Consider the following 121896-nt stretch of genomic DNA (forward strand, 5'->3'; position numbering starts at 1 on the left):
TCTAGGTTAATTGGCTATGTAAAAATGTTCCCTAGTGTGTAGCATAGAACTAGTCTTAAGGGCCTGTCCCACGAGCATGCGACTCCATGCGGCAAGCGCGACCTAAAGGGCTTGTCCCACGAGCGTGCGACTCCATGCGGTAAGCGTGACCTAACGTGGTCGCTTGAGCCGTACGGCCTCGCGGGGCCGGTCCCACTTCGATCGCCAGAGCTTGTGCGGAGTTGTGCGGAGCTGGTCCCGACATTGCGCGGGGCTCCGAAAAACTGACCATGTTCATAAATTCCGCACGGCAACGGCCTGCCGGCCCGCAGCAGCCTCGACGCCGTACGCACCGCCTCGATGGGCATACGCAGCGTCTTGACGCCGTACGCACCGTCTCAACGCCGTACGTCACGCGCGAACTTCCCGCGGACTTCACTCGAACTTCATGTCACTCACTCGACCTCCGCGCGGCCCCCGCCTCTGGTTTGGTCACGCTTGCCGCATGCAGTCGCATGCTCGTGGGACAGGCCCTTTAGGTCGCGCTTGCCGCATGCAGTCGCATGCTCGTGGGACAGGCCCTTTAGGTTGCGCTTGCCGCATGCAGTCGCATGCTCGTGGGACAGGCCCTTAAGGATAATCATTGGTCGGCGCGGACTCGGTGGGCTGAAGAGCCAGTTTCCACATTGTATCTTTAAACTAAACTAAACTAAATTAGGTGACTTATGTTTCAGAGGTAATTGTGCTCAATCATTATTCAGTGAATATTAGCTGAATCTAAACAACAGTGGAAACAAGGACCTCCAGCTGCTGGTTTACAAAAAAAGACACAGTGCTGAAGTAACTCAGCGGGATAGGCAGCATCTCTGGAGAACATGGATAGATGACGTTTCGGGTTGGTACCCTTCTTCTGATTGTTTCAACAGTGGGTCTGTTACACAGCAAGAAATTTAGAGATCAAAGAAGAGCTGCTTCACTTTTCTTTTTAAACCAGTTGCTACATTTTGCATTTTAAACATTATAACTTATTCAAAGCCCTGTCCCACTGTGCGAGTTCACCCAAGAGCTCTCCCAAGTTAAAAAAAACAAAAAAAAATTGTGGTAAGCACGTAGAATGAACGTAGTGGGTACATCGGAGCTCGGGATGTCTCTTAGCGCTAACAGCAGGTACTCGGGAAACGTGGTAACTCGTGAAGGTTTTTCAACATGTTGAAAAATGTCCACGAGTAAAATATACTCGGGATGTAAAAATGTGTTACTTTTTAACACGTAGTCATACCGTAGTAGCTCGTGAGTTTACCGTAGTAGCTCGTGAGTTTACCGTAGGAGCTCGTGAGTTTACCGTAGTAGCTCGTGAGTTTACCGTAGTAGCTCGTGAGTTTACCGTAGTAGGTCCTGGTGTCCTATATCACTATTGTATGTTCATGATGGAAATAAGAATAGTCAGTATATTCATTACCTTTGAATTGTAGTTTGATGTAATCGTCCCATAATTTCTTAGTTCCATTTCACGATATCTATCAGACATACAGAATGTTGCAAGGTAATATTTTGCCCAAACTCAGTTGTATCTTTCTCTCAATAAATATCACAAAATATGCCATTGTTTCAGCCACATTATGACAAAATATAGAATGCAGGTTATTTGTAATCAGTCACCCCATCCCAGAAACAACAGTACTTAAAGAAGAACATTTGTTTTACTAATTTACAAGCATGTACCATACATAGTCCGTTGATCCATATCCAGCATAATGTTGTGATAATTGCATAAAATGTATTATTGTCTAAGAAATTTGGTGTGGAATGATAATCCATCTCAGTACTCATTTAGGCAAGTCCCAAGCTATAGATACTTTCCCCCCACCCCCAATCCCCCTCGCCCGATCTTCATTGAACCTAGCATTTGACCAATCTTTTACTCAGCTGCTGTAACGTTTTCTTCCTATCAAAATCTCTGTGTCTATCTTCAAATTCCCACTTTGAAATAAAATACAACTTTTGACTTTAAAATTTCACAGTTGGAACTCAGAAATTATGGGAGGATTACATAAAACTACAATTCAAAGGTAATGAATATACTGAGTATTCTTATTTCCATCATGAACATACAATAGTGATATAGGACACCAGGTCCTACTACGGTAAACTCACGAGCTACTACGGTATGACTACGTGTTAAAAAGTATCACATTTTTACATCCTACGTATATTTTACTTGTGGATATTTTTCAACATTGAAAAATCTTGACGAGTTACCACGTTTCCCGAGTACCTGCCGTTAGCGCTAAGAGACGTCGCGAGCACCGACGTACCCGCTACGTTCATTCTACGTGCTTACCACGAGTTTTGATTTTTTTTAAACTTGGGATAGCTCTTGGGTGAACTCGCACAGTGGGACAGGGCTTTCACAAAATCCTGAACTCTATTTTGAATAAATGGTGCCAAAGTTCACATTGTTACATTTGAAGGCTGACCAAACACAACAACAAACTCAGTTTGCTAGTCGGTTTGCAAAGCAGAATGATGTTTAAGTGACGCCAAGTAGCTTGAGAAGGATCTATGTAGTGGGTGAAGATGGGGAGAGAAGGGTGTAGGAAGAAACTGCAGTTGCTGGTTTATGGTTGTTCACACATGGCTAGTCAAATAACTGGGATACAATGCACCCATCTCTTGTCCACAGCTGGTAAATGTCTGCAAGATGGCTGATCCTAATCATAGAAACATAGAAAATAGGTGCAGGAGGTGGCCATTCGGCCCTTCGAGCCAGCACCGCCATTCATTGTGATCATAGCTGATCATCCCTAATCAATAACCCGTGCCTGCCTTCTCCCCATATCCACCACATGCTTCTATCTTCTACCACATGCGTTAGGTTGTTGGACAGGCTGAAGGGAGTTTTATTCTTTTTCTAGCTGTGTTCAGCATAAGCCAGGAGACCTTAATATTGACCATGAAAGCCTAAATGGGAGAGGCTCCATTTTCCTAGAAAAACATCCTTTGTGATGAGCACACCCTTTTGTAGCCTTACTTTAGTTTAGTTTAGAGATACAGTGCAAAAACAGGCCCTTCGTCCACCAATTTTTACGAAAGCCAATTAACCTACAAACTTGCACGTCTTTGGAGAGAGGAAGGAAACTGGAGCACCCATAGAAAACCTATGCAGTCATGAGGAGAACGTACAAACTCCGTACAGACAGCACCCGTAGTCAGGATCGAACTCGGGCCTCTGCCGCTGTAAGGCAGAAATTCTACTGCTGCGCCACCACAAGTACAATGTCAGTGAAACCTGATTCTGGAATAAGTGTCTGTGGGATAGCAATGAGGTCCAGAGGAGGATGTGTTTAAATCCCAAAAATTGAAGCAAAGAACTTTGATCTCCTAAAGCAGAAGAAAGTGAGGGGAGCAAAATTAAGGTGAGAGGGGCAAAGTTTAAAGCAGATGCGCAGGCCAAGTTTTTTACACAGAGGGTAGAGGAGATACGATAGTGGCATCTAAGTGACTTTTGGATATGAGTATGGGTATGCAGGAATGGAGGGATGTGGATTATGTGCAGGCAGATATGGGTTTGTTTGGTATCATGTTTGGTCGGCACACATACTCCGGGCCGAATGGCTTATTCTTGAGCAATATTGTTCCTTGTACTAACATACAAGGCAGGAGTGAGCAGGGCAGAGGAATTATTTTTGACGAGTTGGTCATAGGCTTGGCTGTGGACATAATAGGCAATATGAAACCCTTGCATGCTGAAAACATCCAATACTGTCATTGCTTTAGTGCAGTCCAAGAAGCCTCCATGACGCATGTCAAGTATGTTATAAACAAAGATGTATTTCAGCACAGAAGTTAGGAGCAGATGACAATGTAATAATAATTTAAGAAAAACATAAGAGCAGTATGTTAGAAATTGCTTTGGTCACAGATGATGATATCGCCCTTTCTATATTATAATTCCTTTCTGAATTATTATTTTTTTAATAATCTGCCGTATTCAGTTTACAGATTAATCTGTAGTAGAATTTGGTACATTTTTTGAAATAATTCCTTCCTTTGCTTAACCTTCAACCTATTAAAGAGATTTTTTGTGTTTCAAAGTAATAAAACATATATTAGCTACCCATTTAACTTGTTTCTGAGTCTTTACTCAACTGTTTTTAAAATGCATTTTTATATTACAACTCGTGCCTTCAGCAAGTGGGCAAGAAGATGCCATGAAAATGTCTGTTGCATTTGACAATATGTGTTTGACTGAATCCAAATCTACTTTTGATTCTGGCTTCTGTCAAAGAGACACTGTTAGTGTGCATGCTATTCACTGTGTATATTTAATGTAATTTAACCTTGAATCAAAGGGGTATTGAAAATTATTGTTATGAAAGTTCAAGGGCCTTGTTATAAACATTGTACAACAGCTGACCCTAAAGAATTTCATATCTTGCATGTATAAGGAGGAACTAATCATTGAACAAATATCATAGCAGTGGACAAAGTATACAATTTCAAATCTTGCTTGGGAACAGGGAATGTAAAGCTAAATTTTGACAAATGTCATTATTTTTAACTTTATGTTATTGTACTTTAAATTGCAAGAGAGCTTTTAGGCTCTGACATCTGTACTGATGGTTCATAAATTGAGAAAGACACAAAGTGCTGGAGTAACTCAGTGGGTCAGGCAGTATCTCTGGAGAACATGGATAGGGGACGTTTTGGGTCAGGGCCCTTTTCAGACATTCTTTGGGACAGAAGGTTCCTGACCCAAAACGTCACCTATCCATGTCCTCGGAGATGTTGCCTGATCTGCCGAGTTACTCCAGCTCCTTGTGTCTCAGCAACATCTGCAGTTCCTTGTATCCATAATCAGAAAATAACCCACCAAGTTCCTCCAGCACTTTGTGTTTTGCTTAAGATTCCAGCATCAGCATGTCCATGTGTCATCTATTGCTTCTGATTCTCATACTCACCCCTCTCTTCCTTCAACCTCTATTTTTCTATTTAAGGTAATGTTGAAATTGGGATCAGCGCTGTAGAACGTGGTTAAATCATTAGTGGGGGAGAGAAAGGAAGCAGCCGGTATTCTTACAGAGTTTAAGGATCCCTGCTTTAGTTGTCTCTGATGGCTATTTACAGTTCAGACAAGTGGCACTTTATAGAAGCTGTCAGCCTGCTTAATGTTACTAGGATTACAAAAATCATATTTAACACTGACAATTGTGCACACCCTGTCTGCCTTGGGACTAGTCAAAGTGCTTATAGCTATTGGGTCTAAAACGATACAAAGCTCCCTTGGGCAGCAGACTTTCACAATCATAGCTTTGGTCAGATATCGCCTTTCAAAAGGTTTTACAGGGAAATTGTCACCAGAATAAATTTCAAATTATACTTAACATATTTCCAAATAACAGGTGGAGATTCTCTGCTCTGTCAGATAGCTAGTGTAATGGTATTTGTAGCCACCACATCTCACTGGCTGTACCCCTTGAAATCAGTTTGTTTTATTTAACCATGCTGAAAGAAGGAGAGGTGTAAGAAGGATTTGGGCAAGAATGGAAATTGTTTTATTATTGGTAAACCCCTCGGGATCAAAGATAACTTGCTTCCATGCCATTACTGAGGGTTTGGAAGTAGGTAATGAGGCCATGCTGGATTTCAGGCACATTCACAGATGGTGCTTGATGGGGTGGCTAGTTTGTGAGATTGGAGCGTTCCTTCTGTCTTTTTCACTGGGCTGCTGTGTGCTTGTGACTCATGGACTGTCCATGGCTGTCAGTGTAATCCAAACCCCTCCACAGGGAATGAGAATGGGGAAAGTAGTGACAATTACTTTTTCAGGCCTCTTTAACTTTCATCAACAATAGGAGAAAGGCCAGCATGCTGTGCATCCCACCCACCCCCCCCCCCCCCCCCGAATAAACTTTATTCAGAATGAGAAATACATGCAAAACAGGAACTGTGCAAAAATTCTTCCAGCTTTCTCAGTGGTTATACATACAATCATTTGGTAGTGTTCACAGTAATATCATTATACTTGGCATCCTTGTGGACCCAAGACTGTGGTCCTCCCCCACAAAGCTTTGACATTGTCTGCACCGAGCTTCAGTGCATCCCTCAGCACTTACTCCTGCAGTCTGGAGCGGGTCAGTCGGCAACATTCCCTGACGGACATCTGGCTCTGCTGGGAGATCAACAAGTTTCAGGCAGACCAAAGAGCATCTTTCACTGAGTTGATGACCTTCCAGCAGCACTTGATGTTCGTCTCTGAATATGTCCCGTAAATCAGAGAGTCCTCTGTTACAAAGTTGTTCGAGATAACCCGTGACAAGGACTCTTGCATCATTCACCAGATTGTATTCACAAATCCACACTCCGTGAAGAGGTGGGCAACCATCTTCTCTCCTCATGCTGGACATGTTAGCATTTATTTAGAGAAGACCAAGATATAAAAGCAAGGATGTAATGCTGGGGCTTTATAAGATGCTAGTCAGACCAAGTTTGGAATATTGTGAGCAGTTTTGTGTCCATATCTGAGGAAGGATGTGCGACATTGGAGAGGGCACAAAGGAGGTTTACAGGAATGATCCTGGGGATGATTGGGTAAATATAGGATGAGAGTTTAGTTTAGAGATACAATGCGGAAACAGGCCCTTCGGCCCACCAAGTCCGTGCCAACCAGCGATACTCGCACATTAACACTATCCTGCAGAAACTACGGACAATTTACACATACTCCAAGTCAATTAACCTACAAACCTGTACGTCTTTGGAGTGTGGGAGGAAACCGAAGATCTCGGAGAAAACCCACGCGGTCACGGGGAGAACATACAACCTCTGTACGGACAGCACCCGTAGTCAGGATCGAACCCTGGTCTCCAGCTGTAAGGCAGCAACTCTACCGCTGCGCCACCGTGCCGCCCGCCGCAATGGCTCTGGGCCTGTACTCGCTGGAGTTTAGAAGGATGAAGGGGTATCTTATTAAATACACCAAAATAATGAAATGTCTGAAAAGAGTGGATGCGCAGAGGATGTTTCAAGTAATGGGAGAGTTTAGGACAAGAGGATGCAGCCTGACAATAATGGGATGCACCTTGAGAATAGAGATGATGAGGAATTTCTTTAGCCAGAGGGGGTGAATCCGTGGAAGTCATTGGATATTTTTAAAGCGGAGTTCTTTATTAGTAAGGGTGTCAAAGGTTTTGGTGAGAAGGCAGGAGAATGATGTTTTGAGGGAAAATTAGATAAGCCATGATCGAAGATGGAGCAGACTCGTTGGGGTGAATGGTCTAAATCTGCTCCTATGTTTTATGATCTTATGAAGCAGGTGTCAAGGGAGTCAAGAGTGTTTTATTGTCATATATCCCCGATAGAACAATGCAATTATTACTTGCTGCAGCACAACAGAATATATAAACATAGTACACTGTAAACAATGTAATAAACGAGAAAAAAAAAAGTTCAGTTCAGAGAAAAAAAAAGGTGGTGGGGGGTTAGGCTGAGTTTAGGGACTGGTTAAGGGACTTGCATTGGTGAAGGACCTTTTTCCCAGGATAGAATTGTCAAAGACTAGAGAGCATAACTTTAAGGTGAGAGGGACAATGTTTAAACAGAGCAGCATAATCCTGAGCATTTGAGGATGAGTAGACTTCAGTGTTGGAATCCAATTACAGTCTAACTATGGACTGATAGATGCTCAACATCTGATACTCACATCCTGGACTTTACATAAATCTGTACTTTACATAGATGATAGACACAAAATGCTTCAGTAACTCAACAGGACAGGCAGCATCTCTAGAGAGAAGGAAAGGGTGACATTTCGGGTCGAGACCCTTCTTCAGACTTTAGTCTGTACTTTACATACTTAGGAACCAGCCAAGTGGCAAAGATAACTTTCAAAATTGTTATCCACAGTCAGTGTGATTCAAGCCACATAGATTTCCCTTACAAATGTCAAAAGGAAATGTTTAAAAAACTTTTAAAAATTGTTTCTTTGAACATTTAAAGTGAGAGGCATTCTTTTTTACACAGAGTGTGGTGAGTGCTTGGAACATGCTGCCAGGTGTGGTGGTGCAGGCAGATATAGCAGGGATAAACTTTTAATGGCTATGCAGGGAATGGAGGGATAGGGGCTATGTGCAGGCTGAGGATAGTTTAACTTGGCACCATGTTCACTACAGATATTATGGATCGAATATCTTATTCCTGTGCTGCTTGTTCTATGTTTCTTGTAGACAAATTGATTACATTTTTTGCCATAATTAGGCAACTCCTATCATCATTGCATCATCAGGCAACCCTCAGAGTTGGAAAGGGCCAAACAGATGCATTACATTTTCTATTATTTCGCAGTTCCTATACCACACAATTAACAATGAATTTTATTTTGATATGTTTGTATGCATAATAAGAAGTCGCATCAATAAGGGCAGTTTTTATTTCTTCATTATTGGCAAGGCTAGTCTTTATTGCCCATCCCTTGTTCCATGAACTAAATAGTTTGCTAGGTCATTTCGAAGAGCAGTTGGTGTTGGAGAGGAGTCAGAAGATTTGTTTTCTCTAAATCACATCAGGTGACAACTTCTTCACCGGGTCATTGTTTGCCACTGAGCTGGGCTGTTTTTGCGATATTAAGGGGTAGCACAGTGGCGTAATGATAGAGTTGCTGCCTTACAGTGCCTGAGACCAGGATTAGATCCTTACCAGGGGTGTTCTCTGTGCGGAGTTTGTACATTCTCCCTGTGACTGCGTGGGTTTTCTCCTGGTGCTCCGGTTTTCTCCCGCACTCCAAAAACGTAAGTTAATTGCTGTTGGTAACTTGTAAAATTATTCCCAGTGTGTGTGGGTGGTGTAGAGGTGATCACTGGTCGGTATGGACTCAGTGGGCCACAGGGTCTGTTTCAGTGTAGTATCTCTAAAGTCTAAAGTAAAGTCTAAAGTTTTGATTGCTCATGGCTCTGCCTTTCTTCTTCAGTTTTCAGAACATCTAGTGAAACTGGCTTATCCACGAGTCTGCATCTTGGACGGAGGAATCAACAAGATGAAACTCACGGGACTGCTAATTGTGCCATCACCTCAAATCTGACCATGTTCACCTGCAGCACCGGGGAAAGATGTATGAAGTCGGAGCTGGCTGAGGGCATTTACAGCACCTGCATCGAAGGGCATTACTGGAACCAGTGACTGTAATCCTTGTCCATGAATCGGACATGATCATGAACCTGTAGCGTGGTGCTGATTTCAACATTAGTGAAACATCCACAGAGCAGTGTTATCCAACATGATATTGAATCGGTGGAGATTTGTACCTGAGTGTTATTCAGCAAGGAGACCTCTGATGAATCATGTTTTTCATTACTATCAGAAATGTAAGACTCGTTTATTGTGACCTGTGATTTTAACAGCATGTTGTAGTACAATCGTTATTTAAAGACCATGCACAAAATCAAACCTCGTTTGCAGTTTTTTGAACCATTTCTGGAAGAGGTCTAAATTACAGGAATGGAACTCTACAACAGCCCATCTACCATGTCAAATAAACCCAAAAGTGGGGCTTCAAAGAACCAGAAAATAATTACCAAAGCACTGAACCCACTGATGATAAAATTGGGCTACAATTCCTTCGTATAAGCCAAGCATTGAAGGGCCTGTTGATGCATAAAATTTACTTTGGAGGACTCCGGTCCCCCTGGCTTCCTCCAATATCTCCAAAACTGTATGTCTGTGATGTGGGAGGAAACCATAGAACCCAGAGGAAACCCACGCAGTCACTTAGCGAGCATGCAAACTTCACACAGACAACACAGTCAGGATCGAACGTGGGTCTCTGGTGCTGTGAGGCTTCAGCTCTACCAGATAATGTGTGATAGTGTGAAGTCTGGATTGTTTCCTAGTTTGGCCTACTTGGAATATGCTGAGTAGGCCAGAATATACAAACGAAAGAGAGAAAAAAGTGTGAATGGAATGGTAAGTGAAAATGGCCAACCCTGATGCAAACTGAAAGAAAGAGCATGTTACCGGGAGTTAGAGACTTCAACATTGAGTCCTGCAGGTTGCAAACTGCCCAGATGAAAAACATAGCACTGTTGCTCAAGCTTATAATGGCTTATCAATGGCATTGACTGTATCAATGCAGGAGGACAGAGAGGTCTGAGTGGGATTGGGATAGTGAGTTAAAGTGGCAGGCAATGAGAAGCTCAGGTTCATCCCTGTGGACTGAGTGCAGGTGTTCCTCAAAGCAGCCACCCCAACTATATTTCATTTCTCAATGTAGAGGAGACCACAGTGTGTAACACTGAACATGATAGACAATAGATTGGAAGATGTGCAAGTGTTTCGCTGCTTCGTTTGGATTGATCACTTGAATCTGCTGCCAATTTGACGTAAAAGCTGTAAGCTGTAAGCTGCAGGCAGAAAGGTGATCAATATGTGGAAGGTATTACATTGACTTTGCAATCTGAAATTCCATTGCAATCATTAGCACTGAGCAGGCTTCTTAGCTCCCGGAAGGTGACCGTCGAATAAGGAGGAACACGATAAAGACAATGCAGAGAAAATAGCAGGACAATGACATCCATGAAGTCACCAGATGAGCTAACCTGTCAGAGCACTCTTAGAAGGAAGCAAATAAATGTAAACTCATGATAATCAAAGTTAGGAAGTACAGTGGAACAAGTTGGTGAGGCTGCATTGTGCGTATTGGGTTCAGCTTTGGTCACCCTGCGATAGGGAGGATGTCATTAAGCTGGAAAGATGCAGAGAAGATTCAAGAGGATGTTGCCAGGACTTGAGGGAGAGGTTCAGCGGGCTAGGACTTTATTGCCTGCTGTGCAACGGGATGAGGGGTGATCTTATTGATCTTACATAAATGCACAAAGTCTTCTACCCAGAGTAAGGGAATCGAGAACCAGGAGACATAGGTTCAAGGTGAGAGGGGAAAGATTTAATAGGAACCTAAGGGGCAACTTTTTTACACAGAGGTTGGTGGATATATGGAACGAGCTACCAGAGGAGGTGCTTGAGCCAGGTACATGGACAGGAAAGATTTAGAGAGATAAGGGCTAAACACGGCAGATGGGACTAGTATAAAAGGTGCATCTTGGTCGGCATAGGCAGGTTGTGCCAAAGGGCCTGCTTCCCTGCTGTATGACTCTGACTAAGTTGACGTTTGTTAAGTTTTATTGTCTAGCCTTGGTGAATATTTTGAGTCCCATTGAGGAAACTGCAAATGCATCTAAACCGATGACAAGAGATGATGCCTACTTCTATTTCTGAACCTTTGCAAAGGGTCTGAAATCAGCATTATTTTATAATGTCCTAAAATAATTATGGACTATACATTGAACGGCAAAGGGCGAGAGTGTGGATGGTTGACATTTCACCCTGCATTAGCTCGGGTTTCAATCCTTGGGACCTAGTCCTGAGCTGTTAGTTCGACAGGTAAGACCGAACTGTTTCGGGTCACGTTTTGTAGTGTTTCTCAGAGCAGCAGTCGGGGATTTTATCTTGTTGCCTGGTAGTTACCGCACGCTCTCATTGCCTGTGAACAATAGAAGCATTGTGAGAACTTTCTCTTTCCATAATTGTGGCCACTGTTAAGAAAACGGAACTTGTTGATTGAGCACAGCAAGGATTACCGTGTTAGCTCGAGCAGTGAAAGAAGTCAGAGTTTCAGACTGCATTCTAATCAGGCAGCTGCAGTTTTGAAGAGTGAGGGCTTTACTGGTGGAATTTTCCACTCTGCAATCTTGTGAGGGTTTATGTGTGTGCTTTAATTGATTAAAGTCCAAATTCCATAGACATTTGACATCATTGGTTTAGTAACCATGAATCTTGAATAGTGAATGTGAATATTTAATACATGTGTGTCAGTATTGCTTTATATGGTATGATACACTTTTAGACAAAGTAGAGATTTTAGTGGAGATTCATTTTTGTTTATTTTTTCAATGCCATCGTTCAAGTCATACAGTGTGGAAACAGGCCCGTCAGCCCAACTTGCCCACACTGACCAACATGCCCCATGTACACTCGTACAACTTGCCTGCATTTGGCCTCAAATCCTTCTAAATGTTTCTTAAAAGTTTTGAGAGTGACTGCCTCAACTAACTCCTCTGCCAACTCGTTCCATACACCCACTACCCTTTGGGGGGAAAAATTGTCCCTCAAATTCCTATTACATCTTTCCCCCTCACCTTAAACCAATGTCCTCTGGTTCTTGATTCCCCTTCTCTGGGTAAAAGACACTGCATTTACCCTCTCTATTTCTCTATGATCATATACACCGTTCATCCTCCTGCTCTCCAAGGAATATAGTCCTAGCCTGCTCAACCACTACTTATAGCTCAGACCCTCGAGTCCTTGCAACATCCTCATAATCAGGTTATTACACAAAAAGCATAATTTAGAAAAGCCCTTGGGGGTCAGCTGTGGTTCTGTCTGTGATACATTGGTGATATTTCCTGCCTTTGTATACAGTACATGGGTCTTTAACTGGGTATGGTGGAGCCTTCCTGCCCTCAGAAGATCAGATGGTAACGACTTATGACTCGCTTCTGATTCAGATTCAGATTGCTTTATTGTCATATACACCAGGGTGCAATCAAATTCCTTGTTCATGCAAAGTTCTTAGAGTGAACAGTATACATGGTAATAATAAATACAACAATAAACGCAAAGATGATGCAAAATAGCAGAATGGTGCAAAGGTTGAAGTTCAATCTGAAGTACTGCACTTTAGTTTAGTTTAGTTTAGAGATACAGGGTGGAAACAGGCCCTTCAGGTCACCAAGACCGCGCCGACCAGCGATCACCCCGTACACCAGCGCTATCCTACATACGCTAGGGACAATTTACAATCGTTATCGAAGCCATTTAACCTACAAACGTGTCGTCTTTTGAATGTGGGAGGAAACCGGAGCACACAGAAAAAACGCGCATGGTCACAGGTTGAACATACAATCTCCCGTAGTGGAGGTTCTTTCCTGTCCATGTGCCTGTCCAAAATGTCTTTTAAATGTTGTTGTAGTACCTGGCTGCACCACTACCTCTGGCAGCTCGTTCCATATATCCACCAACCTCTGTGTAAAACCGTTGCCCTCTTAGGTTCCTATTAAATCTTTCCCCTCTCACCTCGAATCTATGTCTCCTGGTTCTCGAATCCCCCACTCTGGGTCGAAGATTTTGTGCATTTATGTAAGATCTATAAGATCACCCCTCATCCCATTGCACTGCAGGCAATAAAGTAATGCACTGCACCCGGTCAGGATCGAACCCGGGTCCATGGCGCTGTAAGGCAGCAACTCTACTGCTGCGCCACTTTGCTGTTTTACGTAGTGCAAAAAGAACACTAAAGTACAAGAGTACTTTACAAGAGTAGGAGTATGTGGCAGCACCTCCAGGAAGTGATTGGTTCAGGGGTCTGATAGCAGTGAGGAAGAATCTTACTCCTGGATGTCCGAGCTTTTAGGCTCCTGTATCTTCTCATAGATAGTAGATGGGGGAAAAGGGAATGGCCAGGGTGCAGACATTTAGTTTAGTTGAGTTTAGAGACATTGTGTAATAACAGACCCTTTGGCCCAACTGAGTCCACGGCGACCATCACACTAGTTCTATGTTATACTTTTGTATGCTACACATTAGGGACAATTTACAGATGGAGGCCAATTAACTTACAAACCTGCACGTCTTTGGAATGAGGGAGGACACCTGAAGAAAACCGACCTGGTCACAGGGAGAACGTACAAACTCCACACAGACAGCACCCATAGTCAGGATCAAATCCGGGTCTCTGGTGCTGTGAGGCAGCAGCTCTACTGCTTGACCATACTTCCAGCCTTCCCGATGCAAACACTGTGAAGATGGACCGGATGGAAGGAAATGACATGCCTGCGTTGGACTGTTCACCACCCTGCAGGCGGTGGTGGTCAAGAGCAGAGTAGATGCCATAATAGGCAGAGGAGCATCCCCTCTTAAACATTTCTATAGGGTCATCGGTCAAATTGTAGAGAATCCTCATCGATATGCTGAACCTTCTCGGAAGTCTAAGAAAGTAAATACATAGATAAATGTTCTTGATGGTGATATGAATGCCTACGCAATGTGGCTTTTCACCATCTCTACGGCCGCTCCATTGATGAAGAATTTATGTTCACCCCCCACTTCCTTCAGTTAACAACCAACTCTTTCATATTGCTGACATTAACGGCTAGGTTTAGTTAGTTTAGTTTATTGTCACATGTGCCGAGGTACAGTGAAAAGATTTTGTTGCATGAAAGACAATACATGATTACAACCAAGTTATTTACTGTGTACAAATACATGATAAAGGGAATAATGGGAATATCTTTTAGTGCAAGATAAAGTTCAGTAAAGTCCGAATAAAGAGAGTACGAAGGGCCTCCAATGAGGTGGATAGTAGTTCAGCTCCATTCTCTAGTTGTTGGTAGGATTGTCCAGTTACCTGATAACAGCGGAATAAACTGTCCCTGAATCTGGAGGTGTACGTCTTCACACTTCTATAGCTTTTGCCCGATGGGAGAGGGGAGAAGAGGGTGTGGCCGGGGCATGACGGGTCCTTGACTATGCTGGTGGCCTTGTCGAGGCAGAGTGAAGTGTAAATGGAGTCTATGGATGGTTGGTTTGTATGATGGTCTGAGCTGCGTCCAAAATGTTCTATAATTCTCACAATTCACCAGCAGACTTCAAGATCGAGTTGGTGATGTACTTGGCCGCACAATCATGGGTGTACAGGTGAAAGATCAAGGAACCGAGCACACAACCCAGAGCAGCACCAGTGTTGAGGGTCAGGAGAAAATGATATGACCAATTCCAACAACTGAGGTCTGCTGTTCGTGGAGTTCAGAAGCCAATTGTAGCTGATGGTCACACAGCCAAGGTCCAGGAGTTTTTGATATGGGCTTAGTCACTATTATGGTGTTGAAGGCTGAGCTGCAGAACAGGAATAGCATCCTGACATACGTAGGTGTTCTTACTGTCGAAGTGACTTCAAACTGGTGTGCAAGTGTTTCTGCATCCACATTGCAAGGTGGTTAAGATTGTCTGGAAGACTGGCATGGATATGTGTCATTACTAATCTTTTAAGGCACTTCATTATAGTGGATGTTAGAGCTATTGGGCTGTAGTCATTGAATTGAATTGAATTGATTTTGAATTGATTTTATTAGGGACAGTGCATATTAATAAAACATTTGCATGTAATATGCAAGATTGTAGCCAGTGGCTAATTTCCATCTTTAGTCCCACACAAGATAAACACATCCCAAACAAGGTAAAAACAAAAGACAAAAACAAAAACAAAACAAACAATATGGTTTAGACTGGTACTTTACTTTTCTTGGGGAGTGGAATGATGGAGGTTACCTTGAAGTCGATGGAGACTGTAGACCATTGAAGCAAGAGGTTGTAGATGTTGATGGCCAGTTGATTGGTGTACAATTACAGAACCTGTCAATCTTTTAGATGCCTTATCTGAGGCTGAATATTCAACCATGCGTTTTTTCCTCGTAAGGTGATTATTTCCAAATCATCACTGGCTGACCTGACCAGTGAAAAGCCTGGAAATAGAGGATGTGGAGAGGATGTTTCCAGAGTCTAGGAGAGAGTCTAGGACCAGTGGCCGTCAGCTGAGAATGAAAAGATGTACCTTTGGAAAGGAGATGAGTAGGCATTTCTTTATTCAGAGGGTGGTGAATCTGTGGAATTAATTACCAGACGACTGTGGAGGCCAAGACAATGGAATTTTTTTAAGGCGGAGATGGGCCGATTCTTGATTAATACAGGGGTTATGGGGAGAAGGCAGGAGAATGGGGTTGAGAGGGAACGATCGATCGGCCATGATTGAATGTCGGAGTAGACTTGATGGGCCAAATGGCCAAATTCTACTCCTAGAACTTATGAACTTATTAACCTCCAACTATCCATAAAATCTTCATCTGAAGCACTGCTGCCCATGTCCTAACTTGCAACAATCGTCTTCCTTTGTCACCATCGCTATGCTTGCTGGCCTGGATTGGTTGCAACTCAAGAACTACTTTGAATTCTTACCTTAATAATATTGCTTACTCAAGCCCTCCGACACTTCACATAGTAATCTTCCCAAGACCTTTAACCCTACCAAATATCTGCCCTCTAATTTGATGATAGCCATATCTTTAGCTACCTGGGCTATAAGCTCTGGAATTCCTTACATGAACTTTCTTTCCATTTTTTCCTCCTTCAATACATTCCTCAAAGCCTATCTTGTTAATTTATGCTCATCCATCCTAATATCTGCTTACATGATGGAATTCATTTTTTACCTGATAATGTTCAAATAAGGTACAGAAGTGTGAAAACGCATACATCCAGATTCAGGGACGGTTTCTTCCCAGCTGTTATCAGGCAACTGAACCATTTTATCAACAACTAGAGAGTGGTCCTGAGCAACTATCTACCTCATTGAAGCCCCTCGAACATCTTTAATCGGACTTTACTGAACTTTATCTTGCACTAAGTGTTATTCCCTTTATCCTGTATCTGTACACTATGGATAGCTCAATTGTAAACATGTAGTCTTTCCGCTAACTGGGTAGCAGTTTTTCACGTGACAATAAACTAAAGTGGTTATTCCAATTTAACATTTGATACACTGAAGTCATTACATAGATGGATAATATTGTTTTCATTCATTGTTTTTCTTCTCAAATTATCAATGCCGTGACATTACGGTTCATATTGGTAGCTGGTCCTTGCACTGCGAAGCCTTTCTTTTTGTGAACGGGGAAGAGGACAATTTATATATTTCTTAGCAAGAAACATTAACAGCCGGCGAAAGCTTTGTTGATCTCGCATCTGTTTCCCTGCATTTTATCATTTAATGCCTTGCAACATCTGACCCATTCTGATGACTGGAGTCGGTTTAATGTCTGTGCGCCTCATGTATCCATAATTGATGTCCCATTACACATTGTTGAACCTGTGCCTAATGCAGGAATATGGGATGACATCTTACCATTGTGCACAAGATTGATGCTCAGCCCTGAGAAGCTTATGAAAGTCATAGATAACTTACATCTGCGGCTCCTATCTGGTTCTGGAGCCTAGTAATGATCTGGTTCTGGAGCCTAGTAATGACAGGCGCAGCCTATAGCTTACAGCGCAAGAGACCCGGGATTGATCTTGATAACGGGTGCTGCCTGTATGGAGTTTGTACGTTCTCCCTGGGACCACGTGGGTTTTCTCCGGGTACTCCAATTTCCTCCCACACTGCAAAGACGTACAGGTTTGTAGGTGAGAACTGCAGATGCTGGTTTAAATTGAAGGTAGACTCAAAATGCTGGATAAACATTTGTTCTCTTATCATGATCCTAACTTACTGCAGTCTGGTGAAATAGCAAAACGATGTGATCTGTCAACAAGTAGATAACATGTTTTGACTGTCTATGCTGTCTATGTGCAGTCTCCATCACAGGAGACAGTCTATTGACCGACATCTACTACAAACCTATTGACTCCCATAGTTATCTAGACGACACTCTTCCCACCCTGCTTCCTGTAAAGACGTGATCCCCTACTCCCAATTCCTCCATCTAAGCCGTATCTGCGCCTAGGATGAGGTTTTCCTTACTAGATCATCGGAGATGTCCTCATTCTTTAGGAAACGGGCTCCCCTCTTCCATTATAGATGAGGCTCTCACTAGGGTCTTCTCAATATCCCGCAGCTCCGCTCTTGCTCCCCCTACCCCCATTTGCAACAAGGACAGAGTCCCCCTTGTCTTCACCTTCCAACCCATCAGCCGTCGCATACAACATATAATCCTCCAACACTTTTGCCACCTCCAACGGGATCCCACTATTGGCCACATCTTCCCATCTCCACCCCTTTCTGCTTTCCGCAGAGACCGTTCCCTCCGCAACTCCCTGGTCAACTCATCCTTTCCCACCCAAACCAACCCCTCCCCAGGTATTTTCCCCTGCAACCGCAGGAGATGCAACACCTACTCCATCGACAGTCTTTTCAGGTGAGACAGAAGTTCACTTGCACCTCCTCCAACTTCATCTACTGTATCCGCTGTTGCAGGTGTCAACTTCTGTACATCGGCGAGACCAAGCGCAGGCTCAGCGATCGTTTCGCTGAACACCTCTGCTCAGTCCGCCTCAACTTACCTGATCTCCCAGTGCCCAGCACTTTAACTCCACCTCCCATTCCCAATCTGACCTTTCTGTCCTGGGCCTCCTCCATTGTCAGAGTGAGGCCCCGTGCAAATTGGAGGAACAGCACCTCATATTTCGATTGGGCAGTTTACACCCCAGCGGCATGAACATTGACTTCTCTAACTTCAAATATGCCCTTGCTTTCCCTCTCTCTCCATGCCCTCCCCCTTCCCAGTTCTCCCACCAGTCTTACTGTCTCTGACTACATTCTATCTCTGTCCCGCCCACTCCCCTGACATCAGTCTGAAGAAGGGTCTTAACCCATTCCCTCACTCCAGAGATGCTACCCGTCTCGCTGAGTTCCTCCAGCATTTTGTGTCTACCAGGTTTGTAGGTTAATTGGCTTTAGTAAAATTGTAAATTGTCCCTAGTGTGTAGAATAGAACTGGTGCACGGAGTGATCGCTGGTCGGCACGGGCTCGGTGGGCCAATGAGCATGTTTCCACACAGTAACTCTACGTAAGTTAAAAAAGAAAAAAACTGGAGTATTACAAAGGAAACCCAAAGTGTATTTTTCACTCAGTATGAAGCCCACTGTCAACTCACTATTTTCTCCTGAAATCAGGTAAGTGATGCAATAAACCCTGACAATTGTTTTCGCCTTGAGTCTGGCAACTGGTGGAAATGCTCGATTTTTATGACCTGTCACTAGGTAAGCCTGAGCCTTGAACCAGTGCCGTCATTGTTAATGATAGTACTTCTACAAGTCACTTATATGAGCACTTCCAAGATATTGATTAATTGACGGGAAGTTGATATATGTTGTCAAGGCATGGCGACTTAGGTCTTGCAACCTTGGTTCTCTGGTCTTTCGATGAGGTCCAAGGTCATTTGGAGAGGAATGTTTAGAAAAATTAAATTTGTTTCATAGGTTCATAGAATTACGCCAATCACGAAAAGGCCAATCAGATAGTCCTGCCTGTGTTATTAGCCAATTAGTCCCAGAGCAATGCAGCACAGAGAGAGGCCCTTTGGCCCACCTTGTTCACACCACACCAACCAAGTTGGCATACTGGGCGAGTCCCATTAGAAAATGATTCTAAAGGTCAACAGTAAAGAACTACAGATGCAGGAAATCTCAACACAGCAAATGTTAGAACTTGTCAGGTCAGGCAGCATCTGCAGAAAGAGAAACAGTTAATATATCTTGGTATACGTAGCATTATAAATCAAAACCAATAGCAACATTCCTCCAAATTCCACCACTCCTTTACACTTTAGTGCAATTTATAGTATCCAATTAACTTACCAATGCGTACATTTTTGGGATGTGAGAGGAAACCAGAGCACCCTGGAGGAAAACCAAGAGAGAATGTGCAAACACTGTGCAGACAGGACAGGAGGTCAGAATCCAGATCTCTGGAGCCACGAGGCAGCAGCTCCATTAGCTGTGTCTCTGTGCCACCAATACTCACACTTCTCAGACTCCTGGCTAAATTGAAACAGTGGGGACAAAGAACTGCAGATGCTGGTTTATACCAAAGATAGACACAAAGTGCTGAAGTAACTCAGTGGGTCTGCCATAATCTCTGGAGGAAAAGGATGTGTGATGTTTCAGGTCAGGACTGAAGAAGAGTCTCTTCCTCTGACAAAGAAACTTCACGCACCCTTTTCCTCCAGAGATGCTTCCTGACCCACTGAGTTACTCCAGCACATTGTATCTAAATTGAAAAGATGTTGTTAGGTAATCCTATTCATCCAGAATCGTCTCAAATGTTTGATTGTCTCTCTTGTTCCTGGACAATGTGCTGGATGAGTCTTCCCCACAAGTCCTATACAATAAATGTGGTGTCCTTGGCAATGTGGACAACAATCTGCTATTAAGCACTATCTTTTGCATCTCTTTGCAACATTATGGCACAGTTGTTAGAGCTGCTGTGCCAAAGCACCAGAAATCCAGGTTCGATCCTGATCTCTCCTGCTGCCTCCGTGGAGTTTGCCTATTCTCCCTGTGGTGCATGGGTCTCATCAGGATGCTCAGATTTCCTGAAACATTGCAAAGAGATGCAGGTTTGTAGGTTTATTGGCCTCTGTAAATTGCCCCTAGTGTGTAGGGAATGGATGCAAAAGTGGGATAACATAGAACTTGAGTGAGCGTGTGATCAATGATCCGTGTGGCCTCCATGAGCCAAAGGGTTTGTTTCCATGGTCTATCTCTAAACTCTCTAAACTTGAAACACACCTGCGAAAGTAACACATCAATCAGTTGAAGTGGCAGATTTTTCATTCTGACATTTACAAAGTAAATGCAAATATTCTTTATTAGCAAAATAATTCATGATCGCTGCATCTTACAATAAAATAATGATACAATAAACTCTTGTTATAAAGGACTGCAGGGATAGGGCGGTGTCTGTTATTGCCAATTGGCCACTATAACCAATTAAGGGATTCTCATTGTGTAAGCAGTAGAAACAAGGAACTACAGATGCTGGTTAATACACTGAAGGACACAGAGTGCTGGAGTAACTCAGCAGGTCAGGCAGCATCTCTGGAGAACATGGATAGGTGACGTTTCAAGTCGAGACTTCTTCACTCGGTCTGAAACTGAACCAGGTAAACAGGTGAGTTGATGGGCCCGGCCTACTGGCGGTCGGGGGAAAGGCGAGGATCGGCGGAGTCATTGCACGCGGCCTACGGGCGGTAAAGGTCGTTGGCGGCGGCAGGCAGGGCCTGGTAAGGGGCGGGGAGGTGGTGTTGGCCGGGGTTGGTGCGGCAGCCTGGCCCAGAGGAAAATGTCGTTAGGTGCGTCCACTACAACCAAGATCCATTATAAAGTCCATAATAATGGCGGTTTACAATGCTTTTGTCTATAATGCTGCTCAGACTCGACCATAACCATATTTGTGCAGTTACTCTTCACCAGGAACTGTATGATTCCAAGACTAGCTGCTCCCATCCATTAACAAGGGAATCAAACCACAACACCAGGATTGTCTAATCAATTTACTGGAGAGCCTGATCCCCTCCTGATTTTGTGAAGTCTTTTTGATCTCGTTGTGGCTACTTCAGTGTAAAACGAAGCTGACTGAATAATTGCCTTAAACTTTTATTGGTGTGTATTACTGTAACTCGCACCAACTTTTAGTGCAAGTATCATTGGAAGATTAAACTATATTGCTGACAGATGAGTTCAGAAATAGAGTACAATATAGATGTTTCTGAGCTGATTCCATCACTAAATCCCTTAAAAAAATAACTTTCAAACACACTCCCTGGCTTCAGGCGATCTACTGTTGTTCCAAACTAATGTCCCTGTCCCACTTAGGAAATGTGAACGGAAACCTCTGGAGACTTTGCGCCCCACCCAAGGTTTCCGTGCGGCTCCCGGAGGTTTTTGTCAGTCTCCCTACCTGCTTCCACTACCTGCAACCTCCGGCAACCACCTGCAACCTCCGGGAACCGCACGGAAACCTTGGGTGGGGCGCAAAGTCTCCAGAGGTTTCCGTTCAGGTTTCCTAAGTGGGACAGGGGCATTATAAGCCAATCTCAGAGGAAACCGTGTGGGACTTGGGGCAAAAGAAGATGGTGGATTAGGGATGAATTGGGTAGCTCTTGCACACAGGTGTATCGTAGGGACAATGAGCCACACAGCCTCGTTCTGCACGCCGGTTTCTGTAAAGACAAGCGAGAGAGCTGAGAGAGAGAGAGTTTGGAGACCTGCGATTAGATTGCAGCTCTGATTTCTGATATTCCCAAACAGTCATGTGTCCAATGTAACATCACATCTTGGCAGCTTGAGAATATAAATGCATCAATAATCTGTCAGAAGGCCAACTGGTCAAACAGTGTTCTTCAACGGAAATCTACCATCCTGACCTCACCTCTCCACTATCTGACTGTTATCCCACACCAATGTGAATGATTCTTCATAGCTCTCTGCATTGGCCGAGGTCAAGTCCATTGTATCAAATCAAATTGGAGGAACAGCATCCAATATTACGCTTGGGCAGCTTACAAACCAGCGGCATGAACGTTGATTTCCCCAATTTTAAGTAACCCCTGTATCCCCTCTCCCAGTGCTCCCCTCCCCTCTACCCTCGTCATCCCATTAGTTCCACTGTTCGCATCCTTGCATCCATCTTTATCACCTCTTCCCCAGCCAACAATGGACAATTATGGGCTCCACCTTTCCTTGGTCATCTGTTGCTGGGCCTGATATGTTCTGGCATTTTCCAACCTTCAGTTCCCTCCCTTTTACTTTCAGTCTGAAGAAGGGTTCCGACCTGAAACGTCAGCCATCCTTTTTCCCTAGAGATGATGCCTGACCCTGAGTTACTCTAGCACTTTGTGTTTATCTTCTCTATTCAATCCACCACCACACCACAGATATATTCTTGATTAGTACAGGTGTCAGGGGTTAAGGGGAGAAGACAGGAGAATGGGGTGAAGAGGAGAAGATAGATCAGCAATGATTGAATGGTGGAGTAGACTTGATGAGCCAAATGGACTAATTCTGCTCCTATTACTTATGAATACCACCTCCTCCTTGTAACTGAAAATTAATGCTGGCCTTACCAGCCACCAGATATTTCTGTTTCAAAAAGTGTAACAAGAAAGGTTTAGATGGCAGAGATGTGACTTTTCAAATACTGAGTGGTCAGCAAAACTAAGCATTTCACTGTACATGTGGCAATAAAATATCATTGAATCTTTGAACTTATCCATGCCGACCAAGATGCCCATGTAAGCTAGTCCCACCTGCTGACTTTTGGCCCGTATCCCTCTGAGTCTTTCCTATCCATGTACCTATTCAAGTGTCTTTTAAATGCTGTTATGGTACCAGCCTCAACTAAGGCAGCGCATTCTATACCCACCATATACCCTGCATATACCATCCACCCTTGGTGAAAAGGCTGTCCCTCAGGTTCCCATTAAATCTACCCCCTTTCCCATTAAATTTATTGCTTCTGGTTTTTGATTCCCCTACCCTTGGTAAAAGCTCACCTTAGAAACATCACCAGGTCAATTTGGAACAACCTAACCCATGGTAACTGCATCTGGTTCCATCTCCCAAAGATTCTGCTACTAAGGTACCACCATGGACATAATGAAGTGAGAGTTGATATTGTCTATCACTAATGAGAACAAGCACTTTTACACAAGTCCATTTTTATTACAAAAATCAGCACATTTTTAACCCTTTGATTCCCTTCCAGTGAATGGGGTGGCTTCCATCGAATGGTGGCCAGTTTTAAACAAAGGTTGACTCGTTGTCATTAACTTCATAAAGAAATGCCATTCCTGCCTGTGTTAAATATTCTGTAATAAATATTCCATCATCACCCATGAAGGCCTATATTTTGGATCCACTGACTGCCTTTCATTGGGGACAGGCATGGGTCTGATAACGCAGAATGCTGGGCAAGAAATATATTCAGTGGGGGCAAAAAATATATTCAGACCAAAAATGTTTACTAATAGAATATGTGACCATGTGAGAATTCAAGAAAAAATAACTACCATTGTAAACATAGTGCCACAGGAATCACAAAATGAGCTCTGAGTCTTAGTGCCACCCAATAGTGTTCATGGGTGTTGTTTAACGAGGATTACTGAACAAACTGATAAATGTTAACACACAATACAGGATGTATTCAAGGACTGACCATACTGATCAGAAATAGTCCCACTCTCAAGCTACAATCATAATTGGTAGCTATAGTTATAAGGAGTGGAACAGCTGAAGTCTTGCTATAAAACCTTGTAGTGATGAAGGGTACTTAACTGAAGGGTATTTACTGGGTGTGAACATAACCAAGACAAGATATCCCACCCAATCACACTGGACTAGTTTCCTGCACCCTGACTGCCAAACAAGGGCCACTGTGATCTGGATGTATTGCTTTGTTCCTCTTGAAAAGAAAACTTTATTTTTATTTATTGCAATATATAAGGAATAATGTGCATACTCACCATTTAATTTTCTGGGTTTGCAACCATTTGTGTGTTCTGGTAAAATCAGGAAGTGAGTTTTGTATTCTGATAATCCCATCAATTTGCATTCCTAAATAAACACTGCTACAAACCTCCTCAATAGCTGCCTGAAAAGCATGTAAAAGTACAACTGTGTAATTCCCTGCAGTGTTATATGCAGTACTATGGAGTGCCTACACAAATACAAATAGCTGCAGTAAGTGCATGCTCAAGTAAATGTGAAACAAACGCATGTTAAATAGAGTGAGACAATCATCCCAAACAATAAAGAATTCATTTACACGTAGGTACATTTTTAAATGGCTATAGTTGTTGTTTGGCATCAATTACTAAACAAACAATTAAAAGCAAAAGCACATTGTAGAAACATATTCATGGCACGACCACTGTCAAGCTCTTAAGAGACAAAAATGTGAAGGAGAAACAGTCACCTGGGTTACTAAGCGGCAGTCCATGTGACGCGATCCAGGACAGTACAGGAGTCCCTCCCGCATGGAGCCGAATGATTTCCCAGTGTACAACAACATGCTCAATGTGGGAATGGGGTGTGAGGAGAGTTGCCAGGCAGCTTTAAGCTGAGACGGCAGTGACTGCAATTTAACAAGTCCTCAGTTACGCACCTGTAATGAGGTGGAGGATGACAAAGGGGTGGAGCACCACAATGAGACCCTGCATGACGGGCAAGAGCAGAAGGAGGAGAGGAAGAAAAAGGGCCAGGAATTAATGGAGTGACTACTGACTGAAGTCCCTTGCAGCTCAAATATACGTGCGTGGTGTCAGATTAACTTCACATGGAAACTTCTAAAAAGGTGATGCTGGACCCAGGTTTCAGGTTATGTGAGATATTTACCATCCGAGGGCCAAGACTCATCAGGACAACGTTTAGGATGTTTCCAGTCCAGTGCCCTGATAAGAATGACAGAGATATGATTCGTGCAAGGCGTTGACATCTAGTTGGGTGGGTCCACACTCCAGCCTAATGTCGATTAATGAGTCGTGTCATTTAGAGCGGCTGTTCGAACCAACACCCCTCTCATTCTGGAGATTTCATAGCCATACTCATCAGCATTACTGGACCACAGACTAATCGCATAAGCACACAGATAAGGTTTATTAAAAATGCGGAGTTTGTTTGAATCTCTTGTGCCCTCAGAGGGCTGTGTCCAGGAAAGATTGTACCCAGGAGCCAAATAGAATGGCAGTCAGCTACTTCTCCCCCCTGCATTCAGTCCTCACACAGAGGGGGATGAGGTGGGGTGTCCTTTCAGATGTGGAACCCTCTGCTTCACTACTGCCCCCAAGGCCTTCCCGAGCATTGGCCTTTTTGCAAGCTGATATCATCCAGACCGATGACTCCTCTGTTCTTCTCTTGAACCCCTTTGAAGATGACCTGGAGAGAGAGAGAGAGAGAGAGAGAGAGAGAGAGAGAGAAACCAGGTGAGAAACGTATAAACAAGGAACTGCAGATGCTGGTTTACAAAAGAAGACACAGAGTGCTGGAGTAACTCCGCGGGACAGGCAGCATCTCACGAGAACATGGATGGGCGATGTTGTGGGTTGGGGCCCTTCTTCAGAAATTTGGAAAAAAAACAGCAATCTCTTCTTTGCATTATGTAACCTGAACTTTCAATCTTCAGAGTTTCTGAGATATTTTTCAGCTAATCCGTGAAGTTTTGTGTTAGTTCACCAAGTAAACCATCTATCGCCTTGCACTGATCTCCAAAAGATTGTGTCCAAACTCACCAAGTATATCCTGTCCACATTAGTGCAATCAGATTATATTTTAAAGGCTAAATAGACCTTTTTATTATTGAATTGTGCATATTTTCCAGGACCATATGAAGTAGAGTGTATATGAAGCTCATTTTTCAGGGGCTACATTATGCTGGAGGAGATAGGATCAATCTTTTGCCATTAAATGTATTTGGCAGCTCGACCAAAGCAATGAAGTGGTCCCATTCTCTTTGGCAGTGGGGAGTTTATGACTATTTTGGATTCCTGGATTAGGGGGTAATAGTTACAGGGATAGGTTTACAGACTTGGATTGTTTTCTCTGGAACACTGGAAGTTGAGGGGAGACCAGATGGAAGTATATCAAATGATAGGCATAGATAGGAGACCTTTCTCCCAGGATGGAAATACCAAATACTAAAGAGCATAGGTTGGTGAGATGGGCAAAGTTTAAAGGAGATGTGCAAGGCAAGTATTTTTACACGGAGGGTGGTGAGTGCCTGGAACACAATGCCGAGGTGGTGTTGGAGGCTGATACCGTAGTAGCATTTAAGAGACATTTGCGTAGGCACATGGATATGCAGGGAATGAACAAATATGGATTATATGCAGGCAGATAAGAGTTGGTCTTGGCATCATGTTTGGCATAAACACTACAGGCCGAGTTCGATTTTCTATTCTGCCCAAAATGCTCCAGACCCAATCTTCATAGTTTGCTTCTTGTAAACGAGACCCAATGACAACACCATTCTCAAGAATGAGTATAAAGGTAGGTAGCAAGATAACAGTATGACAAGTAATAAGGAGGTACTAGAAATCCTGGTTATCCTTAAAAAAAAACCCATAGATCCCCAGATAGCTTCTTGAAGGCTGCAGAAGGCATGGGATTTGCAAAGGACTTGCTATAATCTCCTGACAGCCCCTAGTTATTGGAGTGGTTCCAGAGAACTGGACAATGGCATTTCTGATACTTTTGGTCAAAAAGGGTGTGAGGACATTGCCGGCAACTGCAGGGTGATAGGACCAACCTCAGAGGTGGGGAAACCTTCAGAAGCCATATTTATGGAACAAAAATATGGACAGAAGTTTCAGTTAAAAAAGCAGAGCCATGGATTTCTCGTAGGCAATTCATTGACTAACCTGATTGAATGGTTTGGTGGGATAATAAAAAGGTTAATGAAACAAATGCAATAGATATGGTCCAGGTAGCTTGTCAGATGCCGGTTTTCCAGGTAGATTGTCAGATGCAGGTTGATTAACAAAAATGAGGACCAGGGAGACATTTTATCTATTTTTGTCCTTATTTTTGTGAGATGTGCTCTGACAACAAATAGATAATATTGAAAATGGGCTTCTGAACTGATTGTACTGGCAATATGTTCTGACTGCCAATGCTGTCTATGTGCCATCTTATTAAGTTAACCCATCAACCATGCATCAATTTGGTTATCCATTCTGCTCTAACCGATTGAAGGGTTAACAGCAAGGCGGCACATAGACAGTCAAAACATATTATCTATTTGTTGATAGATCACATCGCTTTGCTATTTCACCAGACTGCAGTAAGTTAGGATCATGATAAGAGAACAAATGTTTATCAAAGTTTCACAAGATTGTCTTCTCAAAAGCATGCACCTTAATAGTGTGATAATTCATGTGGAACTTTTGATAAATAAACAGAATCTATCATCAGATACAGTATTGACTAGAACCCTGCCCTTTACACAATCGGTGGCCTGCCTTGTTTTGTCGTTCCATATCATCTGATTCTCTTCAAAAGACAAACATCCTGCAACAATTCCCAAGCCCTTGGAGCATTCCAAAAGCTTCACCCCGGCAATGAAACCTAGAGTCATAGTCATATGGCATGTCCTTGGCCCATGTCTACCGCACTGACCAAAATGTTACATCCAAGCTGGCCCCCTATGCCCATGTTTCATCCACATCCCTCTAAACCATGCCTATCCCTGTACCTATCCAAATGTCTTTTAAATGTTATCTGCCTTAACTACCTTCTCTGGCAGCTCATTCCATATATCTACCACCCAGATGAGTGAAAAAGTTGGCCCTCACGTTCCTCATAGAGTGATACAGTGTGGAAACAGATCCTTCGGCCCAACTTGCCCACACCGGCCAATATGACCCAGCTAAACTAGTCCCACCTGCCCGCGTTTGGTCCATATCCAAACCAGTCCTATCCATGTACCTGTCTAACTGTTTCTTAAACGATGGGATAGTCCCAGCCTCCTCTGGCAACCTCCTCTGGCAGCTTGTTTCATACACCCACTACCCTTTGTGTGAACAAGTCACCCCTCGGATTCCTATTAAATCTTTTCCCCTTCACCTTGAACCTATGTCTTCTGGTCCTCAATTCCCCTATTCTGGGCAAGAGACTCTGTGCATCTACACGATACATTCCTCTCATGATTTTATACACCTCTGTAAGATCACCCCTCATCCTCCTGCATGCCAAGGAATAGAGACCCAGCCTACTCAACCTCTCACTATAGCTCACACCCTCTAGTCCTGGCACCATCCTCGTAAATCTTATCTGAACCCTTTCAAGCTTGACAATATCTTTCCTATAACATGGTGCCCAGAACTGAACACAATATTCCAAATGCAGTCTCACCAAAGTCTTATGCAATTGCAACATGACCTCCCAACTTCTATACTCAATACTCTGATTGATGAAAGCCAATGTGCCAAAATCCTTTTTGACCACCTTCTCTACCTGTGACTTGACCTTCAAGGAAACATGCACCTGCACTCCTAGATCCCTCTGCTCTACAACACTCCCCAGAGGCCGACCATTTACTGTGTAGGTCCTGCCCTTGTTAGACGTCCCAAAATGCATCAACTCACACTTCTCTGTATTAATTGCCATCAACCATTCGTCCGCCCATGTGACCAATCGATCCAGATCCTGCTGCAATCGTTCACAACCATCTTCACTTTCAGCAAAACCACTAACTTTTGTATCATCAGCAAATTTGCTAATCTTGCCCTGTATGTTCTCATCCTAATCATTGATGTAGATGACAAACAGTAATGGGCCCAGCACCAAACCCTGAGGCACACCACTAGTCACAGGCCTCTAATCCGAGAAGCAACCTTCCACCGTCACCCTCTGCTTCCTTCTATGGAGCCAATTTGCTATCTCTCCTTGGATCCCATGTGATCTAACCTTCCAGAGCAGCCAACCATGTTCCTATTAAATATGTCCCCTCTCATTTTAAACCTAGCTCTTGATTTCCATATCCTGAGGAAAAGACTCTGCACGTTCACTTTTTTATTCCCCTCATGATTTTATTCACATTTGCAAGTTCTCCTACTCTCCAAAATATAAAGTCCGAGCCTGTCAAATCTCGTTGGTATTCTGTGATGTATGTAACAGGATTGTTTTCAATTCAACGCCTTTAGCAGATGCAACCCCGTGCATGGTCACTAAGTTAGTGCACGAATACTGCAGCCATCAAAGGCACATTTAATTCATTTCTCAAACTGTGTGTTGGCAGTGACACGTCCAGACAGCTGCTTCTGTGCAAATAGTGCATGTGGCATTCAAGTCTGATTACACACTGTTTAACTCAATGCTCTTCCCTGCATACGAAAAATAAACTCATTGGAACAACCTCATGTTTTCCATCATTCCCTTGTTATTGTATAAAAGGGACGATTGCAAGAAAAGTGGAGTTGAATAGCAATATTTAAGGATAATTAATGGCAGCAGTGTGCTCACTAATCAAGTCTGACTTTTCCACAACTTGGCCAAGATTACACAGACATTCCAGGCACTACAAGGATCTGGAGACAAGGGTATGGGATACAAGGAGTTTCATCCTATTTCCAATAGTTTGTTTAAAGTGTAGGTGCCCGATCCATCGCCCTCTCCCCCCTTGTGTAAGTGGGGTACATCTAAGAATGACCCTGGCAAACCATCGCTTAAAGTCGCCCATGAACTAGACTGTTGAGATTGTTATCGCTATAGAGTGTTTTAAGAGTTTCGGGGGGATTTGAGATACACTACATTGCTGCAGGGGTTCATCATCTTGCTGAGGAATTTTGATTACCCCACTGGGAGCAAAAGAATGGCAGAATGGTTTTGACCCACCGTCAATGTATCAGTATCCACTCTGTCTCTGTTGCTGGTGGTTTGGATACCCATTCCAGATTCACATACAACTATTAACTTGAAATTGAGGCAAATAAAGCTGATAGACACAAGGAACTGCAGATGCTGAAATCTTCAGCAAAAAAATACAAAGAGCTGGAGTAACTCAGCTGGTCGGGCAGCATCGCATGGAAACATGGATAGGTGACGTTTCAGGTCGGGACCCGTCTTCAGGCTTTGAAGTTGGAAGAATGAACTGGAGATGCTGGTTTACACTTAAGATAGACACAAAATGCTGGAGTAACTTAGAGAGTCAGGGAGCATCTCTGGAGAAAAGGAATAGGTGATGTTTCGGGTCGAGATCCTTGATCAGGCTGCTTTGTCAAACTGATGAAGGGTCTCAACCCGAAACATCACCTATTCCTTTTATCCAGAAATGCTGCCAGACCCGCTGAATATCTCCAGCATTTTGTGTCTATCTTTGATGCACTTGAGTTGGCCGAGACCACTCTGGGATGCCTGAATGTGTGCCATTTGTTGTGTACCCACCAACTACGGTGATTTAAAGGTTGCACTGTTTTAAAGTTGACGGCACTCACGCTCTCAAGACCTGGTCCCCTCAGTGTGAACCAACTCGTCCTCCAGCCACGCCCCCTGTTCCTCTCCCACAGTGTGTGTCCATAAATGCCATTCCTCTTCACGAACACCTGGATCTTTCCTGGAGAGTCTCCGGACAGCTTGTGCCTGAAGGAAAGGCAGAGGTTGCCCGCACCTGTCGTTGGCCCCAGCACCAGGAAAATGTGGGCGACCTCCCTCCGCTTGTGGTGGGTCACGTGAAGAGTCAGATACCAACCACGACCTGAAAACACACATCAGGAGAGAATTGGACTTCGCACAAACTAGGGTCGCCATTAAAATGGGAGTGGAACACGCAGACAGGAGGAACAGCATATTCTGCTTGGTTTAGTATAGTATAGTTTATTATGTCATTTGTACCAAGTTGCAGTGAAAAGGATTTTTTGTTGCGTGCTATCCAGTTTACATCATGATTACAATCAAGCCATCCACAGTGCGCAGATATAGGATATAAGGTATATTATTTACCACAAGATAAAGTCCAATATAGTCTGATTAAAGGCAGATTAAAGGCCTGCAATGAGGTAGATGGTATGTCAGGACCACTCTCTAGTTTGGTGAGAGGACGATTCAGTTGCCTGATAACAGCTGGGAATCTGAAGGTGTGCGTTTTCTAACTTCTGGACGCAGCCCATCCCATCACACAAACCAACCTCCCTTCTATTGACTCCATCTACACCTCACGCTGTATGGGCAAGGCCACCAGCATAATCAAGTACTAGTTTCACCCCGGTCACTCCCTCTTCTCCCCGCTCCCATCAGGCAAGAGGTACAGAAGTGAGAAACGCACACCTCCAGATTCAGGGACAGTTTCTTCCCAGCTGTTTTCGGGCAACTGAACCATCCTATCATCAACTAGAGAGCGGCCCTGAGCTACCATCTACCTCATTAGAGACCCTCGGTCTATCTTTAATTTACTGGACATTTTCTTGCACTAAATGTTATTCCCTTTATCCTGTATCTGCACACTCTGGGCGACTCGATTATAATCATGTATAGACTTTCCACTGACTGGATAGCACGCAACAAAAAAGCTTCTCACCGCACCTCGGTACAGCTGACAATAAATTAAACTAAACTAAACTAAACGTGATGGTCCAGTCTTGCCCTGGATTCTACATTCTAGATCAGGTACTTGCGTCTCTGTAATTCGACATGAGTGCAGAGTCCGTGTGAAAGTTCTCAAATGCTTGCACCTAATGGAAACCTTGGGCTTGAATACTTAGCAAAAGAGAAACTATCCACATGCCCTGAAAGAGAGGTGGAAGCAGGATCAATAGTAGCTTTCAGAAAAGGAGGGGCGAATGGAATAACTTGAGAGCATTTTCAAAGAGTTGGCAGAAGTAGAGTGGAGCGAGAGGCCTGTGCATTATGATCCTTTTAAACGTCAGACTTGAGAGATACAGAGCGGAAACAGGCTATTTGGCCCACGGAGTCTACGCTGACCAGTGATCGTCCCGTACACTGGCATTATCCTACACACTGGAGATAATTTACAATTTTACCGATGCCAATTGACCTACAAACTAGAACGTCTTTGGAGTGTGGGAGGAATCCAGAGCACACGCAGTCATGGGGAAACGTACAAACTCCGTACAGACAGCACCCATAGTCAGGATCAAACCCGGGTTTCTGGTGCATTGAGGCAGCAGTTCTACCACTACATTACTGTGCCGCCCCAATGATTCTTAGTTTAGTTTAGTTTATTATTGCCATGTGTACTGAGGAACAGTGAAAACTTTTTGTTTTATGCTACCCAAATCTAAAAGTACCAATGCCACAAACGCATTCACAACAAGTAGTCAGCAGCAGAATGTGTCTCCAAGTGTTTCTTGATTGCTGAAAGTTCCTTTTTGCAATTTTGGCACAACTGTCCACAGTTAACAAGATAATTGTTGCCATGGCTCACTACGTCTTTGTTCCTCATTCACTACGGGCGGCAGACAGCACAGCACAGCATTCCAGAATGGAGCATAGGCTTTGAATTTGTAATGTAAGGACATAAAACATCCAGCATCATAGGGACAAATGGCTGGTTTCATTTAAGCATATCTGCCCGCAACATACACGTGCGTGCACACACACACGCACACACGTGCATGCATGCACACACGCGCACACACACACACACGTGCACGCGCACACACGTGCATACACACACACACACACACGCACACACACACACACACACAGTTTAGACTAATTGTTCCATTATGGCGTTTCATAGAAACATAGAAAATCGGTGCAGGAGTAGGCTATTTGGCCTATTCAATATGGCTAAAGAGCAGTTATATAAGGCATTGGTGAGGCCACATTTAGAGTATTGTGTTCATTTCTGGGCACCAATCCCCTGACCTCAATGAGCACAAGGAAAACAAGCCTGTGCCATGTAGAGTTAATTTGTTAACTATAAAGGCAATCAGTTGACAGGGTGCCTCTGTTGGACATACTATCCAATAGTCAATTTGTTTAAATGGCACAGCGGTAGAGTTGCTGCCTCACAGCGCTGGAGATCCGGGTTCGATCCTGACTACGGGTGCTGTCTTTACGGATTTTTGTACATTCTCCCTGTGGCCATGTGGGTTTTCTCCAGGTGCTCCGCTTTCCTCCCACATTTCAAAGATGTGCTTCTACAAATTGTCCCTTGTGTGTAGGATAGAACTAGTATATACGAGTGATCATAGGTCGGCATGGACACGATAGGCTGATGGGCCTGTTTCCAAGTTGTATCTCTAAACTAAACTAAAGTAGCTCTTTTAAACCAGTACTTGGCCTGAATTGATCTCGCCTGCCATGCTTGTGCGAGAATGATGAATTATTTGGGAGTCATTGAAGCTTTAATCCAAGTAACACGTTCCAATCAGGCAGTGCTCTCCTCCCCCTGGTCCCCGTAGATCACGGTCTCTGTCATCTAGAGCAGTGATTCCCAACCTGGGGCCATATGGCCCCCCGTGGCAAATTTCAGGGGGGCCACAGAATAATGTTGGGATTTAGGGGGGCACAGGTTCAATGAAGGGGGCCATATGGAGCTACCACCCTGTTGCCTCCTAAATTTCAGTTCTAATAAATTTAAATCTATGCAGTTGAAATATTTTGATGTTTGTGGAATAGAATAAAAGAGAATATATGTGCAATTAATAGACACTGATATTTTTATGGAAGGTATTATAATATTGAAGTACTTCTTTTCCGCTAATAATGACAGGGGGGGCCACAGAAAAATTAAAAGATCTCAAGGGGGCCATGAGCTAAAAAAGGTTGGGAACCACTGATCTAGAGGAGTGCGCATATAGCCGGATGCTCAGAAGCTGGACAGGAGCGTCCATCATCCTAATTTGTCCCTGACCTCAGTGTCTGCCCTCGTTGGCCTTCTGCCCTCCCATTTAATTTGTTCTGCATACCTGTTTAAGTGATGGCTTCCCTCCAGTGCCGTTCTGTCAGGGCCCATCTGGCAATCACTGTTGTCAGGCAGAGCACACATGTCAACAAATATTACAGCTCTGCAGCTGCAAGAAAATTCAGATAAACTCTTCTTCAAACTGCAATTTTTACTCCAGATTTAGAGTCCCCTTGACGATACAAGATGGGAGATACTAGGGGCACCAACTATGGGCACACAGTGATGCAACAGTAGAGTTGCTGCCTTACATCGCTAGTGAACCAGGTTCGATCCTGACTACAGGTGCTGGCTGTACGAGGTTTGTACCTTCTCCCTGTGAACGTGTGGGTTTTTTCCACAGTGCTCCAGTTTCCTCCCACATTCCAAAGACGTATAGGTTTGTAGTTTCATTGGGTAAAATTGTAAATTGTCCCTAGTGTGTAGAATAGTGCTAGTGTATGGGGTGATCACAGGTCAGCGTGGACTCAGTGGGCTGAAGGGCCTATTTGCGTGCTGGATCGCTAAAGCCTATATTAAATTCTAGACTTCAAATTATGAACTGCTTTGGTTGCCCTAGGGTTTTTTTGGGGGGGTTGCACTAATATTGTTTTTTTTTATTTATTGAAATGTTTTTTGTTTCTTTATAATGTTATTTATTGGGCACTGTGTTTACAGACCTGTTATGCTGCTGCAAGTAAGAATGTCAATGTTCTGTTTTAAACATTCTAGACTAAGTGGGACTCGTTGGGTCCCATGTTCACACGGGAGGGCTGGTCCCCCAATGCAATATTCCACCTCTCCACCAATTCCAATATTGGTGGCCAGTGGGGGGGGGGGGGGGGGGGGGGGGGGGAGAGGGGCTTTCTGGAGAGCTGGTATGGGTGTTGTTGGCTGCAGGGACTACTGGTCTCCAGAGGGCTAGTATGGACATTGTGGACCAAATGGATTCTTGGGGTGGCAGCTCAGTCCCTCAAGCCTGATGTGCTGGCAGCTCACTCATGGCTGGTGGGCTGGCAGTTGACTCACGGCTATTTCTTGAAATTCCATTTCAAGCAGAGTGCAAGGCCACCAAATTCAGGTTCAGTTTCCTACCACTTCAGGCAGGGTGCAAGGCCACCGAATTCAAGTGCAGTTTCATACCATTTCATGCAGGATGCAACGACACCACATTCAAATGCAGTTTCATAACATTTCATGCAGGGTGCAAGGCCACCACATTCAAATGCAGTTTCATACCATTTCAAGCAGGGTGAAACCACCATAAAACCACACAAAACACCACTCTCACAGATCAGTAGACATTCAGTGTGTTCAGTTGATTCACAGCTCAGAGTCGTGACCTCTCCCTCCCCCATCATGCAGAGACTGAGCCACACCCACACTTCCGGGTTTTATAATCCCTCCCCCTCCCACCGGAAAAGGTGTGGCCTTCATGGCGTGATTGACAGGAGAGAGATTTTTAAACACTAATAACACTTTTATTTTTCATAGATGGGAAGAATCCTCTGCATCTGATGAGCGGAGGGGGACTGAGTAAGATGGCCAAAAATCACAGCCATAAGTGGTAGCATTTTATCTAAAATCAATATAGTGCAAACAGGAAGTTGTCAAGTTTAGACAAACAACCCTTTGCAGTGCCTTTTTACTTCAACCCAAACCCCTCAAACAACCATTTGCCGTGCCTTTTTACTTCAACCAAAACTCCCAAAACAACCATTTGCAGTGCCTTTTTACTTCAACCCAAAACGCCCAAACTACCATTTGCAGTGCCTTTTTACTTCAACCCAAAACCCCCAAACAACCATTTGCAGTGCCTTTAACCATTTTCAGACCACATTAAGGGCACTCACAGTTGAGTAGACATGTGTTCAGTGTTGTTCAGAGCTCAGAGAGACGTGACCCTCTCGCTTCCTCCATCTTGCAGAGACTGAGTGAGGCACACCACTTCCGGGTTTTATAGTCCCTCCCACCAGCAGGGGCAGCAGAGAGAATGGCGAATTTAAAAAAAAATTACTATCTCTCTGATTTTTCATCGATGGGAAAAATTCTCCAGTCCAGTCCGGCGGAGGGGGGCTCTGAGCGAGGTGGTCAAAGTGACGGCGTTCTCTCGGAAATCACATTGCAGTGAGTCAAAAGCGGTCAAGATCTTACTTTTAATAATATAGATAGATGACAATTAAACAATCTTGACTCCTGACTCTTGGACAGAGCAATTTTTGATGATGGGGAATTTTCTCAAGTACTTTAAAACAAATTAAATACTTTTGAAGTACTGTCATTGTCGTAATGTGGGGACACATGGCAGCCACATTTATCCACAGCAGAATCTGTTTAACGATAATTTTCTTAAGGTTTAAATATTGGCGTGGGTAAGAGGAGGACTTGATTTATGAACAGTGTCATGTCCACTAGAGAGACAGATCCAAGTGGGAATCTCCAACAGTGCAGCAATTCCCAGTACTGCACAGAAATGGCAACCAGGATTCCATCTCCACATCCCAGAGAGGATCTCCTATTTATTCCCATCTCTATTGACATGCGATCTGAGCGACTGACATTTACGAATCAACTGTGCTGCTGTGTGTGACTGGGGTCACATACTTGTCAGACTGGTTAAGGGCAGTGGGTAGTTTAGTTTCGTTCAGCGCGGAAACAGGCCCTTCGGCTCACCGGGTCCACGCTGACCAACCATCACACCGTACATTAGCACTATCCTACACACTAGGGACAATTTACAAAAGCCAATTAACCTACAAACCTGCACGTCTTTGGAGTGTGGGAGGAAAACAGAGCTGCTGGAGAAAGCCCATGCGGTCAAGGGGAGAAAGTACAAATTCCATAAAGACAGCACCCGTAGTCAGGATCAAATCCGGATCTGTGGCGCTGTCAAACAGCAACTCTACCGCTGCGACACTGTGCACCCTTCATGCCTCCCTTCTCTATCGTCAAGGGGACTCCAAATCTGGAATAAAAATTGCAGTTTCGAAAAATTGCAGGATCGATCCCGGGCTCTGGTGATGCTCACTTTAACTTTAAAAAAAATAAATGGGGTCCTTTCTATGAACATTTATTTTAAAAAGTGCCTTTAAAACATTAATTTTAATCTTGCATTCTGATTTACTCAAGTCACAGCTACAGATACAATGTGAAAGAGGGTGCAAAGGAGTAGGAAATCATTTAGCCCCTCATGTCTCCTCCACATTTGGTAAGGGCCTGTCCCACCAGCATGCGATAGCATGGGTCTAGCGCAATCAGACGTGGTCGCTTGAGGCGTACGGCCTCGCGGAGCCGGTCCCACTTCGATCGGCGGAGGCGTATGGAGTTGTGCGGGGCTGGTCCCGACATCGCGCGGGGCTCCAAAATCTTGCACTGTCCGAAAATCCCGCGCGACAATGGCCTGTCGTCCCGCAGCCGCATTGAGGCCGTTTGCAGCGTCTTGACGCCGTACGCACCGTCTTGATGGCGGATGACATCACCGCCCGACGCCATGCGACGTTCAAATTCAGTCGGCCCGCCTCCTGCCCAGCTGATTGGTGAGAATGATGTCGGGACCAGCCCCGCACAACTCCATACGCCTCCGCAGTTCGAATTGGGACCGGCCCCGCGAGGCCGTACGCTTCAAGCGACCACGTTTGGTCGTGCTAGACGCATGCAATCGCATGCTGGTGGGACAGGCCCTGTAATCTACCTCAACACTAACCCTCTATCACTGATATACCTCAGTGTATCTTGAGCGCTTATTCCCTGGGGCCCAATGTGGGTAAATTTGCAAGAAAGTCTTTCCAGAAAGCTGCTTTTGTTAAAACTACAAAATATTCCACTCGCTATATCATTGCTACTTAACTAAAGTGCAACTGGGCACAGACCGACATATAAAAAACAAAAAAAAATGTTTTATTCCACGTCTACCTTCATTTTAAAGTCCTCATGTTGGAATCACTCCATGGCTTGATATTGCACACTCTGTAACCTCTTCCAATCCGGAAATCCTGTAAACTTTGAATGGCACAAATATTGCCCTCTCTGCCATACCATTGCCTGGCATACTATCTAGAATTCTAGAATTCCTCCACTGTAGCATCCCCTCTCCACAGTTTCACCCTTTCCTTTTTTTTCCAGTTCTTCTAAATTTAGGTTTCCAGTCAACCTTCATTACATTTCATCCTATGTTTGTTCTTAAGTCTATAAGTGGTAGGAGCAGAATTAGGCCATTCGGCCCATCAAGTCTACTCCGCCGTTCAATCATGGCTGATCTATCTTTCCCCCTCAACCCCATTCTCCTTTTCCCCATAACATAGAAACATAGAAAATAGGTGCAGGAGGTGGTCATTTCGGCCCTTCGAGCCTGCACCGCCATTCATTGTGATCATGGCTGATCATCCACAATCAGTAACCCGTGCCTGCCTTTTCCCAATACCCCTTGATTCCGCTAGCCCCGAGAGCTCCATCTAACTCTCTTTTAAATTCATCCAATGAATTGGCCTCCACTGCCTTCTGTGGCAGGGAATTCCACAAATTCACAACTCTCTGGGTGAAAAAGTTTTTTCTCATCTCTGACACCCATACTAATAACCCCTGACACCCGCACTAATCCAGAATCTATTAATTTCCGCCTTAAAAATATCCATTGACTTGGTCTCCACAGCCGTCTGTGGCAATTAATTCCACAGATACGCCACCCTCTGACACAATGTTTGAGGTTAATATTTGGCCAGACTATTGAATAATTTTCTACATTTTTTTGTTCGATTGCCATTTATATGAAGGCATGAACAACATGTTCTTTAAGAGGTTTTGATTACCTGACACTTCAGGGACTCGCTCCCAGAGAAGTGCTGCATTTTTCTCCTGTGTCCAGCCACACATTCCGTGGTCAAAATTGCAGCTGTTCACCAAAATATCTGTAAACAAACCAAAAACACAGCTGTTTACTCCAGACAGCTTAAGGAGACCCATTGGTTCATTGATGCTTGTAGGTGTAGGTGTTCTGTGGGATTGAACAAATAAATATTCAAATTAAGGTGGCGCAGTGGCGTAGAACTAGAGCTACTCCCTTACTGCGCCAGAGACCCAGGTTCAACCCTGACTATGGGTGCTGTCTGTAGGAGTTTGTATGATCTCCCCGTGACCTGGTTTTCTCTGAGATTTTTGGTTTTCTCCTACACTCCAAAGGCGAATAGGTTTGTAGGGGCATTGGCTTGGTAAACAAATTGGCCTTAATGTGTGCAGGATAGTGTTAGTGTGCAGGGATCGCTGGTCAGTGTGGACTCAGTGGGATGAAGGGCCTGTTTCCACGCTGTATCTCTAAACTAAACTAAACTCGGGTGCTAGCTTGTTAGCAAAGAGGGATGGGTGAGGCAGGCCAATTGCCATTTCCAGGAATGTCAACCTTGTCATTCTTGACTGGGCAAGGTTTCTTGGCCACTGTCCGAGATGCTAACGACTTGGTGTCTTGGTTTTTGAATATTTTAGGTAAAAGATCCCTTTGGTATTTTGCACTTATTTGGTTCTGTGAGGTAACACTGCTAGCAACTTAATGCTCGAAACCAGGCAGTGAAGCCAATCAACATCACATAATATCTACTCAAGTGTAAGCTCATCTTTTTTTATTTTTTTATTTATTTTATTTTATTAGAAGTACAGTAAATTACAGTAATACACATCACATATATCTTATTACATTTGTTGTAATATCATCTTTACCCTTTGTTATCCTGTGCCCACTTCAATGATGAACTAGGGCTTGTCTCAGTTAATTCTAGGCAAACATGGTGTGGGAGAAAATATTAATATCCTTCACTACTTCATTTTGATTGGAATTGAATAAGGTAACAAAAGAGTGTTTGATTGTGACAAATGGCATCTCTCTTTGACCAGGTGGGGAAGAGGTTCGTGGGAATCGGCAAATAAGATTAGACTTATTACCTCTTGTGTAGGACTGTGTTGGAGGGTGGATGGTAAATGTGAACATGAAATAGTAGAAGGAGATAAGGAAGCTTGTTTTCCTTTGTGAGAAGTTACAGTAGATTACCCACACCCCTACCGCTAGTAGCATAGAAATGTTGCTGTAAATGGGGGGCTTATGATTGGCTCAGAAAGGGTCTGCCTAAAAGGTGAGGTAGAATAATGTCAAGATGCTCTTGTATTGTATTTGACTTGTATTAACTATTTGTTGTTGAATAAGATTGACATAAACAGAAAGCATGTTATGACAAATGACATAATTGGTACCCATGTAGTAGATAGTATATTTTTGAATAGCTGTATCTAACCAAAAACAAAAGTTGTTTACTACAAAGTATAACTGTTGCCTAATGTTGCTATAAGGTCAGAGAACTGGTGAGCAGTTAACTGCCGCCATCTCTCCATGATATTGTGCAATAAATTCTCTTGAAGTAAACCTGCAAAGTGTCCGCTTGTTATTTTCCTTTAATTTCCCTCTAAATTAATTTCTTCCACACATGGTCACTGTCTATGCAAGAGAATGATGTTTGAAATTATTCTGAGTGGGAACATCAAATTTTGTCAGAATGTTCACCCAATAGAAGACTGTGAGGAACACGGTTTAAACACAGGAGCACATCATGAATGAGGTTCTACAGATGTTTGAACAAGGCTTTGCAATCTGCATTGTTCCCCAGTGCAACCTGTTCTTTGAATAATATGTATGCAAGTTCTGTTGTGTTAAACCCCTGTCTCACGGTACGAGTCCACCCATGAGTGATCCCGAGTTTTAAACAAATCAAATCAAAAGAGAAGGAATGGGTGACGGGATGACGTTTCCAAAATTCTGCTGTGTCTTTGTGTTACTCCAGCACTGTGTGTTCACATTTTGTCAACCAGCATCTGCCCTTTCTTGTGTATGACACAGTGCTGGAGTAACCCATTCCTTCTCTCCAGAGATGCTGCCTGTCCCGCTGAGTTAAAGAGTGCCCACGGTAGGCTCACGAGTCACTGCGGTAAACTCACGGATTACTTACATTCTTACAACGAGTTTAAAAGTTAAAAATGTTTACTTCAAGAGTAAATTTGACTCGTGGAAGTCTTTCATCATGTTGAAAGATTTTCACGAGTTAACAAGTTTCCTGAGTACCTGCCGTTAGCGTTACGAGTTCCGACGTTCCTGCTACGTTAATTCTACGTGATTACCACGAGTTTGATTTGTTTTAAACTTGGGATCACTCGTGGGTGGACTCGCACCGTGAGACAGGGGTTTTACTCGACTCCCACTTCACAGCTAAGGTTACCAGGATAAATCATTGACAGAGTAGCCAGGGGCAAGCATGCCTGACATAATTGGTACCTGTAATAGTACAACTTTGAGATTTAGCAAAGCCGTCTTTAGATCTCCACATAGAAATTCATCCTTGGTCACTTGCACTAACTGCGGCGCAGTGGTACGGCAAGTAGTTGCTTCACAGCGTCAGCGACAAGGGTTTAACTTTACCTTGGGTGCTGTCTGTGTGGAGCTTGCATGTTCTCTTTGTGATCATGTGGATTTCCTCAAGATAATCGGGTTTCCTCCCATATCCTAAAGTCGTGGGGACTGGTAGGTTAATTGGCCCCTTGTTTAGTTCGGTTTAGAGATACAGCGCGGAAACAGGCCCTTCGGCCCACTGAGTCCATGCCAACCAGTGATCGCCATACACGAGCACTATCCTGCATGCACTAGGGACAATTTACATTTTTTATAGAAGCCAATCAACCTGCAAAACCCATACGTCTTTGGAATGTGGGAGGAAACTGGAGCTTCCGGATAAAACCCATGCAGGTCACGGGGACAACGTACAAACTCCATACAGACAGCACCCGTAGTCAGGATCGATCCCATGTCTCTGGCGCTGTAACTCATCAGGAAGGCTGGCTCTGTCCTGGGGGTGGAGTTGGATTCATTGGAGATGGTCTTGGAGGGGAGGATGCTCCTCAAACTGCAGGCATCCTGGACAATACAGCTCACCCCCTCCATGACACACTGGTTACCTTCAGCAACAGACTGGTTCCACCAAGATGCAGGACGGAACAACACAGGAGATCCTTCTTCCCTGTGGCTGTCAAACTTTACAACTCCTCCCCCTTCTGCCGTGGGGTAGACTGTGACTGAGACTCCCCCCACCCCACTTCCTCAATCTTTGCACATCCCCAAAGCCTTACCACTCATCATTTTATTTTCATGTTTCATGTAGTTTTTGTTATTTATAACTGTTGGCAAATTAATTTCCCTCCTGCAATAAATAAAGTTCTATGGTATGGTATGGTATGGTATGGTATGGTATGGTATGGTATGGTATGGTATGGTATGGTATGGTATGATAAGGCAGCAACTCCACCCCTGCGCCACTGTGCTTCCCAGCATGGCGGGCACACTCAGTGTGTCAGTGAGGGGTAGAATCTAGTGGATGGTCAATTGGAATTTGGGGAGAATAAGGGTAGGATAAGTGTAAAAATGAAAGGCTAATGGTCGGCATGGACTCGGTGGGCTGAAGGGTCTGTTTCCATGCTATGCAAGTTCAGCACGAGTCTGCTTGATTTCAGCAGTGGAGTACAAGATATGTAAGGTGAGGTATTGCACATCGGAGACATGTAATGGAAAGTGATCTCCATCTCCATGGCTCTGTTGCCTTAGAAAGTGTGTAACGATGAGTTGCCAAGCAGGGTTACAGCCTGGGAGTGTCCAGAAGGTTAAATCTGACAGAAGGGTGTCAGGCGATGACACCCTGGGGATTACTAGAAAGCAGGAAGAGCCTAGCTATGTTAACAAAGTTAATAAGACCATCTGACATTTGCAGTCAGTTTTGTGGTCACATAATTCCTTTATTTCTTTACAGCTTCTTCATGGAGAAACGTCCTGGATTCTTTAGACAATGCAGAAACAGGTACTTCCACCTACCGAGACTGCACCGACCAATGATCTCCCTGTACATTAACACTATCCTATAATTTACAATCTTTAGTGAAGCCAATTATGCTACAAACCTGTATGTCTTTGGAGTGTGGGAGGAAACCGGAGAACCCGGAGAAAACCCACGAGGTCACAGGGAGAACGTACAAACTCCGTACAGACAGCACCCGTAGTCAGGATCGAACCCGGGTCTCTGTTGCTGTAAGTCAACAACTCTACTACTGCGTCACTGTGCCGCCCTGGATCACTGATTTTTATAGCACAGGAGGCCACTCAATTCATCATTCTGTGACCATCTGGACAATCTAATTAATCCCGTCCTGATGTTTTCCCGTAAATTTTTTTAAATATTTTTATCAGCATGCCTTCTGAACGTTCCAATTGAATCTGCTTGCTCATCTTTTCTCTGCCACAAAAAGTAGTTGAAAGTGTGGAATTCTCTGCCACAGAAAGTAGTTGAGGCCAGTTCATTGGCTATATTTAAGAGGGAGTTAGATGTGGCCATTGTGGCTAAAGGGATCAGGGGGTATGGAGAGAAGGCAGGTACAGGATACCGAGTTGGATGATCAGCCATGATCATATTGAATGGCGGTGCAGACTTGAAGGGCCGAATGGCCTACTCCTGCACCTATTTTCTATGTTTCTATGTTTCTTTTCCATTGTATCTCCGTTACTGTGATGAAGCTCTCCTACTCTCAGTAAACTAGAGCTGTGAGCTTTGATTTCATACAACTGGAGCCCTGCCAGCTCTAAACACAGCGTGAGTGACAGGACTGGAATAAATACCTTGGTCGTCTCCGGCATCATTTTCGTCTGCGGTAATCCCCCTTTCAATGTCAAGAAGGCCGAGTAAAGCCCCATTCCCTCCAGGGTGACGTGGGACTGCAAAATGAATGAAGATCTGTTAGATGCAACACAAGATTAATCATGTTCACATACTCCTATAATTACCACATTGGTGAGAGAGCATCAAATGAAGCACTTCTGACTGTCCTGCACATAATTGATCCCTTTGACATCCAAACAATGACAGACCAAGGAAAGCAAATCGGTTAAACATTTCTCTCACTAAGCCCCCCGTTAGATCACTGTGTGTGCGCTGATACATCCTGTAATTCTCCTTCAATGGGACAATGTCGGCACCATTTAAATGCACTGGTTTTGGGGGAGGATCAGCTGAGTGGAAACAGGTTAATTTTGTTCTCGCCAACAATGTTCTCGCCGCTTTGTGTGAACGATTAGCAAGCTCCCTGAACGTTCTTAACAACCCGATAATCTACTTTAGTGATGTTGATTGAGTATCAATATTGGCTGGGACTCTGGTGGGAACTCCTCTGCAAATCATCAAAATTGCACCCTAGGAATTGTTCTGCTCAGCAGATGCACAAATGATATTGGCCACGTTTTAGCTAATTTAGTATTTTTGAAAATGACTGGCATGCCTTGAAAGTAACGTGAAAAATCCCATAGAATCAATTTTTTTCTCACTCTCTTCAAACCCAATGGACCTATCCTGTATATAGAATAGTAAAGCACTGGAACAGGCCCTTCGTCCACAATGTCTATCCGAACACGGTGTCAAGATAAACTATTCTAATGTGCCTGTGAGTAATCCATATCCTTCCATTCCCTACATATATCCGTGCCCATGCAAAAGCCTCTTAAATGCCACTTTCATTTCTGCCTCCACCACCACGCCTGGCAACACAATCCAGGCATCCACCACCCTCTGTGTAAAACACTATGCCCCATACATCTCCTTTAAACGTTGCCTCGCCTTAAAGATATTTTTATATTTTACAGATTTTGTTTTTACTTCAGATTTCTAGTTTTATGCCTTTTACTTCCTTATGAATTTTCTTTCTTCCCATGTGTCCTGGCTTTTGCCCAAAAAGTAACAGATTTCTACAAATTAACAAAACTATAAACTTTGGACTGTCTTTGATTGCACTAAGGACCTTGGGCTGATTGTGCATTAGTTTTGAGGTTATAACTTTCCTGATTTTGTTTGTTTATTACATGTTATCTATGAGTATTGTGTTTACAGGCCTGTTATGCTGCTGCACGTGATAATGTCATCATTCCATTGTCAGTACATGACAATTAAAACACTCTTAATTGACATTTGACTCACCTACACTCGCTCAGTGGGCGGCACAGTGGTGCAGCAGTAGAGTTGCTGCCTTACAGCGCCAGAGACCCGGGTTCAATCCTGACTACAGGTGCTATCTCTATGGAGTTTGTATGTTCTCCCTGTGAGCACCTAGGTGCTCTGGTTTCCTCTCACACACCAAAGACGTACAGGTTTTAAAGGTTAATTTGGCTTCGGTACAAATTGTTCTACTGTGTAGGATAGTGCTAGTGTACAGGGATCGCTGGTTGGCGCGCAATCGGTAGGCCAAAGGGCCCGTTTCCGCGCTGTATTTCTAAACTAAACAAAAAAAACACACACCAGCGACAACTTACAATGATTAATTAACCTATTGACATCTTTGGGACGAGGAGTTTCCAGTAGGAACCTACGTGTTCACAGGAAGAACTCCACAAAAAGTCAGGATTGAACTTAACTCCCTGGAGCTGTGAGGCAGCGTCTCAGATAGCTGCACCACTGCCTGCCTACATTGTGAAAAATGCGACATCATTTCAATATATTTCAATCGTAGTACACGACAAAACCATTGACAGTTAACAGATATTGGGATATCTCTCTTTATCGCGTCATTGAGCTATACAGCAGAGAGTTATACAGGCCATTCAGCCCAACACATCAGTGGGCACCCATCTGTATTAATCCCAGCTTTTGGATCTTCACTCCTATCCACCGATCACCTGCCAGTCTTTGTACCGCCCCCATCTCTTTTACAGCTTTCTTCCCCCTACTCCAATTAGTTTGAAGTAGGGTCCCGACCCAAAACACCACCCGTCCATGTCCTCCACAGATGGTGCCTGACTCGCTGAGTACACTAGCACTGTGGTTTCTTCATGATTCCAGCATCTGCAGGATGATTGTGATTGTCATTGTGTCTCCATCATTTGAATCATTACTTCACAACTTTTCTGTGACTTAAAAACTCCACTTATTCCCATTCGTAAAATATACTCCCTCTCCCTTAAACACCTGGTGACATTACCAGCCGACCCTTTAAAGGAGATGAAGCTGACCCAGATATTGCTAAAGGACCTACAATAAGACTGACCATATTTTTATTTCCTTTTCCTTTGTAATTTTACCAGCAAAATTACCTCAAGATAAAAGTCTCCTGAACCCCCTTTAATACTTGGCACTCCAAGGGAGTTGTGCACAAAGAGTTGGGAATGGTCGTTTTAGACAATGAACACAAAGAGTTGGAGTAACTCAGCGGGTCAGGCAGCATCTCTGGAAAACATGCATGTGGCATTTTGAGTCAGGACCTTTCTTTAGACTGAAGATAGTGGGAAAGAGAAAGCTGGCAAAGAGGTGGGGCGGGACCATTCACAAACACGTGAACGTGAACAATGACACGTGAACTTTGACATTATCTGGAAAAGTATTTCAAGAGTGGTTAAACATAGGTTTAAGGTGAGGGGGGAAAGATTTAATAGGAACCTGAGGGGCAACTTTTTCACACAACAGGTGGTGGGTTTCTGCTGCTGGAGGAGGTAGTTGATGCAGGTGGTATCGCAAAGTTTAAGAAACATTTAGGCAGGTACATGGATAGAACAGGTTTAGAGGGATATGGGCCAAATGCAGGATGGTGGGACTATTATAGATGGGACATGTTGGTAAACTGGGCCAGAGGGCCAGTTGGGCCGAAGGGTCTGTTTCCACACTGTAAACCTCCATGACTAACTCCAAATGTGGGCAATGTTTGTTCCACAAAACAACAGTAAAAAAACATATAAAATATATATTCACACATGGTGAATCATGAGTGCTTCCTGATGAGTGGTTTAAAAATAAGTTAATGCTTCAGAGTATCTCAGTTCCACAGCTGAAGCCCTTCATATTTATTCAGAATTAGAAGAACAATGGCCTTGAACTTTACAATGCCAGGAGATACAAAGCCAAGGGAAGCAACTGAGGCCAAAGGCATTGACAGGAACAGAACGCAGAGGTCAGAGCATTAGGTCAGTCAAATTGTAAGCAACTAATGGAGAGACAAGAGTATACTGATGTTGGAATCCAGAGCAAAATAACTAACTGTTGAGCCAAAACCAAAAAGGCCTAAGGCAGGCAACGCCATTGTAGTAGGAGACTCCATTGTGAGAGGTACGGACAGGGGTTTCTGCGGCAACAGACGGGATGCGAGGATGGTGTGCTGCCTTCCTGGTGCCAGGATCCAGGATGTCACGGACAGAGTGCAGAAAATCCTCAAGGGCGAAGGTGAACATCCGGAAGTGGTAGTGCATGTCGGCACAAACGATGTCGGAAAGAAGGGGATGAATATTCTGCAGCGTGACTTTAGAGAGCTCGGAAAAATGCTGAAAAGCAGGACCTCCAGGGTTGTTATCTCCGGTTTGCTTCCAGTTCCTCGTGCTGGCGAGAGCAGGAACAGGGAGATACGGGACCTGAACGTGTGGCTGAGGAACTGGTGCACGGGGCAGGGATTTAGATTCTTAGATCACTGGGATCTGTTTTGGGGTAAGGGGGAACTGTACAAAAGGGACGGATTGCATCTTAACAGGTGTGGGACCAGCATTCTGGCAGGCAGGTTTGCCACTGCTACACGGGTGGTTTTAAACTGAATAAGGGGGGTGGGGTGTCGAATGGGCTAGTGGAGGATGGAGTTAAAGGGAAAGGGTTTCTTAAATGTGTGAGCGTAGAGACAGAGGGGTGTAAAATGAGGGTAGAAGCAATAGGTAGCAAGGTGAAAAGTAAAAGTGGCAGGCCGGAAAATCCAGGGCAAAAATCAAAAAGGGCCACTTTTCAACAAAATTGTATAAGGGGTAAGAGTGTTGTAAAAACAAGCCTGAAGGCTTTGTGTCTCAATGCAAGGAGCATTCGTAATAAGGTGGATGAGTTGAATGTGCAGATAGCTATTAATGACTATGATATAGTTGGGATCACGGAGACATGGCTCCAGGGTGACCAAGGCTGGGAGCTGAACATCCAGGGATATTCAATATTCAGGAGGGATAGAGAGAAAGGAAAAGGAGGTGGGGTAGCGTTGCTGATTAGAGAGGAGATTAACGCAATGGAAAGGAAGGACATTAGTTTGCAGGATGTGGAATCGGTATGGGTAGAGCTGCGAAACACTAAGGGGCAGAAAACGCTGGTGGGTGTTGTGTACAGGCCACCTAACAGTAGTAGTGAAGTTGGAGATGGTATCAAACAGGAAATTAGAAATGCGTGCGACAAAGGCAAAACCGTTATAATGGGTGACTTCAATCTACATATAGATTGGGTGAATCAAATTGGCAGGGGTGCTGAGGAAGAGGATTTTTTGGAATGTATGCGGGATAGTTATCTAAATCAACATGTAGATGAACCAACGAGAGAGCAGGCTATTTTAGACTGGGTATTGAGTAATGAGGAAGGGTTAGTTAGCAGTCTTGTTGTACGTGCCCCCTTGGGCAAGAGTGACCATAATATGGTTGAGTTCTTCATTAGGATGGAGAGTGACATTGTTAATTCAGATACAATGGTTCTGAACTTAAAGAAAGGTAACTTTGAGGGTATGAGACGTGAATTGGCCAAGATTGACTGGCAATTAATTCTAAAAGGGTTGACGGTGGATATGCAATGGAAGACATTTAAAGACTGCATGGATGAACTACAAAAATTGTTCATCCCAGTTTGGCAAAAGAATAAATCTAGGAAGGTAGTGCATCCGTGGATAACAAGGGAAATCAGGGATAGTATCAAAGCGAAGGATGATGCGTACAAATTAGCCAGAAAAAGCAGCATACCGGAGGACTGGGAGAAATTCAGAGACCAGCAGAGGAGGACAAAGGGCTTAATTAGGAAAGGAAAAATAGATTATGAAAGAAAACTGGCAGGGAACATAAAAACTGACTGCAAAAGTTTTTATAGATATGTGAAAAGAAAGAGATTAGTTAAAACAAATGTAGGTCCTTTGCAGTCAGAAACGGGTGAGTTGATCATGGGGAACAAGGATATGGCAGACCAATTGAATAACTACTTTGGTTCCGTCTTCACTAAGGAAGACATAAATAATCTGCCGGAAATAGCAGGGGACCGCGGGTCAAAGGAGTTGGAGGAATTGAGTGAAATCCAGGTTAGCCGGGAAGTGGTGTTGGGTAAATTAAATGGATTAAAGGCCGATAAATCCCCAGGGCCAGATAGGCTGCATCCCAGAGTACTTAAGGAAGTAGCTCCAGAAATAGTGGATGCATTAGTAATAATCTTTCAAAACTCTTTAGATTCTGGAGTAGTTCCTGAGGATTGGCGGGCAGCAAACGTAACCCCACTTTTTAAGAAGGGAGGGAGAGAGAAAACGGGGAATTACAGACCAGTTAGTCTAACATCGGTAGTGGGGAAACTGCTAGAATCAGTTATTAAAGATGGGATAGCTGCACATTTGGAAAGTGGTGAAATTATTGGACAAATTCAGCATGGATTTACAAAAGGTAAATCATGTCTGACGAATCTTATATAATTTTTCGAGGATGTAACTAGTAGCGTGGATAGGGGAGAACCAGTGGATGTGGTGTATCTGGACTTCCAGAAGGCTTTCGACAAGGTCCCACATAAGAGATTAGTTTACAAACTTAAAGCACACGGCATTGGGGGTTCAGTATTGATGTGGATAGAGAACTGGCTGGCAAACAGGAAGCAAAGAGTAGGAGTAAACGGGTCCTTTTCACAATGGCAGGCAGTGACTAGTGGGGTACCGCAAGGCTCAGTGCTGGGACCCCAGCTATTTACAATATATATTAATGATCTGGATGAGGGAATTGAAGGCAATATCTCCAAGTTTGCGGATGACACTAAGCTGGGGGGCAGTGTTAGCTGTGAGGAGGATGATAGGAGACTGCAAGGTGACTTGGATAGGCTGGGTGAGTGGGCAAATGTTTGGCAGATGCAGTATAATGTGGATAAATGTGAGGTTATCCATTTTGGTGGCAAAAACAGGAAAGCAGACTATTATCTAAATGGTGGCCGACTAGGAAAAGGGGAGATGCAACGAGACCTGGGTGTCATGGTACACCAGTCATTGAAAGTGGGCATGCAGGTGCAGCAGGCAGTGAAGAAAGCGAATGGTATGTTAGCTTTCATAGCAAAAGGATTTGAGTATAGGAGCAGGGAGGTTCTACTGCAGTTGTACAGGGTCTTGGTGAGACCACACCTGGAGTATTGCGTACAGTTTTGGTCTCCAAATCTGAGGAAGGACATTATTGCCATAGAGGGAGTGCAGAGAAGGTTCACCAGACTGATTCCTGGGATGTCAGGACTGTCTTATGAAGAAAGACTGGATAGACTTGGTTTATACTCTCTAGAATTTAGGAGATTGAGAGGGGATCTTATAGAAACTTACAAAATTCTTAAGGGGTTGGACAGGCTAGATGCAGGAAGATTGCTCCCGATGTTGGGGAAGTCCAGGACAAGGGGTCACAGCTTAAGGATAAGGGGGAAATCCTTTAAAACCGAGATGAGAAGAACCTTTTTCACACAGAGAGTGGTGAATCTCTGGAACTCCCTGCCACAGAGGGTAGTCGAGGCCAGTTCATTGGCTATATTTAAGAGGGAGTTAGATGTGGCCCTTGTGGCTAAGGGGATCAGAGGGTATGGAGAGAAGGCAGGTACGGGATACTGAGTTGGATGATCAGCCATGATCATATTGAATGGCGGTGCAGGCTCGAAGGGCCGAATGGCCTACTCCTGCACCTAATTTCTATGTTTCTATGTTTCTAAGTGTTCTTTAGCATTGCCAACCCAGACACAATGAGACTGTGTCTTTGACTTCTTTCTCGCTTTTATTATCTGTATTTTAAATGGCTCCCTTTCACCACACAAAACCAAATTAAATCTGTTGATCTGCTTAGAGCCAGATTATCAGGGAGAGGGGACCAGGTGGGAGTGAATACGAGGTGAACACTAGGTGCATCAATCCAGTGTTGATCTGTCTATGCACTCTTTACGCATCATTATACACAACTGTAGTGAATTTTGGTTCTAGATTTTAGTATCTGCAGTCTCTTTTGTATCAGATGGGCTGTTGGCTTCCTGGTGCCAAAGCGGGTGCCATGGTGGCACAGTGGCACAGCAGTAGAGTTACTGACTTAGAGCGCAAAAGACCCTGTCTGTACGGAGTTTGTACGTTCTGTAACTGTGTAGATTTTCTCCAGTTGCTCCGTTTTCGTCCCATATTCCAAAGACGTGCAGGTATGTCAGTTAATTGGTTTCAATTAAAATTGTCCCTAGTGTGTAGGATAGTGTACAAGTAATCGGTGGTCAGCACGAGCTGGGTGGGCTGAAGGGCTTGTTTCCACATTGTGGCTCTAAACAAAATTCAGCAGAAATTTACCGCAACATTGTGCACAACTCTAACGCCCCTGTGCTGCCCCTAGTCTTAATCTCCAATCACAGGCCCTTTAAGAGTTGTGAAAATGGAGAAAATCACCTTCAAAACATTATTAGGATGCTTCCTCCCATTCCGTTACAGTAAAATGCAACCTGCATGATTTAGAATGATCACTACCTATAGAGAATGCATTTCACAAATAGAAGAGGTCCAATTTCTAGGCTTGGGCATCTGGTGATAAATGGAACAGCCTGTGAAATGGGCAGCACACTGGCACAGCTACTTCCTCACAACTCCAGTGACGTCAGGTGCTGACACTGTGGAGTTTGCACGTTCTCCCTGTCACCATGTGAACTTCCCCAGGCTGTTCCAGTTTGCTCTCAGATCCCAAGAAAAAGCTGTGGTTTAATTGTGCTTAGAGTGTACATGATTGATAGCGTTGTGGGAGAGGTGATGGAAATATGGGAAGAATAAAACGTGAATACCATAAAATTCATGTAAATGGGTACTTGCTGATCATTGAGGAATTGTTAAATCATTTAGAAAGATTGCATGTCCCTGGAGCAAATGGGACAGCATGGACAGTAGACTGAATGGACCATTTCCAATCTGAGTCTAAATCTGTATAGGAAAGTGGCAACTTGTACAGTCGGTGCATATTAATAAATATTAAGATGGAGACACAAGGAACTGCAGATACAAAGTGTTGGAGAAACTCAGCGGGTCAGGCAGCATCTCTGGAGGACATGGACATGCAGTTTTAAGAAGGGTCCCACCCAAAACATCGCTATCCATGACCTCTAGAAATTCTGCCTGTCCTGCTGAATTACTCCAGCATGCTGTGTATTAAGACATAAATATTAAGACAGATTTGTGAAGATTTTTTGGGACATACATATACAATAATCTGTGGAAATTTTGCTTTGAATTTTGCTTTGTAGTTTAAAAAATCTCTGCAAAGTATGCTAACAGTACTGAGGTCCACCTTTGGCTATGTGTTTCTTGGATAGGCTTGAGCCTAGACCATCAGGTATAAGCACATCACTGGGTGAGATGAATTCTAACTATGACAGAAATGTTTGGAATGTCACTTAGATATTAAGAGCCTAATTGAGTTGGTGAATGATTTCTCAGTCTACTTACAGGAGGAATTGTTACATCATTTAAAAATATTACATGTCCCTGGAGCAAATGTTGTGTGGTGGCGTAAAGGTAAAATTACTAAATTGGGAGATATTTGATATCTATTGAATTTTTAATTTAGTTTAGAGATATAGCATGGAATCACGCCATTCGCCCCACAGGGTTCATGCCAACCATCGATCACCTGCTCATTCTAGTTCTATGTTATCCCACTTTTTCATCCACTCTTGCATGGACTCTGCAGAGTTCCAATAAATTTTGTGGGGCTTTTGAAATTCATTCCTTGGCCCATTGCTTTATGTTTATCGTAACTATTGCCTGAAATAGAATAAGGTTTGGCTCATTATTGTCAGGAAGCTGGCACGTCGCATGCGGAACTGTTAGCTCCCAGACACAGACTTGGATCGAAGTTCAACAAGAGGGAACAGGCCAAAGCTTTCCAATCATAGTCAACAGCCACAAGCCACAGTCTTGCTTCATTGGGTTCACAGAATGCTCGGCTTTAAAGGAGCAGCACAGTGGCACCGCTGGTAGAGCTGCTGCCTCACAGCGCCAGAGTCCCGTGTTCAATCCTAATGTTTATCGTGTCTCCTAACGACGTGCAGATTTGTAGGTTAATTGGCCTCTGTAAATTGTCCCTAGTGTGTAGGGTGTGGATGCAATAGTGGGATAACTTGGAATTAGTATGAATGGGTGATCGATGGTCATAGTTGACACAGTGGGCCCATGGCCTATTTCCATGCTGTCTCTTTCAATTTAAAAAAATAGGTCCAGAACTCCTACACTGGCTTGGAAATGTAATATATGCATGTGCCTTGTTATACAGCTGTGCAGAAGTTCAGCATGCTCCTTCCACCTACCCTCTGCTCCTCCCTGTTGAGAGCCAAGGAAAGCTGGTAAGTGGAAGTTTACTACATCCCTAGAAGGAAGAGGGGAGCATTGGAGTACAAATAGCTTTATAAAGAGGAGTGGTCTTAGCGGCCTGTGTGTGCTTTCACTGCCTTGAGGCTGGACACGAGAAGCAACAATGGGATACAATACGGGAAGAAGATAATTAACACAAGAATTAATTGTTTTGGAAGGAACTACAGGTACTGATTTACACCGAAGATAGACACAAAATGCTGGAGTAACTCAGCGTCAGGCAGCATTTCTGGAGAAAAAGAATAGGTGACGTTTCGGGTCGGAACTCTTCTTCAGACTGAAAGTAGAGGTTGGAGTGACATAAGCTGGAGGCGAGAAAAGGCCAGAACACATCAGAGGCGGCCACGGGTGACCTCAGGAAGGGTGGAGCCCATAATGGCCCATTGTTGGCTGGGAAATGTGTGATAACAAGAGGGATACAGGAATGTGAACAGTGAAACTGGGAGGACGAGTAGGGTGGGAGACGGGGGGGGGGGGGGGGGGGGGGGGGGGGAGGGGAATGCAAGAGGTACTTGATGTGAGAGAAATCAATGGTCATTGTTGGGTTGAAAGCTGGCCAAATGCCTGGTTCTTCAGATGCTTACATCAATCACGTTAAATGCAATTTGAACATCTTTATTCCACATTTAGTTTTCAACTGAACTACAAGAAACTGCCTAATAAAACAGCTGGACTGATATAAACACTTTTTAGTGTTGATTCTGCAATTGGAGGAAATTATTTGATATGAAAATGTAAAACGCAGGATGGAAACAGGCCCTTCGGCCCACCGAGTCCATGCTGACCATCGATCACACATCCACACTAGTTCTCTTATCCCACTTTTGCATCCACACTTTTTCACACACAGTGTGGTGGGTTTATGCAAAGAGCTGTCAGTAATTGAGGCAAGTATGAGAACAACATTTAAAACACATTTGGAAAGGTACATGGATAGGAAGGATTTAAAAGGATATCAGTCGAACGCTGATATTCTATGGGTAGTGTAGATGGAGCATCTTGTTCGGCATGCGTAAGTTGGACCGCTGCTGTCCATGCTGTATAACTCAATGACTATGACACTCGGGACAATTTTTGGGTGCCAATTTACCTACAAACCTGCACCCCTTTGAGATGTGGGAGGAAACCGGAGCACCCGGAGAAACCCATGCACAGAGAGAACGTGCAAACTCCACACTGCACCTGAGGTCAGAATCGATCCCGGCCTCTGGAACTGAGGGAGTGGCCCGACGAGATGCGCCACTGTTCTGCTTGTCACATACGCATGCGAAGAATTTTCTTTTTTAGAAGTATTATGAACATGCAAACAGCAGATTGTCAACGTTGCAGGTCGAACAATTAGCAATTCCTTTCCCCACTCAGATGCTGCTCAAAGTGCTAACTTCCTCCAGCAGATGGTTCGTTGAACTGGAATGCAGTTTAGCAAGTTTCATCTAATCAAAATTACACCTTGTTCAACATAGGACCTCTAATGGAAAAGGGAAAATGTAGAATCCACAATATAATTTATAATGTGAATGAATTTTAATCACACACAGGCATTGACGTAGGAAAATGAATACATTCATATCATAGTTATAGGATCATACAGCACGGAAACAGACCCTTCAGCACGACTTGCCAATGCCGACCAACATGCCCTCTAAACTAGTCCAACCTGCCTGCTTTTGGCCCATGTCCCACCAAACCTTTCCTATCCAGATACCAGTCCAAATGCCTTTTAAATGCTATAATAAGACCCGTCTTATCTACCTCCTCTGGCAAAAATACACAAAGTCTGAAGAAGGGTCCTGATCTTAAACATCAACTATCCATGTTCTCTAGAGATGCTGCCTGACCCACTGAGTTACTCAAGAAGCTTGTGTCCTCTTGTGTAAACTAGCATATGCATTTTATTGTTTCTACTTCTTCTGGCAGCTTGGTCCATATACCCACCTCCCTCTGTGTGAAATATCCACATATTTTCCCGTCATTTTGTTTTGTTCCATAGTTTCTAGCTCAATGACAGAACAGTTCCCTGAACTTTCTGAACAACAAAATGTAGCATTGTAATAGTTCAGGTACTTACTGAAAACATCCCCTCTTTGCCGTGGGACTTCAATGGGTATTCTGTTGTCCACCGGCGTGGCTAACGTCGTGGTTGCAGCTGAGGTTGTGCTGGTTGTGGTTGCAATTGTTGTTGTCCTTACTGTTGTTGTCGCGGCTGTGGTTGTGCTTGGCTTTGTGGTTGGGATGGGACGTTGTGTTTTGACCTCTGGCTTCTTGCTAATGAATGGCGGGGTCACCGTGGTGGTTTTCCTCCTACTCATTGCTGGGGTGGTGTTGGGCACATAAATACCATTCCCAGTTCCATTGTTTCCGCCTTTGGGTGGGATCGTAAACACAGGGTATTTCTTGTCAACTGAAAAACAAGAGAGTCAGTGCCATTAAATAGTGACTGGTTTGCCAATGTTTAAATCACATTGTTCATTGTACACAGTAGTTCAATGTTTGTTATTAGCTTTAAAATGACAGCACGATCTTGGCTTTGAGGCAACACAGACACAAAAGAGAATCAGCCTGCTTTAGTCTCACACACATACACCAGACACTCAAGACATTGCCAAAGGGCCTAAGGTAGGTGACATGTCTGATCTTTGGACTAACAAACAATATCTGGAGAAAAAGGGATAATAAAAATGTGAGCAAATTAATTTCAATCATTTATCCAATTTGTTGCTACTTATACATTTTTACTCATATTAGTCAAACTTTCTGACAGCACAGTGGTGCAGCTGGTAGAGCAGCTGCCTCACAGCGCCAGAGTCCCGGGGTTCGATCCTGACCTCGGGTAATGCTCGTGTGGAGTTTGCACGTTCACCCTACCATTTCCTCCGGGTGTTCTGGTTTCTGCCCACATCCACAAGACGTGCAGGTTTTTGGGTTAATTGGCCTCTGTAATCTGCCTCCAGTGAGTTGGGAGTGGATGAAGAAAGAGGGATAACATAGAACTAGTGTGAACAGGTGATATGAGGTGCTGATCCTCCTGTTTGCGTATGGCCTCACTCTGACAATGGAGAAGGCCCAGGACCCTAAGGTCAGTATGGGAATGGGAAGGGGATTTAAAATGTTTGGCAACTGAAAGATCTCGTAGGCCTTAGCGAACCAAGCGCAAGTGTTTAGTGAAATGGTCACCAAGTCTACGCTTGATCTCGCCCATATGCTAATACGTGATTACCCACTGCATTAAACACAAAATGGGGACAAGATCCAATCCTCTTCAGGTGCTGGGTTTGGCCATTGGTGGATATTTTCACCAAGTGGCAGAGATAGAATTGACTTCCTAGTTCTGCTTTTTCAAATAAACTGACATGAAACATTCCAATGTCAGTTTGGAGATGTTACAGTATGTAAACTTGTCACATTACTAGTACATTCTCTGCTGAAGGGAGGATGAGGATGTAATTGTAGCATGGCCAGTTAATGTAAACAATCTCTGCCTTAAAATTTGACATACTAATTTATTACTTGAAAATTTGACAAGTCTGCACAGGCACAATTTAAAAATAAAAAAAATAGTCATGCAGCATGAAAACAGGCCCCATAGGACAAACATGCCCACGGCGACTAACATGTCTCATCTACAATAGTCTCACCTGCCTGTGTTTGAAACAGGCCCAAATCCCTCTATATCTGTCCTCTCCACGTACCCGTCTAAATTATAGATAATTATTTCCAAAATGTCAGTAAGAATGCAAAGTTTTAAGAAGTGGGAATACTTTGGCACTAATTTTTTTTTGTGTCCATAATAATTTTATAAATAAATAATATTATAAATATAATCTTATAAAACGGTGTCCTCAATATGTTTTCTTTCTGAATAAAGCATGCAGCAGAAAGGACAGAATTTTTCAAGTAACATTTCTAGAAGGTTTTTTAAGTCAAATCCCACATGCACCTGGTTTGGGACAATGGCTAAGTGTAGTCTATGTAAAGATAATACACAAAGTGCTGGAGAAACTTAGTGGGTCAGGCGGCATCATTGGAGAACATGGATAGTTTAGAGAGATACAGCATGGAAACAGCCCACACCGAACATCGATCACCCATACCCTAGTTCTATGTTATCTCAGTTTCATATTGTACAGACCAGGGGCAATTTACAGAAGCCAATTAACCTACAAATCTGCACGCCTGTGGAATAATGGATGGGATTTATATAGCGCCTTTCTAATACTCAAGGCGCTTTACATCGCAAAGTGGGAGGAAACGGGAGCACCCGGAGAAAACCCATGCGGTCACAGGGAGAACATACAAACTCCACTCAGACAGCATCCGAGGTCAGGATCAAACCCGGATCGCTGTTGCTGTGAGGTAGTAACTCTACCGCTGATGTTAGGTGATGTTTTGGGTCGGGACCCTTCTTCAGAAAAGTTAAATGGACAGCATGTCTATCCTCTATAGAAGAGGTAGCTGGCGTCAACCACTTTGTCCACTCATATTCAGCAGGCAGGCTTTATTTAATTTGTTTGTAATAACAAAATCCCAAATCTAGCATGGTTCTAATATTGCACATTATTTCAAACATGCAAAGACACTCTATACCTGCATTATAACCAATATATTTTCCTGCTTTGAGCGGCAGAGAAATATCAAGTTGATTTCAGACAAAGATGACTGAGGTTCAGGCAAACTTTACTGTGAACAATTCAATCAACTCAGGAAAGGGTCTCACAATTGTGAGGTCATGATTGATACTGGATTTATAGAATCAACAAGGTGACTAAAGGTGACCATTTGCCCCATCACGCCTTTCCCAATGCTTTTTGAAATTCAGTTACAGCTATTGCCCTCTTCTCTCTCCATGCAAGTTATAAATAATAAAGACCATAAGATAATGAGACATAGGAGCATAATTAGGGCATTCGGTCCATCAAGTCCGTTCTGCCATTCAATCATGGCTGATCTATTTTCCCCTCAACCACATTCTCTTGGCTTTTCCCTACATCCTCTGACAACTTAATAATCAAGAATCTATCAATCTACACTTAGAAAATACCCAATGTCTTGGCCTCCGCAGCCTTTCGTGGCAATGAATTCCACAGATTCACCACCCTCTGTTTGGAATGTGAAGAACTATTCTAAAACATGAGGAGTTATTAGGCTGCTCTGTTTGAGTTGATGTACATACCTGTACAGCCGTAACCATTGCCCCAGAAGCCTCTCACACACTTGCATTTATAAAAGCCTGGTATATTGTGACAGGTAGCAAAGGAATTGCATTTATGTGTCCTCCTTGAACACTCATCGATATCTAGGAGAGAAGGGAACAAAAATGTCAATGTGGCTTCCCATTCTTATCACGTCTACAACTCTGCCAATCACGTCAAAGGTTCAGATGCAAAGTTTATTCTCCACAGGCCAGTAACTATTGGGGGCCTTTGTTAGACAGAGTCCTTACCACTCACCTAGACACCGATACTTCCCATCGTAGTACCGCAGTTCAAAGCCATCGTGGCATTTGCAGAAGTAACTTCCAAATGTATTAATGCATTTCCGGAAACGAGGGCACACAACCCTGCCAGCAGCACACTCGTCAACGTCTGAAAGGAAATTACAGGAGGTGGTCAAATCAACAGCAACTTCCATTTGTACTGCTCCATGTACTAAAACACTAACATCCAAACCTCTTCACCGTGACGTCTTCGTTAAATAAACTGATGCTGAAGCATGTAAGCAGCAACCAAAGGATTGACCAAAGGGAAATACATTTCATGCTGCTTCAGCAAGGTCAGCAGCATAATCAAGGACCCGTCTCACCCCGGCCACTCCCTCTTCCATCAGGCAAGAGGTGCAGAAGTTTGAAAACACACACCTCCAGATTCAGGGGCTGTTTCTTCCCAGCTGTTATCAGGCAACTGCACCATCCTACCAACAACTAGAGAGCAGGTCTGACCTCATTGCAGATCCTCAGACTATCTTCAATCGGACTTTATCTTGCACTAAACATTATTCTCTTTATCCTGCATCAGAACACTGTGGACGGCTTGAATGTAATCATACTTAGTCTTTATGCTCATACATGACAATAGTAAATAAAGCAGTGACAATAGGTAATAGCACCAGTGGGGTGCCACGTGGCTCGATGCTGGGACTCCAGTTATTTACAATATATATTAACAATTTAGACGAGGGAATTAAATGTAACATCTCCAAATTTGCGGAGGAAACAAAGCTGGGTGGCAGTGTGAGCTACGAGGAGGCTGCAGGGTGATTTAGATAGGTTGGGTGAATGGGAAGATGCATGGCAGATGTAGTATAAAGTGGATAAATATGAGGTTATCCACTTTGGTGGCAAGAACAGGAAGGCAGATTATTATCTGAATGGTGTCAGATTAGGAAAAGGGGAGGTGCAACGAGACCTGGGTGTGCTTGTACATCAGTCACTGAAAGTAAGCATGCAGGTACAGCAGGCAGTGAAGAAAGCTAATAGCATGTTGGCCTTCAGTGCGAGAGGATTTAAATTTAGTAGCAAGGAAAACCTACTGCAGTTGTACAAGGCCCTGGTGAAACTGCATCTGGAGTATTGTGTGCAATTTTGCTCTCCAAATTTGAGGAAGGACATTATAGCTATTGAGGGAGTGCAGCGTAGGTTCACCAGGTTAATTCCCGGGATGGTGGGACTGACATATGATGAAAGAATGTGTCGACTGGGCTTGTATTCACTGGAATTTAGAAGGATGAGAGGATATCTTATAGAAACATATAAAATTATTCAAGGTTTAGACAGGGTAGATGCAGGAAAAATGTTTCCGATGTTGGGCGAGTCCAGAACCAGGAGGCACAGTTTAAGAATAAGGGGTAAGCCATTTAGGACTGAGATGAGGAAAAAAAAATTTACCCAGAGAGTTGTGAATCTGTGGAATTCTCTGCCACAGAAGGCAGTGAAGGCTGATTCACTGGATGTCTACAATTGAGAGTTAGATTTAGCTCTTAGGGCTAAAGAAATCAAGGATATGGGGAAAAAGCAGGAACGGCGTACTGATTTTAGATGATCAACCATGATCATATTGAATGGCGGTGCTGGCTCGAAGATCGAATGGCCTACTCCTGCACCTATTTTTTTTTAATTAAACTAAACTAATTCAAGCTATTCAAATTTAATTTATTTAAGTTCTACTGCTGCCTCTAGATCTTTCAACCAGAACATTGTCTGGAAGAACTGTCCGCTGTGAAGAAATGCTGAGATACTCACCTACGCAGGTCCTGCTGTCTGGAGCAAGCTGTAGCCCAGCAGATGGACAACGGCAGTGGATTTCTCCTTTCACCTTATCACAGCCGTACTGGCAGTTTGCCATGGCGCACGATCGTGTATCTGTCGACAGATGCAAGCTAGTTCATTCACACACCAGCGCCAGCAAGTCAGCATCCTCAGCTCGCATGCAGGTAGCTGGCATTGGCAACGTGTGCCCTGGTCTATTTGCCCCTGAACACACGGACAAGTTAATGGTTCAGGCAATGTGGCCTCACTTTAATACAGTATACCCTCGTTATAACGGACCCCAGGTGGTTGGGGGGGGGGGGGGGGGGGGGGGGGGGGGGGTATGGTGTCCGTTATTGCCGAATGGCTGCTTTAACCGAGTGAGGGAGGTAAATATTAACTAGTTTAACCCAAGGCCGGTACGGAAGAAACACAGCATTGAAGGATTGGGGTTAAACCAGCATGAATTCACAAACGTGGTACGTCAGGGACGGGTCCAGCACTCACGCAACCTTCATGCTGCTCACTCTCTCTACTCCCACAACCAAAACACCCGCCATGTGGCACCAGCTCACCGGGTAATCTGGCGGAAGTGGGCGGGGGAGGGGTGGTGCAACGGGAGCCTCGTTACAACCAAAACCCGTTGTACAGATGTCTGTATTGCATGGGTTTACTCTATTCATCCCACTCCCATTCCGACCTGCTTGCTCTCACTCTCCTATTTCCCAAGACACCAGAGACTGACAGGCTAGCATTCTGTGGCATCGTTCAAGCCCTCAATGTGTTGTTGAACATAAAACACAGCACACAAAATGGCCCTTTGGTCTGAACATGATGTCAAGCAAATCTTTTAACTATCAGCGGAGTACTTTCAGTGATAAGCCTGTAGCTAACTGGCACAGAGCAGTTCCACATTGTGATAATGGCCTGATAACATGTTTTAATGGTGAATATCTATTGGTTAAGTCACTGGAGCTGTCTTTACTTCATTTCAAAGTAATGCCGTGGGATGTTTCACTTTGGAAACCTTCCAGGAACCTAATCTCATCTGAAAGATGACAGCCCTGAACCAGCAGCACTCATGGAAGCTTCAGCACAGATTTGTACACATATATGTTTGCACTGGGACGACAACCTTCTGTATGGAGTCATGGTGACGAACGTAACATCGGGAAGAAAACTTCACCTGATTCTAGGAGAGAAGACTTATAGTGACCTATGAGTCTGAAGAAGGGTCTTGACCCAAACCATCACCCATTCCTTCTCTCCAGAGGTGCTGCCTGTCCCGCTGAGTTACTCCAGCATTTTGTGTTTATCGTCGGTGTAAACCAGCATCTGCAGTTCCATCCTATACAGACTTATAGTGATGTGGCGGGTAGAGCTGCTGCCATACAGCACTAGTGACCTGGGTTCAATCCTGAAGCTGTCGGACATTTCCACATTCTTCCTGTGACCGTCATTTCCCAGTATTTCCCATTTCCTTTCACAACCCAAAGCTAACAGCTTGATTGACCACAAAATGCTGGAGTAACTCAGCGGGCCAGGCAGCATCCGTGGAGATAATAGATAGGTGACGTTTTAGGTGGGGACCCTTCTTCAGACTGATCGTGGTCTGGGGGAAGTGGGGACAGTCAGTTTGATTGTCATTTGATATTGTTAAGCTGGAAAGGGTACAGAGAAGATTTACAAGGATGTTGCCAGGACTCGAGGGCCTGAGCTATAGGGAGAAGTTAAGCAGGCTAGGATTTTATTCTTTGGAGCGCAGGAGGATGAGGGGTGATCTTATAGAGTTGCATAATATCATGGGGAAATTAAAAAGAGTTAATGTGCAGAATCTTTTACCCAGAGTAGGGGAAGCGAGAACCAGAGGACTTGGCTTTAAGGTGTTGTGGGAAATCTTTAATAAGTGCCTGATGGCAGCCTTTTTAAACAAATGGTGGTGGATGTATGGAACGAGCTGCCAGAGGAGGTAGTTGAGACAGGTACTATCACAACACTTAAAAAACATTTGGACAGGTACGTGGATAGGATAGGTTTAAAAGGAGATGCGCCAAGCGCAGGCATGTGGGACTAGTGCAGATGGCCCATGTTGGTCAGTGTAGGCAAGTTGTTTCCACACTGTGGCTCTATGACTCTGTAAATTACCCCTAATCAGGAAGCAAATAGTAAAACCTGGAAATTGACATAAATACAGAGAGAATAAAATGGGATTAGCGTACCATTTATGTAAATGGATACTTTATGGCCAGCAGAGACACAATGGACCAAGGGGCCTCTTAAAAATGTTGGGGGACATTTTTTGATTAAACAAAAGATACAGCATAGAAAAAGACTAACCATCGATCACCCATTCACACTAGTTCTATGTTATCATACTTTCGCATCCACTCCTTACACATTTGGGACAATCTTACAGAGGCCAATTAACTTACAAACCTGCACATCTTTGAGATGTGGGAGGAAACCGGAGCACCCGGAGGAAAACCATGCAGTCACAGGGAGAATGTACAAAATCTGCCCAGACATCCCCAAGGTCAGGATTGAACCCGGCTCTCTGGCACTGTGAGGCAGCAGCTCTAACAGCTGCGCCACTGTGCCACCCATTTGCTTATGTTAAGTATATGACTGTTAAGTACATGACTGTCCCGAAAGCACAGTCTAAAGTGAAGCCTGAGATTGCATTTAGTCAAAGGCAGGTCACTCACTTGCACACGATCCATCAGACATGAGCATGTAGCCATTCAGGCAGTAGCACTTGTAGCTGCCGTACGTATTCATGCACCGATGCTTGCATGGCCGAGGCTTCATCCCACACTCGTTAAAATCTGTTCAGAAACACAAATTTCACAGTTAATGCCGACAGATCTCATCAGATTAATTTACAAAATGAGTGCTGCTAGTCGTAAGAGTTAAAAATCATAATTTCATGCTGGTTACCCATTCTGTTTCAATTAAAAATTAAACTCTCATTGCTAAGAAGCGATGACTTCTGGCTGGGGTGGTTCAGTAACTGAATCAATATTACTTGAAGTATAATAATAATAATAATAAATTTTATTTTCGGGCGCCTTTCAAATCTCAAGGACACTTTACAAAGATTAACAGAAGAGAAAAAAACATATAGTCGGAGAAAAATAAATAATAAGGACATCATCAATATACAAATTAAAGATAGAAATCGCTCCAAAGACACAAAATCAAAAAACACAATGTGAAGAGAGAGCAGCGGCAGCTAAAGCGCGCAAGCGTCCACTCTCCCTTCCGACAACCATCTTGGACACAGACTAACATAATAATTATATACAAAAAAATCATCCCCCCACAGTGGTTACCACTGTGGGGGAAGGCACAGAGTCCAGTCCCCAACCCCAGTTCTCCCAAAAGTCAGGCCTATTGAGGCCACCGCGATTGCCTCTACGGAGGCCCGATGTTCCTGGCCGTTCTGGCCGGGTGGTGTTGCCCCGGCGTCGGGAGAGTCCTCACAGTGGCTGGGCCACCTGGAACGGCCGCTTCCTAGCAGGGGATTGTCGGCTTCCGAAGCCGACAGGGACGCACCGGGTTGGAGCTCCCAGGCTCCCGATGTTAAAGTCGGCGCCGCCCGCTCCGCTCCGCAGACCCGCAGCCCGGAGGTGTTGAACACGGCGGTCACAGCTCACCGGAGCTCCACCGTGTCGATCCAGCGCGGCGACCCAGGCAAGGCATCACCCGCTCCGCTCCACGATAGCGCTCCAGCGCTGTGCTGCCAACGAAGCCGAGGTGCTGGGCGTGTTGGCTAAGCATGTTGTAGCATTAGGGCTGGGGTGCTTGCTATACACCAGTACTGCTGCACTATCTGTAAGACTATGTCGTGGCATTTTGCTGCAGGTTTATATCATGGTTGATTCACTGAATCATCGGAACTTACAACCTATTTAGCTTTAACTTTCCTATGCTGACTTTCAATAAAAATCAGACCTACTCTCTACATAATCCCAAAAGGATACCAACTGCTGGTGTAACTCAGCAGGTTAGGTTCTGGAGAATCAAAAGTTTGAAGAAGGGTCTCACTCCAAAATGTCACCGATCCAAGTTACCAGAGATAGACACAAAATGCTGGGGTAACTTAGTGGGTCAGGCAGCATCTCTGGAGAAAAGGAATAGGTGGAACCCTTCTTCAGGAACCTTCCCAAAACCTATCTCTTTTCCCCAGAGATGCTGCCTGTCCCACTGAGATACTCAAGCATTTTGTGTCTATCTTCTGTATAAACCAGCATCTGAAGCTCCTTCCTACACAGTTGCCTGACCTGCTGAGTTACTCAAGCACTTTGTGTCCATTTGTGAAACCAGCTTCTGTGGTTCCTTGTTTCCACATCGATATAATCCCCATGGCTGTCCAACCCCCTTGTTTTAGAATCAAACAAAGAATGCTAGAACTTTTCAGCATCTGTGGAGGGAGAAAAGAAGTGTAACATTTCAGCTCAATGCCCTTGATGAGATTCCAAGACAGGCATTTCAGCTGGATATCTAAACTGCCGACAGGAAACAGTGCAGTTTCTGGAGGGAATATCCGGACAAGATGCAGTATAATATTTCTTAGGGGGAATGCTTTGCACTGACACAGGTGAGGATGTAGATGCATTGAAAAAAGCGATGAGAGTATGAATGTTGCTTATGGAAAATGAATGAAGCCCACTTACTGTCACATACCCTGCTAATTCTGTTTCCTTTCCTATACACAAGCTTAGTATTATCTGTCGGGGAGACAGATAAGATAGTGGCATTTAAGAGGCTTTTAGCTATGCATATTGCTATGCAGAAAATGGGGTCGATAGGGATCATGTGCAGGCAGAGGGGATTAATTTAGCTTGGCATTATGTTCAATGTGGACATTGTGGGCTAAAGAACCTGTTCCTGTGCTGCATTGTTCTATGTACTGTAGATAGATTTAATGTGGGAATCTTTGGAGTATTGTGTTCAGTTTTGGTGATCCTGCTATAGGAAAGATTTTGTTAAGCTGGAAAGAATGCAGTGAAGATTTACGAGGATATTGCCAGGAATTGAGCTTTCGGGAGGGGTTGAGCAGGCTAGGACTTTTCTTTTCCCACTCCTCTCAACATACAGTCTGGTTACAAGCTGATGGGATCCGGTTATATGGAGTGCATTCGGGTGGGGTCGGGAGTTAATAAAACAGAAAGCCTTAGGCGTTCAGATTGGCCATGGTCACGTTGGGTTTCAATAGTTATCTGAGCAGATCTACACCACCAATTGCCAATTACTAATGGTACACAGTGCAGTAAAAAAAAACATTCAGGCCTTTGAACTTATGCTAGATCTTTCTTATCTGCACAAATCTGAATAGTGTCTCATTGTACTTACTCTCCAGAGCATGGAATCCTCTGCTGCTCCAAATATAATGTCCTCAGACTCAAGTGATAGTTCAGAATTGATGACATTTCATCGTGTATTCCTTAATTCATCTGGATCACATAATTCTAGTGCATTTGCACTGAACAACAAACACAACCAGGATGGATTGTGAATTATTTTTAAGGGCGGCACGATGGCGCAGTGATAGAGTTGCTGCCTTACAGCGCCAAAACCCGGGTTCGATCCTGACTACATGTGCTGTCTGTCCGGAGTTTGTACGTTCTCCCTGTGAACGCGTGGGTTTTCCCCAGTTGCTCCGGTTTCTTCCCATACTCCAAAGACGTACAGGTTTGTAGGTTAATTGGCTTTGGTAAAAAATGTAAATTGTCCCTTGTGTGTAGGATAGTATGAACTAGTGTTAGTGTATGGGGATCGATGGTTGGCCAGGACTCGGACTCAATTAGTGGGCCTCTAAACTAAACTAATCTAAATGAAACTAAACTGTTCTATTCCCAGTAAAAAACTATTGGGTATTTGTTCCCATCATTTACTGATTGAATGTCCTTTCCTGTGATGTAGCATTCACAATTATATCCAGCACTATCTTGGCATTTAAAATGACTTGCATAAACCTATTGCTAACGGAATGGCCACGGCCTTGGAAATGGGAATTATTGGCACATCAAATGACCATGAAAGAAAACGATACTCAATAGTCTTCGACTGGGAAGAAACCAGTTAAATACATTTCCGTTCCGTCCTAGTTTTTAATAGAAAGGCAAAAGGCAAAACATTGTCTAACTTCCATGGAATATCCAGTTCCCTTATTGCTTTTTCATTTAATAATATCAAATACAACTCACGTTATTCCATTTATCATGTATCTGTACACTGTGGATGGATCAATTGTAATCATGTATTGTCTTTCCTCTGACTGATTAACACACAAGAAAAGCTTTCCATTGGAGCTCGGTACACGTGACAATAAACTAAACTAAACGATAAAGACACTCAGCATTTTACAGTCCACCTGCATAGTCACCAATGCTTTTGTCCCACAACTGTGCAGAAATATTACTGATGCATCACCAAATCTCACAACAAAGCCCACTTTCCAGCTGCTTTCAGGCAACCAGTTGCATCTTTTAATGGCAAAGGAGTTAATGCCCCTGTCCCACTTAGGAAACCTGAACGGAAACCTCTGGAGACTTTGCGCCCCACCCAAGGTTTCCAGGTGGTTGCCGGAGGTTGCAGGTAGTGGAAGCAGGTAGGGAGACTGACAAAAACCTCCGGGAACCGCACTGAAACCTTGGGTGGGGCACAAAGTCTCCAGAGATTTCCGTTCAGGTTTCCTAAGTGGGACAGGGGCACAACAGCTTATTTCTCCAATTGGTCAGGTTCAAATCCCTACAGTTTCCTACTCATTTATCCAACGTGCATTTTTATGAGAATATTGCCAGGACTTGAGGGCCTGAGTAACAGGGAGAGGTTGGGCAGGCTAGGACTTTATTCAGTGGAGCACAGAAGGATGAGGGGTGATCTTATAGAGGTGTATAAGATCATGAGGGGAATAGATGGGATGAATGCACTGAGTCGTTTACCCAGAGTAGGAGAATCAAGAACCAGAGGACACAAGTTTAAGATGAGAGGGGAAAGATTGAATATGTACCCAAGAAGCAACTTTTTCACACTAAGGGTGGTGGGTATGTGGAATGAGATGCCAGATGAGGTAGCTGAAGCATATAATATAATAACATTTAAAAGCCATTTGGACAGGGACATGGCTTGGAAAGGTTTAGAAGGATATGGGCCAAACATGGTCAGTTGGGACGAATGTAGATGGGGCATCTTGGATACGTGGTCAAGTTGGGCCGAAGGACCTGCTTCTGTGTTGTATGACTCAATGGTTCAAAGCTGCTCCAACTTTCTGTAATGAATCACTTTTAAATAGACTCATGGTTTACTGTATAGGATACGCTCCAGCAGAACCCTGGAAAGAATCTCAAGTTTTGTACACATCAATGTCAAAAGGAAAAGTTAGTGTTAACTCTATACAGCCAGTAAATTGAATGTCTAAGTATTTAAGTTTCCAAGTATTATGAGAAAAGATCTTTTGAAATTTGCTAGCAAAAATAAATTCAGGTTTCTCTCCAACAACATGACCTTTAGGTTGATGCAGGGAAGGAGTTCTTTTATTGAACAAAACAATTAAAAAAGAAATGTGCAAATATTGTATTTTTTAATCATAAGCTGTCCCACGATTTTGACTTATATTAAAGTGTTTTAATCATTGGTGCATTGTAGGAAGTGACAACAGGGTATTGAAAGATAAAAACTGCAGAATCTGAACAATATAACTATTTTCTAGTTCAGATGTAAAGTCTTAGACTGGGAACGTGAGGTGTTTCTCGTTCCACAGATGCTGCCTAACCTGCTGAGTGTTTCCAGTGTTTTCTGTTTTTGTTTCAGATTTCCAGTTCTTAACACTGTAAAACCAGTATAAATTAAAATCCATGGAACTAGAATATACAAGTTTATAGTAAAATAAACTTTAAAGGTCTTCTACAGTACCACCTCTGGCAGTGCAGTTACACCTTACACTGTTTCTATTAGGGGCAGCATGGTGGCAAAGAAGAGAGTTTGGCTTCCTCACAGCTCCAGTGGGTATAATCCTGACCTCTGATTCTGTCTGTGTGGAGTGTGCACTTCCTCCTCCTGACCAGGTGGCTTTTCTCCAGATTCCTTCCACATTTAAAGACCTGCTGATTGATAGGCTAATTGGTTCCTTTAAATCACCTACAATAATTATCTCTCGTGGAGATGAGGTCAGACGTGGATGTGTGAGAGAATGGATTACGTGGGAATAAGTGGTAGAATGGGATTCCCCTGAGAGGGGATGGTCCTTTATAAAATATAAATAAGATCATACTTGCATCACCAGCATGTGTATTCCCAACATACAATAGGAACATTTAGGTTCTAATATATGTGGTTATTGTTTGGGATATCTAAGATTTTTGCCTATTTGTGTATGCATTCATATTTTTTTATCCAAAAGAACAAACTATTGCTAAATTCATACCCAGTTTCTCCATGGGAAAGCAATAGTCCATACTGCTGTCATCTGGAGACTGGTTCTTCGCAGTATTAATTATTCACACAATTTTCAATATTTCTGAATTAACAAAGGTGCCTCCAAAAGACATTAATAAGAATAGATAGGGCCATTGTTTACACTTCACGCTGCCAAGGAACAGTCTCACCTCAGACACTCCCTCTTCTCCCCCCTCCCATCAGGCAAGAGGTACAGGAGTTCGAAAACGCACCCCTCCAGATTTGGGGATAGTTTCTTCCCAGCTGTTATCAGGCAAATGAACAGCCCTTTCATCAGCTAGAGTGCGTTCCTGACCTACCATCTACCTCATGGGAGACCTTTAAATGATCTTTGTTCTGACTTTACCTTGCACATAATAATATACCCTTTATGCTGTATATGTACACTGTGGATGGCTTGATTGTAACCATGTATAATTTCCTTTGACTGGATAGCATGCAAACAAAAGCTTTTCACTGTGCCTCGGTACATGCGACAAACTAATCTTGTTCTTACCTTGATTGCATGTTTTGCCCGTGTAGCCTGGATAGCACTTGCATCTGTTTGGTCCCACACACTCTCCGTGTTTACATCCATGTTGGCACACAGCTGAAAAGAGCAGAACAAACATAGTAACGCTTAGACTAAACACCAGCTTCATCAGCCCAGCGAGCACTTTGCTGTTGACTTAGCCTTCCTGATCAAGAAGGATTCTGCTTTAATAAATTAAGTTTTACGGTCCAATCCAGCACACCACAGTTCTATTGCAAGAAGACATCTTTGGAAATAGATTTCTAACTCACTTACTGCTTTACTCACAAGGACTTTGACTTTAATAGACAATGTTTGTCTATGCAAGATTATATAAAACAGACACATAGATCAATAATGGTGACATTGAAACCACTGGATTCACTTTTATTTTTAATCTTGCGTTTTAAGGCTTTTCCAATCTGGATTATCTGTAACTCCAGCAGTGTGTCTGACTTGACCCTTCTTTAAATTGATCTGCTCAACAATTTGTTTTCGAGAAGGGAGCTCACCATCCGATTTGTTGAGCAATCAGGAATAAGCAACGAATGCAGGAGTCAAGCATTAATAAACAAGTATTAAAATACATGTCCTTCTATATGACATGCACCAGGACTGTTATTCAACCAAAATCCAACACACACTGAGGATTTGAGCATGCAGTAAGCTCTTGCGGAGGTCTCACATGCCTTCCCCCTGAGATTGTCTCAGTCATCATTGAAAGGCATGTGTCACACAGGGCTGCTCACTGCAAAGTGGGCATCTGCTTCCAGCCCCTGCGATAACACATGCGCCTTTGAAGTGTTACAACCGCCAGACAGATGTGCCACAGATGGCATTGGACGAGGTTAGAAACTCGAGATTCACCCCGAAATGGAAAATAAATTGTGAATTTGGACCTGGCGCTCCGAGTAATGGGACAATTTGGTACTTGCAATGTTTGAGTATTTCCCCAGTCCACTAACTTTCCTCTGGCTTACCCCTCAGTATCTTGTTCTTCACTTTCTGCTTTTAACCGACTTACCTTAACACATGAATAAAGTTTCTTGCATTACCACCGTTTTGTTCAGTTCCTGCAAGCTGAATACAATTGTGGAACTTTGAGTCTATAATAAGCTTTGGGTCTCACTGGGGTTGTGAACGACATTCCCTAGTTCAATATCAGAAGGAACAGCCCAGCACACAAATTTCCCCCACCCTCCTTCGCCCACCTGTCCCACCTGTCACTTCCCGTTTGCCATTTCCCCGTCAACCACCTCAGAACCAACAAAAATAGAGGGGAAGTACATCATTCACAATTCTAAGAGACTGATTGCAAGTTGCTGACCTTCATTGTTTGAGACAGAATAGAATATAGAGAACTCCATGCACCCACAGAGGGAGAAAAGCCTTATAGCACATGGGTGACCCTTACCCATAGACTGCCGTCTTGTTCTCCATTATATATGGGGCTAAGATTGAGCAATGCAGTGTGAATACAGTCAATGGTGAAAGGGAGCATTGATATTGGAAAATACAGGGATGCATCTCCACTTTAGTTTGTGTTACTTTACTTCCTTGAAGGGGATTTTATTTGAAGGGGGAGGGCAGAGATTGGAAATTGGAGGGAATAGCAAGTTGATGAATGTGTACTGCCTATTTGTTTCTCACATGGTATCAGTAACTAGCATTGAAGTTATAGCTAGCCATTGAAATTAGTCCACACGCAAACTGGAGGAATAACATAGAAACATATAAAATAGATGCAGGAGCAGGCCATTCGGCCCTTCGAGCCTGCACCGCCATTCAATATGATCACGGCTGATCATCCAACTCAGTATCCTGTACCTGCCTTCTCTACATACCCCCTGATACCTTTGGCCACAAGGGCAACATCTAACTCCCTCTTAAATATAGCCAATGAACTGGCCTCAACTACCTTCTATGGCAGAGAATTCCAGAGATTCACCACTCTCTGTGTGAAAAATGTTTTTCTCATCTCGGTCCTAAAAGACTTCCCCCTTATCCTTAAACTGTGACCCCTTGTTCTGGACTTCCCCAACATCGGGAACAATCTTCCTGCATCTAGCCTGTCCAACCCCTTAAGAATTTTGTAAGTTTCTATAAGATCCCCCCTCAATCTTCTAAATTCTAGCGAGTACAAGCCGAGTCTATCCAGTCTTTCTTCATATGAAAGTCCTGACATCCCAGGAATCAGTCTGGTGAACCTTCTCTGCACTCCCTCTGTGGCAAGAATGTCTTTCCTCAGATTAGGTAGATGTAGATTTCCTCAGATGTAGATTACCTACGCCTCATATACCTCTTGGGTAGCTTTCAACCCAATGTTATAAACATGGAATTCTCCAATTTTAGGTTACACCCCCACCACTCCATTTCTCCTCCTCTCTCTTTCCTGTGCCTCACCCTGATCTGCGTTTCTCCCACTATCCCACCATCCTATCCCCTCTATCCCCTCACTCCCCTTCCACCTATATCCCGCCCTCTCCTTTTACATTTTCCGCTTCTTCTTTCTTTATCTGACACCATTTTGTCTCCTTTTCATCTCTAGTCAGAACCAGGGGCCTTAAGAATAAGGAGTAAGCCATTTGAAACGGAGGCGAGGAAACACTTTTTCACACAGAGAGTGGTGAGTCTGTGGAATTCTCTGCCTCAGAGGGCGGTGGAGGCAGGTTCTCTGGATGCTTTCAAGAGAGAGTTACATAGGGCTCTTAAAGATAGCGGAGTCAGGGGATATGGGGAGAAGGTTGGAACGGGGTACTGATTGGGGATGATCAGCCGTGATCACATTGAATGGCGGTGCTGACTCGAAGGGCCGAATGGCCTACTCCTGCACCTATTGTCTATTGCCTTTGTCCATCCATCTGCCAGTCAAATCTAACCCCACGAGTATCCACCTATCACTTGCCAGGATTTTGTCCCACCCCAACCTCTCTTTTCCAGCTTTCTCTCCCCACTACAATTAGTCTGAAGAAGGATCCCGACCCAAAATGTCATCTATCCATGTCTTCCAGAGATGCTGCCTGACCTGCTGAGTTACTCCAGCACTTTATGTTTTTCTTTAGCAACAAGAGGGCAACGTTCAGGGTGGGACTACGTCAAGGGGCATGGACAGGGGCACACCTGATAATAAGTGCCAGAGTAGATAAACAGGGAACAATCTTCAAGAAATATTCAACAATAACATGTTTCATCAGAATGGGACGGAACAAAATCAAAGATTGAAATCTTCAGACTTTTAGACTTTAGACTTTAGAGATACAGTGTGGCAACTGGCCCTTCATCCCACTGACACCGTGCTGACCAGCCATCACCCCGTACACTAGCACTATCCTACGCACTAGGGACAATTTACAGAAGCCAATTAGCTTACAGACCTGTACGTCTTTGGAATGTGGGAGGAAACCCGGAAAAAGCCCACATGGTCACAGGGAGAATGTTCAAACTCTATACAGACTGTACCCATAGTCAGGATCAAACCCGGCTCTCTGGCGCTGTAAGGCAGCGAGTCTATCGCTGCGCCGCCCTTAAAATCCTTGTGCATTTTCTAGACTTGATCCCCAGTAATCTCATATCTCACTTCACAATAGTAGCTGTGGAAGTAAATGCCGACAGAACATACAACTATTTATTCTTTCATTGTGATCGTGAAAGAACTCTAATCACAACCAGAACAAACAACAACTCAAAGCTCAGTTAGTTTGTTTTTACAAGAAGTGGAAATAATTGCTCTTTAGTTTGCGGCGGGAGCTGACTATGTTACAAGGCAACGGAATCAAAGCTGCCATAAGTGAGGGGTTCCTTACAAGGCTTCTACTTTACCATACTGGTCACAAGCACATATTAAACCAGCGTTCTTTCATGCAACTAAATGTTGTACTTTTATCCTTTATCTGTGCACAGTTCGATCGTAACTAGTTTAGTTTTAGTTCAGAGATACAACGGGGAAACAGGCCCTTTGGCCCACAGAGTCCGCGCCGACCAGCAATCCCCTACACTATCCTACACACTATGGATAATTTACAATTTCGACTGGAGCCAAGTTAACCTTCAGACCTGCACGTCTTTGGAGTGTGGGAGGAAACCGGAGCAACCGGGGAAAACACGTGCGTTAACAGAGAGAACGTGCAAACTCCGTACAGACCGCACCTGTGGTCAACATCGAACCAGAGTTTCTGGCGTTGTAAGGCAGCAACCCTACCACTGCATCACCGTGCCACCCCATGTATAGTCTTTTCTTTGACTGGATTGCACACTAACAAAAGCTTTTCATTGTACCTCGGTACACATGACAATAATATACTAAACCAAATCTTGGTGTGCAACTTACAAGACAATAGGACCCTCACCATCTACGCCTTAAAGGTTTTCAGAAAGCGGAGGTGGTTTGGTTGTTAACAGTCTGTCCATAAGTCTCAACATTGTGGGTTAAAGGTTCTAATGTATTATCCAGGCTACAATACAGCCCAGAAGAGACATCAGCCTAAAGCCCTATCCTTTCTCTGAGATGTTCTCTTTGGGAAAGTGCTGGGGATTCTCTCTGATTGTGCTGGACGTGTTCATTGCAGGGACAGATTATCTGGCTGGACTAGGCGGCATCCAGCTTGGCCACTGACTAGCTGACATTGTAATCCTGGCTACATCTCAAAAGCCCAGCTGTGAGATATTCTAGGACATTCAGGGCTGCGAAAGTCACTACATAAATGGTTAGTTTAGTTTGGAGATACAGCATGAAAGTAGTATCAGCTACGCTCCAGCTCCAATACCCAGTCCCCTGCTCCCCATCACCACTGCCTATTATAAACCATGTGTCACCCTGCCCAGTACTCGGTGTGCAAGATAATGCTGTTCTGCATTTGGACAAAAACCAATCCCATGACAACATCACTGAAATAGATGATCTGGTCCCATCTGAGAGACTTTTCCATGTGCAAATTGACGGTTGCTTTTCCAGCACCATAACAGTGACTGTAGTTCAAAAAAGATGTCATTGATTTTAAATCATTTTGGGATGAAAACCTGCATGGGCATTTATTTTTGTTGGAATGTGCGTGTAAAGGCTGATGGATGAATGTTGCCAGTCACATAGTAAGATCTCAGGACTTAGGTGAACCTTGAATTGGGCTTGGCTCTGCTTCCCTCTATATTAATTTTCCAATCCCTTTGACTATTGAAGAGCAGTTACCAGTAGGTATGAAAGAGAATTGTCAGAGTAGCTGGAAAGCACTCTTTAGTGAGGGTTAATGATTTCATTATAATGGAATAATTTGGTGGGAGGCCAATGCACACACATTAAAATAATCTAGTTTGCAATCTATGAGAGGGAATAACAGCTCCCTTTATACATGGCATGTTTAACATTGCAAAAATGTTACATGCACTTCATCAAGCGCAGGTACCCTTTTCTTCTTGTGAAAAACAAAGGGGATAAACAAGGGTGCCACAGTGGTAGAGTTGCTGCCTTACAGCGCCAGAGACCCGGGTTCGATCCTGACTATGGGTGCTGTCTGTACAGAGTTTGTACGTTCTCACGTTTGTACGTACCGGGACCACTCAGGTTTTCACCAGGTGCTCTGGTTTCCTCTAACATTCCAAAGACGTACAGGTTTGCAGGTTAATTTGCTTCTGCATGAATTGTAAATTGTCCCTTGTGCGTAGGACAGTGTTAGTGTACAGGGTAATCGCTGGTCGGCCCGTACTCAGAGGGCTGAAGGGCCTGTTTCCATGCTGTATCTCTAAAATCTGAAATAGCAATGGCACTCTTGTTTCTTACCACCTCAAAGACATGTTGGTTGGTTAATTAGCCGCTGTAAATTAATCTTTACGTGTAAGTGGACGGCAGAATCTGGCAGTTGATGGACATGTAGAGAGAATACAATGAGATCAGTGTAGGATTACTTGAAGGTCGGTACAGACTCTATGGACTGAAGGGCTTGTTCTGTGCTATATGATGCCATAAGTACCAAGGGATTTACGACTAGAAGTCAGCACCTCTGACAACGCTTCCCTAATCATTAGCTCTGCAGGGTTAATAATTACCAGTTATCATTATATCAGAACAAGTGCAAGTTCATCAATGAACTCAGACTGAAATTCTGAATTATATCTGGTCCTTTCCCCCTTGGAAAGCTCAATTGTACTGGGTTCATTGATTTTACTTGGAATAATGATAAGAGTACCTCAGTACCACTGGATTGCGGGCAGTGTTTCTAGCTTCTGATTGCTATCCAGTCGCACTGGCTGATGGTGACCACGAATGGATGTGGACAAACAAGAACGTGGGAACAACACTGCAGTTGAATCCTGTTAATATCCGTGAACCAGGTGAAGAGTTATGAACTGCCTTTTCTTGGGAGACAGAATCCCCCCAAAAGATGGACAAACGAGGTCACAAAAATAGGTAATAGTTTACTCCAGAACATCCTAGAGTACAAATCCAATGATGGATTTATCAGAGATCAAGAGAGGTTGGGTAAGAGTTGAAGACACAAAGTGCTGGAGTAACTCAGTGGGTCAGACAGCAACTCTGATGAACATGAATAGGTGACAATCAGGCTAAGACTCTTCTTCAGACTGATTGGAGGGGAAAAGGGGAGAAAGCTGGAAACATCACCAAACCATGTTCTCCAGAGGTGCTGCCTTGAGCTGCTGAGTTACTCCAGCACTTTGTGTCTTCTTTCGTAGACCAGCTTCTGTAGTTCCTTGTTTCTAGTGTTTCAATTGTTTTTGTGTAAGAAGGAACTGCAGATGCTGGTTTAAACCGAAGAAAGACACAAAAAGCTGGAGTAACTCAGCAGGCAGGCAGCATCTCTGGAGAGAAGGAATGGGTGATGTTTCAGGTCGAGACCCTTCATCAGACTAGTTAGGGTTCAGGGAAACGAGAGATAGAGACGGTGATGTGGAGAGATAAAGAAAATGAATGAAAGATATGCAACAAAGTAACTATGATAAAGGAAACAGGCCATTGTAAGCTGTTTGTGGGTGAAAATGAGAAGCTAATGCAACTTGGGATAGATAGAGAGAGAAGGAATGCCAGGGCTACCTGAAGTGAGAGAAATCAATATTCACACCACTGGCTTGTAAGCTGCCAAAGCGAAATATGAGATGATGTTCCTCCAATTTGTGTTTAGCCTCACTCTGACAATGGAGGAGACCGAGGACAGAAAGGTCTGTGCAGGAATGTGAAGGAGAATTAAAGTGTCCAGCAACCGGGAGATCAGGTTGGTTCACGCAGGCTGAGCAAAGGTGTTCCGCGAAACGATCGCCCAGTCTGTGCTTGGTCTCGCCGATGTATAAGAGTTCACATCTTGAACAACGGATACAGTAGATGAGGTTGGAGGAGGTACAAGTGAACCTCTGGCTAACCTGAAAGGGCTGTCGGGATCCCTGGACAGAGTCGAAGGAGGAGGTATAGCGACAAGTGTTGCAACTTCTGTGGTTGCAGGGGAAGGTACCTGGGGAGGGGGTGGTTTGGGTGGGAAGGATGAGTTAACCAGGGAGTTGCGGAGGTCTCTGCGGAAGGTGGAAAGGGGTGAAGATGGGATAATGTGGCTAGTGGTGGGATCCCGTTGGAGGTGGCGGAAATTTCAGAGGATTATGTGTTGTATGCGACGGCTGATGGGGTGGAAGGTAAGGACTAGCGGTACTCTGTCACTGTTGCGACTAGGGGGAGGGGAGCAAGGGCAGAGCTGTGGGGTACAGAGGAGACATGAGTGAGGGCGTCATCTATGATGGGAGTGGGGAACCCCAGTTCCCTAAAGAATGAGGACATCTCGGATGTTCTAGTATGGAACAGCTCATATTGGGCGCAGATGCAGCATAGACGGAGGAATTGGGAGTAGGGGATAGAGTCTTTGCAGGAAGCAGGGTGGGCAAAAGTGTAGTCGAGATAGTTGTGGGAGTCAGTGGGTTTGTAATAGACGTCAGTCAATAGTCTATTTCTTGTAATTGAGACTGTGAGATCAAGAAAGGGGAGGGAGGTGTCAGAGATGGTCCAAGTACATTTGAATGCAGGATGAAAATTGGTGGTGAAGTTGATGAAGTCCATGAGTGCTGCATGGGTGCAGGAGATAGCACCGATGCAGCCATCAATGTAACGGAGATTGATTTCGGGGATAGGGCCAGTGTACACCTGGAACAAGGATTGTTCAACGTACCCTATAAAGAGGCAGGCATAGCTGGGGCCCATGCGGGTGCCCATAGCTACGCCTTGGACTTGGAGGAAGTGGGAGGAGTTAAAGGAGAAGTTGTTGAGGGTGAGGACCAGCTCCGCTAGGCAGAGTAGAGCGTTAGTAGAGGGAACTTGGATGTTCTGCGGTTGAGGAAGAAACGGAGGACTTTAAGGCCTTCCTGGTGGGGGATGGAGGTGTAGAGTGAGTGAACATCCATAGTAAAGATGAGGGTGTGGGGGCTCGGAAAGCAGGTCATTAAAGAGACGGCGGGCATGTGAGGTATCTTGGACATAGGTCGGGAGCGATTGGACCAGGGGGAATAGGATGGAGTCGAGGTACGTGGAAATCATTTCCGTGGGACAGGGGCAGGCAGAAACAATGGGTTTGCCAGGGCCATTTTGTTGCTTTAAAAACTATTGCTTATGTTCAAGATGTTCTTACCGGTGGTCTAACCTCATGTTTATTCAGTCTCTTATGTCTGAATCATGGAAAATAGACCTCAAACTAATGAGAGGTTTTCATTTATGAAATGGTACATTCACACAGGCAGACTCTCTCAGATTGTTCTCACATTTGGTTTGTTTGCATTGCAAAGGTTCAGCAGGCAGATCACCCAGAATGTTCTGTTTAGTTTAGAGATACAACACGGAAACAGGCCCTTCGGCTCACCAAGTCCACGGCCACCATTGATCACCCTAGTTCTATGTTATCTCACTTCCGCTTCCACTCCCTACCCACTCGGGGCAATTTATAGAGGCCAATAAACCTACAAATACACACTTCTCTGGGATGTGGGAGGAAACCGGAGCACCAGGAGAAAACCCACGCGATCACAGGGAGAAGGTGCAAACTCCACACAGACAGCACCCAAGGTCAGGATCAAATCCGGGTCTCTGACGCTGTGAGGCAGCAACTCTACCAGCTGCACCACCGTGTCACCCTCAACGGTGTGTCAACACTGTCTTCTGAAGCACCTATGCAAGTGAGAAGGACAGGCAGTTTTAGAGGCTCAGTGTTTTTTTCCACATCTTTCCTGGCAATGTTTGACAACTCAGTGGAAAACAAGTTTTATATTTTGGCCTCAACTTCATTTTGAGTGGTTTTGTTTCTGTTTTAAGATTTTAAATAATTGTACACCATCACCAACACATGAATTTAAACAAATGCTTACTATTAATACTGTCCTATGCCTGCTAATCTTTCCATGTTCCCCAAACTCACACTCATAACACATGATAAAGAAGGGATTATCTAATTTCCTTGTGACTTGACCTGGCTGAATAGGCGAAGACGGTAAGAAATGCTTCGCTCCATATGTACACCAGTAACTTGCCCCGATTAGAACTCACATAGGCTAAAGATACCCTGACCTTTTAATACAACGTTCCTCCTATATAAAGCTTCCCAACACTGAAGTATAACATGGTCATCGAAAACACTTTCAATGTCATAAATCAGTGGAGATAAAAAATTACGCTAATTCAGAGACTGCATATTGTTAGGCAAATGTTCATCAGAATTGTTCTTTTTATTTTTTAAACAGTAAAATGTTTTTTTATATTTTCACAAGATGGATTTAATACACCCTGCTCACCGTCGCTCTAACATTGCACTGTGAAAGGCAACAGCCTTCAAGGAGTAACAGCTGGGGCCAGGGATTCAGAGCAGTGTTGACAGAAGAGCTTCGAGAGAGATCCCACTGTTAAGATGCCTGCATTCGTTTCAAATCATCACTGTTGTAATAAATGGTCATCCCTGAAAAACGCAGACTTTTATAACTCCTTGCTAACGGCATGCCTTTTGTGAGTTTCATATAGGGAGTTCCATGCCAGATAGCATGGGCAGTGCTGCTTTCTCTAGGATCGCAGAACAGTCATTACCACATAATAAGAAAGACTATGGTGCCAGGATTTAGTGCCCACTGTCATCGTTCAGTCCACATCTCTGGATCAAAAAGAAACAATCTTGCAATGAATAGCAAGAATATCAAGCAAACATTTTACCCCAGTAGAGAGCATATGAAGTGTACTGAGGTAAACACAGTAGACAATTGGTGCACATTAAAGTCCCACAGTCAACAAACTAGATTACCTGATTTGTCAAGGGATATTTTTTTTACAGGAGACCTTGGGGAATGCTTTCTCTTCTTTGATAGTGTTTTCAGGAATTTTTTTTGGATGTCCACCTCAGAACATAGACAGGGTTGGGTTCAACGGCCAGAAGTCAGCATCTCCAACAGGGCTGCATTCCTTCAACACTATTAAACTGCGCCAAGGTAGATGATGTGCTCAAGGCTCAGACATGAATCCACAATCCACTGACTGAAGTGGGAGCACTACCACCGATCCAAAGCCAACACCTGCCATTCAGATTACTCGATGCTCCACATACCGTCCTTAAGCCCCGAATTAACAAGATTATTGTAAGAAATATGTTAAGCTAACCTTTCCGAGGGTACTTTACTTGGCATATTCTCTGCAAATACGGGATGAAAGCTGGAAAACAAATATCCAGAGAATTTCCGGAGCCTTTTTAGGTGGTTGGTCTTGATTGTGGCAATAAGCCACCTTCGGTACACATAGACACACAAACACAAACGCACACACACCCGGACACACACAGATATAGAACCATTATCAAAAAATCTCTAAAACACATAGCATGGATCACAATATTTTTGGTGCCGGTCAAGACCACCCTGTTCACTCAGTGGGAACTGTTCACATTAATGAGTGAGAGATACAAGGGTGAGAACTGTACACGTTCCTCTCCATTTGCCTTCTAAGTCTGGTTAGGAGGGCAGGTCGTTTAGCATTCGCCAAGACTGCCACTGGATCTCTGATTCTCAGTGATAATTGCCCGGTCCAAAGCAGGAATCAGTTAGAGTAAGTGTATCTGTTGTCATGATGATGTTAGGAACTCTAATTTTGCAATGTCAGCCCGCAAACAGTCTTAGCATCATTCATCATTGTGGCTGCAGCAGACATGCCGGTTACTGACACATGCTCTTATAGGCATTGTTATCCGAGAGCAACCAATGATACTGTTGCTTGCAAAAATATTGTAAAAATATTTTGTAAAAATAAAAATATATTAAAAAATAGCTTTTAGAACAACCCATTGCAATAATTTATCATAAATCTTATTTTTTGTTTTTTTTGGTGTTGAGCTTTCTTGTTTTTATATTGGGCTTGATTTTACAAAAGGAAGAATCAGGTTTTTTTTTAATTCATTTAAAAAAAAAATCTTGAAAATAAATAGCAAAAGGACTAAGTGTGAAAGAAGAGGCCAGTATCAAACAAACGGAGCTTATTGCAGTGGTGATCATTGCAGGTAGATGACTGGGCAAACCTTTATGCAATGAAAAGCCTAAGTAATGCACATCTCAGTGAAAACATTTAAAATCCCCGACAGGACCACTGTCTCTTGTGCAATAAGGCCAATAAACTGTCACCAGTGATGTCCCCAATATAAAGGCTGTGGTAAAGGAGCAGGGAGTGGGACTGGACCGTTCTTCCATAAAGACAGCTGCAACCTGATGGATCAAATGACCGTGGCCGTGTGATTTTATGATGCACTTTCTACTGCCTCTTGAGATATAAGTGGGGTGAGCCTGTTTAATGAAACACGGATGTAAGATTTTCCCAATTAAGTTCTAAGGTTAAAAGTCTTTTATAAACATAACCCACTGCACCTTTCCCCAGCCTGACCACCAACTATTTGGCTGTGACTATGATTGCTTTATCTTTCACCAGTAGCTGCAGCAGTACCAATAGTGTTATTATTATTATTGTCTAACAAAAGTGCAATCAGTTTCAAACTATAGGGAACTCATTCCTGAGGTTGAAAAATTGCTTAAGAGCACCACGCTGTAGGAAATATGCCATTAAGCTGGAAAGAGTGCAGAGAATGCGGATGTTGCGAGGTCTCGAGGGTTTGAGTTGTAGGGAAACTCTGGACAGGCTGTGACATTATTCCTTGTGTAGGAGACTGGGGGCTAATTCATAGAAGGGCATCAAATCATGAGGGGCACAGATAGGGTGAATGCACAGAGTCTTTTTCTCTGGGTTGGCGAATTCCGAACTGTAGAACACTGGTTTAAGATGAGAGAGGAAAGATTTAATGGAAATCTGAGGAGCAACAATTTTACAGAGTGCGGTACGTAGAAGGAATGAGCTGCCAGAAGAAGTGGTCGAGGCAGGTACAACAACAGCATTTAAAAGACATTTGAACTGATACATAGATAGGAAAGGGTTAGAGGAATGTGGGTCAAATGCAGTTAATGAGACTAGCTTAGATGGATATCTTAGTCGGCATGGACAAGGTGGGCCGATGGGTCTGTTTGCATTCTGTATGAGTTTATGATTCTAAATAAAGGCAAAGAATACAAAAACAAAAAAGTTACGCTAAACCTTTCTAAGCTGGGTTCAGCTAGATTGTTGTGCCCAATTCGGGAGACCACGTATCAGGAACATGTACAGGAGTGAGCAACTTCTAATATCAGGAAATAGTTAGAACAGAGTCGGTTGAGGGATTTAATACTGGGATTCAAAATTCAAGTGTTTTGATAATGAAACAAGGGCAAACTGGTCCCATTCACCAAAAGGTTCAGTGAACCAGAGGACACATGTTTAACTCAACAAGTGTCTGAATCAAATGAAATGAAGAGAGACTTTTATGCTGTGATCTGGAATCCATTCTCCAAATGTAGTGGAAAATTATTCTAGATGGAATCAGGTTCTTCCCTACAACCATCAGGCTATTAAACACTACAACCTTTAAATAGGCTTTGAACTATATAAACGTGGGGACATTATTTTTGACTTTGCATTACTATTGTCCATCTATTTGTATGTTTGTTATATATTTATATGTATAGGCACTGAACTTTGTTGTTTACTATGGGTTTTATAGAGTAATATATTTACATATCTGTTGTGCTGCTGCAAGTAAGAATCACTTTATTCCATTTTGGGACATATGACAATAAAAACTCTTGACTCCTGAATACCGGAAAAAAAAGTTCAGGGCAATGAGGTGGAGCCAGGGATTGGGACTAACCAGAAATCTTTTTTACAACTGTTGGCATTAGTCATGGGGGGCAGACATGCTGTACAAGAGAGGTCCAAAGGATTTAAAATTTGCGGATTTTTGGAGGGACTGGAGCTCGAGTCTAAAACATCACAGGGTGAACATGAACAGAGGCCCAAAATCCCACACCGTGCAGATATTTAAAATGATTATTGTGGGGATCTGCTTCTCTTCTTGGGTATACATCTATTACTGGGAGACCTTAGAAAGTTAGCACTGGAACAGGGCCTCTGATGGCATGACAGCTTCTAATGTGTGTTGGTGAGTTCTAACGTCATAGCTGGCTAAATGTGAGAAGGTTAAAGACTATCCTCAGGTCTCTGTCACAAGGTGCAACCATGAAGACTGCGCCATCTACTGTTAGACAAATAAGTTACAGTCAAAACCCTCTGGCAGGACTGAGAGGGAGAGGTAGGGTGCTGACCACAGGGCATTAAGGCATGGCCTGATTTATTTGGAGGAAGATGCATACGATTGTATTCAGTGGCACTGAACCAACTGACCTCTGGAACTTTGGAGCATGAGCTTTTCAACAATGTTTGAGATATATTCCTCTTTAAAAAATTACAGCTGCCATCTATTCAAGGTGACACAGTATGCATTTTAGAGTGGAACAACAGCAGGAAGGTTTTGCAAGATTGCGCAGGTCCAAGCAGCCCCTTACATGTAACTTCCCAGCAGAATGTCAAAGCCTTCAGCAACCTTACTTAACACCAGGCAAGCAAGTGCAAAAATAAACTCCACATGGACTTTGGGAGGAAGGGTGAACAGCCATTTGCCACACATGTTAGAAGCTTCTGCAGTGATGTGTAACCTGTATTGAATGATGAGTAAAATACTTTCCCTGCCCCTGCCCTTCAGCCCCAAATGCTATATAATACCTCAATGCAAGTTTAAAATCAACCCTTGGTAATAAATAGAGAAATAACCAAAATACTGGCGTAACTCAGCAGGTCAGGCAGTATCACCTCCCCGTTCTCTGCCCCTACCTCACTAATCTCTTCAACTCCTCATTGTCCCAAGGAATTGTCCCCTCCGCTTTCAAAACTGCTGCTGTCACACCAATCTTAAAGAAACCTGGTCTTGATCCCTCCCCTCTCATTAACTACCGCCCAATCTCAAACCTCCCCTTTCTTTCAAAAACCCTGGAGCGTATCGTTGCGTCGCAACTTCATTCCCACCTCCTTGCGTACAACCTACTTGAACCCCTCCAATCTGGCTTTCGCCCCCTCCATAGCACAGAAACTGCTCTCCTCAAAGTCCTCAACGACCTCCTCACCTCTGCTGACACTGGTTCCCTCAACATCCTCATCCTCCTCGACCTGAGCGCAGCCTTCGATACAGTGAACCATAACATCCTGCTCACCAGGCTCAAAGATCTCGGCATTGAAGGCTCTGCACTCAGCTGGCTCCGTTCCTACCTTTCCAACAGATCCCACTTCATCTCTCTCCACAACCACACCTCTGCTACAGCCACAGTCACTCAAGGCGTTCCCCAAGGCTCCGTACTCGGCCCCCTCCTCTTCATCATCTACATCCTCCCCCTTGGTCAGATACTCCGCCACTTCGACCTGGACTTCCACTGTTACGCAGATGACACCCAGATCTACCTCGGCACCAAATCCCCCCACAACCCCCCCCCCGCCCCCCCAACCCCCCCCCCCCCCCTCTCCCATATCAACTCCTGTTTGTCAGCTATAAAAACCTGGATGCAACATAACTTCCTCAAACTCAACAGCGATAAGACAGAATTCCTCCTCATAGGCTCCAAAGCCACACTCAGCAAAATCAATAACCCCACTCTCACCATCGATGGCACCACTGTCTCCCCATCCCCCAAGGCCCGCAACCTTGGCGTGATCTTTGATTCCACCCTCTCCCTTGAGCCTCACATCCGCCATGTCATTAAAACCTCCTTCTTTCATCTCCGCAACATCGCCAAACTCAGACCCTCTCTCACACCTCCCGCTGCTGAAAGACTCATCCATGCCTTCATCTCCTCCCGACTGGACTATTGCAACTCACTTCTCCTTGGCATCAGCTCCACCTACATCAACCGACTCCAACTGGTCCAGAACGCAGCCGCCCGACTCATCACCCACACCAAATCCTGGCATCACATCACTCCAGTCCTCAAACAACTTCACTGGCTTCCCATCTCCCACCGGATCACCTACAAAATCCTGATCCTCACCTACAAAGCCCTCCACCATCTGGTCCCCCCATATCTCACTGACCTCCTCTCCCCCTATCAACCCTCACGGTCCCTCAGATCCACATCAGCCGGTCTCCTCTCCATCCACAAGTCCAACCTCCGCAGTTTTGGGGACAGAGCCTTCTCCAGGGCAGCTCCCAGGCTCTGGAACTCCCTCCCCCAACTGATCCGCAATTCCGTGTCCCTCACCATCTTCCAGTCCCGCCTCAAGACCCATCTCTTCACCTCTGCCTATCCTTAGCCCCACGTCCCCCTCCCTTTTCATCTGTGCATTAATTGCCTCATATTGTGTTTTGAATTGAATTCTGTCTTTAATTTGTGTACTAGTCATGTCTCTACTATTTATTTCATCCCGCTTACATGTTTTTCCTCTACCTGCTAAATTTTTGTAAGGTGTCCTTGAGACTCTTGAAAGGCGCCCATAAATAAAATTTATTATTATTATTATTATTATTATTATTATTATCATCTCTGGAGTAAAAGGATAAGTGACGTGGACCTTTGCCGTGAGTGACCTTCTTCAGACTGATTGTCGGGGGGAGGAACTAGAAGCAAGAAAAGACCAGGAAAAATCAGGACAGGCAACAGATGACATCAGGCCGGGTGGTTCCCTGAGAGGCCAATTGTTGGCTATGGATGGTGCGATCACAAAGGGGGATACATTGTTGCGAACTATGCAACTGGTTAATTGGCTTTTAATGGAGGAATGGGGAGGAGGGAGAGGGGAATGTTTGTAAAGGTTACCTAAAATTAGAGAGCTCAGCGTTCATACGCTGGTTTGTGAGCTATCCAAACAAATATGAGGTGCTGTTCCTCCAGTTTGCATGTGGCCTCATTCTGACAATGGAGGAGGCCCAGTATAGAAAGGTCAGTATGGGAATGGTAAAGGGAGTTGAAATGGTTAGCAACTGGAAGGTGCAGTAGGCCTTAGCGGATCGGGCAGCATAAGTTCTCAGCGAAACGGTCACCGAGTCTACCCTTGGTCTTGCCGGTGTACAGGAACCCACATTGGGAACACTGGATGCAGTAGATGAGGTGAGGGGAGGTGTGGTGAAGAATACATTGGTAATAAATACATGGTTTGGGTTTCAATTTGAAAGCTACAAGATGGAGCCAGGAAGTGATGACTCTTTGTGTACTGCCTAAGAAGAAATTACCATTTTTCAATCGTTGCACAGATTTATTATGTAATATTGTGCTTATGTACAGTATGATTTTATTGGATTGTATGCCATAAAAAAGCATTTCATTTTATCGAGGTACGTGACAATCAGGTAGCTATTGAACTATTCAATAGGTTGTGTGTGAAAGATTGCATTCTCCTTAATGCCCCAATGGATGGCAATTTAAAGGGGTGTTCCATGGACGACAGATCATAAATCTCTTTAGTGGATAAACTTGCCTTCACTGTAGATGACCGAGGAATGACCTGACCTTAGCATTTGCAAAAAATCTTACCTCTGACGTAGCAATTGAGAATGGTGGGAAAGTGAGGGAATAATATTAATGTTGAAACTGGCCCATTCTGGATAAAAATAGGGAAATATTTTACACACAAACAATAGTAGAAAGTTGGATTTTGAGGGGGCTGTGTAAACCCAAGGGCCAATTAAAACTTTCAAGATCATCTGGGTTTTTTTTGTTGAGCAATCATTGACAAATATGGAGCAAGAGCAGGAGACTTGTGTTACAGTGTAGGTTGGCCAAAGTGATGAACTGTTACCAAAGGTCAAATATCTGAGTTCAGGCATTCAGCTCTTCAGGGCTCCGGGTGTGTGTGAATTCAAAGTTCCATACAAATTCACCCCAGCTGTATTAAAATCTAAAACTCCCTCCCCAAATATAATCTTAATTATGTACATTTGTTCATGCTAAAATCAAGTAACTATCGGTCCTAATCTCACTTTCCAACACATGGCTCATAGCCTTCTAACCCTTAATAATTCAAGTGCTCGTGCACGCATTGATGTCCAATGAGCTTTCCTCCAGAATCCATTAATATTCTACCATGACAGCATCTGAATAGCCCAACATTTCATAAAAGCCCTATCTCCAGTGCAGATCAATACCCTTCACTATCCAACTCTCCAGATGTTCTGAAACCCCAGTTGTGTGTAATTGCCCCAGTTGCAGGGCTTAGAAGTTCCTGCTTTCAAATTTACCCAACTGTTTGCATAAAACCCAAACGTCCAGAATTAACTGTGGGCGAGAGTGAATGCTGCGTGCTTGTCATTAAAGATGCGGCTATGTGCAAAAGCTCCCGCTGCATGTGCGCAGAAACCCCAGCTCCGTGTTATGAAAGCCCCAGCCGTGTGCAGAAGCCCATGCTGGCATGTTGTGGTACTCACGTTGGCACTGACCCCAGGGTCTGCGGTTCCATCCCCAGCAGCAGTCCGACCGAAGTCCATAGCGGCACATGCCCGCAAGAGAACGCTGCTTGCGGACTCTGATGGGAGAACAAGGTTAGAACAAGGTCAGTGGCTGCCGGAAGAGGGAGGGAACCCAACCACGAAAGAGCTGTAAGTACTGAGGCTGAGAGAGAGAATCTATCACCCAGCAATTAAAGCCATAGAACAACATTGTGTCCAGAATAGGGACAATGGGCAAACTTATTCATGTTCATAACTTCCAGGAGGAGAATTAGGCCATTCGGCCCATCGAGCCTACTCCACCATTCAATCATGGCTGATCTATCATTCCCTCTCAACCCCATTCCCCTGCCTTCTCCCCATAACCCCTGACTTGGATTGTTTCGGCTGGTTATGTCAGACACTGAGGGTAGACATGATAGAAGTTTATAAAATTAGAAGAGGCATATGGTAGATAGTCAGGGTGATGGAGTCATGGAGCAGGGAAATAGGCCATTGGCCCAACTCGACCATGCCGACCAACATGCCCCATCTAAGCTAGTCCCATTTGTTAGCCATTTTCCCAGGGTGGTAATGTAAATAAACTAGAGGGTATAAGTTGAAGGTGAAAGGAAATAAGTTTGAAGGAGATGTGAAAGACAAGATTTTTTTTACCCAGAGATTCCTGGTGTCTAGACGCACTGCCGGGGGAGGTGGCAGAAGCAAATACAATCACAATGTTTAATAGACATTTAGACAAACGCATGAATGGGAAGGTAATGGAGAGATGCAGAGCATGTGCAGGCAGATGGGATTCATTTAGATTGGAATTATGGTCTGCACAGACATGGTGGGCTGAATGTCCTGTTCCCCTGCTGTACTGCTCTGTGCTGCATGTTCTACAAAGCAGAAGTAGAACCTTTGGCCCACCATGTCCATGCAAAAATCAAGTAACTATTTGTCCTAAGATAAACACAAAGTGCTGGAGTAACTCAGCGGGTCAGGCAGCATCTCTGGAGAAAGATGCTTGGTGACATTTCAGGTCGGAACCCTTCTTCAGGCTGAATCCTGTTTATCCCACTGAGTTACCCCAGTACTTTGTGTGTATCTTCGGTATGAACCAGCATCGGCAGTTCCTCACAACAAACTAATCTAATTTTCCAACCCTTGGCCTTCCAGCCCTTGATGAATGGAGAGCTCATTCAGGTATTTATGTGGGAGCACCGGAGTCAGCAGAGACACAAGAGACTACAAATGCTGGCACCTTATATAAAGTGCTGGAGGAGCTCAGCAGGTCAGGCAGCATCTATGAAGAGACATGGACTGGCACCATTTTGAGTCTGGACCTTTCTTCAGACCGGGAACTTTGTCTGAAGAAGAGTCCCAACCTGAAACATCACCTGTCCATTCCCTCCACTAATGTTACCTGACCCACTGAGTTCCTCCAATACCTTTCTCAGTTTCTCAGGCAATGCATACCAGATTGCAACCACTCGCCTCAAGTGATTTTCTAGGTAACTTCTTCAAACATTTTGAGGGGTTATAATAAAATTAGACGAAAAGTGTAAGAAGAAACTGCAGATGCTGGTTTAAACCGAAGATAGACACAAAAAGATGGAGTAACTCAGTGGGACAGACAGCAGTGAGTCTGAAGAAGGGTTCCGACCTGAAACGTCACCCATTCCTTCTCTCCAGAGATGCTGCCTGTCCTGCTGAGTTACTCCAGCTTTTTGTCTCTATCTTCCCTTTCATAATAAAATTATAAAATGACTGGAGGTGGTTGACCAAAGTAAACAGATTTAAAGTGTTAGCAAAGTTAGTAAGCAGTGCTGGTGGGCATTGGTTACCCGCAGGAAAGTTTATTTCATGCATTGAGTTGTTACAATAGACAATAGACAATAGGTGCAGGAGTAGGCCATTCGGCCCTTCGAGCCAGCACCGCCAATCAATGTGATCATGGCTGATCATCCACAATCAGTACCCCGTTCCTGCCTTCTCCCAATACCCCCTGTCTCCGCTATCTTTAAGAACCCTATCAAGCTCTCTCTTGAAATTACGTGTTGCCTGAAAGACTGGAAGAAACAAAATCATTATTTAAATGAGAATTTGTCTCCTAACAGAAGAATTAAATAATGGTTCAATGGTTCTTTATTGTCACATGTACCAACCCACAGTGGAATTATTTTTTTGGCATACAGTTCAGCAAAGTATTACTATCAAAAAGAACAATGCTTAAATCAGTATATAGGGTCTATGAATAGTCCACTGAGACAATATACAAGAGTCGTAGTTTTGGCGTCATCTTGAAAGTCCAAGTTGCTTTAAGTTCAGCTGGCTCAGTTATGGGATAAGAGCGTGGCTTTTACACCAAGGAAGCTTGATGGAGTTTGAATTCATTGAAAGATAAAGTATGGAAACAGACCCTTCAGCCCACGGAATCCACACCGACCATCGATCACCTGTTCACACTAGTTCTATATTATTCCACGTTTTCATCCACTCCCCTACACATTCATGGCATTTTACAAAGGCCAATTAACCTACAAAGTCACACATCTTTGGGATGTAGGAGGAATCCAGGACACCTGGAGGAAACCCATGCGGTCGCAGAGAAAATATGCAAACTCCATACAGACAGCAGCTGAGGTCAGAATTGAACCCGGGCATTGTGAGATAGCAGCTCTACCAGTTGCACCATTGCACTGCCCCTTTGCTTACAGACTACGGTCTGTAACTGGAGTCTATGGCTCACCATTACTACTGGAAGGCCAGTCCAAAATGAGGCTTGAGATTGCTACTTCAGGTTCGAACCGAGGTCTCTGGCGCGATGAAACAGCAGGTCTACCAGCTGTGCCACTGTTAGGATTCTGGGTGCAGGTTTTTTTTTCTTTTGAACAAGCTGCGTTTTTCATTGATTGCAAAGCATTTTGGCTGCACTGGAAATGGCACCGAAAGGTTCTCTAAAAAAATTGAAGGCTTTCTTTCAGAACAGTTTTAAATGACCAACTCTCTCATCAGACAAGAGGTACAGAAGTGTGAGAACCCACACCTCCAGATTCAGGGACAGTTTCTCCCCAGCTGTTATCTGGCAACTGAGCCATCCTGTCACAAACCAGAGTGGAACTGACCTTCCCCACTCATTGGAGCCCTTTGAAACATAGAAACATAGAAAATAGGTGCAGGAGTAGGCCATTCGGCCCTTCGAGCCTGCACCGCCATTCAATATGATCATGACTGATCATCCAACTCAGTATCCTGTTCCTGCCTTCTCTCCATACCCCCTGATCCCTTTAGCCACAAGAACTAACTTTAATCTCCATAGATGCTGCCTGACCTGCTGATCAGTCTGAAGAAGGGTCTCGACCCGAAACGTTGCCTATTTCCTTCGCTCCATAGATGCTGCCTCACCCGCTGAGTTTCTCCAGCATTTTTGTCTACCTTCGATTTTCCAGCAACTGCAGTTCCTTCTTAAACATGCTGAAAAAGTCCAGTATTTTATTTCTATCTTCGGTGTAAACCAGCATCTTCAGTTCCTTACTACACATTTAATCAGACTTTACTGGATGTATCTTTATTCGCTGTATCCTGTACCTGTACATTGTGGACTGGCTCGACTGGCTAGCACGCAACTAAAAACCTTTTCACGGTACCACGGTACACTTGACAATCAACAACTAAACTCTTCCCAGCTATTAGACCCATGGCATGGATCTTTCAAAGATCTAGCTCAGGTGAACTGCTTTCCCTGTAGTTTCTTTCCCCTTCCAAGCCAGGTTTGTAACCATTAGTTTATTTTGGTCGCAACTCTGGGATCCGGGGAGTGAGCAGGTCGATTGCCTGAGGTATTAGCAGTCGTCACTCACACGGAGTCGCCGAGATGAGGCATAACATGCGGGCGGATTGTTGCATTCCTACACACCCCGGCCCCACGTTACAACACAAGCCCTAACTTGACAGCAAACCGGAGCCTGTGTGTCTAACAAACTTTAATCGCAACGATCTGTGAATGGGCGCACGTTTCATTTATTTGCAATGCCGAGGTGTGTTCATGGAAGTTACAAAAAAAATGCTTTGAGATGAAATTAAACACCAACTTGCACTGCAGTGTTAAAAGTGGCAGGTGTGACCCCGCGTTAAAGATGTAAAATCGAATATACTCTGTCGACAAAGAATGATGTTACCGAATTAAATTCCACGGGTGGGAGCAAGTGGCGGCGGCAGTCTCCAATTTCTGAAACTATTACACAGAGAAGTTCTCTTGGTCTTCTTACCTGTTGCTGCTGCTCTGCTCAGCTGTGGCGCACAGATACACAGTGGTCACGGCCAACAAATGTCCCACGAAACCCTTCATGATCTCCCCCTTTCCCCCTTCCCAACTCTTCCCTCGGTAAAATAAAAACGAGTCCAACGGCTGCTGTGAACTAGTTGATCTCCTCGCCACCGCTCTCTCTCTCTCTTGGTTTCGACACTGGAGTTAGTTAATGTCCCGTCTATCGAGAGACCATGTAAAGAGTGAACCAGGAGGGCAGTTCTTGCGCCGGATGCCTGCCTGTTTCTCAGAGATCATGTGGCGCTCACTTTATGTCCACCCTCTCTGTCTATTTGCACCCTCTCTCTGCGGAAGATTAGATCCCCTGGCGGAGGGTGGCTTGCGCTCTGACAAGTCCGCAGACAGAAGGAGGTGTGAGAGGGAGAGGTCTGATCTCTTGTGGGCGATTCTCACACTCCCCCCCTCATCAAGCCCTTAGTTCCCACCCTCTCTGCCCGAGACACAGCTGTTCTCACTCTTAGTCTTAGGCGAAAAGAACGAGAGAGAGAATGAGAAAGATAAACGACGGCGAATAGAGAGAAAAACGAGGATGACAAAAACGAGAGGGGGGGAAACAACGTGGGCGGAGAGAGCCTGGTGAGATACATAAGACAGAGAGAAATAGAATGAACGAGAGCCGGCCGGGATAGATCGAAAGAAAGGGGAGAGTAATAGTTGAATGGTGCCAAGGTGAAGGGGGTAGAAAAAAGGAGAATTTAGAGGTAGATTGGAACAATAAAAAAGATGCAGAAAGTGCATGAAGAATGGAGAAAAGAAGGTAAATGGAAAGTGAAGCGCTCACGGCCGGGAGTGGGGTGGGGGAGAGAGAAAGCGAGTTGTTGGATTAATCCTGAGCCGCATGAGAGGGTCAAAGGCAGTTTCACTGGCCGGCGGGGAGTGGAAGGGCTAAGCTTACTCCATGAATATGGTCACACGGGAGATTCCGCCCAATACAGACAGTTCTGCTGAAAGCCGCCAGAGTTTAACACTTTGGGGTTAAACCAGGTCTTATATTCCGGGACAGGTGGGTACATGAGTAGACATCCTGCTCCCGATTGTGGTGCAACACTGTCCAGAGAGAGAGAGAGCTGACTGCTCACCGGCTGGTGTAAGGGTGATATGACATCGTGTGTTTTATTCCAAGGAACAGCAGAGTGAGTCACACACGGCCCGAGCTCTGCATTAAAACTTGCTTGTAAATACTAAAGCTTCTGCATTAAAGCTTGCTTGTTTGCTTGTAAATATTAAAACATTCGACCTTGCTGTAAAGTGCATTCTGTCACAAAGTCAATGGACTGCCAAACACCGTCATCTTCCTTCGCAAATCTAGAAGTGGCTAAGGACTGGACATAATTTAGAGAAAACGGGGAGATTACAGAGGAAATCAATACATTTGATTCACCAGCGTCCAGGTCAAACTCCGAGACTGACTAAGGAAAGAGCATAAACTCTGCTAACCTAATCCTCTTGATATCCCTTCTTCTGACGCCCTTTTCATTTCTAGCCTTACTCCACCCCTCTGCAAATCAACCCCTCCTCACCTAGCACTTAGAGACACAAAATGCTTGAGTAACTCAGCGGGTCGGGCAGCATCTCTGGAGAAAAAGGATGGGTGACATTTCTTCCAGATAAGAAAGGTTCCGACCCAAACTGCCATCCATCCATTTTCTCCAGAGATGCTGTCTGACCCGGTGAGTTACGCCAGCACTTTATGTCTATCTTTGGTATAAACCAACATCTGCATTTCCTTGTTTCTCCCACCTTTTATCATTTGCCACCTCTCTTTTTCACCTTTCTTCCCTTTACTACAATCAGTCTGAAGAAAAGTTCCGACCTGAAACGTTGCCTATCCCGCCCCTCCACAGATACTGCCTGACCCGCTGTTACTCCAGCACTCTGTGTTTGTCTCAATATTCCAGCATCCACGTGTGTCTCGGAACAAAATAAAGTGCTGCACCAAGGACGTGCCTATCACACAGGGTGGTGGGTGTATGGAACATGTTGCCAGAGGAGGTAGTTGAGGCAGGTACTATAACAGCATTTAAATGACATTTGGACAGGTACACGGATAGGGAAGGTTTAAAGGGAAAAGGGCCAAACATGGGCAGACGGGACTGGCCTAGGTGGGTCATTTTGGTGGTATAGTCACGTTGTGCCAAAGGGCCTGTTTCCATGATGTATGACCTAGAAATTGCACAATTTACCAATCGGGGATGTAAATCCCCAGGCAATCACCCAGTACACTAGCACTATCCTACACACTAGGAACATTTTACAATTTGCAGAAGCCAATTAGCCTACAATCTGTACGTCTTTGGAGTGTGGGAGGAAACCGGAGCACTCTGAGAAAATCCACACAGGTCAAGGGGAGAATGTATAAACTCCATACAGACAGCACCTGAAGACAGGATCGAACCTGTGTCTCTGGCGCTGTAAAGCAGCAACGCTACAGCTACGTCACTGGGCTGCCAGCTTGTTCCAATCCTCTTGCACCCCTTCACAATCCATTTGTAATACTCTTTTACAATTCAGGCTATGGAAACACAATACAACTATTTCAGAGGCAATTTGAGGTTCAATTACCAGAAGCAGTCTGCATGTGTACAAGTCTGCGTATGTACAATAATATCTAGGATTAATATGTGGATGGATTGTGATGTGGGAGTGTGGGGAGATATACATTCCAGCTGAAATGTTCATAGATAGGTATGAATGTGTAAACTCTGCAAGAGAGTTACAGTAAGGTCACTCCAGTGTGTAGGATTCAATTATGCACAGTACAATAATCATAGAACTTGCATTCATGGAAACATATGGTGGTTATTCATGGTATGTAAGGTACTGCTTGTAATGTATTAAATGCACATGTGTTCTTATAACAGTTGTCCAGTAATGCGCTGAAATAGGTTGTATCCTGTTTGAAATCACACCATCTGCTTGTCACCCGAACCCCAGCCAATGCACAACGATACTTCTGTAAGCAAGAAATTGGTTTGATCCAAGGATAATTTTCCAGACAGGAAGAGCTTCCGAATTCTGTCCCATGTAGCAGTGGGAAGTACAATTGTGTTCAGTCTCCTGGGGGGAAGCGGGGAAGAATTGAGAAACCCCATGCCATACATTGTCTCATGTCCGAAGTGTTTGTGAACATTGCACTATGGACAACAGGGTATCTGTTGTGATGGTGTCCATGGCAATATAGTTCACTGCCATTCAGGTCCCAGCAGGGAGAATGGAATGAATTAGTCAACTGGGGCAAGAGTAGAGCACTCAGGGAACTAGCACAATAATCCACTACCTTGCAACAGCACTGAGTGGAGAGGTTGATATTTTTACTAGACACAAGAAACTGCAGATTGCTGGTTTACAAAAAAAGGACACAAAGTGTTGAAGTAACCCAATGGGTCAGGCATCATTTTTGGAGCACATGGATAGGTGATGTTTCAGTTCGGGACCCTTCTTCAAAATCAAAAAGAGTCTCAAACTGAAATAAACACAAAATGCTGGAATAACTCAACGGGCCAGTCAGCATCTCGGGAAAGAAGGAATGGGTGATGTTTTGGGTTGAGACCCTTCTAAATGTTGCCTTTCCATGTGCTCCAAAGATGCTGCCTGAACCACTGAGTTGCATCCGCTCCCGCTGCATCAAAAAATCCCAGAGTATTATAAAGGACATTTCCACCCCGGACACTCCCTGTTTGAACGGTTGCCGTCAGGCAGACGGTACAGATCTACAAGGACAAGGACAAACAGACTTAAAAACAGTTTTTACCCCACTGCTATAAAGGCACTAAATGTAGCTGCCAAGGAACGCAGGGGCGATACATACTAAGGGACTGTGGTACACTGTGAAATCAACAGAAGGATGTAGGGTTGGGTGTTTATGCGTGCTATTTTCATGATATTTATTTTAGTTGTTTATCTTTTTTTAATATTTTACCTTGTATGTATCGTTAGCTTTTAGAAATGTTTGAATGGTGCACTGACTGGCTGACATTTTTAAATTTTGTTGTACATGGTTCATGTTACAATGACAATAAATAAACTATTCTATTCTATTCTATTACTCCAACACTTGGTATTAATACAGTCAATGATCTACAGCAAATTACTCAGAACAATTCAATTCTGGTCAAGAGTATGGCTTTCCATTCGAAGGATAGCAATCCCGGTTTCTAAACAGGCACCACAGAAACCACCAGCTCTGCCTTCAGATTATCATTAGCGAGAATGAATCCACCATACAGTATGGATCACGTCCAGCAATAACCATCTGGACAGCGGTGTAAAGACAGGGTTTACGAGATGGACTGGAATAAAATGAAGCAGACAAACTACATTGCATGAACATTTATAGACAATAGACAATAGGTGCAGGAGTAGGCCATTTGGCCATTCGAGCCTGCACTGCCATTCAATGTGATCATGGCTGATCATCCCCAATCAGTGCCCCGTTCCTGCCTTCTCCCCATATCCCCTGTCTCCGCTATCTTTAAGAGCCCTCTCTTGAAAGTATCTAGAAAACCGGCCTCCACTGCCCTCTGAGGCAAAGAATTCCACAGACTCACAACTCTCTGTGTGAAAAAGAGTTTCCTCATCTCCGTTCTAAATGGCTTATCCCTTATTCTTAAACTGTGGCCCCTGGTTCTGGACTCCCCCAACATCGGGAACATGTTTGCTGCCTCTAGCGGGTCTAAACCCTTAATAATATTTTATGTTTCAATAAGATTCCCTCTCATCCTTCTAAACTCCAGAGTATACAAACCCAACCGCTCCATTCTCTCAGCATATGACAGTCCTGCCATCCCGGGAATTAACCTTGTAAACCTACGCTGCATTCCCTCAATAGCAAGAATGTCCTTCCTCAAATTAGGGACCAAAACTGCACACAATACTCCAGGTGTGGTCTCACTATGGCCCTGTACAACTGCAGCAGGACCTCTTTGCTCCTTTACTCAACTCCTCTTGTTATGAAGGCCAACATGCCATTCGCTTTCTTCACTGCCTGATGTACCTGCTTTCATTACTTTCATTGACTGATGAACAAGAACCCCCAGATGTATTAGTCTGGCTGTGGTTAGTTGGATTATCTGTCCTGCAGAGACCACATTGCAAAATTCATGACTTCTGCACTTGAAATGTTAAGTAAGTTGTGCAATTTTCAGCATGGCTGGAATGAGATGGGTGTTCACTACAATAACAATCTTATTTGCATTACATCTTAATGCAGCAAAATGTTCTAGAATAACCTGGCGGATCATAAATCATTGTTAGACGTTGGATTACAGAAGCAGATTTTAAAGAGGTGTTTTGCTGGGATCGAAGGGGGAACCCGGCGGGGGGGGGGGGGGGGGGGGGGTGGGGTCTGCTGCCTCTTGCGGCGGCAGGCAGAAGATAGGACTGTTTGGTGAACTTTTGTAACTTTATCGGCATCAGAAACATGGCACCTCTTGTGTACTGTGTTCAAAAGGGAACTGCAGATGCTGGAATATCGAAGGTACACAAAATTGCTGGAGGAACTCAGCGGGTGCAGCAGCATCTATGGAGCGAAGGAAATAGGCGACGTTTCGGCCCGAAACGTCGCCTATTTCCTTCGCTCCATAGATGCTGCTGCACCCGCTGAGTTCCTCCAGCAATTTTGTGTACCTCTTGTGTACTGTCTAGATGAGGTCTGCTATATGATTTTACCGGGTTGGATTCAAAAGAAAGCAATTCACTGTACCTAGGTGTCATTGAATCATTGAAACACTGTGAGAAAGCTATGATTTATCTAAATCTCAACCAAAAAGTTCACATTGGTGTCAAATGGAGATTATCGTCATTTGTACAAGCAGAGACGGAAACCGCTATCAAAACGTGGAGGGGACCGGGGGGACAGAATTTCTTGGCGGCTGCGCGCGCATGCGCACACTCACACACACGCGCGCGTGCGCATGGCTTCGGAGGCTCAATCCAGCATTAAATGCAGCTCAACTCTGCCTGTTTCACCGGGTTAACTACAGCCCTGTCTGGACTGACGAGATACCAGCGCCGCTTCTCCACGCTGGCCATATTTCCCGCAAGTCCAGGAAGGGTTGTAGGCTCACCTGGCAGGACAGGCAGAGTTAGCTGGGTTTAGCGCTGTTTCTCTGCGCTGGCCCGTCTGACTGCCGACCAAAGATCCTATAGCGGAGGATCTTTGCAGCCGACCTCTGGCCACCCGCGGGGGGGTGGGGGGTACTCGGGAGGGGACAGGACAGCGCCGGAGAGCCGGCCGGGGTCATCCTGGCTGCAGATGAAGCATAGGTCTGTGCCACGTCTCCCTCCTCTAAACACCGCGCTCTATCCTCAGTCCCCCCCCCCCCCACTACTCCCTCCTCCAATCATCACGCTGAATCATCATGTCCCGCCCCCATTACCTGCTGACCGACGTCTCTCTCCTCCAATCGGCGCCCTCGATCATCAGTCGCACCCCCACTGTCTCGCGAAAAGCGGAGATTTCACCGGATTTTTAAATCCGGGTTACAAAAACTTGGGGGGGGATGTCCCCCACCTCTCAAAACCTTTCACCTTTCCGTGAATTATGTAAGAGAGTAAAACAAAAGGACTGTGACAAAAAACAAGATACACAAACAAAACACAATAGAAAAAAGTCCATGGTCGGACATCCTACCACCAACTAGAGAACTAAACTAATAAACTAAACTAAATTACAAACCATTACGTCTTTGGGATGTGGTAGGAAACAGGAGCACCCGGAGGAAATCCATACAGTCACAGGGAGAACATGTAAACTCCACACAGACAGTCAGGATCGGACCTGGGTGTTCAGAGCTATGAGGCAGCAGCTCTACCAGCTATGCCACTGTTCCTTTCAGTTAATGTCTGAGGAGTGAAATATTCATGCTAAACTGTTGATCAAGATCTGGATAAACTTAATTTCAAAGTTACCACATGTTTCACACAACAGATTGTGAGGTTCAGGCTTAATTCAATCTTAAAATTGAGATGTAGAATGTATGTAATTGGAAGTGTCCCAAGATGATTCACAGAAGTTGAATCAGAAAAATAAAAAAATTGTCACCCAGCCCAATAATCAGATATTAGCAGGGGTCAGTCAAATGAGCACTCAGAAGGATGGGAAGATTGAAGCACCTTGGGAAGGATTCCATGACTTACAGCTTAGTTATTTGAACTACAGTGTCAGTGCTTGCTGCTGTTCAATAGGATCCTTCCGTGAAGTGACTATGTGAAGCACAGCTTTTTACAGTAACTTTTTTTTAGAAGCTAAAAATACTTTTCAAAGTATCTTCCCAACCCAATGTCTAATTTTAACAAAAATCTCATTGGAACATGGTGAGATGATGAAAGACAGGGGTGAATTACACCAAATGTGCAATGTGAGTGTTTTAAATTGCTTGTGGTGAGCAGAAGCTGCTCATTTATATGTCTGAATACCAGAGGGTACCATAGAATAGTTTATAAATATTAAGCCGAATTGTATAAGAGGGTAACACATGAGAATAGTGTTAATACAGACAACTGTTTATATATATATATATATATATATATATATATATTAGATTAAGTGGGACCCGTTGGGTTCCAGCATCACACGGAAGGGCTGGTCCCCCAACGCAATATTCCACCTCTCCACCAATTCCAATAGTGGCCAGTGGGGGGGGGGGGGGGCGTGCTTTCTGGAGCGCTAGTAGGGGTGTTGTGGGCTGAAGGGACTGGTTTCCAGCGCTAGTATGGACATTGTGGGCCAAATGGCCTCTTGGGTTATCGGCTCAGTCACTCAAGCCTGTTGTGCTGGCAGCTCACTCACTCACGGCTGGTGGGCTGGCAGTTGACTCATGGCTATTCCTTGAAATTCCATTTCAAGCAGGGTGCAAGGCCACCAAATTCAAGTGCAGTTTCTTACCACTTCTAGCAGGGTGCAAGGCCACCAAATTCAAGTGCAGTTTCATACCATTTCAAGCAGGGTGCAAGGCCACTAAAGACAGCGAGTGGTGACCTCTCCCTCCTCCATCTTGCAGAGACTGAGCCATGCCCACACTTATGGGTTTTATAGTCCCTCCACCCTCCCACCAGAAGTGGCGTGGCCTTCATGGCATGATTGACAGGAGCGAGAATCTCAATATTTTTTAAACACTAATAACTCTTTTATTTTTCATCGATGGGAAAAATCCTCGGCACCTGATGAGTGGAGGGGGACCGAGTAAGATGGCCAAACATCACAGCCGTACGTGGTAGCGTTTTTTCTAAAATCAATATAAAGCACAAACAGGAAGTGGTCAAGATTAGACTTTTAATTATATAGAAGGCAGGGCAATTTTAATTAGGCAAGGCAACTTTAATTAGGCAAGGCAACTTTAATTGAGCAAGGCAACTTTAATTAGGCAAGGCAACTTTAGCATTTCCAAACCAAAAGCAACACAGCTGAAGCATTTCCAAACCAAAGGCAACATAGCTTTAACATTTCCAAACCAAAGGCAACACAGCTTTAGCATTTCCAAACTATATTTTCAAACCACATTTAGGGCACTGACAGGTCAGTAAAAACAGGTCGGGTGTTTTGTTGATAAAGTTGGTGATATATTAATTTGATGTTCGTTTGTTTGTAAACTGTCTACATAGTCAGTCTTTGATTGTGTTAATACTCTATGTTTATTTTTATTTTTTGAATAAAAGTATTTGTATAATAAAAAATTTAAAAAATTAAAAAATGGGATAGGATTCAGTCTGAAAATTCTGTGCCTTTTATTTAATCTGAGTCAACATTAAAAAGGGATTAATGACCTACATTTGTCTGACATCTTTCACAACTTCAGAATCCCCCAAATGTTTCCACTGCCAATAAATTACTCCTTTTTCTTATCTGTCATGTAGAAAATTGACTGCAAATGCTTATTCCACAAAATAATGAGCAGATAATCGTCTTTCGTGAATTTGTCGAGAAGTAAATATTGAACAAGATGTCGAAACATATCTGTTTTTGGTTTAGACTGAAGATATTCACAAAGTGCTGGAGTAACTCAGTGGGTCAGGCGGCATCTCTGGAGGAAAAGGATGGGTGACGTTTCGGTTCGGGACTGAAAGTAGAGGGGAGGGGAATGAACACAAGAAAAAAAGGGGAAAAAGCATTTTTTGTCTTATCTCCAGTTCCCTCCCCTCCACTTTCAGTCTGAAGAAGAGTCCTGAACTGATTCGTCACCCATCCATTTACTTGCACGCAGACCTACCCTAGAGTCACAATGTAGAAATTACAATTTAAGTCTCTAGAGTGGGACTTGAACACACACAATATTTGGGCAAAGTTAAGTCTTGAAAAACCACCATGGCTCATAAGATTGCAAACTGTGCATAAGCATTAACTATGTGCTTCACTGAACACAAACGTTATAAGTACCAGAGACAAACGTGGACACATTTCAATTAAAGTACCATTCCTAAATGGCCTCTTATTAGTTCTAATGTTACAGCTCACGTATTTTAGTCAAAAATACCAAATGTTTGTGATAAATATAGAATAATAGATACCTGAGACTGTTGATATCGTAATTTAATCAACTGCTTCAGATGGTGTGGCTGGAACAGTTGATGAAGGTCATCTATTAAATTACTTTTTAGCTCAATGCCAGGTATTTATGTTGTTCAACGTACATGATATATATACAGACTTTGAAAAGTCTTACATCTGCAAGTATCTGTGATCAACTTTTTCTAATATATATGGAAAGTAAAAAAGAAAACAGAGAAAGGGGCCCAATTAGATTAATGTTTCAAAGAATTGTTGTAGGCGTGATAGGTCAAACTATAAATTCCTGAGTCTGTACATAATAAAACGTAGGTTAATGAATATGACACACTGTAATAATACCCTCTCGACAAGAGAGGCATAACAGCACCACCACTTGCAGGCATATGTAATTACAATGTGAAGTATACATGCACAGTTTACAATTTAGTTTATTGTCACGTGGTCTGAGGCACAGTTAAAAACTTTTGTTGCATGCTATCCAGTTAGCAGAAAGACAATACATGATTAACACAATACCTGACAATCCAATTATCTATGTGGATATTGACATTTATAATTAAGTAGAATATATAATTATACAATAGGACTGAATTACATCGGTACAGCCCAATCCAAATATTCATAGGTGATAATGTAGAAACAAAGAACTGCAGATGTTGGTTTATACCAAAGATAGACACAAAGTGCTGGAGTAACTCAGTGGGTCAGCGAGCATCTCTGGAGAGAAAGGATACGTAATGTTTCGGGTCCGGACCATGTATTCATATCTGAAGATGAGTCCAAACCCGAAACGTCACCACTGAATTACTCCAGTACTTTGTGTCTATTCATAGGTGATAATCCTGCTTCACATAACTCCGACTTTCTAGTATGTAATACTTAGTGAGATAGATCAATATTTTATACAAAGAACACCTGTTATTAAAATCAATGCAAGCTTGCTGATTGTAAGATTATGACTTTGTAAATGACTTTTCATAATTAAAAAAAAGATTTATTGACAAATCAGCCTTTGATATTCCTTTGATTAACAACTTCTATGAGGTGTAAACAATAGGCTTATAACATAACAAAAAAAAATATTCTTTTCACAACATGAATTCCTATCAAAATCACGTTGGTGCTATTTAAATATGTTCAAATTCAGTTGTTTTTATCTCATTTGATTTTACTAAAGGGCCTGTCCCACGAGCATGCGACCTGCATGCGGCAAGCGTGACCTAAAGGGCCGGTCCCACCAGCATGCGCCTGCATGCGGCAAGCGCGACCTAACTTGGTCGCTTGAGCCGTACGGCCTCGCGGGGCCGGTCCCACTTCGATCGCCGGAGCCATATGGAGTTGTGCGGAGCTGGTCCCGACATCGCGCACGGCTCCGAAAAACTGACCGTGTTTAAAAATTCCGCGCGGCAACGGCCTGCTGGCCCGCAGCCGCTTCGACACCGTGTCACTCACTCACCGTGTCACCCACTGGTTTGGTCGCGCTTGCCACATGCCGTATGGCTCAAGTGACCACATTAGATCGCGCTTACCGCATGCAGGCACATGCTGGTGGGATCGGCCCTTTAGGTCGCGCATAGGGAATTAAGACCAGAGGTAATAGATGTAAGGTGAGAGGGACACGATTCAATTGGAATCGAAGGGACAATTTTTTCACTGCAAAGTACAAGCTGCCAGAGGAGGTAGTTGAGGCAATTAGTATAACAGCATTCACCTCCACCCTCACCACTATCTAGGGATCTAAACAGCCTTTCTAGTTGAGTCAGAGATTTACATGCACTTCCTCCAACCTGGTCTATTAGATTCAGCGCTCTAGATGTGGCCTTCTCTACATCGGTGAGACTCGGCGGCATGGTGGCGCAGTGCTAGAGTCACAACTTAACAGTGCCAGAGACCTGGGTTCAATCATGACTACGAGTGTCTGTACAGAGATTGTACGTTCTCCCCGTGACCGCATGGGTTTTTTCTGGGTGCTCCGGTTTCCTCCCGCACTCCAAAAATGTACAGGTTTGTAGGTCAATTGGCTTTGGTAAAAATGATGAATTGTCCCTCGAGTGTAGGATAGTGCTAGTCTACGAGGATCATATTGGTGGCGTGTGCTTGTCGGCGCAAACTCGATGTGCTGAAGGGTCTGTTTCCATGCTGTATCTCCAAACTTAACTAAACGTGAACTAGAAAACCATTTTACTTCGGAGTCACGTGAGTGACTACGTGAAGAACCCGTCCAGCACGCATGCGCGACATGAGCGTTCACGCAGATGCAACAGCGACGAACGGGAGTACGGGCGCTCCCGCTACAAGCCTGAAAGAACGGACTGTTATGTAAGTACTTACCCACAGGTTCGATTTTACAACTTTGCTCCTCTTTGTTGCTCCAGGGGAAACTGGAGAGAGCAAAGCAGCACAGAGGGAAGCGGCCCCCGTTCGACTCCAGGGAAGGAGCGTTCCGTCAGTGGAGGGGGGAGAGGCGGCACCGGGACCGCACACGCTGCGGTCCACAGACACGGGTACCGAGCCGATGCCCAGTCCGCTAACAGCTGTCTGACCAACAGCAGCCGACTGGTGGGAAACTCAAAAACCGGCCGGTAACCCCTGCATACTCCCGACAAGGAGACTCGCCGCCCGAGACCCGCAGAAATGCCGCCCGAAAACGGCAGGCAGCATCTAGAGCAAAGTCAGCCACGGAAGATGGAACCGGCACTTCAAACTACCGCCCGAGAGCAAGTAAGTGTCTGTTCTCCAAGCCTAGAGTAAGGTCATGGAGTAAAAAAACTTCAGCGAGACTTGCCTCGGGAGCTGGGGCAAGCTCGCCAAGGGAGCATAACACTCCCGCTCCAGTGCACTAACAGCACTGGCCATCTCCCTTATCGAGGGATCGATGGCGACCAGGGCTGGACTGGTCAAGAAGAGGGGTCACTGGCTGAACAACATCGGGAGTATGCTTGAGGTACAGGATCAGGAAGAGCTGCTGGTTGTTGGATACCGCTACGTGGCTACACCACGAGCGAGATGGCCTTTTCAGTCTAAACTGACGGCCAGCTTACTACCTGTTTTTTCAAAAAAAACCTCTCCAAGACAGGTAGTCATGAGGCGTTGGATTTTATCATGCCTCCCCAAAATTGCATTTACTCTACCATTATTGGGGGTACATTGAGCAGGGCATTTAAAAACCCAAATATCTTAAATTGCATTTGATACCCCTGACGTCGGCTATCATTTTCGCATGCTCATTCCAGGGTAGTATGGCAAAACACCTGACCCTACTGTTCAACACAGTATGCTCCGCAACTTCTCGAAGGAAGTCATAAAACCTGCCCTCAACCTAAAAAATTCACAGGACTGTGAGAACTCACAACCACAGGTCCTGCTATCTGGCAAAGTTACCAAACCAAGCCTAAAAACTGGACGAAGTGTCCAAGATATTCGGCATCAAGAGGGCAGGGCCTGGAATGAGCAAACCACACAAAACCAGACAGCAGTACCTCCACGCGTCCACCAGTAAGCGTCTACTTAATGGTACTGGTGAAAGCTCGGGGCCCGCATGCCAGCCCCCATAAGCCTTTTCAGGCCAGGGTCCAGAGCGGGCCCCATGGAAAATGCGCCACCCCCCAACAACACCATCCCTACAGACAAGGAACCAGAAACCGAAGAAATGAACACACCACTAAACAACAGTGAAGACAGATAAGTATGGTTCCTACCATCACATAAATGGTGAAGGGTTTGTACTAACAGGGGGGGGGGGGGTCACACCTGGGTTGGAAGCATGAAAATCTATCACACTTGGTAGTTATATACTAAAAGTATTCAAGGATAAAATTGAATTAAAAAACCTGCCACCAGTTCAGCATGCACCCCAAAGGGGTCTACCCTCCCACTAAAAAAGAACATGAGGGACTAGCTAACTGGAGAAGATATACAAAGGGGTCATAAAGAAGTCTAATATGAACCTTTGGTACCAAAAACCCCAAAGATGGTGAATGTCGCACCATCATTGACTTAACCACTTGAGTATTTTCACCAGGTATACACACTTTATGGAAACTTGTAACTGCTAACCGTGGATTTCCTAGGATACTTTATGGTAGACATCGACTTAAAAGATGCATACTATTCAGTACCCATTCATAAAAGATTTTCGGAGATACCACAATTTACCTGGATGGGGTAACTATGGCAGTATAAATTATTGACAATGGCTAATATGAGCCAAAACTGTTTCCAGATATTCAAACCAGCCCTGACACTATTAATGAACATATCGTCATGGCATGTCTCTATGATATTAACGACAGACAAATCCATGGAAATAGCTAAATCAGCATCATTAGCTACTAAAACTTGTTTAGCCTGGGCTCTGTCTTACTATCCAGATAAATCTACATTGACACCATCCATAACTATTGACTATCTGGTATTCAATTAACTCTATCCACTTATCTATAACATTGCCATAAGGAGAGCCAGCGTATGGCACAACCTGTAACAATTAATGGTAACAATCAACCAACCATTCAACAAAGTGGCAAGAGTAATTGGGAATTAGTAGCAGCATTACCAGCTACTTAACTTGAACCTTTCCATTAGAGCTAAGGTGCTAGTGTTTAAACAAAATAACCATACCCAGAACATGGTGGCAAATTGACTAATCTGGAGTCGTCATCACTATAGACACTGGGCATAAAACCTAGTTGGAAATATTGAGTACGGTCTATGGGTAAAAGCATATTGTTCAGTAGTGCACCATTTTGCATGTTCGTTTATAAATTAACAACATCACAGTGGTGGCATATACCAAACCACTTGGGCGGAATAAAATCGATATCATGTGACAATTTATTTAACAATTGGTAACCGTATGTCGTCAAACATATTAGACCATCAGCAACTTACCTACCAGGTGAGCTAAATACTGTAAACAGACATATTAAACCAAAGTATTTGCTGAAATTACAAAGCAATATGGAACACCAGATATCGATTTCCTTGTATTCCAATTGAATCACCACGTACTGATGTATGTCGCATGAAACCAGACTTTGAGGCAGCGGCAATGGATACATTCCCGCTGAACTGGGGGGGGAATCTAATCTCTATGTTCTCCCCTTTTTCTACCTCATCAGTCAGGTACTACGGCCTCATCAGTCGGGTACTACGCAAGATACAGATGGACTCTGCTTCAGGTATTTTGATAGTACCCGACAAACCCACAGACATGGTCATTAAAACCCTAATGATTTTCCCAGTAGCCCAGACTTATTAATTCACCCAGTATCAGGCATAAGCCACCCATGCCACGATAAATTAAACTACTGGGTTGCAGATTTGAAAAGACCACTGCTGGGCCTGGGTTGCAGAATTGGGAAAACCACTGCTGGGCCTGGATTGTCAAACAGCACTATCGACACGATGACAGCATCCCATCGCATATCCACAAGGGAACATACTTGGCGAACATCAAGAAGTGGGAAGATACTGTTCAAATACAGGAACTACATATTCAACTACAACAAAACCTGTACTGGAGTTCCTAGCAGGTCTTCACCACAATGAAGGACTCAGCTACTGCGCCATTAACACAGCCAGAAGTGTTCTGTCAGTCTACTTAACTCAGGCACCAGGACAACAGGCCGTAGGGTACCACCCACTGGTGATCAAATTCAGGAGAGGCATATTCAACTCTAATCCCCAGACCTAGGTACACCCAAATCTGGGATGTCAGTGTGGTTCTGACGTACCTTAGGGGATGGTCACCAGCCAGGTCCCTCACCCTGGAACAGCCTACCCTGAAGACGGTCATGCTGATGGCACTTGTCTCAGCACAAAGAGCCCAGTTCCTCCATCTACTACGATTGGACAATATGGTTATAACACCAGACCGTGTCTCATTTACCATTCAGGGGCTGGTCAAGTAGAGCAGACCAGGAACATCAGGTCCAGACATGGAATTCCGGGCACACCCACCTGAACCACGGTTATGTGTCATGACCCACTTATTGAATTACATCGACACAATAAGAAATCCCCGAGGGAGAGAAAAAGCCTTATGGATCAGCCACAAGAAACCTCATGGTCGGGTGACGAGCCAAACTATCCCAAGTGGCTCAAGCAGGTACTGGGAGTTGCTGAAGTAAATACTAACGTGTATAAATCTTACTCCACCAGGGCAGCATCCACATCGGTGACTAAGAGGATGGACGTGCCTATGGACCACATCCTGGCTACAGCGGGGTGGTCTAGGGAGTATACGTTCCAAACTTTTATAACAAGCCGCTGGCAGAACCTGTATCGTTTGCAGAAAAAGTATTAGAATCTGCAAAAATATATAATTTAAGCCCAGGGGAGCATTTTGGTCTTGTTATTGTTAATAACACCATTATTGTTTTACAAACAGATTCATGGTTGATTACGATAACATATTTCCCCCCTCGAAGGACTTTGGCAGCGAGTGAAGTATGAACTGTTACACGGTTTGAAATCACAGAGCTTTAAAATCTTCACGTAGTCACTCACGTGACTCCGAAGTAAAATAGTAGGATTAAACGAGAACTTACCAGTTTGAAGTTTGATCTGTATTTTATGAGGAGTTACGATGAGGGATTACGTGCCCTCCGCTCCCACCCTCAATTATAGAGATCAACTGGTATTTTAGTTCTCCTTTTCTTTACTATGTTTATTTCAATTATTGTGTTTCCTGTGATTCCACACCGCTGCTTTGAAGTATGTCGCGCATGCGTGCTGGACGGGTTCTTCACGTAATCCCTCATCTTAACTTCTCATAAAATACAGATCAAACTTCAAACTGGTAAGTTCTCGTTTAATCCTACTATTTTACAGAGCACCTGTGCTCTGTCCACAACAGCCAACCTGGGCTGCCTCGGACTTCTCCACAGCCACAGTGAGGCCAATTGCAAACTTGACGAAGAGCATCTCATATATCACTTAGGCAGCACCTCATATGAGCACCTCATATACCACTTGGGCAGCTTACAAGCTACTGGCATGAACGTTGAATGCCATGTAACCCGCTCATCCTGTATACCTTTCCCACTTCTGTCATCCCACCCATCTTCTCACTCTCTTTATTCACCTTTCCAAACCGTCCCCCTCCCCGGTCACCTGTTCTCATCACCTACTTCGTTCCATCCATCATCTCTCCCTTATCTAGTTCTAACTATCCAACTACCAAAGATTAGGGATTAACGAGTCACTTTCAGAATGGCAGGCAGTGACTAATGGGGTACCACAAGGCTCGGTGCTGGGACCGCAGCTATTTACAATATACATCAATGATTTAGATGAAGGGATTCAAAGTAACATTAGCAAATTTGCAGATGACACAAAGCTAGGTGGCAGTGTGAACTGTGAGGAGGATGCTATGAGAATGCTGGGTGACTTGGACAGGTTGGGTGAGTGGGCAGATGCATGGCAGATGCAGTTTAATGTGGATAAATGTGAGGTTATCCACTTTGGTAGCAAAAACAGGAAGGCAGATTATTATCTAAATGGTGTCAAGTTGGGAAATGGGGAAGTACAACGGGATCTGGGGGGTCCTTGTTCATCAGCCAATGAAAGAAAGCATGCAGGTACAGCAGGCAATGAAGAAAGCGAATGGCATGTTGGCCTTCATAACAAGAGGAATTGAGTATAGGAGCAAAGAGGTCCTTCTGCAGTTGTATAGGGCCCTAGTGAGACCACACCTGGAGTATTGTGTGCAGTTTTGGTCCCCTAGTTTGATGAAGGACATTCTTGCTATGGAGGGAGTGCAGCGTGGGTTTACAAGGTTAATTTCCGGGATGGCAGGACTGTCATATGCTGAGAGAATGGAGCGGCTGGGCTTGTATACTCTGGAATTTAGAAGGATGAGAGGCGATCTTATTGAAACATATAAGATTATTAAGGGTTTGGACACGCTAGAGGCAGGAAACATGTTCCCGATGTTGGGAAAGTCCAGAACCAGGGTCCACAGTTTAAGAATAAGGGGTAAGCCATTTAGAACGGAGACGAGGAAACACTTTTTCACACAGAGTTGTGAGTCTGTGGAATTCTCTGCCTCAGAGGGCAGTGGAGGCCAGTTCTCTGGATACTTTCAAGAGAGAACTAGATAGGGCTCTTAAAGATAGTGGATTCAGGGGATATGGGCAGAATGCAGGAACAGGATACTGATTGGGGATGATCAGCCATGATCACATTGAATGGAGGTGCTGGCTCGAAGGGCCAAATGACCTACTGCATCTATTGTCTATCAGCTTCTGTCTCCAGCCTCCCCCCGTCCAACCCCATCCCTGTTCTCACTTTTTCTCACTGTATGGCGTGATCACTGGTCGGTGTGGACTCTAAAGTCTCTCTAAAGTCTAATCACCAATCAAAGCAATGAAGTACTAAATGGCGCCAAAGAACAAACCTAGCCAAGTTGTATCATTAAATATTTACTGAATAGTCTGACCGATTATTGCGTTTTTAATTATTTCCCAGTTGGCTTAGATGTTAAAATCTGGTTTTATGAGTCATGGTCTCAATAACAAAAAAAAATCAACAATTGGCAAAGAAAGCCAACCAGATTAGATATGACCAGCTGATTTACTTCAAAGATTATCGTGCATGCACACCTTACAGTTCAAGAGAAGAAAGTATTTTTAAATAATGCTTGGCCTTTCAGTGTGCTGATAACATCCTTGACTGAGACTTGAGTGAGACTATTATTAAATATGTTTTTAAGATACTGGATACAGAAATCTGTGGTATGAACAAACAAAATAGTTAAAGAAGAACCCTTGGGAACACACTGACCTTTTATTGACTAGTTTGAGCAATGCTATTCTTTCCTCATTGTAAATCCTCAATGTTGCATGGACAGTAACGCACTGCATGTATTGCATGAGGAGGCTGTAGAAGTACAAATATATGTTTAATAGTAAGATTAAACGAGAACTTACCAGTTCGAAGTTTGATCTGTATTTTATGAGGAGTAACGTTGAGGGAATACATGAAGAACCCGCCACTACGCTCGTGTGTCATTCTTCAAAGCAGCGGAGTGAATCACAGATACGTGTAATGACTTAAGCATAGTAAGATTAGAGAAAATATACCAGTTGTGTTTATGATCAAGGGTGGGAGCGGAGGGCATGTATTCCCTCAACGTTACTCCTCATAAAATACAGATCAAACTTCGAACTGGTAAGTTCTCGTTTAATCTTGCTATTTTACTTCGGAGTCACGTGAGTGACTACATGAAGATTTCAAAGCTCTGTGATTCAAGCCGTGGAACGAGTCCATCATCACGTCTGCCTTGGTTTTGGGGAGAATAGTGATAACATATTAAACATCAATATGATATATATAAATAACCATAAAGTTAATAATAATTGATAGCCCCTGTTTTTTGGGGTAAATTATGGTACAGAAACTTAACGATGTTTCTGAAAAATTCCAGTTTCCATTACTGATTAGTTATAATCCTTAGAATGTTCTTTCCGATGGCCATCCTGCAGTCCTGAGGATTTTATCCATAGGAACCTCCAATTTAAATGCTGCCGACGTTGCTGCAGCCTGGTGGAGTGAGATTTTAACCCAGTTAGTGTTTACACCAACTTATGTCAATACTATGTTAGCTATTTAGCTGGCCTGGCCTGTTATTCTTTAATGAGGCTGTCTGTCGTTGATGAGAAGTTCCTCTTATGTGCCACTTATGGTCTGGGTTTGTTCCATGTATATTTGTAGATGTCTCACAACACAGTCAATCATCTGTAGGGTAGGCTCTAAAAAATGTTATTTTAAGGCCTGCTGACCCCTGTCTGTTTAGTTCCCTAATTCCTGAATATAGAAGTGTAAGTTGCCAGGTGAACTGGTCAAGGTATCCAGCCTTAATTTGGTAGGGACTGAGTCCTTAGTGCCGTGACCTAAGCCATCAGCATGACAGTTTTGTAAAATGTCAAAAACTGTAATGACAGCGCTGTGGCTGGAGCCCAGTTCTTTAACAACGTTAAGACGATGCTGATGTCCCATATTTGGGAATACCTGGTCTTTGGGGAATTCTCATAAAAAGTGTCCCTCATAAGCTGTTGTTCCGTTCTCTTGCCATAGGTAAGTAGATGGGCCACTTCTGGCACAGTTGATGTCACTAATACTAAGCCCCTGTAGGTTAACAAAGCTTCCAAACTGGCTGGATGATGTATTATAGTTGCAACACATCTCCCATTAGTTTATGTATTTTAGACATTGTCTTTAGGTTGATTGTCTGTGGCCCGCTGTGATCATGTCCATTGCTCTGGCCGTCTGTTTTGGATGGTGCTGCATGGTTCTAATCTCATTCCCTAATACCACCTAGAACCATGGTTGGGTAGGTCAGTCGGGTACTGTTAAAAACACCAGACGCAGAGTCTCGTAGTATTTCCCTTAGTACCCCCCCCCCCCCCCTGATGAGGTTGCCAAATTGTGTTGGCCAGATTGTTACATGATGTAGATTCCCTTTCACCCATGTGGTTGATATGTGCTACCACAGTAGTGTTGTTAATTTATAATCTAATAACCTGTTTAATATATTCCAGAGCAACATGACTTTAGGCCATGAAAAAACACCCAACATTTCCAGGTAGTTATGCCCAGTGTTAGTAATAATGATGCTTGCTGTGTATTCCATCTTCCTCCACAGCTGGAGATGGAATTGGTAACACACCGTCCTAGTGCATAGTATCCATATGTAGGACCATAGACTGGTTGCTGACAATGATAGGATTGGAGCAATGCCCAATGTTATCTTTCCACCATTCAGTTCCAATATGGCTTCTGTATGGCTTCATCATTCTATTGAAATGATCACCATTAATTTTAAGAGCTCATATTTTGGCCCTCTGTAAATCTTTATAATGTAAGGGTCTGAATTATGTGGCTGGAAACCATATGTTGCCAATATTCTTGCTACCAGTCTGATGGATGGTTTATCCTCATGTCAATGATTTTGCTGTATGCCTCTATTAAGGTTGTAACCTCTGTTGGCAAAGTTACTGACATGAGGAACTGAGTTAATGGTGAACCCCAAGTAATCCCTTTAGTTTGAAGGCTTTAATTTTGATTTAATTGGATGGATAATGATCCTAGTTTCCAAATAATTGTTAAGTGGCTGTTACCGTTTGTTCAGCCCGTCCTAAGTTTCCACACAATTAGTATGTCATCCAAAGAAGCCATTACCATTGTGTGGCTGGTTGTCATATTTTGTAAATAACCTAGGTGCTAATGTAAACACATTAGGTAGTGCTCTATACTGCTAGAGCTGAGCCATCCAATTAGATAAAAATAACGTCCGTGGGCACCTGTTATGGGTACTGAAATTGTAAGCATCCTTTGAATCAATGCTTGCCATTTTCGTTCTTAAAACGAATATACTTATCAATAGAAAAGGTTTCTGTTCTTAAAACGAATATATCGTTTTATTTATTTCTATTTATTTATTTAATTTTATGATATATGGTCCCTAGATAAGAGACATATCAGACATTTAAACTGATAAGAACAGATATTATACTTGATCTTAGCCAAAAAGCCGAGATCTGATCTATGATTGATGCGTCAAGCGCCATATCCTATTTTGTTAGGAAGGGAATGCGTAGATAATAATTCTTCCCTTCCAATGCAGCTAAAACCCCATCTGTTGCTGATGTCCAGTGTCTGTATCCCTTATGACATATTTGGTAATTGGTGATTATGTCTGGATACGAGTAGATCGGCATCTGGTGTTCCATATCGTGTAGAAACATCAGCAAATACTATAGCCCAACTTGGTGTTCTCCTCCAAATTCCTCTCTCGATATATCAGCTGGACTAGAAGATTATGTGTTGTAAAATTCTATTGTGTATCCCCGGATACTGTTTAAGATATGAGTGTCAAAAAGTTATTTATTCGATGTCTTCTCGCACCAACCTCCTTGCTTCCTTCTGGTTTTACTGTTTTCTTCTGGATCCCCAAGGCCGTGTGTTGTGGGTGTACACATCTTCCAGCATAGGGGCGATACCTTTGAGGATGATGTTTGGACGTTTAGATGAGCTCCAGTTTGGCTTCATTGTCCAACTCCTTGACCTTCTAGATAGGTCACCCCCAAATAAAAAGATTTTGCTAGGAGGTTTCGGGTTTACACAGGCCCGCATCAATCCCGGTTGGATGTAACCAGATGCATAAATTGATTAGTTTAGTACATTCAGGGATTTACAATCCCCGGTGGCAAGTGACAGCTATGGTGTCAGCTAATGTTTGCCCCTGCAGTAGATAGAAAACATATGCTGGCTTCTAACCTGGTTTGTAGATCTTTCCCAGTTAGCTTTACTCACAGCTGTACTGTTGTTCCCCCTGAAACATAGACAGACATTCCCGTGTGACTTCCCAGATGGGAATGGAATTTGTCAGTAAATTTTTGGACTGCTAAATCCTTCAGTCACAACATAAGTATTCCTGTATTTCTATCAGGAAAGGACCAATAATGCACTCTATGTACTTTGTGACTTAGAAAAGGCCTCACCTCATTGTTACAGCTCTTACATCTGTTTACCTGTCCAGGGTTTGCCCTAGACTTGACCCCAGCACTCTTCTGACAGAAGAGTCTACTGGGGAGAGAGAAGCACGATTATAGCCCTATAGAAAAGGTGCTGCTTCCTTCTCCCTGAGTCTGTCTTTTCCTCAACCACTTCCCTGTAATAGTAGAAGTGAAATACAGCCCTGTATAAGGTGCTGCTATGGGACTTACCCACTGGAGGATTTCTTCTTGGACCTGCATCGCTGCAAAACGGTATGTTCTCGCAGGTGCAGGCCCCGCAGTGCCAATGCGGTGCAGTGTACACGGCCACTGTGCCGCCGGTATCCCCGTTGGCCTGCGGTGCTCCAAAGCGCGGTGCAGTGCTCACAGCACTGAGCCGCCCGTACTGCCGTTAGCCTGCGGTGCTCCAACGCGGTTCAGTCCCTCGGGGAGCTGGCCGCTCGCAAACCGCAGGTATGGCAGTTTTAACGCGGTGCAGTGCTTCCCGCACTGTGCCGCTCCTTCTCCTTGTGCCTGCGGTGCTCCAACGCGGTGCAGTCCTCTCGGGGAGCTGGCCGCTCGCAGCCGCAGGTCTGGCAGTTTAAACAACGCGGTGCAGTGCTTCCCGCACTGTGCCGCTCCTCCACTTGGGCCTGGGGTGCTCCAACGCGGTCCAGTCCTCTCGGGGAACTGGCCGCTCGCGACCCAAGCCCAGCGGCTCCAACGCGTACTCAGTGCTCTCGGGCACTGACCGCTTGCCGCTATTTTTAATGCTGTGGAAAAACCCCAGCACCTTCCAGCCCCTCGGACCCATGTAGTATAGGTCCGTGGGGCTGTTGTCCGAGCCGTCGGAATGACGGCTCCAGAATGCTCCACCGCTGTCGGCGTCCTGCTGGAGCTGAGGTCGGCTCCGGCTCCCGTTTAGGGGAGATAGTGGTGCCCCCGGCCGTTGCTGGCTGCCTGCAGTTCTGCAGACTCTCCCCAGCCAGTTTTCATCAGCCTGCCTGTAAAAAAGGTAAGTCTAGAAACTAAGTTCTCCTACCTTACTTGTTGCAGGTTCAACCCTGCCGTTTGGGAGGAACGTCCTCCCCTCGTAATGACTTGTTCACAATGCGTGTAGCGATAATGGCACACGTGCGTAGTGGCGGGTTCTTCATGTAGTCACTCACGTGACTCCGAAGTAAAATTCCGTTGAATTAAATTGCATTTGGTCAGTGCCGATCCATAACAATTACTCACATTAAAGTAAGTCATGTCCAACTTGAAAGTCGATAAGTGGTTTTATTTTGTAGATTTAACACTTGGTTTAACATCAGGAATCCTTGCACCTGCCAAGTGAATGCAAGTTTTAAGTGAAATGTTGATCCAATGAAATATTTTAGGATAAGAGTGTGAAATTAAATGTCAGCAATAATATATGACATCTTTTAATACAAAAAATAGCACAGTTCACTATCCAACCAACATGGATGGTGGGTTAAATGGCGACCATAAATTACCCCTAGTGTAGAGGAGTGGCAGGAGAATCAGGGTTGATGGAAATATGCGAAAGTGTAAGGTATAGAAAAATTAATGTATGAATAGGACTAATGAGAACGCTTTGAGAGCTGGCATACAAACAATGGGGTGAATGGCCTCTTACTTTGTAAAAGAGCATTGTGATATAAGTAATATGCTTTGTCATAAACAAGATCAGTTATTTTTACAGGGACAATATTTGTACAGGGATGTGTCTAATCTAATCAGGGAAATTTCTAAACTCCCCTGATGTGTCTTGTAGATTGGTGATTGCATGTGAACCAATCATAGTAGAATAGCATCACTAACCCCACCTTAGTGTATGATTCATACTAACACCCACTTCCTACACTGGTCAGTCTTGGAAGCGGTAACAATGAACTAACAACTACCGACCTGCTGTACCGCTATAATATGGGTACTGATTAAAGATGATCTTGAACTCCAGATTGTGCAGTCTGCTTATTTACATGGTGTCAGAGTGGGACTCAGTTGTCCGTGCACCTCACTGCGTGCCACACACTATGAGAGACAGAATCGAGTCTGAACTAAAGAACATGGTCTCCTTAGATATACTAGCCGAGATCAGTGAACCCACTGAATGGGTTTCCACCATGGTTGCCACCCTTAAGAAGGACAAAAATGAGCTCTGCATATGCACCAATCCAAAGGATTTGAACGCTGCCATCAGGCATCCACATTATCCTATGAGGACTGCCGAGGACATCGCTGCGCAGATCGGACGAGCCACAGTATTTTCAGCCCTCGACGCAAAAAGCTCGTTTTGGAAGGTACCACTAGATGACGAGTCATCAAACCTGACCACATTTGCCACTCCATTTGGCAGATTTAAATTTCTCTGAATGCCATTCAGCATTAACTTGGCCAGTGAAGTCTTCTAGAGAAACATGGAACTGCTGTTCCAGGGTCTCCCGTGTGCCATCATTGTAGACGATATCCTGGTTTATGGCAAAGACACAGCGGAGCATGACAACAACCTAAAGCTTAGCATGGGCCAGGCACGTCAGATCAACCTGAAATTCAACTCTAACAAGTGCAAGTTCAGGGTTCCAGAGGTCACCTATGTCGGACATGTTTTCACTCCTGATGGTCTCAAACCAGATCCGAAGAGGACTGCTGCCATCACAGAGATGCCAGCCCCCACCGACGTGTTTAGTCTGCAGCGGTTCTTGGGTATGGTGAACTATCTGGGAAAGTTTATACTGAACCTCAGTGAACTGAGTTCACATCTGAGACAACTAACCCGGAAGGATACTGCCTGGTCCTGGTTCCAGCAACACCAAAAAGCATTTTATGCTTTAAAATCGAGGCTGACTAGCGCTCCCACATTTTTGACCTGAGGCGTCCTGTGACAGTTACCTGCGATGCCTCACGATACGGGCTGGGCGTTGCCTGCCTACAATCATCTGCCGATGGGACTTTACGTCCTGTCTCCTATGCCTCCCGCACCATGACGGACACCAAACAGCGCTACGCGCAAATCGAGAAAGAGCTGCTGGCCGTGGTCTTCGCTTGTTCTAAATTCAAGGCCTTTGTCTTTGGGAATGTTTTCACGGTCGAGACAGACCACCAACCTCTGATGACTATCCTCAATAAACCTATCCACGAAGCACCTGCACGTCTGCAGCGTATGATGATGCAGCTCCAGCGATTTGACTTCAATATTGTTCACAAAAAGGGTAAGGACGGCTCGTGGCTGACACCCTCTCTCGCGCACCACGGGCATCCAATGAACGACACCCCTACGAACGGGACGAGTTTACGGTTCTCAGCATTGACTTTGTTCCCACGGAACGATTGTGGCGTCTAGCCGAACACACAGCCGCCGACGGCACTCTCCAGCTACTCTTATCCATAATCAAGAGAGGCTGGCCAGACAGGTAATCCAGCACACCACTGGAGGTGCAGCCGTTCTTCCTAGTCCGTGATGAACTGGTAATACAGGACGGTGTCATAGTTAAGGGCCACAAAGTCGTGATCCCTTCATCACTACGTGACGAATACTACAAAGAGGCACTCAGCGGCCACCCAGGCACCGATGCCACGCTGGCCCACGCACATATGTTTTACTGGCCTGGCATGGCCAAGTACATACGGGACAGGACAGCCTCCTGCCCCATCTGCAACAGCCTGGCGCCGCACCAACAGAGACAGCCCCTGCTACAACAACCTCCACCAGCACTGCCCTGGACGTCGCTGGCGGCAGACATTTTCAAGTGGCACGGTAAACATTATCTAGTCCTGGTCGACTCTTATTCTAACTGGTTCAAACTTGATTTACTGCCTTCTATCACATCAGAAATGGTCATTCAAAAGCTACAGAAACACTTCTCCACATTCGGCGCACTTGTCCGCTTGCAGACCGACAACGGAAGACAGTTTACCAGTCACGCCTTCAAACACTTTGCTAACCGATGGAATTTCCACCATGTCACGAGCAGCCCCGAATACCCACAAAGTAACGGGCTCGCTGAACGAGCCGTCAGAAGCGCAAAACAGCTAATGGAACGCGCCCACCTGGCCAAGTCAGATGTGTACCTCGACCTTTTAAACCTCAGAAACATCGCTAGAGACGGGATCCTGGGCTCACCAGCCCAACGACTGATGTCCAGAATAACGAGACCACCGACACCAATCGCTCAGCAGAAGCTGGTGCCACAGGTGCTGAAGCCAGCTACGATCCAGAAGCGCATCCAGGAGAAACACAACATCCAGAAACGATCACATGACAAGTCCAGCAAACCACTTAAACCACTACTACCAGGACAAGTCGTCAGCTTGCAAACTACTGTGGGACTTTCCCGTCTAGGTTGCGTTGTCGGCCCGTCCAAAGAACCCCGATCCTACCTTGTTGACATCGATGACGCCCTGTACCGTCGGAGCAGCCAACACTTGCTGGCTGTGAAGGAACCACGTTCCCCACCAGCCGATCCTTTCGCTCCACCTCTACTGTTCCAGCCGTCTGCTGCCGTGGCCAACACTAGTTCCAGCATGTCCCTTACTCCACCACGATCGGCAGCGGCGACTAACAACAACACTACCTCACCCGCATGTTCCCCCTGTCGGTCACCACGAGTGTCCCCTGCTGCTTTCTCACTTCCAGGTTCACCGCCTCCCTCTAACGTTTCTGGCGAAGGGGGAGAGGGCTTGGTCCGTACATGTTCGGGCCGTATTAGTAGACCGCCTGACAGATATGGCGAGTATGTTTGATTTCTAGCTGCATATGTGTTTAACTATATTCGCTCTTTACGGGGAAGGGTGTAGATTGGTTATTGCATGTGAACCAATCATAGTAGAATAGCATCACTAACCCCATCTTATTGAATGATTCATACTAACACCCACTTCATACACTGGCAGTCTTGGAAGCAGTAACGATGAACTAACAACTAACGATCTGCTGTACCGCTATAATATGGGTGCTGATTAAAGATGATCGTGAACTCCAGATTGTGCAGTCTGCTTATTTACAGGTCTGATGGAGCGTCTCGACCCTATTCCTTTGCTGCAGAGATGCTGCTTGACCCGCTGAATTACTCCAGCATTTTGAGTCTATCTTTGGTGTAAACCAGCATCTGCAGATCCTTCTTACACAAATTTCTAAATTAAATTGTTAATAGAGATGAAAAGTTGTTGTGCTTCTACAGTTCTTGTTTCTACTCCCAAACTGAATTCCAATTCTTCAGGTGTGGATTCTAACGTTTTACCATATATGACAATAAAGAGAAAACCTGTAATTTGTTTGATGAGGTACCTGTACTTGGGATATGACAATATGAATGGTTTGTGACTGGAGTGGGTAAAAATACTCCATAGTGCCCATTTCCCTGTAAATGCCTGGGCACCGTTATTAGTTCAGGCAGATCGTCCATTGTTAAGGTAAAAATGACGTAAGGAAATGCAACTATGGACAATTGACAACACAACATTTGTCACAGGGGATGTTGCCTCTTGAAAACAATTCTGCAGGATCCGAGAAAAAACACGCATCAAGGGGTTATAATGCATGGAACTACGGACTGCCGCCACGCCACCCAGGACAGTGCAAAGTTCCAAGCTGGTGAAGATTGGAGACTAAAAGTGGCATCAAGATGTACATCCCAATGATCAGCCAATGGAAAAGTAAAGGGCCTGTCCCATGAGCATGCGACTCCATGCGGCAAGCGCGACCTAACATGGTTGCTTGAGCTGTACGGCCTTGCTTGGCCAGTCCCACTTCGATCGCCGGAGCCGTATGGAGTTGTGCGGAGCTGGTCCTGACATCGCGCGGGGCTCCGACATCGCGCGGGGTTAAAAAATTCCGCGTGGCAATGGCATGCCGGCCCGCAGCCACCTCAACGGCATACGGCGTACGCAGCATCTTGACGGCGTACGTCACGCGCGAACTTCCCGCGGACTTCACTCGAACTTCGCTCGAACTTCACGTCACTCACTCGACCTCCGCGCGGCCCCCGCTTCCGGTTTGGTCGCGCTCGCCGCATGCAGTCGCATGCTGGTGGGACCGGCCCTGTAAGGGGATCACTCGACCTCCACGCAGCCCCCGCTTCCGGTTTGGTCGCGCTTGCCGCATGTTGGTCGCATGCTCGTGGGACATGCCCTTTATAATAACAATGGTATTAAGACAGTTTACATTCAAGTATAAGGTGTAGCCATGGGTACTTTCATGGGTCCCAGTTATGCCTGCCTTTTTGTTGGTTACATCAAACAGTCCATGCTCGAGACAGACACTGGCACCATCCCCCAACTCTTTCTCTGCTGTGCGATGACTGCATCGAGGATGCCTCTGCACTCCTGCAGAACTTGTTGATTTAATTTATTTTTCCACTAACATCCACCTTGTGCTCTAATCACTTGGACTCCCCCATTTCTTGATCTCTGTCTCCATCAGACGGGACAGACTATCGACTGACGTCTATTACAAATCCACAGGCACCCACAGTTATCTGCACCACACCTCCTCACACCCTGCCTCTTGCAAAGATGTTACCCATAGGTACAGTAATTTCCACTGCAACTGCAAGAGATGCAACACTTGTCCCTATATCTCCTACCTCACACCCATCCAGGGACCCGAACAGGATTTCCAGGTGAGACGGAGGTTCACATGCATCTCCTCTATCATTATCTGCTACATTTTGTGTTCCCAATGTGACTACTTTTACATTGACAAGACCAAGCATGGGCTTAGCAACCATTTTGCCCAACACATGCACTCAGTCCTCCAAAGGCTATTGCATCTCCCAGTTGCCAACTATTTTAACTCCCTTACCCATTGCCATACTGACCTTTCAATACTGGGCCTCCTCCATTGCCAGAATGAGGCCACATGCAAACTGCAGGAACAGCACCTCATATTCCGCATGGCTAGCCGACAACATAACGGTATGAATATTGAATTCCCCAATTTAATTAACTAACCCACAAACAACCCCTCTGTTTTGTTCCTTCCCTTCATTCCTTCTTCCCTGTGCCCCATCTGGTCTTGCACTGATTTCTCCCCTTCTCTCTCCCTCCTTCTACCTATATTCCTGCTTCTGGCTTTACAATCTGCACGTCTATCCTTATCTCACACCTATTGTCATTTAATTTCTTGCCTTTGTCCAACCATCTGCCTATCAAAACTCCCCCTAACACTACCCTTAAACAAATGGATTTTGTTATTATTATTACCACCAGGGGGGCGCCACACGATGACAGCCTCGTCAACAGTTTGTCTGTCTTTTTGTCTTTTTTTGTTATTTTTTGTGAGTTTTCGAAGTTTGTGTTAATGTTCTCTCGTTTGTTTTATGTGTGGGGTGTGGGAGGGGGTCGGGGGAAACTTTTTTTCAATCTCTCACTCTGTTGCCTAACATCATGGAGCTGGTGACCTTGCTCGAGACTGACTTTGAACCCCACCGCTGGGGCGTGGACTTACCATTGGAGCCGATCTCTTGCCTGGGATCGATGCTCCAACCGTGGCCTGCGGATTTCAACATCGCGGAGCTCGCAGTCTTGGGTATAGACCCAGTCAGGAAGCTCCAACGACGCAGAAGGTTCAACTAGCCCCCACTTTGGGTCGATCGCCCGGTGCGGGGATCTGACATCCCCCCGATGCAGGAGCTTGATTGCCTCGACACGGAGGGCCCGACCGCTGGCTACGGGAGCCAAGATCGTCCCGTCAACGGAAGGCTTGAGACCCCCGACCGTGGGAGAATAAAGAAGGGGAGAGGTTGAACTTTTTTTTCCCCTTACATGACAGTGAGGAATGTGGAGGAGTCATTGTGGTGGATGTTTATGTTAAATGTATTTTGTGTGTCTTGGTGCTTTTTATTGGTATGACTGTATCAAAATCATTATATAATGTAGTACGTTATTCATTTTTAATATATATATTAAATTTTGACCACTATTATCTAGGTTAATGCACCATTAATCCAAATTTAAACAAAGAAACAATTTGCATTTATTCACATTGTCCCTTTTATTATTCTGACACTTTCCAATCAAATGTTTAACCTGTTTTTTAAACCTTTCAAAGTAGGAACCAGTGATACCAGGGAAAACGACAAATGTTAATGCCCAGTGTTTTAAATATACAT

At 44.3% G+C, this 121896-nt stretch overlaps 2 protein-coding genes, 1 long non-coding RNA gene and 1 pseudogene across 4 annotated transcripts in view; 1 reads left to right on the forward strand and 3 right to left on the reverse strand.

The window, feature by feature from the left end:
• tbck (TBC1 domain containing kinase) overlaps nucleotides 1-9420 on the forward strand; it is a 264109-nt gene extending 254689 nt beyond the window's left edge. The window contains exon 26 of the mRNA XM_033022118.1: nucleotides 8945-9420. Within this exon, the coding sequence (XP_032878009.1) occupies nucleotides 8945-9055 (111 nt within the window). The 3' untranslated portion in view covers nucleotides 9056-9420. The remainder of the gene's footprint in view (nucleotides 1-8944) is intronic.
• A 13858-nt stretch (nucleotides 9421-23278) lies between these two features.
• Nucleotides 23279-92278, reverse strand: npnt (nephronectin). Of its 2 annotated transcripts, XM_033022130.1 has the most exons (13): nucleotides 91716-92278; nucleotides 87445-87542; nucleotides 80235-80285; nucleotides 69608-69700; nucleotides 63357-63476; nucleotides 60646-60765; nucleotides 58859-58993; nucleotides 58582-58704; nucleotides 55480-55812; nucleotides 43666-43761; nucleotides 38783-38881; nucleotides 30565-30824; nucleotides 23279-25510 (listed from the first exon to the last, which is right to left on the reverse strand). In XM_033022130.1, exons 1-13 carry the CDS (start codon nucleotides 91793-91795, stop codon nucleotides 25409-25411), a joined length of 1710 nt encoding a protein of 569 aa, XP_032878021.1. In that variant the 5' UTR covers nucleotides 91796-92278; the 3' UTR covers nucleotides 23279-25408. The 2 variants fall into 2 exon arrangements, with proteins under 2 accessions (XP_032878021.1, XP_032878023.1); XM_033022132.1 differs by lacking the exon at nucleotides 80235-80285 and having other exon boundaries at nucleotides 91716-92271.
• Nucleotides 92279-93856: 1578 nt separating this feature from the next.
• LOC116974029 lies at nucleotides 93857-108598 on the reverse strand. Its single transcript, XR_004412265.1, has 3 exons — nucleotides 108463-108598; nucleotides 103629-103630; nucleotides 93857-93867 (listed from the first exon to the last, which is right to left on the reverse strand). It is a non-coding gene; the product is annotated as an uncharacterized LOC116974029 (long non-coding RNA).
• A 4120-nt stretch (nucleotides 108599-112718) lies between these two features.
• LOC116983297 lies at nucleotides 112719-112827 on the reverse strand (annotated as a pseudogene).
• Nucleotides 112828-121896: the final 9069 nt, after the last annotated feature.

The sequence above is a fragment of the Amblyraja radiata genome, chromosome 1 (assembly GCF_010909765.2).
Source record: "Amblyraja radiata isolate CabotCenter1 chromosome 1, sAmbRad1.1.pri, whole genome shotgun sequence".
NCBI classification, from domain to species: domain Eukaryota; kingdom Metazoa; phylum Chordata; class Chondrichthyes; order Rajiformes; family Rajidae; genus Amblyraja; species Amblyraja radiata.

Bases quoted from the DNA above. Each gene is read 5' to 3' on its own strand.
- npnt (XM_033022130.1), bottom strand. From the start codon at position 91,795: ATGAAGGGTTTCGTGGGACATTTGTTGGCCGTGACCACTGTGTATCTG. The intron at 60,766-63,356 runs GTGAGTGACCTG...ATCTGTCGACAG, and splicing joins GTCTGATGGATCGTGTGCAA to ATACACGATCGTGCGCCATG. The intron at 58,994-60,645 runs GTGAGTATCTCA...ATTTCCTTTCAG, and splicing joins AGACAGCAGGACCTGCGTAG to ACGTTGACGAGTGTGCTGCT.